Here is a 144179-nt window from a genome sequence, read left to right on the forward strand (position 1 = left end):
GTAAGCCTTTTCCCAGGCTTATCATGTAATTACTGACCCCAAAGAACTCTTCCCCGCTCTGCCTTCCCCCACCTCTTTATTCGTCAGAGCTGAAATATCATAGTGGCTAGAATTCCATTCGGTTGATAACACTTGCTCCTAGTGGGTGTTTACCACATGATGATCAAATATTATTGCCAATAGAACTCGATGACCTTGAAAAGGTTTGCAAATCTAGCTGCAGTATTTGAAATTCAAAAAGAGACAAATTCATGGATCCTTCTAGAAGGACATAATCTTCTCCTTCTCCAGCACATTTTCCGTGTGTTTGGCTAGCATGGCAAGAGCTCCCACAGAAAAGGGAGAGATGAAGGAGGGAAGATGGAAAACCCTAAAAAAATAAAAAAGACAGAGGCCTAATGGGCAAATATCCAAGAAATGAGACAACTGTTGGAAAAAGGCAGTCGAACTTTGAGGATTAATCATTCCTTGTCCTCATTTACATATTGCTTATTCTTTGCTTTGAGCCCCGAGGAGGCTAATGTAGACGAAATGAGATACCTTCCTCAGCACTTCTGTCCTGGTGACATCCCTATGATCTTCTTGTGGAGCGGGGACACTGCTCCTCCCCTGTGTTGTTACCATAGGCACAGCCACAACGCTTCAGGACCTACACCTTTATACCTGATGCTATTGCAAATGGCACATCTAAAGGATGTTGCTTTAAATTTACCCTCTTTAAAATAAGTCTCCACTGGCCAGGCACGGTGGTTCACACCTGTAATCCCACCACTTTGGGAGGCCGAGGAGGATGGATCACCTGAGGTCAGGAGTTCGAGACCAGCCTGACCAACATGGAGAAACCCCATCTCTACTAAAAATACAAAAAATTAGCCAAGCGTGGTGGCACATGCCTGTAGTCCCAGCTACTCGGGAGGCTGAGGCAGAAGAATCGTTTTGAACCCGGGAGGTGGAGGTTGTGGTGAGTCGAGATCATGCCATTGCACTCCAGCCTGGGCAACAATAGCGAAACTGTCTCAAATAATAATAATAACAATAATAATAATGATGATGATGATAAAGTCTCCACTTTCCAATGGATTGTTAGAACATAGCTGGAAGGATAGGATCCTCTGTGCTTGACATTCCTGAGGCTGAGCTCTCTGCCTATTGTCCTGTTTCGTTTTCTGTAGTTTGTGCTTCTCAAATTTAGTTACATGACCTCTGGGATATGAGGCAGTCCACAGGATAAATGGCATCAATTTTCCTAAAAAATATGGGAGGGTGGGGGAGAAATTAAAGCAATATAACTTGTAACCTAAAATGTTTCTATAATAAAAAGTACAGTGGTTATATTTTCAGGTGGAATGCAGAATTGCCACTTTCTGTAATAGAACACAGGCTGCAAGGATGATAATAATGTTCAGGGGGTTTGCTTGGAGATGCTTTTCTGATGACTTCAGCAAAAATATTTCAGTGACACTGACTTAAATCAGCATGGCTAAATGCACATCTTTAGTTATACTTATCTATTAACAGGTGGCAGGTTAAATAACTCTTTTGAAAAAAGTTGTGATCACAAAGGAAGGAAAAGAGTTTGATGCTGGAGGAGCTGATGTTTCTAGAGGCTGATGGGTGAGAGAGATCCACTGAGAACTGTGGGGAGAGAAGAGTAGTTCAAAGAATAGAACTTTGAGAGTAATTTTCATTAAAAGAAAAAATCTACACCCTCAAATCCCAGGAGCTGTTCCAGTGAAATGAGGTCTTATTCCTTTTCGTGTACAATTTCTGGTGGTCTCTGCTCTGCTCTGTTTTTATCATTATTTTACTTAATTGGATGTGTTAAAACATTTTCTAATACTTTTTGGCTAAATGTACAATTGTAAATGGTTTACTGAATTCCTTTGTGATCTCAGGGCCAATTTCTTTTCTCTTCATGGAACACATTGTTGAAATTAAATGTCAATTGAAAGTATGATCCAATTTACAAAGATTTATACTAGATTTCTGCAGAAGTTTTATTTGCATTAAGCAAGGTGGCCAAGAGGTGCCTGGGCTTTCCTCTGTGGCTGCTCCCGCCCTCCCACACGGAGGTGCAGGGCTGCACAGGGGACAAAGGAAGACAAGACACTCTGCCCCTCCGTGTCTCAAAGTTCTCTTAGGTGGTGTGATTTGAGAGGTACTAGAATTTAGGGGCAGCCTATGTGACCCTAGCTCCTCTCCTGCTGATGCCTCATTCATTCCTTGACGCTTCAATCAATCCTCTTAAAAAGAAAAGGAAATGAAAAAATTTATTAACATAAATATTTGGAATATATGTGGACTTTGGTGTTATTGACAAATATGGTTTGTATTTCTGATACACCACTTGTAGCAAAGACCTTGTACAAGTTGCCTAATCACTTTGGATGAAAATAAAGACTCAGGCTGAGACAGGACTGAATAGTGTTTCTCACCAGGCTCCTGGTAAAGGCTGTGTCGTTCTCTAGATATGAAAATAGAGAATTTTATCAGGCTCTCTTTTTTCTTCTGCCATTATAGAATCCCATACTGTTCAGTGGAAGAAGAGGATGAGTAGGAGGAAAGGAACTGGCTCAAAGGCTACGGAAGGATTCAGAAAAGACTTGCAGAGGCTAATATCTCAGGGGTGAAGCTTGAGCTGAAGTTTCCATTAAAAGTTTCCACTGAGCACCGACCATGCCAATACTTCATATAGTAGTTTATTGATTCCTCACAGGAACACGATGCAGTAGATATCGTCATGATCATCCCAGCTTTCCAGATGGAGAAATGGAGGCTTCATGAGTTGAATTGGCATGTCTAAAGTCAGCCTGCTCATAAATGGCGAAGCTGTGAATTCAAATCAGACAAGCAGGTGTCCAAGCTTCTGGCTGCCCTGCTGCCATGCTGGACAATGACTGGCCACCCCAAAGTACCTTCAGTCCCTCTGCAACTGGTTGGCCCAGCAATGGCAGGTGGCCATTTTTGTCTATGTCCAGTGACATCCATGAACTGATGTCCAAAGACAGAAAGACAGACGAGGAGATGGAAGGATGGGGAGGGCAGAAGGCATGACATGGATGAGGCAGGAATAGCTGGAGCGAGAGACCGTGGAGATCTTGGGACCAGCTGGGGACCTGTTCAGTGTAAGGATCAAGTAGAGTCATAGAGTCATGGGACCCAGCCACGGGAAGGAGCAGGCTGAGGTTCACACTGGCACCTTGGCCCTGATTTGGTCAGAGTTCCTGCAGGCCTGAAATAGAGGGGGAAAGGAAGCCTCCATCTGTCAGAAGAGCTTCCACAGTGGAACTGTAAGCAGCCTCAGGTTTCCTCCTGGCTTCTCTAGTGTTTTCTTAGCACAGACTGCCAATTTTAGCTGTTAAGGAAAATGTATTTTTTTTTAATGGAAGGACTTAGATTCTTATTCTTTCTAAAGGTTTTTGTTCATCTTTTGTGATATTCCTGAACATGCTTAGCCTTTTATTTTATACAAAACTCACCCTCTCGCATACATGGAACATTAAAATTGCCATAACAGATTATAGATGGGTGTTTTGTTTGTTCTAATGTGAAGTAAGAAATGCATTGGGATGGTGCATTATTTTATTATGATGTAACCACGTCACATAAAAATAAATGTTGGAAAATAAGGGAAATATTAATAACTTCAAGTTACTAATATAAAGACTGTTATAATTTTGGTCTTTTCCTTCCAGTCTATTTTTTTCATATACATGTCATCATAGTATTTGCGTAATTTTACACTTCTCCTTTTTTCACTTATTATGTTGAAAGTATGGTTCCATTTGGTTACACAGTCCTCATGTTATCATTTAAAAATGCTTAATATAGCATTAAGTAGCTACAGCTTTTTCTTAACTATTCTATTATTGGAAATTAAGTGGTGAGGCAAATTTTGATTAATAATATTTGTGGCATTAAAAAAAGACATTGTGACTTTAAGGTAGAAAGCAAAAAATTCTTTGTTAGCTATACTAGACAGCTGGTACAGAAATGCTTGTGAAAATAAAACCATGGAATCCTTCTATGGTAACTACGGTTTTTCTTTCATAAGTTACTAGAAATTACAAACAGCTTGTATTTATTGATCACCTACTATGTGTTTGGCAGTAGTTTAAGTGCTTTACAATATTAGCTAATTCATTTTATCCCCACCCTATTTAAGGAAGGCCCTATTTACGGCCCTATATCGATACACGTAGATAACACCTCTGAGACACAGAAGGCTGAGTTATTTGCCCAAGTCTATTCAGCTAATAGATGACAGAGTAGGGACCCAAACTTATGCTGCCTGGCTCCACAGTTTATGTTCTTACCACCGTGTTTTTCTTTCATTCTATATTATTTTTCAATTGACAAGTAAAAATTATATATATATATATATTTACAGAGTACAACATGACATTTTGGTAGATGTACACATTGTGGAATGGTTAACTCAAGCCATTGGATATAAGCATTACCTCAGATACTTATTTTTTTTTTTGCAGTAAGAACACTTAATGTCTTCTCTTCAGAAATTTTCAAGGTAACAATACATAATGTGTTCTCATTTTTTGCAGTCAAATGAGGTGCAATAGATCTCTTGAGCTTATTCCTCCTGCCTACCTGAAATTTTGTGTCCTTAGATCAACATCTCCCAACCTCTCCACTCCAAACCTCTGGTAACCACCATTTTGTCTTCTCTTCCTATGAGTTTGACTTTTTTATACTCCATATATAAGTTGGGTTATGTGGTATTTGTCTTTTTGTGCCTGGCTTATTTTACTTAACACGATATCCTCCAGGTTTATCCATGTTGTCACAAATGACAAAATTTCTTTCTTTTTTAAGTTTGAATAGTATTCCATTGTGTATATACAGCACATTTTCTTTATCCATTTGTCCACTGATGGGCACTTAAGTTAATTACGTATCCGGGCTATTGTAAATAGTGCTGCGATGAATGTGGGAGTGCAGGCATTTCTTTGATATACTGATTTCCTTTCCTTTGGATAAATACCCAAGTAGGTGGATTGCTGGATAGTATGGTAATTCTATTTTTACTTTTTTGAGGAACTTCCATGCCGTTTTCCATAATGCTCTACTAATTTACATTTTCACCAACAGTGTACAAGGGTTCCTTTTTCTCCACATTCTCTCCAACATTTGTCACCTTCCATCTATTTGATAACAGCCATTCTGACAGACGTGAGGTAACATCTCATTGCGGTTTTTTGTTGTTGTCATTGTTGTTATTGTTTGTTTTTTTTTTTTTTTTTGAGATGGGGTCTTGCTTGCCAGGCTAGAGTGCAGTGGCACGATCTCGGCTCACTGCAACCTCTGCTTCCCAGGTTCAAGCGATTCCCCTGCCTCAGCATTTTGAGTAGCTGAGACTACAGGTGCGCACCACCATGCCCGGCTAATTTTTTGTATTTTAGTAGAGAGGGAGTTTCACTATGTTAGCCAGGCTGGTCTCAATCTCTTGACCACGTGACCCACTGGCCTTGGCCTCCCAAAGTGCCCCAAAGTGCTGGGATTACAGGTGTGAGCCACCGTGCCCGGCCCTCATTGTGGTTTTAATTTGCATTTTCCTGTTCATTAGTGATGTTGAGCATTTTTTTTCATATACCTGTTGGCCATTTGCATGTCTTTTTTTGAGAAATGTCTATTTAGGCTCTTTGTCTATTTTAATATCATGTTATTTGTCTTCTTACTATTGAGTTGTCTGAGTTCTTTATGTGTTTTGGATATTAGTCCCATATCAGATGCATGGTTTGCAAATATATTCTCCCATTCTATGGGTTATCTCTTTACTCTGTTGATGGTTTCATTTGCTGTATGGAAGCTTTCTATTTTGATTTGATCCTGTTTGTCTGTTTTTGCCTTTGTTGCCTGTGCTTCTGGTATCATATCCAAAAAATCTTTGCCTAGACCAATGTCATGGAGATTTCCCCATATGTTTTCTTCTAGTAGTTTTACAGTTTCACGTCTTACATTTAAGTCTTTAATTCACTTTGAATTGATTTTTGTATATGGTGTGAGATTAGGATCTAATTTCATTCTTCTGCATGTGAATATCCAGTTTTCCCACGAATATTTGTTGAAGAGACCGTCTTTTGCCCGATGTTGTGTTCTTATTGCCATCTTCATCAAAAACCAATTGGCCATGAGTATGTGGATTTATTTCTGGGCTCTCTATTCTGTTCCATTGGTTTATGTGTCTGTTTTTATGCCATCACCATGCTGTTTTGGCTAACATAGCTTTGTAGTATATTTTCAATACATGTAATATGATGCTTCCAGGTTTGTTCTTTTTGCTAAGGATTGCTTTGGCTATTTGGGATCTTTTGTGGTTCCATACAAATTTTAGGATTGTTCTTCTGTTTCTGCGAAAAATGTTGATTTTGTATCCTGCGAGTTTACTGAGTTTGTTATTAGTTCCAACACCATGTTTTTAAATTGGCAGAAAACCTGTGCACATTTTTAGAAAGAGCTTGACTTGGCAGGTTACACAGATCTGGATCCAGTTTTGACTCTGCATCTTATCAGTTGTGAGTGCTTCGGCAAGTTATTAAAGCTCTGTGAACTTGAGTTTCTTTAGCCATAAAATAAAATTAAATTAATAAAGGTGCTATAAGGTATCAATGAAATAATATAAGTGAAGTCCTTGGCACAGTAGTAGATGCCCAACCAATGTTAGTCCCCACCTCTTCCCTGATTACCAGTCTGATCAGCAGCATGAGAAGGAGTGAGAGGACATTTCCCAAAGCTGATAATAGATGCTAAAGAAGCCTAAGCTTGGCTAGAGGTTGACACCATGCCCAGGCAGTCACCTATTCTTCCAAAGGCTGCTCTGAGACGACTTTTATTATCTGAGATTTTTTTTTTATCTGAATAACAGGACAACCTTAATCACTATACAACTCCTCCCCTTACCCTCCTATAACTTCCCCATAGCTTGTCACCCCTACCCCTGCCCCTCAACAACCAGGAGGAACCTCAAGCTCCTATTCCTTTCTATAGCTCAGGATGCAACATAAGCTTCAATCATCTGACCCTTCTTTGAGTCTCATATTTTGTGGGCCTCCTGAGCAGGGATATGTAATTAAAATTGTCTTTTTCCTCTTGTTTATTTGCCTTATGTTAATTTACTTCATAGCCTAGCCAAAGAACCTAAAAGGGTGGATGGAAGTCTGTTTGTATTCTCCTACTCTCTTCTCTGGTGGTTAAGACAACTCATTTCTCTGAAATGATTTTATTGTGTTTGTTCCTAATGATGTGACCCCTAGAAGTTTGCCTGTGGCCTTTTCTGGTCCTGAGGTCAGAAGATTCCACACTAATATGAGCAGAGATCTAGAGGGTAATTTCTCAGGGATATTTCTCTTCTGGTGTCTTAATCTATGCTGAATGACGGGGTGGGGGTCCTCCTAGGAAGAGGGAGCCATGCTCCAAAATAGGCCCGAGTGATCAATGCTCAGTTTGTTTATGTTCAGACCCTTCATGCTTTTGAAGGATAGCCTTGGCCTTGGGGTGGGCCGGGCTCTCCACTCTATTTTAGAATTGCCCACGACCTTGTGCCATTGTTCTGCTCCTCCTAATCTGGTCTCATACTTCCATGAAATCATGAGTATTTTCTATTTTCAGCAGAGAAATGAACAATGCAGGGAATATTCTCGTTTTCTCTAACATGTAAACAAGCAGAGAAGAAAACCGCAGGGCTTCCCTTCATTTCACTCCAGCCACATTGGCCTGTTTTCTGGTGTTTTCCTTGAGGTCCTTTGCTCACGGTGAAGTGCTTTCCCCTGTCTGGCTCCTCCTATGATTGGCTTCTTTTCCTTCAAGCTTGGGCTTAGCAACTACATCCTCAGAGAAGTCATCCCTGACTTCGTGACCTAAAAGAGTGTCAGGGCTTTATTAACATGTCATAGCACTCAGCTAGATCCCTTATTAGTACTTACTCAATCTGAAACTAATTCACTAACTTTGTATATGAAAGTGCTGGTTTTTCTTCATGTGTCCGCAGACAAGGAGAGGGTGGAATTCGTGTATGTGGCCTCCTGCCCCATCCACCCAGGTGAATGTCATGCTGCAGACTAGAGAAAAAGCTGGGGTCCAGAGTGGCTCCCAGCCATGTCAGAGACATTATGGAATGGATGCTGCATGGATTCAGATTAAGTTGACTCAGTTAGGAAGTACGAGTTAGTATGCTTTTATTTTAGATTCAGTACTTTTTGATAAACCTAGACAGAAAGAAATAGGTCAGAGGATTTTATAGTAATTCATATATACTCATGGATTCTTTTGCCACAGTCATATTTTAAAAATACAGTTTTGGCCGGGGGCGGTGGCTCACGCCTGTAATCCCAGCACTTTGGGAGGCTGAGGAGGGTGGATCACCTGAGGTCGGAAGTTTGAGACATGCCTGACCAACATGGCGAAACCCCGTCTCTACTAAAAATATAAACTTAGCTGGGCGTGGTGATGCATGCCTGTAATCTCAGCTACTCGGGAGGCTGAGGCAGGAGAATTGCTTGAACCTGGGAAGTGGAAGTTGCGGTGAGCTGAGATTGTGCCATTGCACAGCAGCCTGGGCAACAGGGGTGAAACTCTGTCTCAGAAAAAAAAAAAAAAAAAAAAGGACAGTTTTGGTCATGTCCATTGTCCAGCTGAAAATCCTTGGTTATTTTCCATCTCTGAAAAAGCAAGTGTGAGACTCACTCCTTCTACATGTGGCAGTAAGCCGGATGCTGCTCCCTGTACGTCCCTTCCTCCCCTCCTGTCTCTGCACATGGCCTGCTATTTGCCCAGAGGAGCCTTCCTCCCATTTTCATTTGGTGAAATCTGTTTGTCTTCCGGGGCCCGTTTTACTCACAGTAACTCTTCATAGTCTCCCTGATCCTTCAGCTAGGAAATGAGATGTTCCTAATCCGTTCTCTCATAGGAAAAGCAAAAAGATAAAATGTATTGAGTTTGACTACACATCAGGCACTATTCTAGTTTTAGATATGTTCACAGATATAATTTCCAAACAACCTCATGAGAGAGGAACTAAGGAGGACACCGAGGCACAAAAAGATGAAATAAATGTCTCCAGGTCACCTAGCTAGTAAGTGGTGGGCTTAGGATTAAAGCCCAGAGAGTCTGGGCCCTTAATGACTACCCTTCACAGGCCGAGCGTGGTGCCTCACGCCTGTAATCCCAGCACTTTGGGATGCTGAGGCAGGTGAATCATGAGGTCAGGAGTTTGAGACCAGCCTGGCCAACATGGTGAAACCCTGTCTCTACTAAAAATACAAAAAATTAGCTGGGTATGGTGGCATGCAGCTGTAATCCCAGCTACTCAGGAGGCTGAGGCAGGAGAATCGCCTGAACCCTGGAGGCGAGGTTGCAGTAAGCAGAGATGGCGCCACTGCACTCCAGCCTGGGCAACAGTGCGAGACTGTCTCAAAAAAAAAAAAAAAAAAAAAAAAAAAAAAAAGACTACCTTTCCTTGGGCTTCTTGGTAAGGTTTTTATTGCCTTTTCCCCCTAGCTTATGGGATTTTTGAGGGCCTGGACTATGCCTTGATGCCTTGTTCATCTTTTTGTTTTTCAAGAGCATGCAATAATGGGGAGCTTATAACAGATGATCACTAAGTATTGCTTAAATGAATACATTAAGTAACATTCAACCTGGGAAAATCCTAGGTTGAACTTTTCAAAATCACATGAAATATTCAGTCTTCGTGTCAAATATTCTATTGCTCAGGCTGATTCATTTTCTTTTTCCCCCAGGCAAGCTTTCCCACTTTTGCCCAGACTTGGTATTCAGAAGCCCAGACGATGAAGCTCAGCCAGCGTAATAATGAGGGAACAGGGACAGAGCTCCCTCTGACCTCTCTGAAGGAGAGCAGAGACTTTGCTTTGCAGGGTTGGGAGTGGGGGTTAACAGAGTCCTTGCTGTTGTTCTACTCCTCCTAATCTGGTCTCATACTTCCAACAATTTATGAGTATTTTCTATTTTCAGCAGCATGCTTCCAACAATTTATGAGTATTTTCTATTTTCAGCAGAAGGCTGAATGTTTGTGTCCTCCCAAAATTCATATGCTGAAACCTCCCACCACTCCTCCATTGTGATGGTATTAGGAGGTGGAGCCTTTAGGAGGTAATTACGTCATGGGGACAGAGCCCTTGTGAATGGGATTAGTGCCATGTGAAGACACAGCCAGAAGTTGCCATCTCTGAGGAAAGGCCCTCATCAAACACCAATCTACCAGTGTCTGGATCTTGGACTTCCCAGCATCCAGAACTACAAGAAATAAATGTTCGTTGTTTATAAATCACCCAGGTCATGGTATTTTTGTTGTAGCAACTCAAATGGGCTAAGACAGGCCTGATCACTGGCCCACTTCTCCTTTGGCATTTTCATTTTTCTTTAGACCCTCAGCATACTTGGTTCTGCCCACTACTTTCAGGAGTAATTCCAGAGTCGGGATGACAAATGTCTGGCAAGATATTGCCAGTCTTCATCCAACTGTCTTTTTACAGAGATCTCTGATCAACCATAGATCCTCTCTCCTGCTAACCTTTAACAAAACCTTAGAAACTTTCCCAGCCAAGCCACTAGCAATCTAATTGAAATTGACACACCAAATGAAATATATTTGCCATCACTAGCTAGGCTTAAGCAAAGCATTTGTAGGAACCCATTCATGCAAGTAAGCACTACAGTGGCAGCAGCAGATCCTGCAACGTCCTGCCCAGATGCCCCTGTTCTTACAGTTTCAGCGCACACTTGCTAGATATCCATCTGCAAGCCCCTGAGCTTCTCTGCTTGAGGGTCTTCAACAGCTAAAGGAATCCACTTTGTCATCTCCACACACTAATCTAGAAATGCTAGGGGATTAATAATAAATGGTTGAATGGCTTGTGAGAATTGGGTATATATATACCCCAGTTCCCTCATCCCTCACGTATAACAACTGTGTAACGTAGCTCCTAGAGTACTCCAACAGAAGGATTTATGCTCCAGTTACTCAAAGTGGTAATTTGCTTGATAATGAATGTTATTTTTTGGTTCTTTTGCTTTCCTATTTTACATCTCTACTCCCCTACTGTGTTGCCTGGGATTGCCTCCCAAATGAACTACTTGCATTCGAATGGTGGTCTTAGGGTCTGCTTAGGGGAGTACCCCAAGAATCTAAAGAATGATATCAGTGTCTTGGCCCTGATTATGCTCAAAAAATGTTGATTGAGAGATAAGTTGTTCTGATGGGAGCTCATGAGTAAGGAAGAATGGCATGGGAGGGTGAGAACAAAGGGGGCCTAAAGTCAAGGAAAGTGAAAGGTCAAGGGGTTTGTTCAATAAGTTAGTGCTACTAGAGGTTCAGGGACATGGAAAAGTAATTTGAGCTGTGTAGAGGACAGGAAGCCTGCAACCAAATATTGCCTCCTGGGAAATCATGAAATCTGACTGAAGCAGTCATCCATAAGAGCTCTTTTTTTGCTCTATGCCCTTTCTTCTTGGGGGGTTTGCATATTCCCTAAGAAGAGAGATATAAAGTGTCTTGAAAAACATTAAGAAGTAAACCATTGTATAATGCCATTAGTTTTGAAGAGCAAGAATTCTGTTTTCTCATTTCCTTTGGAAAACTAATTGAATATTCCTTATGAAAAATTGCTTGAAGATAGCGCTTAAGATCTATTGCTCTCCACCCTGCTCCTAATGTTTTCTTGTCATTATTTACTTATGTGAAAAGCATATAGATTAAGATGATGACCTTGTAGCTGACAAGTGAAATTGTATTATGATTGTTTTGGTTTGCTCTATTGAATGTGCTATAGTCTTTACTATAGAAGAAATACCTAGGCCCAAATAATTGCCTAAATGTCACTAGATCTTTTGACATAAAATGGCAAAATCTTTTAATAGATGATATAGTAAGACCAAGTATAAAGTGAGTTCAACAAAAATCAATTGCTATGAGATTGAGTTTGTCTACTTTGATGTGCCTAATCTTTTCTGCTGGGAGGAGGAGCAGATATTGTACCAAAACTAAGGATGGAGAAAGCACTGGGGGAGTTCTTTTGTCTTCCTCCATGCAGGCCTCTCCTAGAGCCTCTTCCTCCATGTGCCTGCAATAGGAGCCCAGCATGCATGTCCATCCTAAGGGAAGGACAGTCTTGGTATAGCTCTCTGTGGAGAAGGGGGCAGGCATGGGGACAGGGAGAGAAGTATGTGTGAGAAGATAATGTATACTTCTTCTCATGCTAGGGAAAGGGAAAGGAGGAAAGGCAAAAATGGGGAAACTGGGGAGTTGCACGATGGGGCTTATAAAATGGGATGTTTGCTTTGGGTTGGAATGGTAAGAATGCATGCAGCCCCATAGTACATGGTGGGCCCAGGAGGGCACATTTCAGTTGGAAGAGCTTAAAGAATGTGAGGAGTACCACCACGTGTAGAGAATGGGCGAATTTGGAGTGATTTCTGCAAACCCAAGTCAAGTGGATTACACAGTAAGGCTGACAGCACTACCTGGCACGTATTTCAGTGGGGCTTTTAAGGTGAAGCTGGAGAAACTATACCCAAAAGACCTTATCTGTGCAATGACCGGGGTGTCTCAGAATGAGCTCTGGCTTGGAAAGAAGCAAAGAGAAGGGAATGAGAGGCAAACTAGAATTACAGAGAACCCTCCCCAACACTCGGCTTAGGTTGATCTCATCTCAGAAGAGTCAGACTGTGGCATCAAAATGTACAGGTGAGGAAATGCATGCCAGGTCACCAAGGTAATGAGTGGTGGAGGAGAAACTCAGCCCAGAACCATCTGGCCCACATTGGTGCCTCTTCTACATGGCAGTAGAAAAGATAGGGAGAAAGCTATAAAATCCACCACAAGATGGACTTGGTGAGGATGCATGCAACCCTGAAGTGTGATATGTACATTGCACTCCCAGAGCTGACCATTGACTGTTCAGCTCTACCACCAGGGGAGGGGGAGGGGAAAGATGTGTTCCAAGGGTGCAGTCTTTGAAGGATCGCAGGAGACGGTGGGAGGAAGCAAGGAGAGGGAGCCTCTGGATATGAAACTTGGTCCCCATGTTTTCTGGGCATCATTTTTTCGCACAAGTGATAATCCAGTAATAACATGTGCATGACAGACCTGGAGAAAGTGTTGAGACTTCTGAATGCTTCTGAACACCAGCTCTTCCTCTACTGCTCATCTTTCTCCCACCACCCAGAGCACACTTTCCACACCTCCCACACCCTTTGCCTATCTGGCTCCTCTTCCATGACCTAGCTTGTGGACTTCTCTTTCTGGAAGCCTGGGCTCTGGCCTCCCATGTCTTCACATGTCAGCCTTGATGCCATTATGCATGAGATGGGCATTCTGAATTTCAATGTCTGTCACCTTTTATAAACCTTGAGTCCCTTTAGACAAGGCAGTGTCTTCGTCAATGTTTGTTTCCCAGCTTTATTGCATAGCAAATGCTCAACAAATGTTTCCCTTGAACTGCATCGAACTACATGAGATCTTCCTTCATGTACTTTTCATTTCTTCTTTGTTCAATGGAAGAAATAACTCTTCAAAATGCTGCTTGTGGCCAGGCGTGGTGGCTCATGCCTGTAATCCCAGCACTTTGGGAGAGCGAGGCGGGCAAATCACCTGAGGTCAGGAGTTTGAGACTAGCCTGACCAATATGGTGAAATCCTGTCTCAACTAAAAATACAAAATTAGCTGGGTGTGGTGGCACATGCCTGTAATCCCAGCTACTCAGGAGGCTGAGGCAGGAGAATAGCTTGAATCTAGGAGGCGGAGGTTTCAGTGAACCTAGATCGTGCCATTGCACTCCGGCCTGGATGACAGAGCAAGACTCCGTCTCAAAAAAAAAAAGTGCTGCTTGTGTCCATCATTTTTTTAAAGACATTAACCATGATTGTGATCTCAATGTGCATTGATGGATCACTTCACCCAGACACCAATACTTTCATTTGTGTCTCAGACTGGTGAATTTCCACAAAGCTCTTCCCTGAAAAATTTGACAGTGACTTCCCCAGTGCTCAATTACACATGGAGCTTCTGAGTGCAACTTCACAGTCACACCTGACAGATAACTGAGGCCCTAGGGGTGAAACTCAGGCATTGGTAGTTTTTAAAGCTTCTGAAGTTATTCTGAGGTGCAGCCAAGGTGAAGAAGTTCTACTTAGACTTAGTCCCTTTGGTTTGCCAAAGATTGTTTCTCAGATGGTATAGTAAGATTGTTTTTCTTTTCTGAAGGATTGAGACCATTTTAGAAGAGAAGCACAATGATCTTGGTGTTCCACATGTCCTGATGGTGGATGCCGTCCCTCAATTCCCACCAGATACAACATCTGCTTTTTTCTCCTGCGGCTATGTGGTGACGAGCTTCATTAATGTTGGAAGACAGCTTGCACCCAGGACTTCTTTACTGGGAAGGATGTGCCAGGACCTGTCTCTGCGATTTACGATGCAAAGGATGCCAGTGTCACCAAGCTTTGTGCTGAAACTTCATGCTATGTTGGGACTCCGACAAAATGAAACACCGATATTTTCCTCCTCGAATTTGTTCTGTACTTTTTGGTGAGCATTACTGAACAGTGTGCTGCTAAAATAGCTGAATTTAGTTCGCTATCTCTGATAAAAAAATCTTAAGCTGGTATAAGATTTGAATCTCCTTCAGGCTCACTGTCAGCTCACAGGACTGTATTGCTCTCCTAAGTAGTCACGATTGCAAGTCTTATTGTACGTACATGGCAAAATAACTCCATGATCATCCACATGACTTTTAAAATGAATACAGTCTACAGAAATAGAAGAGCTTGTTGGATATTTGAAAATGAATGCTATAAGCTTCCAAGTTCCTTGTGGTATGCTCTAACATGGCTGCATCAAAATTGTCAAATCGGCGAAAACTGACAAATCTCTGCTGCCCTTGTGCTTGAAAGAGAACGTGGGTTTTGGAATCACACAGACCCAGGCATCAGGCTTGATTTTGTCACTTACCACTGGGAAAGGGAAAGCTTCTTAAGCGCTTTTTAAAAGTCAGTAGAAAATGGAGTCGTCTTAGCTCTGCTGAGCCTGCCGTTTCTGGAATGCTCTCTTTACAATGAGGTGGCCTCATTTCCCTGCTGCAGCCCAGGTGGATTCCCCTCCTCTAGTCACTCCAACATTAGAGACAGCCGGGTGCAGGTTGTTATCCCATTCCTGAAACTAATGTCCCATAGCCACCAAGTTGGCACTTTCAAATTGATGTCTGAAGCCATATTTCAGTTCTAGGGCTGCTCCACCAGTTCTCTCTCCTGGTATTTCTACTTCCTGCACTCCAACACTCTTTTTATCTCTGATTCCATATTTTCTTTAGGTTTTATTCCAGCTCCTATAAAATATTTCCAGGCAACCCTATCAGCTAATAGTCTTCCTACTTTCTCCTTATGGGTGTTTTAGAGTGAAGCTTCCTATTGGGCCACATCTTTGCAGGGAACTAACAGCGCCCATCCATGGTTAGTTACGGTGAACCTGGGGAAGCCATATAAAGTATGGTCAATAATAGGCCTCAGGGCCGACCAGCTCTATTCTCAGCTCTGCTCCTCCGCGGCTGTGTGACCTTGGGCAAGTGAGCTGACCTTTTCAGTTCTCGTGTCTTCATTTGAAAATAGAAGATTATAGTAACAGTGCCTTTCCTTTAGGATCCTTTGAGAATTAAAGGTGTTTCATGTAAGCAAAGTGTTCAGTGCAGTTCTATCTCACAGCAAGACCTGTGACTCTTTCAGAGCAGAGGCACCCACTACAGTCACACAATTGTCAACATTATTTGTACATATCAGACAAATGCAAATGTTTGATGAAAGCATAACATTTTTAGCTGGGAGGGATCAGAGGATTATTGTGTCCAATGTTTCCGTTACAGAAGAGAGCAGAGGGCAGACATTGAATGTAATGCAAGGTCACTGTTAAAAGATAAACTGAGTCACAATAAAATTTTTAAGAGTTTATTTGAGCAAACATTGATTCATGAATCAGGCAGCACCAAACATAAAGCTGTTAGGGCCCCACTGAAGGAGTGGGGAGAAGGTTTTTATAGGGTGAACACAGAAGTAAGCCAAAGAAGATATTTGATTGGTTACATATGTATAGTTGCCTTGTTTGGTCTATCTCATTGGGAAACCCCAAGTTAGATAATTATAGGTTAGTTGGTGGCTTCCAATTGGTTGAGCTTAAGTTTCACTTTTCTCTGAGATGGGCATTATAAGAAATAGCCCATGTTAAGTTGCAGTTGTGTTTGCAAATCAAGCAAGGTTAAGGTCACTTTCCAGGTCTAACTGGCTTCTTGTGCGAGGGGATTTCTTCAAGCCTTTTCACCACTGTATGTTATTTTAACATCACACAGTGTCAATGTTAAGGTAAAAACTTGAGCTTTCCTAGTAAGATGGTTAATTTTATGTGTCAACTTGACTGGATCACGAGATGGCCAGATATTTGGTTAAACATTATTTCTGGTTGTGTCTGTGGGGCTGTTTCCAGAAGAAATTAGCATCTGAATGGGTAGATCAAGGAAATGAATTGTCTTTGCCAGTGTGTGTGGGCATGATCTAATCCACTGAGGGCCAGAACAGAGCAAAAAGCTGGAGCAGGTGAGTTCATGCTGCCTGACTGCTCAAGCTGGGACACTGATCTCTTACCCTCAGTACTCCTGGTTCTTAGTCCTTTAGGCCAGACTAGAATCTACACCATTGGCTCTCTGGCTCTCAGGCCTTCAACCTCCTCAGGCCTACCCCACCAGCTTTTCTGGGTCTCCAGCTTGCCAATCATGGAACTTCTCAGCCTCAATAATTGCGTGAGCAAATACCTTATAATAAATCTCTCAGTAGATACCTTATTGGTTCTGTTTCTCTGGGGAACTCTGACTGATCTATGATATACCTAGCATTCATATTAAGGCATAGCTGGCCTGCTTGTTATCCCAGGAAAGTCATCGTTACACACTCAGCAGGACAGCAACCTCCCATCATTGCTCAAGCTTCCATGAAATCCAATGAACAATTATTCTCATCCTCCTCTGTGATTCTAAGCACTTCATACTCACCCCAATTGCCATCATATTGTATTGTTTGCTGGCTTATAGCAACTGTTTCATCAACTGGAATATCTTCAGGACAAGGACTATTTCTCATTCCTCTGTCGCTAGCCCAGTAGAGGGACTGGCATAAGGAAAAAAGTTAATAAGTAGTTGTTCAACAAGGGGTGCCATACCCACAAGCTGGGGTGGGGTAAGGCAAGAATTTATCAACTCAACAAATAATTCAAATAACAATGCAGAATGGTCTCAGTGCCACTCAGGAGATGCCGACAGAGTTCAGGAGTTCCAGGGAGGCCTTCAGTTTCTGACAAATTGGCAGTTCTCTTTCTCTCTGTGTTGTTTCTGTGTTGGCACTGAGCCTTTGGGCATTACTATCCTTGTTACCTCGGGATGTAGTGGAAACAAATGGTCGCTAGTTAAGCCATCAGCTGTCAGGTGGCCGAGCAGCTGCTCAGGAGGACTGCCAGGTAGCATCTGTGCCAGGTGGGGTCCTGGGAAGGAGAAGACATGGCACCCACAGAAAGGCTGTATATTTAAGGAGCCTGTTCCTCCCCGGCATTTCTCATTGTCTACAGGAAAGTTGGTTGCTGACACTGTTGGTGACAATTTATTGGGTGGATTAATGACATCTCAGTTAACCAAGCAGGCTAGGAGGTGGAGGTCTTATGATAAGGACCTTCTTCAGCTAATAGAAGGAATATTCACTGGTGTTGAGGCCCTGTCTGGCAAAGCTCCCCTTCTCACAGGCACAAGTGTTTCTGTTAATGTTTCAATCTTATATTTACTTCACTTTCTCAACCTCATCTCTTCGGTCTTTTGAAACATCATCAAAATATTTTTAAAGGCTTCATGAAATTACAACTTTGGCTTGCCTTTGATGACTTTGAGGTAACAGAATCTTTTTGAGAGAAACCAGTATCATTTCTCAGTAGATAGGAAGAGAAAACAGTCCTAGAGGAAAAACATTGATTAGAAAGTAAGCAGTTGCAGTAGCTCCAGAACAGAATGGGAGGGACTGTTAACACAATGAGCAGTTAGAATGTAAATATCAAGTTGCCTCCTAATCCCTTTGCCTGGCCTGGTTGAATAAACAAAATTGAAAAGGTGAAATTATTTTTCCCCTTGAAATCAGAGTTTGAAGGGTAGCCAGCAGAAAACTCCAGAAATCATTGATAATTGTGCTCACTATATCTGTTATCAACCTAATCTGCTATCCAAAGCAGAGATTGGGCCATATCCACGGTAACTCCAGAAGCTGTTTTCTTTTCTCTGTAGTAGGTAGATAAAAAGCTCTCCATGGTGCCTCCTTTGGGGGTTTGGCTTTCCCAAGCTCCACGTTGAGCAGGAAGTTATGTCCTGGCGGTGTAGATCGATTGAAGATGTTCATTGTCTACATGCTGCATATTCAGGCATGAGGAAATTTACCAAACTCTCATTAGAAAATAAAAACATGTTTCTGATTATACTGTAGTAAATTCCAAAATGCCCTGTGGTTCAATTTTTGGATATATTTGTCCTTATTTACTTTGGGTTCTCTAAAGAACCTAACACTTGGCACAAATTAAGCACTGACTCCATGGCAGCTAAGTCTATAACTACACAGTCATCTAAGTCTATGACTTTAGATGTCTTTGGACGATGGTTATAGCTATAGGAAGAAGGATGGGGCTGATTCGGAGGTTTCTGGCTGGGATGAAGAACTGTTGCTGCAATCTCTTGGCCTCTTCAGGGACTGAGCCTTATCTCTCATTTAAATTCTGCTGTCTAACACAAAGCTTGGTTCTGAGGAAGTGCTCGCTAACCCCAAATGTGCAGAGATTCCTCTTCTCTGTCGACATGGGATGGCCTAATGGACTGCACTCCGGAGTCATTAATAAGAGAAATCTTCAAACCTAGGTGCTCAGTTCAGCTATGAGAATAACTTTGGGCAACTCATTCAACTTTTCAGAGCCAAAGTTTTCTAAACTGTAAATTAGGAATAATAAAACTTAGCCTGTAGGGTTATCATCGGAGAGAAATGAGATAAGGTATTTAAAGCCTCTGAGCACTAAGCACTCAATCTGTATTCTCTCTCTTCCCCACTTCATTCTCACTGGCGATCCCTTTCCATCCTCAGTTCTGCTTACCCCTTTGTGGGAGATTGGCTTGTGGTAGCTACAGCTTTTCCCGTTCAAGTTTTAAAACGCCAGCTGCCCCAAATGACTCTGGCTTGTCTACAGCACACACATTTCTGAGGCACTGGATGATTCAGAGAGAAGTTTCTGTGCTTTGCAGGCAGCCAAGAGATCCACTTACCCAGATTTCAGTACACCATGTTTACACAGTGTTGTACATTTTTATGTTAGCTTGTATTTCAGAATTGACTTTTTTTTTTAATAGGAAGGCAAGATTCTGGCCAACTCTAACTACCATATTATGATTTATACATCTAAAAATCTATTTTTTAAACTACAGTTCTGACATCCGAAAAATAAATGTTGCTCTCGGGAAATGTATAGCTACTGTGTAGATTTCAGAGACATAGGTGTGGGTGACGTATGGGCAAGGATTGTAGGCCCGCCACTCAGCCCCACCCCTCCAAGCTGCCAAGGGATGTCCAGGGCACTGTCCACCATCTGGCTGTCACACTGCAACTCTCAAGGTAATAGCCCATGCCAAGGAAGCTTCTTTGATTTCAAACCTTTAGCTGGAAATACAACAAATATTTCTGGTGACTCCTCATTGTATTTTATAAAGTACATTATTATTCAATTATTCAAAATTCCTTAGTAACCAATATGATAGTAGCCATCTCATCCTTTAAAAATTATTATTATTATTTTAGGGACAGGGTCTTGCTCTGTTGCTTAGGCTGTAACGCGGTGGCACAATGATAGCTCACTGCAGCCTTGAGCTCCTGGGTTCAAGGTATCCTCTCGGCTTAGCCTCCCTAGTAGCTGGGACTACAGGCATGCACCACCAGGCCCAGCTATTTTGTAATTTTTTTTGTAGAGATAGGATCTGACTATGTAATTCAAAACAGTCTCAAGCTTTTGGCCACAACCAATCCTCCTCCCTTGGCCTCTCAAAACACTTGGATTACAGCCATGAGCCACTGCACCTGCACCTGCCCTCAATTATTTAAAAATAACCCAGGACAGGAAATTTGACAGGTTGAAACACAAAAATTGAGTCTTTTTGCCTTAAGGGAGTGTTGGGCTGGGCTGGCGGACAGGTAAGGGTATTTGGGCAGCCTTCCAAGGGCCCAGGAAATGCTTGAGTGCAGAAGAAAGTTGCTAAAATGACATGCATATTAGCCAGCTCTAACAGAAGGGATAGGAAAACAGCTTGTCCTCTCAATGTGCTCTGAAAGTATGTGACATTTGTACATATGTTGTATAGATATTATTCTATTTTACAGTATATGCTTGACATTTGAAAGTGCACAGCACATTTTGTTTATTTTCGTTTTCTTTTTTTTTTTTTTTTTTGAGATGGAGTCTCGCTCAGCCACCTAGTGGCGTGATCTCGGCTCACTGTAACCTCTGCCCCCCAGGTTCAAGTGATTCTCCTGCCTCAGCCTCCCAAGTAGCTGGGACTACAGGTGCACACCACCATGCCCAGCTAATTTTTAGTAGAGACTGGGTTTCACCATGTTGGCCAAGAATGTCTTGATCTCTTGACCTTGTGATCTGCCCACGTCGGCCTCCCAAAGTGCTGGGATTACAAGCATGAGCCACAGTGCCCAGCCTGTTTATTTTTTTAAAGAATTATTACTCATATATTATCTGGTGACTGTCAGTTCTCTAAATAAATGTAAATTCTCAAAGACCCTTTCTTAAATGACACTGACAAACTGACATTTGAAGTTCTCAGAATTGTCCCAGGATTTCAGCTGAAGGATATGTCACAGCTGCAGCTATAAAACCTACTTACGTTCAACTGCCACACTATATATATTATAGTTACATTTTTCCAGCGCATCACATGCAGATAAATGGATGGCATTCCCATAGGCTGTTTGTCAAGTTTTATGTTCTGGGCAAAAGGGTGCTACGTTATCATTTTAGTTGTGAACACAAAACTTTCAAAATCAAAGTCCAACAGGGTTTGTTTTATGGGATGCTCACACATGTCTCAGGTTCATTTGTCTTGGGAGTTTATCAGCACACATCATAAAATGTTCCTGAGTGGTACTAATGCTAATCTAATGGAACCTAAGGTCCATAACATGGAAATGTTCATAGTGCAATGTTAGAATAATGTTCAATGAACAGCTAGATACATAAAGTTTAATTAGTCAGAGAACAAACTTTTCAAGCTCTAAACAACTTAATTATTTGCTGGCTATCAGTATAAGAATTGCTTTCTAAGAAATACTCCCCCGAGGGAAGATGTGCAGGTGATGACAACAATAATAAAAACAATTCTGCAGAAGTTTTGGGACCTTAAACTTCCCACCCTGAGTAGGAGTTCTTTGTCCCCCATCCCCAGCCCTACACTCTTCCCTTTTACTGTATCCTGTGGATGTTCTGACCTTCTCCTTGGAGACCATTTGTTATCTGCTCCACCATTCATTCATTCACTCACACATTCACTTAACAGACATTTATTGAGCATCTACCACCTGCCAACTCCCTGGTTCCTGACGCTGTGGAGTTTATAATGCAATGCAGGTCCTCTTAAGTCATCCAGTCTGGTGGCTGCTCAGCTTCCTCTTCCTGTGTCCATTACCAGGTCTGAGGGACACCGCAAAGGTCAAGTGGAGAACTGATGATTTTGCATTGCTGCTTTGAACCTGAAATACCCTGAAATACCTCATACCGCAAACCTCTGGCTCTCAACTTCCCAACCTCAGGGCCATGGACCAGGCAGGGACCAAGAGAAGCTGGCATGGCCTCCAGTGCCACAGGAGCCAGGTAGACTTCCAATTTCCAATTCAGAGCCCAGCTCCCAGCTACACTAAACACTGAGCCCAAGATTGAGCAGGCTCACTTCCGACCTACACTACCTAGGTTAAACTGGCTTAAGAAATTCTTTCTTTTATACAGTACTCAGTACAACTGTTTGTATCTCTAGAGGAAATAACCCAAAGTATACTGAAGGGCTAATGACACATAACTGGGTTCTCCTGGCCTATCAGGCAACTTTATATGACAATTAGAAAAACCAAAAGGCTCCCCTCTGGGTGAATGAATTAGAAACATGTGCCCCATTTGGGGTGGGTGTATGCAGTCTCTTGGATGCAGATCAGCCTAATGTCCATGTGTTGGACTCCAGCCCCGGCTTCTCTTCTGCTGGTACCTTTTGCAGCACAGAAACTGCAGCCCCCTGAGTGGCAGCCCTGGCTTCTCTCGCTTTAGTGGGAAACATTACTCCAGAAGACAGACTGAGTTTTGGAAGTGTTGCATTCTCTCAGCCTCAGCGGGTCTCTCTTCCAGGAACACCACACCCACACTCAGCCAACTCTCATTGCCTCAACTCCAGGGTCATTGCTGCTGGGGGCTTTGCCCAGAGTGCCTACCCTGGTTTTAGTGGGCCTCCCGTGAGATCCTGCACTTACCTCTACCTCGGCCCACAGCACTTTCTATTCCACAGGGAGTCTATTTGCAGGTTTGCTTCATGTGTCTAACAGTGATCCTGCGAGGACAGAGATGTTATTCTACTTAATACTGGTTCTGTCACTCTCAGCTGATGATCTTGTTTCTTACTGGAAACAACAGAAACAGTTAGGACAGAGCTTATAGATACTTCCTAAAAATTTTTTAAGAGATAGGGCCCAGGCTGGGTGCAGTGGCCCATGCCTGTAATCCCAACACTTTGGGAGACCGAGGTGGTCAGATCACCTGAGGTCAGGAGTTCCAGATCAACCTGGCCAACATGGCAAAACCCTATCTCTACTAAGAATACAAAAATTAGCCAAGTGTGGTGGCGCACACCTGTAATCACAGCTACTTGGGAGGCTGAGGCAGGAGAATCACTTGAACCCAGGAGACAGAGGTTGCAGTGAGCCAAGATTGCACCATTGCACTCCAGCCTGGCGACAAGAGCAAAACTCCACCTCAAAAGAAAAAAAAAAAGAGAGATAGTTCTGGCTATGTTGTTCAGGCTTGAGTGTAGTGCCTGTTCACAGGCAGGATCACAGTACTGATCAGTATGGGAGTTTTGACTTGCTCTGGATTTGACATGGGCTGGTTCACCCCTCTTTAGGCAACCTTATGGTTTCTGCTCCTGAGAGGTCACCATATTGATGCCAAACCTAGTGTAGACACTTGATTGGCATAGCACACTACGGCCCAGGGCTCCTGGGTTCAAGCCCATCTCCAGCTTCGGTCTTCCAAGTAGCTGGGACTACAGGTGTGTGCCACCATGCCCAGCAGAACTCATACATGCTTCTTTGACCAAATTTACTACCCACCTGCGACTGTGTTCTGCCTTCAATACTATGAAAGCATGGGCTTGTCTATGGCCACACCCTCTCATCTACTACAGGATGACATTTCTAAAATCACCCCTGCCTATGAATCATCAGGTTTTCTCCTTATCCCCATCAGAATAATAGAATACTAATAACAACAGTTCACCCATTTCACTAAAAAAAAATCTATCTCCCACTACTGTCCAATTTCTGTTGCATTTTACAGCAAAAATTGCTTTAAAGAATTGTGTGTACTCTGTCTATACTTCTCCTCTTCCCGTTCTCTCTTGGACAGATTCTCATCACCATCACTCCATGGACACTGCTCTCATTGAGGCCATGGTGGCCTCCATGTTGCCAGATCCAATTGTTCTGTTCTCAGTCTTCATCATATTGATCTACTGGCAGCATTGATTGTAAGTAATCAACCTCTTTCTTGAAATGCTTTGTTCATTTGACTTCCGGAGGACTCTCTCCTTTCCTGTCCTCCCTGACTGGGGCTGCTTCTCTGACTCCTGCTGCACCTGGCCGTCTTCCCAGTTTCCAAATACTGGAGTACTCCAGGACTCAGTGCTCTCTTCCAACTACCCTCATGCCTTCTGTAACGTTGTCCAGCTCCAGAGCTTTACAAATAAACTACAAGCTGGCAATTCTCAAATTTATATCTCAAGCCCAGACTTCACCTCTGAATTCTGGAATCATATTCCCAGGTGATTACTCAAAGCCACCACTGGGATTTCTAACGGGCATCTCTAACTTACAATGTCCAGAATTAAACTTTTGGTTGTTTTCTTTTCTTTTCTTTTTTTTAACTCCTAAACAAGTTCTTTCTGAGATCGCATCTTCATAAAATGGTGCCTCTGTGTGTTCCAGCGCTTGGTCCAAAACCTCATTGATTCACCTCATACCTCACCTGCAATTCACCAACAATCCTGTTGGCTCTTCCTTCAAAGTAGATTCAAAATCTGAGGATTTCTCATCAATTTCACCACTATCTTGCAAGCCGCTGTTCTATGCCACTTATACCCTTGCCACTCAAAGGGTGGTCTGTGGCCCAACAGCCCCAGCTTGCCTGGGTGCTTGTTAGAAATGCGAGATCTCGGTCTCACCTCCAACAGAATGAATCAGAATGACATTTTCTGTCAATGCCCAGGTGGTTCATTTGTATGTTACAGTTATATGTGCTCTGACCTAAACTACAGTGACAGTCCGCGATTGTCTTCTGTCCTTGTCACTCTTTATCCAATTTTTCTGACTGATACAGCAGTTAGAGCAATCTTTAAAAAATATAAGTCAGGGGTCGGGTGCGGTGGCTCATGCCTGTAATCCCAACACTTTGGGAGCACAAGGTGGGCAGATCACGAGGTCGGGAGATCGAGACCATCCTGGCCAACATGGCAAAACCCCATCTCTACTAAAAATACAAAAATTAGCTGGGTGTGGTGATGCACACCTGTAATCCCAGCTACTCGGGAGGCTGAGGCACAAGAATCGCTTGAACCCAGGAGGTGGAGGTTGCAGTGAGCCGAGATCGTGCCATTGCACTCCAGCCTGGGTGACAGAGTGAGACTCTATCTCAAAAAAAAAAAAAAAAAATTATATGTATGTCCGAGGATGTCACTCTTTTGCCCCAAGCCCTCCAATGGCTTTTCCTTCCCCAGGGCAAGGGAGGGGGTAGGAGGGCGGGCAGGATGCTAATGTTCCTAATGGCCCCTAAGCTTCACTTTAATCCATGTCCCTACCTTCCGACCTCATTTCCTACTAGTCTTCCCCTTGATCACTTCACTTCAGCCATGGTGGCCTCCATGACACCTCCGCTATCCCACCTACTAGATAGAAAACTCACAAACCTCAGGATCTTTGCCCTTGTTTCCTGGAACCTCTTCCCCAGATATGGACAACTTATTCCTTCACTTCATTCAGATCTGTTCAAATGACATCTTTATAGCAGAGGCCTTTCATGACATTCTAAATAAAATAATATCCCTCTGTTACTTTCTATCCCTTTTCCTTATCTTATTTTCTGCATATTTCTTTATATCATATACTTATTTGTTTATTGCTACTCTCTGCTCATTAGAATGTAAGTTCCATGGGGTCGGGGACTTTTGCTATTGTGCTAATGCTGTTAGAATAGTGGCTGACACACATAGGTGCTCCTTAAATATTTACTGAATGGAAAAACAAATCTCCAGTTTCTCATTGAGTATTATGTTCACTTCATAAGACTATTTGGTAAAAGCCTTGGGGTTATTAGATAACCTGCCCTCAATAGGCTGTGACTTGGGAGAGGGCTTTTAACAGTAAGGACTGCTTTGGAGCTTTGGGCTTGTCAATTGATGCATTTATCGCCCATTCTTCCCCAATGGCCGAAGCACAAGAGTGCAGGAATGGAGACCCAGAGCGGATCAGGGTGGGGCAGGATGGCTGGAACAGTCACACTGTGTGACACTGGCCAGCGCTGGCTGGAGGGTTTACTCCTAGAAATGTGGTTAAAAGCCAGCCCCAATCCAGCCCCAGGTGTTTCAAGTGCTCACCCCATCTCCCGAGCTGACTTTCCTTTTATTTTAGGCTGAGCTGTAGGTTTACATTCAGCAGCATCCAGCTGAGGTTTTGTAATCAACAGTGAAGGTAAAAAGCCTGAGCAAGCCTGCAGGGACAGTGGAAGGCAGGCTAATGGCACCAGGATGCAGAAGGTCCCAGTAACCAGAAAAGACAGCAGAACCGTAAATAACCCCTAGGTTTGTGGCATCCACAGAACCAGGGCGTAACCCTTTCATCTCTCAGTCACACAAAGGACCAAAGCTAATGTCCTTAAAAAGCTTAGGAAAGAGTTGCAGCCCCACAGCATCACAATCCTGGATATTTACCGACCAGGGGGAGTAGAGGCTGGAAAGATTGCATTTAACAGGCAGAGTTATCTGGCAGATTTACCTACATTTGATTTGAATTTCTCTTTGGGTGGAATTTGCTTTTTATTTGTCCCTTCTCTAGTGCTTGTAACAAGCTGTTTTCCCTCGCATGTTACTGCTGTTAATTACCTTCTGAGTTTCTTAGTCACATAGCGCTGGTGCTGGAGAAGACCTGAGAGGGATTCTTGCCCAGACTCCTTGTTCTGTAGATAAGGCAGCAGAAGTTCAGCAAAGTGAAGCACTCACTCTGTAGCCTGTAAGTGACGACAGTTAGGAATGGTCCATGGGCCTTCTAATGAATATATTAGCCCCATCTGTCACCCAGGGATGAAGCCACACTTAGATATAAGGTGTCTTTGCTTGAAAGCCAAGGCCAGGCATAGTCTTCAGATTCTACCACCTTTCTTCATCTTTCTCCACCTCTAGCCCCAAGCCCCCAGAGCCCTGATCATGGTCCTTGGCCTGAGGCCCAACGTTGCCCTCCTTTCTTGGCTCCTTGTCTAAGGACAAAGTACAGAGTTCAATCTCTGCCTCTCCAAGCTTCACCCTGGGAAAATTCCTTCATCTCTCAGTTTCCTCCTTTGAAAAATTGGGAATAATGCTACCAGCCTTGTAAGGCTGCTGTGTTGCTGTCCACAATAAATGAAATGAGAGAATTTCCTATGACTTTGTAGATAAATACCGGGCAGCGTCTCCCCTCCTCCACCAAATCCCACGTCTTCATTGTCTTGCCTTCAGTTATTATTAAGTAGGAAGTGACTGTGATAAAAGAACTCACAGCCCCTGTTTGACCTTCAGCAAGGTGCAAATAAGTGATAAAGCTTAATGTGTTTGAGTAGCCAGAGGCTGTTGAGACCCCTTAGCAGAAAGAGTTGGCTCTCTTTCCCCAAAGCCCTGAAGTACCAGGCAGGCCCTGAGCTGCCCCAAGCCCTGCTGGGACCTACTAGCTGTCTGAAAGACAAGCCAGGAGAGGTGATGCCGCCGTCTTCACCTCTGAGGTTCCTGTTCCCTGTGCGTCTTTGATAACAAACGGCCTCTATGCACCTCTCCACCACGCTCCCACCCATTCATTACTGCAGAGGTGTCCAGAAAATTTGTCCAAAACTATAAAATGGGCGTAAAAGATTACTAAGAAAGGTTTTTCAATGAAATTCTAGATGCGCTCTACGAGATTATTCAACTCTATACAGTCTGTGCTCTCATTGTCTTTGAGTTACTTTATACCTCTGTAAATTGTAGAAAACTCATAGTAATTCCAACGATTCTCATCAATAGAGATGATGCAAATGAATCTTGTCCGGGCGCAGGGGCAATTGACTCCCATCTGGGCAAGAGGCTGGTTTTGCATCCATTAGCAAACTTATTTTAACATTCCTGGTTGCCTAAATATATCCTTTGGATCTTCTTTGGAATCATTTAAAAATATTGTAATGATTCTATCATTAGTTAATGAGTGGAATAAAATCTTGGACATGTGTTCATTAAATATTTTTAAGATAGTCGTGATTTTAGTTTTTCAAAAAGTTATTTATCCTTTGCGGGATGGGGTGGCTTACGCCTGTAATCCCACCACTTTGGGAGGCCAAGGTGGGTGGATCACCTGAGGTCAGGAGTTGGAGATCAGCCTGGCCAACATGGTGAAACCCCATCTCTACTAAAAACACAAAAATTAGCTGGGGGTGGTGGCACACATCTGTAATCCTAGCTACTTGGGAGGCTGAGGCAGGAGAATCACTTGAACCTGGGAGGCTGAGGTTGCAGTGAGCCGAGATCGCGCCACTGCACTCAAGCCTGGGTGACAGAGCAAGACTCTGTTTCATAAAAAAAAAAAATTATCCTTTGACATTAGGGACCTCCTACCTTGCAGAGTTTGGCTCACACGAACTTCTCGGAGGAACCCTCCTTGGTTTCATTCACTGAGTCCCAGAAGCTCTTACTGTCCCTATAACACTTTAGGTCCACGGCTTCATCCTAGCATCTTTGTTTCTGCATTACCTCCCCAATAGACCATTATCCCGAAGATCACTGACCACTTGGTGGAATCCTGGATGCCCTCGCAGCTCCTAGCCCCATGCCTTGCACAGGATAGATACAGTATTGAGTCAACACTTTTATTTGCCTTACAAAGTCTCAGACATCTTGAAATCCTTGAATTAGTTCCTGATTACTAAATATTGACTAGACATCCAAGTGTTAGTTTGGGTTCAAAAATAATAATAAATAATAAATGGAAAAATGCCTAGCCCTTGCATATTGTCTACTACATGTCAGAAACTATTGTGAGCATTCTTATGTATGTCTACTTATTTAATCCTCACAATAACCTTATGAGGTTGTTCTACTCCAACCTGATGTGATAAATAACGAATTGAGGCAGAGAAAATGTACATAACACACCTGTGTATAGATGTAGATATGAGCAGGCCTTGCAGGGCAGGGCCATGGGCACCAGCAGCCTGTGCTGGCCTCTGGATGGCTCTGAGTCCATGAGGGAGCACATTTAATAACAAACAAAAAGTGCCATCACAGATTAAGAGTGGCTGGGAAGAAAGGAAAACATTGTATATTTCTGCATTTTAATAGCACTTTATTTCTGCCTTTTGAGCAAAGGCCCTACATTTTCCATTTGCGTTGGGCCCTGCAAATCTGATAGCTGGTCCTGGCTATGGAGGCTGCCTTATTAGCAAATGAGGGTCTCTTCCTGTCAGTCCCTCAGATCCCAGAACACTCAGTCCTTGTGCCCCCACATGCGCATGTGAGGTTTTCAGATGTTTCTGCATCTGAACTTCAGAAGTAGATAAAGCTTGGGCTGTCCTGGGATCACAGCCTGGACGTGGAAGCGCTCCACACAGTGAAAGGAGAGTTTGCCGCTGGCTGTTTACTGTGCTGAGAAGGTTGTGGAGAGTAACAGCTCTGGAGCCGGCCCCCTGAGTTTGTATCCCAGACTCTGCCATTTACCATCTGTGTTATCTCGGGCAATTTTCTTAGATTTCCTCTGTATATTAGAATGGAAGTAAAAATAGTACTTGCATCCTAGGGCTGTGTCTGCAGCATGGTAAGCCTTCAATACCTGTTAACTGTTTTTATACATTTATTGAACATTTATAAAAGTCTTGGAGCCAGAGAGTTAAGATGTAGAGACAGATAGATAGACAGATAGATAGATAGATACATGCATACATACATCGTAGATGAGTTAGAGAGATAGATCTGGATATATAGATACAGATACATGTGTGACTCTGCAAAGATTAAACTGACTGGGAGCAGAGGAACCTTTGCAGCAATGGAGAAAACATGCCCTGCCTAGAGGCATTCATATTCAAAGTTTAGAAAGAAAACACTGAGTGATCAAAGAACAAATGTTGCCAAATGTTACGGGTCATAATTTTTCTGTAGGCCATCCTATAAGTGAACATGATTTTTTTTGAAAGATAGGTTTCCTAAGTTGGTGTTTCTTAGCCTGTGATACCAAAATAATATACTAAAGTATATTCATTGAATCTATCATTCTGGATAATAGAAATGGCAAAACATTCAATAGTATGTCGAGCAATTTTTCCAGGTTTTGAAAAGAAAATGAATCTAGAATATTTAAACTCTTCTATAATGCATTATACAGATTTTTCAATGTTGAGCATGGACACTTCTATGGTTTGAATGTGTGTCCCACCAAATTCATATGTTGGAATCTAAGGCCCCATATGGTAGTACCAAGAAGAGGGGCTTTTAGGAGGTGATTAAGTTATGAGGACTCCAACTTCATGAATGGGATTGGTACCCTTAACTAACTGGCCCTTTTGCCCTTCTGCCTTCCCCATCTGAGGGTATAACGTTCGCCCCTTCTGCCATGTGAAGGCCCAGCATCCACCCCTCCGCCACACAAAGACACAACAAGAAGGAGCCATTTTGGAAGCAGAGAGCAGCCTACACCAGACATGAAGTCTGCCAATGCCTTGATCTTGGGCTTCCCAGCCTACAGATCTGTAAATAAATACGTATTATTTATAAATTACCTTGTCTCAGATATATTGTTATAGCAGCGCAAACAGACTAAGACAGACACTTATTTTTTAAGGGAGTTGTTTGTTTTGAAACTAGTTATCTCCAGTGAATGATATAGTTTGGCTCTGTTTCCCTACTCAAATCTCATGTCAAATTATAATCCTCAGTGTTGGAGGAGAGGCCTGGTGGAAGGTGACTTGATCATGGGGATGGATTTCCCCCTTGCTGTTCTCATGATAGTGAGTTCTCACAAGATCTGGTTGTTTTAAAAGTGTGTAGCACTTCCCCCTTCTTTCTCTTCCTCATTCTCCACCCATATAAGATGTGCCTGCTTCCCCTTTGACTTCTGCCATGATTGTAAGTTTCCTGAGGCCTCCCCAACCGTGCTTCCTGTATAGCCTGTGGAACGGTGAGTCTGTTAAACCTCTTTTCTTCATAAATTACCCAATTTCAGGTAGCTCTCTACAGCAATGCAAGAATGGACTAATAATGATATTGTCAGCCAAAGATTATACCAGCAGGCACAAGACAGAGGAAAATAATCCACATCCAGAATTTTTGGACTCTTTGTCTCCCTGAGTATAACACCCCCAACACTGCCCCCAGCAAGGTAGATATCCACAGACTACCCAGGTAACTTCTACTGTGATTAACTCCAGATTCTCTCTGCTCTGTACTCACACTGACTCTGGTTCCTTCTCCTGACCACCCAGTCCCATGTGACCACAGTATGTGGGTCGCATCCCTTTTCTGCCTATTGTTAATCCACTCTGGACTGACTAGCATTTGCAGTCCCCACATCAGCATTCCCCAAACCCACACTTTTAACACACACATAAGATCTGTCTCATCAAGTATAAAAGGGTATAACTCAGATGTACACATGACTCGGGGAGGGGAGCCATTCATGCCTAAAATACATCAAATCAGATGGATAAGCCATTAGTTTCTGCAGCTAATCTTGTAGTAATCATATATTTAAATCATTATGAATCAGAAGTCCAAGCAGATGTTATGAAACACAAGTTTTTCTGGCTATAAATATTTTAAGTGAGAGAAGAGATGTCAACTGATGTCCAACTATTCATTTCTAAACAGTATCACTTTTAAATAAAGATGCCTTTCATGATATAAGCAAATGCGTAAAGAATGTATGGTCGATAAGATAGAGGATAAAACACACAGCAGATTATCTCTGAAGGATATTTCAATTCCCACAGGATATAATGGAAATTCCTGAAACTTCTAGGGAAAGAGATAAAACAATGTGTTCCCTACTTTGATGGATAGGATACTAATGTTTTCTCTTCCGGAGCACACATTCCTTAGGAAACAGAAACACAAGGTAATGGCTTGAATTTTTAACTAAATTGCTGCCTCCTACTCTATGCATTTGCAACTCTGGAAGTTCAGATTTGTTTTGGTTACCTGTTTGCAGAGGAAATTCACTTCCCTGAGGTTTAAATGGCCTTGAGAACTCTCTTTGGTTGTTCCAAAGCTGTATTAGCAAACTCTTCTATTTGTAGGTACACACACATGCACCTCCAACACACACACACACGCGCACGCACACACATACACACACACAGGAACATGAGCTACCTTGGACTTATACTGCAAGATTGTATTAGGTTGGTGCAAAAATAATTTTGCGATTTTTGACATTAAATGTAACGGCAAGAAGCACAATTCATTTTGCATCAACCTAATAAAAGGCATGTAGCCCCTGGTTCCCAACACCTGCTTGTTAAACCAGTGAAGAAATGCATGATCAAGATATGTACACTGTTCAACATGGGAACACTTGAAAGAAGGAAGTAAATAAAACACAAGTACAGGCGACTGGCATTACAATAAGCTGGTGACCTTGGAGGTGGAAAGGATTGGATTTACTTAATTTTTTTGGTAAGGCACCTACAAGACAGAGTACCACAGTTAGTAAGTCACCTCCGTGAATTTCCCAGAGTGCACTGAATCAGCCTTCTCCATCCCTTGCCTTCTGCCCTTGGCTCTATAGCCTTCACTTTCAATGACCCTGAGGGCCAGCTGGAGGAACTGGACTTCCCAAGGTTTTCTGAGATTGTCTCTGTTACTCATGTACACCCTGTGCTTGTAGAGCAGCCGGTTGGGAGCAGCATTCAGAACAGGGAACTGGGCACACTGCTGACATTTAGAAAATGTAAACAAAGAGAATCCAAGCAACTTTGCCAGTTAGCAATCCGTGACTATCAACCCCTCTCACCTTCACCACTGCCCCTCCTTTAAAATGGGTGTATAGAGAGAGATTCTTGTGAGTTTAACAGCATAAGATTAAAACAAAAAGAGTCATAACAAGGATCTAGTCATGCCTTGATAACATTTCCCACTTAATAAAGCTGTAAAAATGTATGTGCGTGTGTGTGTACGCGTGCACGTGCACGTGTCTACACTACAAATAATCTTTTGCAATAAAGATGTTACTCTATTTGATTTTATTTTACTTGGACCCATCTTAACTCTTCAGTTTTAAAAATCAGAGTTCTATTAAATATTAAAGAACAAGACCAAGCATAGCTTCTCACAACCCAACCATGAAGTTGCATTAATAGCCAAGATAATATATAGAAGATATAGTCGGATCCCCTTCTATTTTAAATATCTTTCTTGTGTTGTACAATAATAACCATTCTTTTTCTTCTGGCACATGAGTATTCCCAATGTAAAAAACAATGGCTATTCTACAGTAACAAATGTTGATAATTCTAAGAACATTTCTGCATCACCCCATCATACTTCTCCTCTGAGGATTCAGGGCCAAAAATGCTTTTATGGATTCGCTCATATGGTCTCATCTGTGAAGAAGTAGGTTCCAGAATGATGGCATTTCTGGGAGTAACTATTTACTTAGAAAATGACTAATGGGCCGTGAATGCTTTCTCAATTATTATCTCTGATTTCTTATCAAATTCTCACAGGTAGTGAGACTACTTAAACCTGTGCAATAAAGCTGTCAAAGAGGGAGAGAAAGAGATTCGACAAGAGAAAAGCGTAAAAGAAATAAAATTTGTGATGTCTTCCTAAGGTCTTTTAAAAAAAATTTGGAAAAGAAATTGAATGTAAACTCTATGCAGAATATGCAAAACGTGCATTCTTTGGCCTACAGTCAGGTAAGAAAATTGGTGGTGGCCAATGAACATTTTTGCAAAGACAAGTGCACAGATGTACAGATCCAAAGAGCCATCTCAAGTTTGCCAGATCCTTGCTCTTTGGCCTTAAGCAACCTCCTTAATCTCTTGGCACCTCTGCTCTCTCTACTGTAAAAGGAGACCTCCTTCATAGGGTTACTGAGAAGATTTAAAGAGGAAACATAGCAAAGTGCTTGGTGCAGTGCCTGCTACACAGTAGGTTCTGAGTCTTCTGGGGAAAATGCAGGGGGAAAAAGAACTAGCACAGCAGGCCCTTGACTGGAGGGTCAGGCAAATATGAGCAGTTGGAACTCATGACTGGGTTCCTCAAAAAAGCTCAAACCGAGGTTGGCGGATCATGAGGTCAGGAGATCGAGACCATCCTGGCTAACATGGTGAAACTCTGTCTCTACCAAAAATACAAAAAATTAGCAGGGCATGGTGGTACATGCCTGTAGCTACTTGGGAGGCTGTGGCAGGAGAATCGCTTGAACCCGGGAGGTGGAGGTTGCAGTGAGCCAAGATCGCGCCATTGCCCTCCAGCCTGGGCTACAGAGCCAGACTCCATCTGAAAAAACAAAACAAAACAAAACAAAAACCTGAAACCCTAGGAGGTCATCAAAGACTGATTAAAATAATTAAAATGTCAATGCCTCAGGCTGTGTGTATGGCTTAATGTATGTAAAAGAAAAAACTTAATTATTTAGAAAATCACTCTGCTCTCCACCACTGTTTTAGCTGAGGTTAAGTTCCATTCTGTTTCCACAGCAGAGCCTCTCCATTTGCAGGATCCACACGGACATCCAGCTGCCCCGTGCCTTGACCTTTACTTAGCGGCAGCTGCAAAGAAACAAGAATATTGCTAATAGTTGTATTCTGTTCCTCTCCCATAATAGAAATGGACTTTCCCCACCTCTTACTGGTTACATTTTTCATTAGGCAATTTCTGAGTTTTGAAATTAAGCATGTTTTACATAGCACAAGAACATCTTAAGTTCAGTCTACCTAACGTCTGCTGTGGCTAATACTCTTATTGTATCTTCAACTCAATTATGGATAAGATACAGACCTTTGATGTCTACTGATGAGAACATGGTTTAAATTTCTTTTTACTTTCTATTCACCATTCCTTCACCACTTACTCACTCATTGTATCATTAATAAGCTGCTTGATGATTCTAACTGTAACAAAATGGTAGAGAACAAACTCTAAGTGGAAAATATCATAATAGAAGATTTTAGCGTTACATCAGATTGCAGTTAATTGAATCCATATGATGTTAAGCGTATTTCAGAACGGAATTATTTTACCACAGTTATAAATAGGGGCTGAATAGAGCTCAGACGAAGGAAGTGCAGGCTGCAGAGGCAAGTATACCAAGGTTCTGATCTCATTTTAAACATTTCAACTTCCCACAAGCTGTGTGGCCTATTGCAAATTACTTAACATCTGTATGCCTCAGTGTCTTCAAGTATATGTTGAGAATAGTCATACCTACCTAGAGATTAAATGAGATAGCATAGAAACTCTAAAGATTAGAGTTGATAAAAATGGAAAATGATGATAATTACTGAGAATGATTTTTTTTCAGAAAAAAATGATCAGCTGTATATTTTTGATAAAATGTTTAGAGTACTCTTCCAAATCAAGGGATTTGGGCAGTGATGAGACTAGCCAAGTGAATGAAAGTCAAAAAGTAAGAAAACATATATAACAAAAGTATGTTGTAAAAATTGGTGCAACAAATCAGCACCCAGAGATCCACAGAAGGTAGAGATGAAGAATGAGACAAAAGGGATCTCAGGATCAGTCTGATAAACAGTAACAGGCAGCATGGAGAGATCAAAAGGAACAAGCCAGGAAGCTACAAATGACACTAACACCAAAACTCAGTACCTTAATTCCAAGGAAACGTTCCTCTTCACCTGCATGTGAACCGAGGAATATTATTATTAGCATCATCATCATCAACAGACAATATTTGCTAAACACTCAGTAAGTGCCAGGTACTAGTAAAACCCTTTGCATGTGTTATGTGTTTCTCTAACAACCTTATAAGGTTGCCACTAGACTTACCAGTCTTATCTGCAGATGAGGAGGCCCAGGTTTAGAGCGTTTAAGCAACTTACCCAGCATCAAACCTCTATGGCAGAGCCAGTGTTCTTGCCAGATTGGTCTGACATTAAACTCCAACCTCTTAACCAAAACAAACAAATAATGACAACGACAACACACAGAAAGACAGGATTTCTGGAGCTTCCAATGAGTGCACAGCAGACTGTAGCAATACTGGCCATTGCAGTACTAGGCCTGATATGCTGGAGTTGACTGGATCCAGTTCCCAACTCCATGTTCAGTGACTTTGCATTGGTAGCATAGCAGGAGTATTTACACTTTGGAAATTGGCAAATACCACAAACTGGGCTTTTTTGTTTTATCCTGGAGAGCTGGTTATTAAACACTCCCCAACACACACTGCCCGCAGATCTTTGGTGGTGATACTCACCAACAGTTTGAGGGTCTGGCCAATGAATTCACTTCGGTCCTGTTCATTGTCTCGCTTCTATTTTGGGGAAAGTAAACATCTCAAGCAATTAAATTCCACATGTTCATTTATCCATTCTTTCTTTCCAACAGCTTGTTATTGATTAAAGATAAACTTATCTGAGCCAAAACTGAAGTGATATTTACAGTCTAGGAGCTAGGATGAATAATTCTGTTTTCAGGAAATACACCATTGATTTTCTGTACTATATGATACCACACTTCCTATGAGTTATTATAATACTAAAAGAAATGTTTTTAAAACATGTACATGTGTAGGGTACATGTGTAGGATTGCTACATGAGTATGTTGGACCCAGGTTCTGAGCATAGTACCCAATAGGCAGTTTTTCAATCCATGCCTTCTTCCCTCCCCCTACTTTTGGGAGTTACAGTGTCTATTGTTCCCTTGTTTATGTCCACATGTGCTCAATGTTTAGCTCCCTCTTATAAGTAAGAGCATTTGGTATTTGGTTTTCCATTTCTGCATTAATTCACTTAGGATTATGGCCTCCAGACCCATCCAGGTTGCTGCGAAGGACATGATTTCATTCTTTTTAATGGCTGCATAGTATTCCATGATGTATATGTACCACATTTTCTTTATCCAATCCACCATTAATGAGCACTTGGGTTGATTTCATGTTTTTGCTATTGTGAGTATCACAGCGATTAACATACAAGTACATGCGTCTTTTTGGTCTAATGATCTACATATACTCCTTCGAGTATATAACCAGTAATGGGATTGCTGGGTCAAATGGTAGCTCCGTTTTAAGTTCTTTGGGAAATCTCCACACTACTTTCCATAGTGGCTGAACTAACTTACATTCTCACCAATAGTGTATAAGCCTTCCCTTTTCTCTGCAGTCTTGCCAGCATCTGTTGTTTTTTGTCTTTTTAATAATAGCCATTCTAACTGGTATGAGATGAAATCTCACTGTGGTTTTTATTTGCACTTCTCTGATTACTAGTGATGATGAGCATGTTTCATATATTTGTTGTTCACTAGCATGTCTTCTTTTGAGAAGTGTCTTTTCTTGTCTTTTGCCCACTTTTTAATGGAGTTATTTGTCTTTTGCTTGTTGATTTGTTTAAAGTTCTTATAGATTCTGGATATTAACCTTTGTCAGATGCATAGTTTGTGAATATTTTATCCTGTTCTATAGGTTGTCTGTTTACTCTGTTGATGGTTTATTTTGCTGTGCAGAAGCTCTTTAGTTTAATTAGGTCCCACTTGTCAAGTTTTGTTTTTGTAACAATCTTGTTTGGGCACTTGGCCATGCATTCATAACCAAGGCCAATGTTAACAAGGGTATTTCCTAGCTTTTCCTCTAGAATTTTTATAGTTTGAGGTCTTACATTTAATTTGAATCTTTGATCTATCTTTTTTTTTTTTTTTTTTTTGAGATGGAGTCTGTCTCTGTCGCCGAGGCTGGAGTGTAGTGGCGCAATCTTGGCTCACTGCAACCTCCTCTTCTCCTGGATTCAAGTGATTCTCCTGCCTCAGACTCCCGAGTAGCTGGGACTGCAGGAGTGTGCCACCACACCAGGCTAATCTTTGTATTTTTAGTAGAGATGGGGTTTCACCATGTTGGCCAGGGTGGTCTCAATCTCTTGACCTTGTGATCCACCCACCTTGCCTCCCAAAGTGCTAGGATTACAGGTATGAGCCACCATGCTCAGCCTGATTAATCTTAAGTTAATTTTTGTATATGGTAAAAAGTAAGGGTTTTGTTTCATTCTTCTGCATATGGCTGGCCAGTTATCCCAGCACCATTTATTGAATAGAGTGTCCTTTTCCCATTGCTTGTTTTTGCTGGCCTTGTCAAAGGTCTGATGGTTGTAGGTGTGTGGCTTTATTTATGAGTTGCTTACTTTGTTCCATTGGTCCGTGTGTCTGTTTTTGTGCTAATACCATGATATTTTGGTCACTGAAGCCTTGAGTAAACTCAGGTAGTGTGATGCCTCCAGCTTTGGTCCTTTTGGTTAGGAGTGTTTTGGCTATTCAGGCTCTTTTTTGGTTCCATATGAATTTTAGAATAGATTTTTCTAATTCTGTGAAGAATAATGTTAGTAGTTTGATAGGAATAGCATTGAATCTGTACATTGCTGTGAGAAGTATGCCATTTTAAAGATATTGATTCTTCTAATCCATGAGCATGGGATATTTTTTCATATTTTTGTGTCATCTCTGATTTCTTTCTGCTGCGTTTTGTAGTTCTCCTTGTATAGATCTTTCACCTCCTTTGTTAGTTATATTCCTAGATATTTCATTTTCTCTGTGGCTATTATAAATGGGATCATGTTCTTCATTTGACTCAGCCTGGACATTTTGGTGTATAGAAATGCTACTGATATTTGTACATTGACTTTGTATCCTGAAACCTTGCTAATATCACTTATTGGTTCTAGTAGTCTTTTGATAGAGTCTTTAGGGTTTTCTAAGTATGGAACCATATCAGATAGTTTGATTTCTTTTGCTATTTGGACGCCTTTTCTTTCTTTCTCTTACCTGATTGCTCTGGCTGGGACTTCCAGTACAATGTTGAATAAGAGTGGGGAGAGTGGGCTCCTTGCCTTGCTCCATTTCTCAAGGGGAATGGTTCCAGCTTCTGCCTGTTCAGTATGATGATGGCTGTGTGTTTGGCATAGATGACTGTTATTATTTTGAGGTACGTTCCTTCTCTAGCCAGTCTGTTGAGGGTTTTTATGATGAAGGGATATTGGATTTTATTGCAAGCTTTTTGTGCATCTATTGAGATGATCACATAGTTTTTGCTTTTAATTCTGTTATGTGGTGAATCATATTTATTGATTTGTGTATGTTGAACAAACCTTGCATCCCAGTAATACAGCTACTTGATCATGGTGAATTAACTTTTTGATGTGCTACTGGATTCAATTTGCTAGCATTTTGTTGAGGACTTTTGCATCTATGTTCATCAGGGATGTTGGCCTGAAGTTTTTTTTCTTTGTCATGTCAGCCATATTTTGGCAGTAGGCTGATGCTGGCTCCATAAAAGAGTTAGAGAGGAGTCCCTCCTCCTTGATTTTTTGGAATAGTTTCAGGAGGATTGATACTAGTTCTTCTTTATATATTTGGTACTATTAGGCTGTGAATCTGACTGGTTCAGGGGTTTTTTTGGTTGGTAGGTTTTTTTAAGTTACTGACTCAATTTCAGAGCTCAATATTGATCTATTCAGTATTTCAGTCTCTTCCTGATTCAATCTTGGGAGATTGTGTGTTTCCAGGAATGTATCTATTTCCTCTAAATGTTTTAATGTGTGTATATAGAGTTCATAGTATTCTCTGAGGATCTTTTGTATATCTGTAGAATCAGTTGTAATGTCATGTTTGTCATTTCTGATTGTACTTATTTGGATCTTATCTTTTTTCTTTGTTAACCTAGCTAACAGTCTATCAACCTTTTTTTTGTATAATCAACTTTGGCTTCATTGATCTTTTGTAGAAATTTTTGCATCTCAATTTTATTAAGTTCTCTAATTTTAGTTATTTATTTTCTTCTGCTAGCTTAGATGTTGGTTTATTCTTTTTGTTTCAATTCCTTCAGTTGCACAATTAGATTGTTACTTTGAGATCTTTCTAACCCTTTGATAAAGGTATTTGGGGCTATAAACTTTCCTCTTAACTCTTCTTTGGCTGCATCCTGGAGATTTTGGTAAGTTGTGTATCTATTTTCATTAATTTCAAATAACTTTTTGTTTCTGCCTTAATTTCAGTGTTCATCCAGGAATTATTCAGGAGCATGTTGTTTAATTTCCATGTATTTTTATAGTTTTGATAGATCTGCTTGATATCAACTTCTATTTTTATTGCACTGTGCTCTGAGAGTGTGCTTGGTATGATTTCAACTATTTTGAATGTATTGAAACTTGCTTTATGACTTAGCATGTGGTCAATCTTAGAATATGTTCTGTGTGCAGATAAGAAGAATGTATGTGGTTGTTGGGTGGAATGTTCTGTAGATCTCTATTAGGTCAAATTGTTCAAGTGTCAAGTTCAAGTCCCATTTTTTTTTTGTTAGTTTTCTGCCTTGATGATCTGTCTAATGCTGCCAGTGGGGTGTTGAGGTCTCCCACTATTGTGTGGTTGTCTAAATCTTTTTGTAGGCTAAGAAGAATTTGTTTTATGAATCTGGGTGTTCCAATATTGGGTACATCTATATTTAGGATAGTTAAGGCTTCTTGTTGAATTGTGCCGTTTATCATTATGGAATGCCTTTCCTTGTCCTTCTTAATTTTTATTGTTTTAAAGTCTGTTTTATCTAATACAGGAACAGCAATGTCTGCTCTTTTTTTGTTTTCTGCTTGCATGACGAGTCTTTCCTCTTCCTTTTACTTTGAGCCTGTGGGTGCCATTACATGTGAGATGGATCTCTTAAAGACAACAGATGGTTGAGTCTTGTTTTCTTATCCAACCTGTCATACTTTGTCTTTTAAGTGAGGAATTTTGCCCATTTAGATTCAAGGTTAGTATTTATATCTGTGATTTTGGTCCTGTCATTTTGTTGTTAGCTTGTTGTTATGTAGACTTGATCACATAGTTGCTTTGTAGTGCCTGTGGGCTGTGTGCTTAGGTGTGTTTTTGTGGTAGCAGGTATCATTTTTTTGGATTCCATGTTTAGTGCTTCCTTAAGGACCTCTTATAAGGCTGGTCTGGTTAAGATATGTTCCCTCAGCATTTGCTTGTCTGAGAAGAATTTTATTTCTCTTTCACTTATGAAGCTTAGTTTGGCAGAATATGGACTTCTTGGTTGAAATTTCTTTTCTTTAAGGATGCTGAAAATAGGCCCCCAATCCCTTCTTGCTTATAAGGTTTCTGCTGAGAGGTCTGCTGCTAGCTTGATGAAATTCCCTCTGTATGTGACCCGACCCTTCTCTATAGCTTCCTTGAAGATTTTTTTCTTTTGCATTAGCCTTGGTGAATCTGATGACTATGTGCCTTGGGGATGGTCATCTTTTATTGTATCTAGCTGGGGTTCTCTGTATTTCTTGGATTTGCATATCAACCTCTCTAGTAAGACTAAGGAAATTTTCACGGACTATATCATAAGATATATTTTTCAAGTTGCCTATTGTCTTTCCTCTTTCAGCTATGCCAGTGAATCATAGGTTTGATCTTTTTACACAATCCCATATTTCTCAGGGGTTTTGTTCATTTTTCTTAATTCTTTTTTCTTTATTTTTGTCTGATTGAATTGATTCAAATAACTGGTTTTTGAGCTCTGAGATTCTTTCCTCTGCTTGTATATTCTTATATTAATACTTCTGATTGTGTTATAAAATTCTTATAGTGAGTTTTTCAGCTTTAGAAATTCAGATTGGTTCTTTCTCACAATGGCTATTTCATCTTTCAGCTTTTGGATTGTTTTAATGGGTTCTTTGGATTCCTTGAATTGGGTTTCAACTGTCTCCTGAATCTCAGTGAGTTTGCTTGCCATCCAGATTCTGACTTCTACATCTGTCATTTCAATCATTTCAGACTGGTTAAGAACCATTGCTGGGGAGCTAGTGGACTCACTTGAAGGCAAGGGGACTCTCTGGCTATTTGGGTTGCCAGAGTTCTTGTGCCAATTCTTTCTTATCTGGGGTGGGGGGTATTGGTGTTCCTTTAATTGTGGTGTAAGTTGAGTATAGTCTGTTGGCTTCATTTCTGGATGCTTTCAGAGGGTCATGGCTCTGTACAGGATCTTCATGTATGTGTGAATTCTTGCACTTGGTTTCATGGCTGTATATATTAGCAAGATAAATTTTTCATGTTGTAGTTTGGCCTGTGATCTAGTCGATGGAGCTTAAGAATAGTGGCCAGTAGCTAGGTTAATACCCAGCCATGCAGCTCTTTTGTCCTTTTCACGTTCACAGGTGTGCTCACCAGGTCCACTCCTGAGCCTTTAGGTAGCCCCTCTGATCCCTGACACTATGCCTCTGTTTCTTTTGTTAGGTGTTCTGGGCCACAGGCCCCTCTTGGGCAGAGGCTGCAGCAGGGAGATATGCCACATTCTTTCTAGACCACCATGTGGAGACAGGCATGCCCTGCTCCTGCCCTGGCCCAGGAACCAATGCATCTCGCCCATCTCAGTGCTCTGAAGGTGGGGAGCTCCTCTCTCACTCAAGTGCCAGCCACAGATCTCCGCTTTGTACTCCCACGTTGCGTGTTGCAGCCCTGGAGGCACCAGGATGTCCTGTAGCTTGGGTTTGGGTTCTGGCTGCACTAGGGAATCTGATGTGCTCCTGGGCCACCAGGAAAATACTCCAGTGCAGCAACACAGGCAGAGCTGCAGAGCTGCACTGTGCATCTGCTTCTGCAAGGTGGCTAGGTATGAACCTTGGGAGGGGCTGGCAGGCAGGTGGCCTTTCAGAGCAGATGTACCCCAGTCCCACAGGGAAGCTGGCCCCACTCTCTCCTGGCTCTGAGGTCAGCTGGGGTCCATGCCTCCCTGATGGGAGTGGGGAGCCCTGGGGGATGAGCATTTATGGCCACTTTCCCCTGGAGTTGCCCAGTGTGCAAGAGCTTCCAGGCTCCATGCCACCCAAAGGGCTGTCTCTGCCTGCTTCCCGGGAGAAACCCCTGCCAGCTCACACATCCATGGGGGGTGCAGGGTCACCTGTAGCTAAGATCCCAAAGGTCTGTGATGAGAGTGAGTCATCCTTCAGTTCCCTCACTCCCCCCTTTCCCAGGATACATTTGGGGTAGGGAACTGGCCCTGGCATCCCGGTACCTTGTACAGAGATCCCAGCTTCCTTCCTTTTTAGCCTCACCTTCAGTGTTGCCTTCTCATCCACTCTCAACATCTTTCTCCAAAGATCTGCTCAAATTATGGTGGTTTACTCAATAATTTGGTCTCTCTCAGTGGGAGCAGCACTTCCTGGCTGCATCTAGTTGGCCATCTTGTCCCAGTCCTCAGAAATGGTATTTTTTAAAACACCCATTGTTACAAAAACAATGCTGTTTTGAGTGAGTTCTGACTCCTCAGTTAGTATTGGGGGATTTCTTCACATACACTGAATGCCGCTCTAAACCAGGGACTCTGTCATTGGCTGGTAATAGAAAGTTCTTATTCTTAAAAATCTGATATTGCATTAGTAGGGAGACAGAAACACGAGCAACATTTATAATTCCTTGTGCTAAGTGCTGTAAGAGAGGTCTGTATGAGGGATTCTGGGAGACCAGAAGCCATGCACTAACTTGGGTGGGCAAGTCACTGGAAGATAGGAATCCAATGAAGAAAGGCACAGAAAAGGGAAAAAAGACAATGTGATTAAAGATAAACTAAGCATTGTGTTGCCTGTTAGAGGGCAGTCAGAGTTTCTACTGGAATGATAAATTAGGCCACATCAAGGAGAATCTGGACAACCAGAAAAGAAATGCCTCCTCCATCGCTGCCAATGGGAGATTGCTGTGGTGGTCATGTGCAAGGCCGACTAAAGGAGACAGAGCAGATGGAACGGGAGATACTCAGTCTCCAGAATCAATAATAAACGAAACTCAAGACTGGCAGGGAAGAGAGAATGGATTGGAGGGAGACTTAAGGGGTGTGAATAGGCAACCTTTGATGCCTGACTTGATGGGACGAGGGGATAAAGTAGGAGGTGTGGGTAGTAAAAGCCCAGGCTTCAGAACGCTTTCCTATTCCATAACTTCAGCAATACACCTGGAACTATGTCCTTCCACGTGAACAAGGACCAACATACCTATCCCACCAGTGATGTGGAGCATCAGATGGCAATAAGGATGACCTGTAATATGCTCCCATTCACTTGGCATTAGGGCATATGAACTTTCTCGCCCCTGGCACATTGCTTGGGACATAATATGCCCTCAATAAATCTTTGTTCAGAGAGGAAGAAAGGGGGAATGAGGATGGCTTGGAAGACAGAGTTTAAGTAAAAACATGCAGCTAAGTTCCTTAGCTTGTCAGAGGGCAAGCTGCATTTCTGAAAATATGGAGAGAATATTGACGTACTCCTGACATGTGGTTCTAAGTGGTGCTTTCTTCTATTTCAGCTGCTTTAGTTCTACACCAGGGAAGTTCAGAGAGGGTCATTCTATCACAGTGCTTTCCCCTGTAAAGGCTAACCTGTTTATAGTTGAGGGACAACAAAACACCTATTTTTAGAAGCAGCCAAATAATGGATCTTCTAACTACTAATGCGGAGATAAGCTTAGAAGTTTTAAACACAGTCTGTGGCTATAAAATTGCCCATGCATGATGGAACAGGGTAAGTGAAAGCCTCTATTCCCTCTAGACTCATCCTGCCATGGATTGTAGCCTTCTTATTCATGTGTTAAATGTTGATCTCAGAAAGCATAGAGCCATTTCGGCTGGGAGCTGCTATCATCTCTCTGCCACTCAGCCAGTCCATTTTTGTACCTGCATGCTCCTCGATACATATTAAATGATTTTTAGGAGGGGTAGAGGACAGATCAAAGCCTTAGGAAATGGATGAAGGTAAAATAAAATTTATAATTCAGGGAAAGTATGTGTGGATGGTCTCTTCTTAAGATTGAAAAGCATACACATCTGGTTTAATCATTTCTAGCCAATTCTCCTTGTAGCCCCTGTGTTTGGAAGACCATCAAATACTCCTACTCTCTTAAAGGCAGAATGTTTAGCTTGAAAGTTTCAACAGACTCTGTTTGTTTCCTTCTCATCCTATCATAGCAGGCTTTTGTTTTTTAACTATATTGTTTAAGTATGAGAAAACAGACAAATAAAATAGTGGTTTTCCCAGTGCATTTCGAAGGCATCTATCAGAACCCAGCAATAAGTCTTATTTTATTTGAATTTATATCAACCAGTCATCAATCTTCCAAAGAAAAGTGTCTTGATGAGCAGAATGCTAAGTGGGCCCAAAGGTGAATGTTTGGCCATGGCCTTTTCTGTATTAACATCTTCCTCTTTGTCCATTCATAAAATGTAGATTTAATTGTCTTGAAAGGCTGTCGGGGTTTTAAAATTTTTCTTTGCATGGTGTTATACCAAGACTCGTTTATTCATGTCTTAAACCATGATGCAAGGTTCCTAGCAGTGAATAGCTCTAATTATGATCAGGTCCCTAGCCATTTCATGTTAAATAGCTTTGATAGTCCAACAGATTGGGAGGAAATTGTTCTTACAGTTGATTCGACCCCCTGTTTCTCTCCTCTTTCCCTGAGATTTATTCCCTGACAATTGAGGTGTTTCTGTCATTTATAATATATATTATTTTAGCCCTGATTTCAATTCAAACCTCTGAGGCTGCATAACTTGAGGTTAAACTGCAGATTTCCTTCCTGCTTAATACGGGAAACCAGGTTCAAAATATCTGGCCTTGGGACACTGAACCATCCTTTAAAAATAAACCACACAATTTTAAAATAAAAAAACATACCTAGTTTCATATACCTAGAAAATTTCCACTTCAAACAGAAATCGTAAATGAAAACAATGGTCTTTATTTTATTTGAAAAGTAAAGTTCGAGTAAGTAATTATTATTCAATAATTTTGCCTTAGGTAATAGAATTTCAGGCAAGGTAAGTGATTGCATAAATGGAAGGAAATATATAAGTGGCTGAGAGTCTGAGTCTTGAGGGAAAATATTTGATACATCAACTAACTAGCTTTCCAAATGATTATTTCTAAAGAAAATGGGAAGCCAATCTATCCAGTGACATTCTGATCCAGTTCACTTCATCCCATTCACTGCAGCACACCTCCCTCCCCGACCCCCACACAGGCAGGATTAGAGAGCTATGTCTTCATGTTCGGTCAGCAGAAATGAACGTGAAAACAACCTGTGAGTTCTCATCTCCCTAGGGCTCCTGGGAAGCAGTCACCCCCTCTCTCCTTGGCATCAAATAGAGATAAAGAGTTTCAAGACTATTATTACAAAAGAATTTGTTTTTTAAGTTTATTTCTTCCCCTTACAGACACATTCTGCAGTGTGAGGACAATACAGGAGATTTTCTTGAAAGATTAAGCTTGGGAATTTAAACCATTTCAGAATTTACTTAAAGAGATAGGACTCAAGATAGAGATTTACTAATTCCATAGATAATCTGCAATGATTTTCCAAGAAAACCTTTCTTCTTCTTTCAAAGGAAATTAAATTGAAGCAGAATTATCTTTCACAAAGACTAGCTTGGGTAGATTCCCAGTTGCCTTGCCTAGGTAGTCTCCTTACTTGTCAAAATGTCCAGTCCCCTGCTCTCCTAGTCACTTGAGCCCCACCATCTCCTGCTCTTCCACTTGCAAATGTCTCACACTCTGCCTCAGTCTGTGGCGAAAAAATTACACACATCACACCTGGCCAATAAAATGCATCGGGTTCTCTGGTTGACCTATAGCTTTTCATACATTCTTCATTGCTTGAAATCTGCTTTTTTTTCTTCTATCAGGGATGCAACCTACTCATAGAAATGTTTTGAGAATCTCTAATGCATGTATATTTATTTATAAGCTATAAATATATATTACTCTCTGAATATATTGTGTATATTTAAAAATATACACAAAAATGGAACTTTAAAAGTTGTTAGGCCTGGCGTGGTGGCTCACGCCTGTAATCCCAGCACTTTGGGAGGCCAAGGTGGGTGGATCACTTGAGGTCAGGAGTTCGAGACCAGCCTGGCCAACATGGTGAAACCCCGTCTCTACTAAAAATACAAAAATTAGCCAGGTGTGGTGTCAGGCACCTGTAATCCCAGCTACTTGGGAGGCTGAGTGAGGAGAATCGCTTGAACCTGGGAGGCAGGGGTTGCAGTGAGCCGAGATCATGCCACTGCACTCCATCCTGGGAGACAGAACAAGATCCATCTCAAAAAAAAAAAAAGTTGTTAAATAAAATTTATGAAAGGTCATTGCTATGGTTTGAATGTGTCCCCTCTATTTCATGTGTAGGAAACTTATTCCCCAATGTGGTTGTATTGAAACATGGGGTCAGTTGCAGTGGTTCATGCCTATAATCCCAGCACTTTGGGAAGCTGAGGCAGGAGGATTGCTTGAGTCCAGGAGTTTGAGACCAGCCTGGGCAATGTAGCAAGACCTTATCTCTATGAAAAAAAAAGAAAATAGAAAGAAACATGGGGCATGTAAGTGGTGATTGTATCATGAGAGCTCTTCCTTCAAGAAGGGATTAATTTATTCATGGATTAATGGGTTATCACAGGAAGAGAAGTGGTGGCTTTATAAGAAGGGGAAGGGAGACCTGAGCCAGCACATCACCATGCTCAGCTCCATGTCATGTGATACACTGCACCACCTGGGGACTTTGCAAAGAGACCTTACCAGCAAGAAGACTGTCACTAGATGCAGCCTCTTGACCTTGAACTTCTCAGCCTCCATAACTGTAGGAAGTAAGTTCCTTTTCTTACATAAATTATCCAGTTTTCAGTATTGTGTTATAAGCAACAGAAAACAGCCTAATACAGCCATCGATCTGGACTGAGCTCCTGCATTAGAGCCCAACAAACTAGTCCAAAATGGACTCACTCATTTTATGATGGAGTCCCCTTTGCTTTAACTTATTCAAGAAAGGTAACCTGATGTTAACCATTCCGCTTTTTGTGCTTGCTGTTTCCTTGTTTCTGTTCAAACTACCTTACAAAAAATGACTGCTGTGCCACATGCAGCAAAGTGCCTGCCTATTCTGTAGACCAAATCCTGCCCAGTTCATGAATCACTGATAAAAGCCAATTTGATCTTTAAAACTCAGTTTGCTGAAATTTTTTTCTTTGATAAAGTATTAAAGTAACCGTAAATAGAAGTTCTAACATTTTCTTTCTTGCATTCCTGCTGGGATCTGGGCAGCTGACTTTGCAGGCCACTGAGTAGGACAGTGATCCCAGAGTTGTGGGATGACTGAGGTGATGCGGTTCAGGCTGGCAGACTGAGAGCAGGCAACAGTGCTCTTGAGACCTGGTTTGTGATTGGCTGCCTCCAAATTCATTCTGAGTCATTTTTGGCCATCTCAACTCCCACTAAGCTCAATAGTGTCATGCATCCAAATGACTAACAGTTGAGCTAATAATAAATCTATCTAATGGTGCGTGCCTCAGAATTGTTTCAACAAAATGAAAAAATTTTAGGGAATATGACAGTATTCAACTCTGTCTGCTAGAAACATACAGTTCTCCCTCTTTTTCTAAGATACATTGTAAAAATAGACCACTAGAACATGGGAGGGCTATTACCAGAAACTGCAAAACACACAATAAAACAAATATCCTGATGACATTGTAGCATGGATAAAGATTGTGGACTTGCAGAAATTTATTCACTTTAGATAAAACATTTAAAGAGACCTATTTTGTTTTCCTTAACATTATTTTAAAAATCATTAAAATGGTTTGGTTCTTTAACAACAACAAAAAACATGCAGAGCTTTGCTAGTAAAATGTTGAGTTTGTAGTTGGTTAGAAAAAAATACTATCCCAGATCTCTATTATCTTTATTATCTCTAAAATCATCATTGATCTCTAGGAGATGACAGCAGGCCAATGCTCAGAGAGAAGCCTCGCTTCAGGGAGAAATGTGGGGAAAACTGCTTGCTCCAGGGGAATGATCAAAGGGGAAGGACATTCATATGTCCTCTCGTTTGTTCGCCAGGTTTCTGTGGAATCCCTAAAATGTGTTAGGCATTTAGGGCGCAGAGCTGAGAGAGATGCCGTTCTTAATAAGTTCTCAATGGACTTACAGGCTAGTGGGAGAGACAAGTAAACTAGCAATTACCTGGGAGAAGACCTCACCCACAGGAACGCACAGGGGGCAGTGACATCCCAGCAGAGCAGCAAGGAGCAGATCGCAGCATTTGGGAGGCCCTCCGTCTTGCTGGCTGGGTTGAATTCTAAGGAATATGATAAAGTTATGAAAAAGATAAATTAATAAACATTGACTTAGCAAGTACTGTGCATCACATACTCTGCTACAAATATAATGAATATAGTTTCATGATAGGAATATACTGATATTAGGGTGGACCTGAGATGCAGACTTCCAGAGTTCATACCCAGCTGCTCATTTAATTTTTTTTTTTTTTTTCGACAGAATCTCACTCTGTTGCCCAACCTGGAGTGCAGTGGCATGATCTTGGCTTACTGTAACCTCTGTCTCCTGGGTTCAAGCAATTCTCCTGCCTCAGCCTCCCAATTAGCTGGGATTACAGGCACCCGCCACCACACCTGGCTAATTTTGTATTTTTAGTAGAGACAGGGTTTCACCATGTTGGTCAGGCTGGTCTCGAACTCCTGACCTCAGGTGATCCACCCGCCTCACCCTCCCAAAGTGTTGGGATTACAGGCGTGAGCCACCGCACCCGGCCCACATTTACTACTAATAGCTGAGTGTAGTTGGGTAAGTCAGCTCACTTCTCTAAATGTCAATTTTGCCACATGTTGAATGGGATAATAACAGTATCCCATTTAGAGGTAAATAAGATAGCTATGAGGAAGGAACTAGACAATCTATGAGCAGCACTTAGGACTATGCCTAACATGGTAGATATTAGACATTATATATCTGTCAATCTAGTAACTCATCAGGTAGCTATTACTCTTATTGTTATTGTTCTCTCATTTCAAAGACCAGGAAACAGGCCTAGGGAGCATTAGTAACTTGCAATGCTACTACTATGGAGTGGAATCCAGGCTGCCTAGGAACTTCCAGTCAGAGGCACTGGCCTAGGAAAGGGAACATAAACACACATTGATTTGGGGATGAAGGGAATAGGGGATGCTTCAAAATGAATGATTACCTTGATTATTTGAGGAACAGAAGGCTGAGTGTCAAAAAGTAGTAAATCGGAAATATTTTTCACTACGTGCATGTTAATAATAAGTTGTGTGAATAGATGATCTGCATGAATAGATAAGAAGCAATTATCCTGGAATTTTAGAACTAGAGATGGGTTTCAGTATTTTCCACAATTCAACAATCAGAAGGAGAGAGAGAGAGTGAGAGAGGAGAGAGACTTAAGAATCAGATCACAAAACAAAACAAATCAACAGCTGTGCAGCAGAGAGAGGCCCAAATAAATTTGCAATATGTCAGCATAAAAAGCTAGTACACAGTATATGCTGAGGTATATCCATTTGTTTTTACCATTGGTTCCATATTTTGTTGACATTTGACATTCAGTTGTAAAGAGTGTACTACCTATTACTTTGCTCTGTCATACCAAAACATTTTTCTTTTCGATTTATACAATTTTGGTTCCCAGAATGTCTTCCTGTCCGATCCTAAAGCTCAAGTTTCTACACTTGTATGCCACACCCTAAGTTACAGTCCCAGCTCAGGACTGGTGATGGTGACCAGGAAGGTTACATGATCCAATAACACCGAGCACTAGGGACCCATTTTCCTAGCTGCCACCAACTAGGGTGAGCCGATCCACCCAGGTGCCTCTGAATGGAGCCTCGCTGTCTCTGCAAGGCTGCTCCCATTCTGCTGGGTGACTTCGCACTGTGGACAGCCTCTTGCTTACTCTTTCAAGCTTACTCCTAGGTAATTTATTAAAAGAAAAAAAAGAGAAAAGTATCTGAAACACTAATATTAGTAGTTTTCTGTTTGAATCATAGAAACAACAACAAGGAATCATTACTTCGTTTCATGTATTTACTAACTCACATTTCCTACTAAGATTTAAGAGTGAGAAACATCAAGGTTTGACTAACAATGCTGAAGTTCGATGTCATCTGTGTGGCTCATGACTGTCTTTTTTTTTTTTTTCTAACAAAGCAGACTTTGGGCATTGTTTTGATCCCATTAATGACCACCCAAGATAAGGAACTTTTCCATACAACTGGGATGCATTCCTTCTTCACTCAAGAGATTTTTAAACCCCAGAGAGGCTTTGAAAACAAATGCGTAGCTTCTAGGGATCCCAAGGTATAGTCACTAATGAATTATAAATAAATAGAAATTCTCTTTATAATTTTTACTATACAGATAAAATAGAATGGGTCTTTCTTGGACCTGTAATTGTAACAGCTCAGGTTTTGCCAGTGGTGTCTGTTAGATTTTGAAGGCCTTCAGCTAAAGTTTACTACATCATAAGAAATGCATGCATCATTTATTTCTATGAATGTTGTAAACGCAATCACTAAACACGACAATTAGTTGAGCAGAAAGTGCATGCAAGCTGACTGAAAGATAAGCTAATGAATAACTTTTCTCTTCAAATTGAGAACACATTTATGTGGCTTAAGATCTGAAAAAAATAAGTAAAATGTAAGATTATCTAAAATACTTTTGGTCAAACTGGAGCTCAAATGACCCTCAGTAGAAACAAATGTTTGCAAAAAATACCTCTGGATACCCAGTGTCTCACTGTGGTTTTTCTATGTTTGCCTCTCAGGGAGAAAGCATTGCTTAGTATGTAGTGTTCTCGTATTCCCTGGTGTGTAGTATACCCTTGAAGTCATGAGTTAAAACCTTTGGGAAAGTCACAAGACTAGAGAGACTGTCAATGACTTTGAACATTGCCTCTATAGCGTCTATAGCAACCAGAACAAATCTCCCGGTTGCAGGTAGTGCTGCTTCCGCTCCTTGCTCCTTCCCTCTCTTTCCCCTCCCCCATCAAGCACACAGGCAGTGCTGTGTGCTCAGGAGCAACTAAGCATTTGCTCAGTGGCTTGTACTTTCCTTAAATTTTCTTAGATAAAGGAAGTAAAAATTACCTTGCTGCACCTAAAGCTCCAGCTGAGGTTCTGATCACTGTAGGTATTTGTCCAGCTTCACATGCAATAATATCAACATGGAGTGTAAGATTGCTGAGAGATTCTAAAGGAGAGATGCTTTAAACTCTTTGGGGAGCAAGAGAGACCTAAGTAAGAAAACAACCAAATATAGGCTAGGCGCGGTGGCTCACACCTGTAATCCCGGCACTTTGGGAGGCCGAGGTGGGCAAATCACCTGAGGTCAGGAGTTCAAGACCAGCCTGGCCAACATGGGGAAACTCTGTCTCTATTAAAATTACAAAATTAGCCAGGCATGGTGGCACAAGCCTGTAGTCCCAGCTACTTGGGAGGCTGAGGCAGGAGAATCAGTTAAACCCGGGAAGCGGAGGTTGTAGTGAGCCGAGATCACACCATTGCACTCCAGCCTGGGAAACAAGAGCAAAACTCTTGTCTCAAAAAAACTATTTATACAGTGTCTGCTCAATAAGCACTTTAAATGCGTTATTTTATATGATTCCCATAGCCTCCCTTCAGGTGATATTACCACCTATCTTGGGCAGCAGGCCAGTGATGAAAGCTAAATCTGCACAGGACTGAGTCTGGGGTATAACAATGTGAGCCTTCCAGCTGTCGTCTCTTTTCACATGGGTCATCCCTGGCGTGAGCTTGTCTCTCCAATTCCTTCACTTTGTTTGTTCCTCCAGTGTAGCTTCATCTCTACCTTCACTTTATTTATTTATTTATTTATTTATTGAGATGAGTTTTGCTCTTGTTACCCAGGCTGGAGTGCAATGGTGCAATCTTGGCTCACTGCAACCTCTGTCTTCCGGGTTCAAGCGATTCTCCTGTCTCAGCCTCCCAAGTAGCTGGGATTACAGGCACCTGCCACCATGCCCAGCTAATTTTTGTATTTTTAGTAGAGATGGGGTTTCACCATGTTGACCAGGCTGGTCTCAAACTCCTGACCTCAAGTGACCTGCCCGCCTCGGCTTCCCGGAGTGCCAGGATTACAGACATGAGCCACTGTATCCGGCCTCTACCTTCATTTTAACCCTCTTTTGAGCCACTTTAACTCTCTGAGAATGCACATACATAGGTAACTCGTGGGCCAGACATGATAAAAATGACGAGACAGCTACTGTCTAGGGAGAAAGATGATGGGATGTGGAGAGAGAAGGGTGTTACATAAGACACTCTAATGAATAGGGAATCTGGCTTTTTGCACAGAATTCAAGACTTGTATTTGCTTTAGTCTTCAGAAGTTTGGGGGCTAATGTATGTGTCTGCAAGGTAACATTTACATTCTCCATAGACGTATGCTACACAACTGTCACCTAAGAGTTAATGCTGTCCAGAGCATCCCTGAAAGCACAGACTGATTCCAACCCTGAAGGAAGGCATTTATTTGGTAAAGGAGGGATTGGCATGAGGGGCAGAGGGAGTGGAAGAAGAAAGGAAGGGAAGTTGATACAAGATGCCTCTGGGGCTCGACCCTTGCACTTTCTGAGGAGCTTCTTGAGATGTGCTGAAGGACATGGGGGTGCACGGTCCTGTAGGTGTGAACTTCCCTACACTGCCTGGCAGGTTTCCTTAGGCATCCACAGTGAACCCTACGGCAGGGAGCCAGAAGCACAGGGAGCGGCCTGAAGCAAGGGGCTGGCAGGTGCCACCTGCTCAAAGCTGGTCAGTGCCTGTAGGAAGCCAGTCACTTCAACAGTGGCCACAGTGGGAATGACAGAGGGCCCAGAGGACTAGCAGGGGCACAGGGAGTGGCCAATAGGGGAGGAGGGTCTGCTGTCACAGCATAAGAATAAAAGTGTAATGCAGGGGAGCAGAGAGAGTTTAAGCCTAAAAGCCTAAACTCATTGATCTTTTTGTTTTCCCTACAATAAATTCCTCTGAAAAACCTTCACATCTATAAAATAGTCACAATGTTCTTAAGAGTTTATTGTGAAACACAAAAGACCAAGATTTCATGAATATCAGCGGGCATGTGGTAGTCTCCAGCATTCCTTCCATCCCTCACCCCTTGTGTAGGATGTGGGTTGTAGGAAACTGATCTCATCCTCCACTCCACAGGTGAAGCCCTGACTATTTTAACTCAATCAAGGTCATCCCAGCCTCCTTTTCACAAAGATTAATTTAAGGAATTCAGGTTGAAGCCTATCAGTACCTGTCATTCCCATGGTATATGGATTAGTACTAGAGGTTCCAGAAACCTCTTCCCCAGAATGTTGTATAGATGGATATAAGGCCTGGGACGACCATACTTACTTTTATCCCCTTGAGTGAAGCCAGCCTAGGACAACACCCACTAAACAGAAAATTGAGAGACAGTCCCTGGATAGAGCCAAACTTGAAGCCATCCCATCCTGGACTTCCAGCTGTGCAGATACTATTTCTTATCGTTTAAGCAACGGTGAATCAGATTTGCAGCCTAAAGTATCTTAACTGACGTTTTGACAGTCTTTGCCTCCCCAACTTTTAATCAATGATTTAATTTCATGGAACATTTTGATTCCAGAGAAGGAAAAGTTGTCCCTTTCTTAGGCTGGGGCAGAATTCTTCCTTTGGGTTCACATATTGACTTGTTTGCAGATTGCGTTGGTTTGAGGTCAAGATGGAACTGTTTGGTGTTAGCCCTTCCAGAACTCTTTCAAATTGTCATTTTTTTCCTACTGAAACAGTTTGACCAACTAAGCTGCAATTTGCCTTGAAACTATATGTCACCCATAACCTGTACTGTTAGACTGTATTGATGGAAAAGATTTCAAGGCATTTTCCAAGGAGGAAAAAAAAGGCTCGGAACTCAATGTTATTTTTTTTTTAAGCCTCACTTATGTAATACAGTGTATACTCAATTGTTTCCTATTAAGGTAATTCCCATCACATTAATATTTCATATCCCAAGGATTTAGTTTGTTGGCCTTATTTTTTAGTAGTTACCTAGAGAAGTTGTCCTTAATTTATGGGGGGCTCTCAGGAATGCCTCCTTAGTGGAAAGAAGACCGACTGTATAGGCAGGTCCCTGGGGAGAGGCACAGCTTTCTCTATTGCAGAGGATTGTGTTGTAGAAGCTGTTCCTGTGTCATTGTGTCCCTGAGTGTGACTCATTCCTCACAGCCTTTGCAGCAAATCCATTAGAAGCCGAGCAAGGGACCATTTCTGTGTGACAGATACTAGGACAATGAAGCTGGTTCATGCTAAATGTCTATGGCAAGAGACATTCCAAATCTGTCAAATGTTTAGGCAAGATTGTCCACCTTCCTGCAACTGCAGATTAGGCTTTAATGGAACACGACATTTGACTTCACATCTCTGTATGATTATCTGTCAGGTAATTCAAGGTACCTTTAGTTCTTGACTCAGAAATCTCCTGCGTCAGGAGCTAACAAATGTCAGCTTACTGAAATTCACAAAAGGGGGTTCTAAATATTCACTTTCCATCAATTCATATTCAGTACTATTCAAATTTAAATCAATTTGTTCTAAGAGTTTAGAACTCTTTCAAGTTACAATTTCTGGATCTAATTCTCTTATGGACTGCTGCATGTATAAATTTTTACTCTCACAAATACATATTCTATTATTTTAAAGGATACTGCATTTAATGCAAGTGTATGAGGCACCAAAGCTCTCCCATGTAGTCAAAAATTATAATTTCACTTTTTCCAGGGACTTGGAAAAAAAGGTGTAGTTTAGTATTGATCTAGCCATATAACAGAGATTCTAAAAGTTTAATTTTCAATGGACTTAGTGATATTATTATGCCAAAATAACTTAAGCAAGAATTCATAAGGGTTTTTTGAGGTGCCCAGCAAGCATAAAGTTTTAAAGAACATCTTATCTTGCCCATCTCTGGGACACAGGGAACCAGCACTGGGTTCGAGTCAGAATTCTGGGTCCCAGCGTGGGACCCCTGGTCATAGGTCACAGGGCAAGTCAGTCCTTTTCTCTGAGCCTTGGTTTCTTTTTGGAGACAATAATACCCTTAAGATTGTTGAAGGAATTAAATGAGGTAACAGTAGATGCTAATTTCATTTCTCATTTTTCATCCCTTAGGAACACTTCAAGAGAAAGAAAATTGAGGTTTCTGATTTCAAGATTTCTTAAGTGTTCATACCATGCCTTACATGATGTTCTCCTGACAACTTGTGACTACAAACAGAGGATTACTGCGAATCATAAGCAAGCACGGGGACAGATTGATTTTGAGATATTTTCTAAGACAGTCAGTTGACTGCAGAAACATGCAGACTGGAGCTTGTGTTTTGCAAACAAGCATGCTAGAGACTAAACAAGACATGAAAGGTTTGCCTTTCTTGGTCTAGAACACATTTCTTTGAAAGATTTACCATCATAAAGACTTCTTTTTGAAAAGCTTTGTTGCAAACCAGCTTGTAAATTTAAAAATGCTCTGGAAAAAGTTGTTTGTCAATGCAAAAGTTCAACCAGGTTGCTTGGAATGATGACCAGATATGTCGCTAGAATTCTCTCTTCTATTTTCTTTCCTCTGTTTAGGCTCTGGCTCACGCCTTGGTTTTGGTTGACATGAGGTTCACCTTGAGGGGTTTTGGAGGGTTTTATCTGGAAAATACATGACATGAGCATGTCAGGAGAAGAATTCAAATCTTTCTTCTTAGGTAAAAGGGGTTAAAATACTCTTAATTAGTCATCTATCAGGGCATTGGGCTGTCAGTACAGACGAAAATTTTTTTTTTTTTTTTTTTTTTTTTTGAGATGGAGTCTCGTTCTGTCACCCAGCCTGGAGTGCAGTGGCACGATCTTGGCTCACTGCAACCTCTGCCTCCTGGGTTCAAGCAATTCTCCCACCTCAGTCTCCTGAGCAGCTGGGATTACAGGTGTGCACCACCACGCCCAGCTAATTTTTGTCTTTTTAGTAGAAATGGGGTTTCACCCTGTTGGCCAGGCTGGTCTCGAACTCCTGACCTCAGGTGATCCACCCGCCTCAGCCTCCCAAAATGCTGGGATTACAGGCGTGAGCCACCATGTCTGACCAACAATGTTTTAAGTAGTTAAGACTGCAGCATTTGGAACCAGGGGCAAATGTTTGAGTGGTCTTGAGCAAGTTACCTAAACTCTCAACAAAGTGGAGACTATACTATTATTACCTGATTCACCAAGCTGTTGTGAAGACTAAGCAAAGAAAGGTACATGAAGTGCCTAACCCACATTGTCCAGAATATGCAAAGGCCTCAACACATGGATGAAAATATTGCCTGTCTGTCTGGGTGCCTTGGATGGATTTATTACAGCCAGGCTTGCATTACAGCTATAGAAAACTCCAAGCAGAGTTATTGATTGCTCTTGTAGTCAATACCTCATACCAACAAATACTTTGGAAACTTGTTGGAGAAATACTCTTTCTGGTAGTTCTGGGCTATGCTCAGGGATCACTTGGGAGTTTTAGAAGCTGGGAAGAATCTCTCAAAGCTAAAAGATTGAAAACAATATAGGAAAACACAGAGACGAATGGATGTGAGCTTTTTCCACGTGGGCGAAACAAGACAGTCATGACTAATGCTAGATTTACTCTTCCTTGGCTGAGAGCACGGTGTTTATTCAAAGTTGAATCTAGAGTGAAAGAGAATATACATGTATGCAAAACATCATAAGGGAGAGTTTTCTTAAACACATTGGCTCCTCATCTCAAATTCATTAGCACATTTATGCCCACACAAGAACACACAAGAACTTTCTCCCCCAACCAATTACAAATATCAAAAAGGAGAAATGAAAACAGATTTTCTGTCTTACCAAAATATTTTTCTTATTACTTTTATTTCCTAGGTTATGGGTGTTAATAAATGCTAAAAGCATTTCTAAATCTAGAAATCCATCCCACAAGATGTTTTTCTAGAGTTCACAAAAATCACACAGTTCTAGAGACCAATGTATTCTAATGTTAATTTGTGAGTAAGGAAACTATGAACAACAGAGGTAGAGTGAATATGAGTAGAGAAAGGGTCTAACGCCAAGTGGCACAAATGCAATTAAATACTGGTTCACGTGACCCTCCCAATTCATAGCTTTACTTTTATCAACATCCCACCATTCATGAAACGTTTAGCGCACTAAATTCCTTTATTTTGTGAAAAAAATTATCATGGGAAATGACTGCTATATAGGGCAGTCAATTAAATTTGAGTGTCAAAAACTGACTTTCTTTAAACATAGCAAAACCCTCCAAAGGTAAGCAATCTAAAAGTATTTTTTTCTTGATCAGTAAGTCTAAACTCTGCTATTAACACCATCTATCAGGTTCTCATGATGACATTGCAAGCAATGCCAGAACTAGAGCCCAGGTGGCTATGACTCACCAACTGGGTATCACTGATAGAAAGAAAGAAATCTGAGGTTTCAAAATGGAATGAGAAAGGAAATGAAGGCCACTTTCCCCTTAATCCACAATGAATGAAGTATTGATACTGGGACTCACCTGGTGCAAGAGTGAAGAAACAGCTGGATTTTATTTGTTCCTTTTGCCTGCTCCTTAGAACAATGGAACCTGCACTAACCGGCTTCACAAAGAGGTTTGATTGATGGCAGCTTTTCAGATATCTCTGTGGCTTAGTCTTATCTTGTTTGGTATCTCTATTGTTTCTGAACTGTAAACACCAAAGGAAGGACCCATTCAAAATGCAAGTACTAGGCTTATTCACATGACTCAAGATACTCTTTTCCAAAGTTGAGTAATAGAATGTGTCATAAAGACATCAAAATCTGGTAGACCTGATTTTAAAATTTGATTCATGACTGTCTTGACTGTCTTGTTTCGCCCACGTGGAAGAAGCCCATACCCATTCTCCTCCATGTTTTCCTACATTGTTTTCAATTGTTTAGCTTTGGGGTGATTCTGCCCAGCTTTTAAGACCCCCAAGTGATCCCAGAGCATAGCCCAGAACTGCCAGAAAGAGTGGCTTCTGAAGTATTTGTCAGTAAGGGGTGTTGACTAGAAAAGCAATCAGGTAGGTATCAAAAAACTGCTTGGAATTTTCTATAGCTGCAATGCAAGCCTGACTTGAGTAAATCTATCTGAGATATCAAGACAGACAGGCAATATTTCCATCCATGCAGAGTCATAGACTGACATACATTGAGGCCTTTTCATATTCCAGCCATTGCATTAGGTACTTCATGTACATTTGCTTGCTTAGGAGAACTTTGAAATCTTAGGTCTCATTAAGAGTCTTTGATCATTTACCCACATGCATGCATACTCACACACAAACACACACAAAAGGCACTGGACTGGACTGCCTTTGAGTTGAATGCTGATCTCGAGATAACCCCTTGTCTGCATTTTTACCACCCAAATTTCAACTGGTTAAACTTTGTGTCTGTTTCACCTGCTAGAAAATTATTGAGCAATAATGATTTTAGATAACAATTTTAAAATAACCTGTATATCTCTAATTCCAAAAATTTAAAACTATTCATACCCATGGGGAAGATGTTTCCCTTACAATTATGTATTCTTTGTAACGTCACCGTTGTAGAACAAAATTCCTTTCTTTTCTTTTTTTTTGAGACAGAGTCTTGCTCTGTCACCCAGGATGGAGTGCAGTGGAGTGATCTCAGCTCACTGCAACCTTTGTCTCCTGGGTTCAAGTGATTCTCATGCCTCAGCCTCCCAAGTAGCTGGGATTACAGGATCGTGCCACCACACATGGCTAATTTTTGTATTTTTAGTAGAGAGAGGTTTTCACCATGTTGGCCAGGCTGATCTCAAACTCCTGGCCCCAAGCAACATCCCGCCTCGGCTTCCCAAAGTGTGGGGATTGCATGTGTGAGCCACCATGCCCAGCCCAAAATTTCTTTGTAGTGTCACCTTAAGTATCTCTATGGATGAAACAGAAACTTGCTCAATCTGTTACCTCATTTTTTGTCTGAAGTCTAGAATAATAAGATACCAGGTTTATGAAGCAATATATGAGTTGTTTGGAACACAATGAAACTCTGTTTATTGTATGCAACTTCAGATAAGCTAAACAAGGATTTAAGCTAATACTCCTTTTTGTTTGTATATTTGTTATCGCTAGGACTTCCTTTTTCAATTTAAAGATTGTGCTTATGTGGGAGATCCATTCTAACCAAGCAAAATGTCTAGCAGACTACAAAGCATTAAGCTTGCCTTGTCTGTTTACATAACTGAGTTGAGTATTGGTCTATTAAATCTTGCATAACATTATTTCGATTAAAAGTAACTGGTTCAACTTGTTGCATGACAAGAATGAAACTTGTAAATATAATGCATTTATTCATGAGAAATGTTCATGTTTCATGTAAAACTTTCTTTTAAAAAATAAAACTTTAAAATAGCTTAGTGCTGCTTTTACCTTAATATAATGAAGGAATAGTCTCCCCTGCAGCAGAGTTTGAAAATTAAACTACTCCCAGCATAAAAAAAGTCTGATTTGTTTATCAAACGGGACAAAGCTTATAACTGCAGGAGCTGGGGAGGTCTTATTTCCACACTTAGTTTTCGAATCAGAAACAACCAGTAACTATGCTATCCCAGCACTTAGGGAGGCCAAGGCCGGTAGATCACTTGAAGTCAGGAGTTTGAGACCACCCTGGCCAACATGGTGAAACCCCATCTCTAGTAAAAATGCAAAAATTAGTCGGGCGTGGTGGCGCACGCCTGTAATCACAGCTACTTGGGAGGCTGAGGCATGAGAATCCCTTGAACCTGGGAGGTGGAATTTGCAGTGATCCCAGATCGTAACACTGCACTCCAGCCTGGGCAACTCTGTCTCAAAAAAAAAAAAAAAAGCTGATGACATCATTTAACAAAAGGTTGGGTTCCTTAATGTTACTGACATCACATCAGCCTGGTACTGACCTACTCTACCTGTATCTTATCTTTGCTCTTACTGTATATTATCCTTGCCCTTACTGGTCTATTCTTGTCAATTCCAAAGCGAGGAAGTTGTTTTGGTGTATTCATTACCACTTTCCCCCTCCAAATCTATACTTCAGAGGTTGTGCAAAGCTCCAAATTTTCCATTCCAACAAAGCTTATGGTCTTTTTGCCTCCCTCTGTAGGAAAGGAGGTTATTTTATTTTTCCTGGACACATTAAATGGTGTAACTTGCTTCCCACTGTTCCATTTACATAATCTATGAAACATTCAAAGTACCTGTATCTCAAGTGAAAACAGAAATTCAATTATACCAAAATTTCCATCAGGGCATTTTATAATAAGTTAAAGATTTTTCTATTACTTTTTACTTATTAGTATAATAGTGTGTTAGAAAAAGCAATTCGGTGAATATACTACAAAATTATCAAAATTTTAATGTTTAAAAAATATAATTTCTTTAATGTAACTATCAGAATTTGAGGTAACTATATTATTTTGTCAAGCTTATAGGTAATATTTGAATGGCTTATTTAAGCCTATGGATACCAAAAAATGGTGACTAAAAGCACACAAAATCTTGGGAAGCACTGTTTTCATATGACCTTTTGTTGCATATCATGATTTATAAGAGAACTGTCTTTGGTCACTTCCCTGGGAAACATTCTCTAAGATTTGTGCACTGAGATTGCACACTGGAAATTTCTTTCAGAGGCCCCTCTAAGTCAGTGCTGTGAGTGAAGGGAGTACATTTTAGCAGAGGAAGGAGCTGAACTGTGATGTCTGCACACACGCACACAAAACAAGGCAGAAAACTGAACCTCTCCCAAAGGAAGCTCTGGAGCTAACATCAGAACTGTCCTGCTTTGAAGCAAGGGCAGAAAATTCTGCACTCCCTCACTTCCCCCAACCTGCCCACAGCCGCAGACTCGTAGAAGGAGGCCATCCTTGGGCAAGGTAGCTTAAGATAATTCACGGAGAAGGACTCAGATGAGAATCTTTGACTGCCAATGCTTCCAGCAGCTGGGAAATGAGTGTCCCAGCTCTGAAGGTAACATCTGGATGGAGCATCCGAGTATCCACTCTAACATTCAAAGGATAACAAACTGGGTAGACAAGTGGTTTGGTTCATAAGCCCAGGGGATTCACTGCTCTGCATTAAATCCTTCTCTGCCTTCCTTCTGGGAACGATGAGATTGTCTCCATAGAGTCCATCAGCTATTTTAGCCACTTTTTTTTTTTTTTGAGACAGAGTCTCACTCTGTTGCCCAGGCTGGCGTGCAGTGGTGCCATCTTGGCTCCCTGCAGCCTCTGCCTTCTGGGTTCAGGTGATACTCCTGCCTCAGCCTCCCAAATAGCTGGGATTCCAAGTGCGCACCACCATGCTGGGCTAATATTTGTATTTTTCAATAGAGACAGGGTTTCACCACGTTGGCCAGGCTGGTCTCAAACTGCTGACCTCAAGTGATCTACCCACCTTAGCCTCCCAAAGTGCTGGTATTACAGGTGTGAGCAACCGCACTTGGCCTATTTTAGCTCCTTTTCTAATCTAGCCCCTCCTACTGTCATGAAATAGAACAAATGCAAACTAAGTTAGCAGGCCACATCCCAGGGAAGCTGGTAGAAGACATGAGACTACTGGGAGAGAGACAAAAGGATGGTTTAGTTTTCACAGCAATACAGTAGCTGGGACTTCTGCACTTCTGTTGGTTCCCTACTCCCCAGTTCCCACAGGACAATGCAAAGAGGGCCAGAAGACACAGCAGTCACAGCAGTCATGATGTGCAGACACAGCAGTCATGATGTGGTAGAGGAAACTTGAATGTAGCGAACTCGGACTTTTTAAACTAGGCACCAAGCATGCCTGCCCTTTGCTTCAGAGACAGTGCCATCTGTGTCTTCCAAGACTATTTGCTATATAGGCATTCTTGAAGATATAGCCCAGAACATAGTCGGCTAGTGCCTCTTTTAGCAAAATGGAGATATTTAGAAACACAAGAGACCCATGAAGAATTTCCACCAGCAGCTCCCGCCTCATCAGCTGCCACAGAGAGAGAGAGCTATACACAGTAGTGAGTTTAGTGAGCGCATGCGCTAAGGCCAGCTGCTCGAATTTCAGTACTGGTTCTATTACTCCAAAGAATGTGACTTGAGGCAAGTTCCTTAACCTCTGTAAGCCTTAGCTTACTCGTCTGTGAAATGGAAATAGTAATAGTACCTATGGCCTATGGGTAGTGTAAGCATACACCGAGATAAGCCACATGAAATGGCTGGCATGTGGTAATCAGTAATCAGGTGCCGAGTAAATGGTAATCCTGTTATTACAGTAGCCTGGACACAGACCAACTGCCTGGTTATTTTCCCCAAGCAGTATCAGAAACAGGAAAAAAGGTGTTTGAAGGCTTTAGTTAACAGAGAAGTGGCTGACCGCTCATAAGACTGTCTGCAGGCCCTCCTTCACCTTGTGTGTGTGTTTAAGTTCCTGCCCCTACACTCCACAGCCATGCGTTTTCACTCAGGTTTGGCCTCAGTAAGGCAGACAGCTGTTTGCGTTTCACATACTGTGACTCGAGTAGTTCCATAAGCCTCGGTGACCTGAAGTGTTCCTCTGGCAGCCAGCCGTAAATCTCTTGCTCAATCTCCTTTTAACTCCTCAAACTTAGAAGCCAAGCTGACATAATCCTTATCTGTGGGCTCAGCCCCACCGCAGCGGCCTGAGCTGATCCTACTCTTGCAAAGAAGAAACACAAAGATCTCTGGGTTTTATTTTTTATTTTTTTGACAGGGTCTCACTCTGTTGCCCAGGCTAGAATGCAGTTGCACAGTCATGGCTTACTGCAGCCTCAAACTCCTGGGCTCAAGCAGTCCTCCCACCTCAGCCTCCTGAGTAGCTAGGACTACAGGTGTGTGCCAACACACCCAGCTAATTTTAAAAATTTTTGTAGAGACAGAGTCTGGCTATGTTTCTCAGGCTCATCTTGAACTCCTGGCCTCAGGTAATCCTCCAGCCTCGGTCTCCCAAAATGCTAGGATTTACAAGCGTAAGTCACCACACCCGGCCTACTCATCAGTTTAAAGTGCCAAGTTTTTTCTCACTGAGGGAGCATATCATCCTGTGGTAGCTGCCAGGGCCTGGAATTACATTTTAAGCCCAATTTGAATTGAATGGAAATGAGACCTAATCTACCGCTCCAAGGCAGTCTCTTAAGGAACATATTTTAAAGAGGAGACACTTTTCTTTCAACATCATCACTTTCTCCAAACATGACAAAATCACATACCAAAACCAAATCTCGAGTTCAAGTTGTCTGTAGAGCTTTGTTGTGTTGTAGCAGGGATTTAGTAAATCTCACAGGCTTTGACAGGTGGTTAGGTAGTAAGATATCCTTCAGAAGGGATTTAGTTATTCCTTTTCTGTGAAGTCTGGTCTCTAAAATTTTTGCTACAAATACTCCGTCTCTCAGTTTTATAATGACATAAACGTATATCAGAAAATATCTAAAGCAGGCTGGGCACGGTGGCTTATGCCTGTAATCCCAGCACTTTGGGAGGTCAAGGCAGGTGGATCACCTGAGGTCAGGAGTTCGAGACCAGCCTGGTCAACATGGTGAAACCCCGTCTCTACTAAAAAAAAAAAAAAAATTAGCTGGGCATGGTGGCGAGTGCCTGTAATCCCAGCTACTTGGGAGGCTGAGGCAGGAGAATTGCCTGAACCTGGGAGGCAGAGGTTGCAGTGAGCCAAGATCGCACCCTGCACTCCAGCCTGGGCAACAAGAGCGAAACTCTGTCTCAAAAAAAAAAAAAAAAAAAAAAAAAGAGTTAATAGATAAATAGATGATAGAGATTTTGCTTTTTAAAACCTCTTCATCCACTGTAATAGCCTACATGGTTTGTTAAAGGGGTAAGTATTATCTTTTCATCTCAACCCACATTTCATTCTGAATATTAATGGTTATTCCTAGAATCCTCTTTTTCCCATCCCTGAAAAGCAAACATACTCATATTCTTTGTTTTGGCGAAGGTCTTTATTATAGCCATAAAGGATAATGGAGTTATCTAATTGCATCGTTTTTACTAACCAAAGTTATAAAGTTTTAATTCTACCTAGACGTCGCTAGTCAGAGTATAATGTGTCTTCAACCTAAATTATCACAAAGTAGGTAAAAACTTGGCCTCATAATTCTCACGATAATTTAGGTTATTGGTTTAATCCACTAAAAATAGCCTCTGAACTTACAAATTGAAGTATACTATACCTGTTTCCTTTCATGTTTTAGGTACTATGATAAGTTACCAGTAATTTAGAAAAGAATGAACAGAAAAGCCACAATCTCTTTCAAGTGCTTTTAATTATTTTCAAAATACAAATGTTAAATATTTTTTATTTTTAAGGTACTATTTAGTTTCGTTTTGTTACTTTTCCAAATTTTTTAAAAATTATTTTTTTATTTTGAGATAATTGTAGATTCACAGGCAATTATAATAAATAATACAGAGGTATCTCATGTACTTTTTAACCTAGTTTCTCCCAGTGATAATGTCTGGTAAAACTGTAGTACAATATCAGAGCCAGGAAATTGACACTAATGTAATCCACTGATCTTAGTCAGATTTCCCAGTTTTTCCTGTATTCCTTTGTGAGTATGTGTTTATTTCTATGCATAAATGTTCTATTTTTTTCTTCCATTAAGTTTTCAACCAAAAGAAAATCAGACCTCATTTGTGTTTCTGCTTCTGGAAATAGGAGATAGAGATTTTAGCCACAGAAATCAGAATCCACCCTGGAGTGTGCTGTTTTCCTGTGATAGCAAGAAAATGTTCCATTTGAAAACTGCTCCACAAAGAATCATCAGAAACCACAGAAAACAAATGATGGTGTTGGCGGCTTTTCTGTACAACTCGGTCTTTTATTTCAGAACTCTATATGCTAAAAGGGCAGGATTCTCTCTCGTCTCCTCCTTCCCTTTTTTTCTATTTGTTTTTAACAGACAAAGCAAAAACAGCCTTTGGAAAAATCACAACAAAAGTAGATCTATTCTTTGGAGAGTTATATGTGGATGATTAACTGAAGAGAAAACTGGTTAATGGCAAGTAGTAAAAGATCTGATCTTTCTAATGAACACATCTAAAAAAAAACTTACAAAATAGAAGGTTGTTTATTCTTTAATGCAAACTTGAAAAACACAAAATTATAAAACCTCTTGGGGAATAAAAATAAAGAACTCATTCCCCATAAACAGTTGTAGTGCTTTCTTACATCTCCGAGAGTGTCCTTACCTCGACACGAATACACAGACAGTACACACATACACACAGACATGCACCCACATTCATATACACACATACATATCCACACACATACACACCCACATACACATACACGCACACACCAAGAGCTCAAATACACAAGGCAAAATCAAACACCCCAGAGAGGGTAGTGATTTTGCCAAATTGCAGATACTGTAGCTCTTACAGTAAATGGGGGGAAAAAGGATTGTTGTAGGCAAAGCATGGAGGACAGTGATTATTTTCTCAGGAAAAAAAGGTTAGATGTCATATTTTCCTCTGTTTTAACACAAATGACTGAACATTTAGAAAAACAAGATGCTTAAATCTTGTTAGGATAGAGTAATCTCATCTCATGTTAGCTTAAGAGTAAAACCCAAGTTCTGCTTACCCCAGAATTTTTTCCATAAGGGCACGTCATTATCACTTGATAGACTTTTCCCACCAGGCTCTTTTCTTTCCACGCTTTCTGAAGCAGATATGCTTGAGAGGAAAAAAATAAGGAGACATACTGAAAAAAGGAAAGGGTTGAGAGTGAAACACTCACATAAACCTGCCCATTTGAACTGTTTGTTCATCTTTGAATAATCTGAGAATTTATGCAGCATAGTCTACGAGTATTATCTACAGAAAGCAGACCACATGGGCTATCACAGACCTGCTCAATGATGGAGTTTCACCAGGGATCCAGGCGGAATACCCTCTCAAAGGGCCACCTCCTGATCTTTAGCTCTGTGAGCCTTTGCTGTTTCATGCTAGAGCTTTTAGTTGAAAGTAAAATGAAAGAAGTCCTCAGACTTCATGAATTCCAGGTGTCTGTGAAGTGGGACTGGCAACACTTTTTCCTCCCACCATAAAAAAGTTCTCTAGTCGGAGAAAGTATTCTGAAGCTTCTCTGCTCAGACCCTGGTGTTCTGAAACCCACTGAGAGGTTCACAGGATGGAAGCAAATGAGGTCAGTGGATTCTCTCTTTGCACTCAGAAAAGAACACCCTGCTGGGCGCTGGGTCACAAAAGGCGTGCTCTGAAGTGGCTCCACGCTGCCCTAGAGCATGGGTGGCAGAGATACTGCATCAGCAAAGAAATTGTGTGAAAATCGAAATTTGTCAGCAGGAAGTCATTCTGCATTAATAATGAAACAGATAAACCTTTAAAAACCATCCGTTCCTTTTAATTCAGAAGCACATGATACAGGCAGCAATTTATAAGCCAACCAAATCGTTTTGCAGTTAGGCAGACGTGAGGTCTTTCCTGATCGTTGCAAAGCCAAGCATAACCTGATGGTTGGTTGCCACATGGGAGGTGGGAGCCAGAGGCCCCGGCTTTCCTCTGGCCCTGGTGCAAACTCGCTGGCGGGTGAGATGGGTCTGTTTCTGATTAGCCCAGTTTACCTAGTTCCGAAGAGGACTCTGGCTCCTCCTAGATCTGGCAGCATAATTCATGAGACGTATGGATTTTGAACAGCACCCCAGAGCAGCACTCAGAATAAAGGTCTCCAACATTGAAGTCTTCCTAAGGAGAAAATGGTGGAGACAAGCACCCCTTTCTCCACATACTGCACCTCCTTTGGATGATTCAGCTTCTGGTCTGAAAGACGTGGATTAGTGGCTCGTGTTTGAGTTAGAAAGTTCCTTAAGTCATTTGCATTCATTTACTGGGGCACTTAAGCCAAATTGATCTGACCAACACATCAAAGCTAGGGCCTCCTCAGTTCCGGAGACATACCAGCTGAAAATCATCAATCTTGTCAACTGTCGGGAGCCTTAGCTAGTGTTCAGAATCAGAGGCTAGGTTTACGCTTATCTCCGTCCCGCAGGCTGGACACACGCTCCCAGGATGCCAGGCCAGGAGCGGCATTCCAGGGCGGGGGCTGTTTAATGTCAGCAAGGGGTCAGGAGGGCAGGCCACTGCATTCTGACAGCTAAACCGCTGGTCTCTTCTGTCTTAGGATTTTCATTCATGTTCCTGAGCAATCGCGCCTCTAGGAAACTGGCAATCTCTCTTTGAAGCTGCGGCGGGCAAATGCCTGCGCACCTGCGTGTACACACACACACACACACACACACACTCCTACATGTATACATATGCGTTCAGAAAACTCTCTGCTAGTCTACAGTCTTCAAAGCTGATATCTGATCATTCATTGCAGGGGCTTGCTGATCACATTGTTGTTTCCTTGAAAATGTATTAAAAATGTACATTTTTTTCCACTGATTATTCTCAAATAAGCGTGTAATCTGCAAAAGTACTTAATGCTACAGGAAGCTTTATAAATGCTCAAACACGCTAATAAAAAATTCTGATTTCAGTGTTAAATAGAAAGTGTAGTATAGTGGTTAACTATTTAGGAACAAGAATTGGACACTGGGTTCAAAGCTAATTCTGCCATTTATTAGAGATAGAGATGTAATTTTGGCCAGCCTGCTTGTTATCAAGTTACCTTGTGCCTTGATTTTCTCATTTTTAGGAAGGGGCTAATATTAACAGTACTTACCTTATATGGCTATTATAATAAGAAGATTAAATGAGTTAATATAGACAAACAGCTTAGAACAGTGCCTGGCACATAGTAAGTAGCTAATGAATGCTGCTGTCCAGGCTATTACTATTATTATTATTGACTAATGTGCTCTACAAGCAGGCTCCTGCAGACACACTTAAGTAACAATTCACTGTTTTTTATTTATTTATTTATTGAGGTGGAGTTTAGCTTTTGTTGCCCAGGCTGGAGTGCAATGGTGCCATCTCAACTCACTGCAACTTTGTCCTCCCGAGTTCGAATGATTCTCCTGTCTCAGCCTCCTGAGTAGCTGGAATTATAGGTGCGTGCCACCGCGCCCAGCTAATTTTTTTGTATTTGTAGTAGAGACAGGATTTTGCCATGTTGGCCAGGCTGGTTTTGAACTCCTGACCTCAAATGATCCACTTACCTCGGCCTCCCAAAGTGCTGGGATTACAGGCGTGAGCCAGCGTGCCGGGGTCACAATTCACTGTTTATGTCATTACACTATTTTCAAACTATAATCGCATCCATTATCCTATTCAAATCCTTATCACAGCCCTCCAACGAGTGTGCTGATCATGGGATCTGCATCTACTCACTGCAGAAAATTAATCTCAGAGAGGGTAACTTATTTGTTCATGGACAGAAAGCAATTTTCTGAGTCATAACCTTTGGGCCAGCCCTCTTCCAATAACACTGAATTCTTCAACACCTGAATACTCTGCTGTTAAAGTAAATTATAATTTTAAATTTTATTTACTTTATAGTCTTCTGGGATGTCTTCTTGGTTCACAAAGGCAAATTATTACTATTTTTCATGTAAACCCGAAAAAGCTCCTAGAAGAATTTGTGCATCCACGTAGAGCCATGAGTTTCAAACAGTGGGCCACCATCCTTTAGTGGATAATGAAATCAATTTAGCATATTATAACCAGAATTTTTTTTAAAGAAAAATGAAATAAGATAGAAAAGAAAATATCAGAGTGTAATATTATTTTGTGAAGCTCCTATCTGAGTTAATTTTTCTTTGCATGTATGTATACTAGGTTGTAATTTAAAATGTGAATCATTTTTTAAAATGTATTCTTCCACACCCACTAGAATGGCTATAATTTTTTTAAAAAACAGAAAATAAGTGTTGGTGAGGATGTGAAGAAACTGGAAATCCTTGTACATAGGTGGTGGGGATGTAAAATGGTGTGGCTGCTGTTGAAAACAGTCTGGCAGTTCCTCAAAAAGTTAAACATAGAATTATCACATGACCCTTCTGGGTATACACCCAAAAGAATTAAAAACAGGCATTCAAACAAATACTTGTACATAAAAGTTCACAATAGCCAAAAGTTGGAAACAAATCAAATGTTATCAACAGGGTAATGAATACACGAATATGGTGTATCCATTCAATGGAATAGCATTCAGCCATAATGTGGATGAACCTTGAAAACATTTTGCTGAGTGAAAGAAGCCAGACACAAAAACTCACATATCGTATGATTCCATTTATGTGAAACGTTTGGAATAGGGACATCAATAGAGACAGAAGGCAGATGAGTGGTTGTCAGGAGCTGGGGGGCTCAGGAAATGGGCAGTAATAGCTTACTAGGAATGAGGTGTCCTTTAAGGGTGATGAGAATGTTTTGTTAATAGAACTAGAGAGTTGGTGGTTGCACAACATTGTGAATGCACTAAATGCCACTGAATTATACACTTTACAATGGTTAATTTTATCTTACATGATCTTCACCTCAAATTTTAAAAATGAAAAAAATACCCACGAAATTTCCTCTTTTAGGTCATAGTCAAAAGAATTTGAAATCCATTGAAATGGAGGGTCATGTTCGGTCAGGTGGCCTGTCTTCTCAGCACAGAACTATGATGGTCTCCCTCAGTTTCCACCATGCAGGAGAGAGGAGAGCACCTTCCTTCTTCAGCTCCCATGCCTGCCCTGACTCTGCTTAAGGAAGGGGAGCTGGATTTTGATAAGAGCTGCCGCCTATCTTGGATTTTCTCCAGAGCTGCGAGGAATCATAGATTCCTCCCATCTTGAAAGAAACATGCAATGAGAGACAGCAGATGATCTAGAGACAGGGGTCTGGAACATAAAGTCAGACCTAGACTCAAACCCCAGTTCTACAACAGACTTAATCCATGACTTTGGGCAAATAATGTATCCCTCAGTTTCTTCGTGTGCTAACTTTGCATTGTTGTAACAAGAATTAAATGAAATACTGCATGTGAAGCTCACAGAGCATAATAGGTGCTCAACAAACAGCAGCTGCTACTATTATAATTAATATTATGCCAATATTTCAACAATTCTAAGCCTCAAATCTTTATATGTTTCAACATCTCCAAAGTCAGGATACATCATGTAACTGGAAACAATTCATAGTTCAATTGGTCTCATTTAAAAATCTTTCTTAGTGGTACATCTTACAATCAATAGCATTTTGGATTTGATTAAATACAGTATTTGGATAAAAGTGCTCTAGAATAGTGGGTCTCAACCCTATAAAACCAAAAGCTTCCTTTTAACTACAATTATTTTGCAATGCCTCTTTAGCAACCTGAAGTAAGATTTATAGTTAACATAACCAACCTAAACATATAGGTTAAAACCATCAATATACTACTCTGACGGTCATATACATGAAGAACAAAAAGTAATTTACACTAAAGAATTACACATGTCAATGTATAAAAGCTTAGGCATAATCACACCAGAGGGTATAGTGAAGTAAGCAGATATTTTATGCATATGTAAAATCACTCCCAAAGTAAAAACTACAAAAATCAGGCTGAATCTGAGTATTGTATTGATGACTCATGAACTTAAACATGTGATTAACATTGATGATGTCATTTTCTGGAATAGCAAATAACTCCTGGTAAGTTCTGAATGAAACAATTTTCTCTGAAAAATTTTAGTGTATATTACACTATACAAAAAATACCTTGTGACTACACATAAAATAAAGTTCCAGGTTCAGATAATTAAATACAGATTTTTCACTTGCACATGAAGTCTTGGATCATATTCAAGAATTATGAGTACAGGCCAGGAGTGATTGTTTACATCTGTAATTTCAGCACTTTTGGAGGGAAAGGTGGGAGGATCGCTTGAGCCCAAGACATTGAGGCTGCAGTGAACAATGATTGCACCACTGCACTCCAGGCTGAGTGACAGAATGAAACCTTGTCTCTCAAAAAAAAAAAAAAAAATTCCTTGGTATGAGGGACTTTTCCATACATGGCCAAATGACTACCATTCTGTCCCACAAATGCCAATTTACCCCCTAATTGTGGCAACTAAAAATGACCCCACCCATATTTCCAAAGCAGCTCCTAGGGTCAATATAGCTTCTGTTGAGAGCCACTGTTCTCAGACTGGTGCCCTGCCTAAATGGGACTCTGCAAGTCACAATGCAGAAAGCCAGATCCTTTAAATATGACAGGGCTTCTTCTGTGCTGCCTAGTGAATAAAAACTAAATTAAATTTGCTATGTATGAAATTGCGAGACCTTTCTAACCCTTCAACTTAACTCCCACGCACCCCATACATGCCTGAAGAGCAGAAAAATGAAGCTGTGAGTGGGGGAATTCAAAAGCTCCTGCCACTGTCCTACCCTCTTGGGGACTCCACAACCATACAGGTCACACTGGATAACAAAGCCTTCTTCATTTACTCCGTCACCTCATAAGGTTAAGGCATTGTGAAGATAAAATATGGTAGCCGTTGTTGAAACCATTAGAAAACTCTATCACAATCTATAAATGTTATCTAGTGTTTTTATCACTAGCCAAAAATGTGAGTGTGGAAAAAATTTTAAATAAAACAAAAGGTAGTATATGATACACCAAACTGATGTGATGGTCAGTGAACTCCTGTTAATATTGTTCTCACACCATTGCTGTGGTTCTTTAGGCAATATTTCCTTGGTTTGCTGAAAACCTTACAAAGTGGTGTGACCAACTTTGCCAATTAAGAAAATAACTCTGGCTTGTAAATTATCAAAGTGAAAGCTACGAAGATAAGTTGGGGACTAAGAAAACACTATCTCACAGAATCCTGGCAATAGCATATTTTTCACTCAATAAGGAAGAACATATGCCAGTGACTAGGATGCTAGAGAAAAGAATTTAGTAGTGTTTTTTTCAAATCCAGTAGTTCTTACTTTAAGTCTGCTAACTCTTCCTTAATCCTCAATAATATGGAGATCCAAGTAACCAGATGGCTTTTCTGTTTCTGTTGGTTTCATTCCTGCTGTTAATAAACATTTGTCTCATTAGAAAGAAAAGGTACGCTGCTTACAGGTGGCTACATGGATGGTCTTAAAAGGATTGATAGATTATTTTGCAAAAATCTGCACTAATCCTAAAATAATTAGTAACTACTAATACAACTGCCACAAAAATTAAGGGAAATTTTTTTGTTCAGAATTTGCCAACAGTGAAAATAAAGACTAAAGTAAGAGATAACTAAATTTTTTAATTCACACCTTTCTAAATATCAAAAGATACACCAGAGAGAGAGAGAGAAAGAGCAAATAAAATGTCAAGGACATATATTTATATTTGACATAAAAATAAAGCTGTGTAAACAGTGTTTTCTTATATTTAAAAAACAATGATAGAACAAACCAATACAAATAAAACAAAACAGTTGAAATGGTTACCTATAGGAGGAGAGAAGAAACGGTTGGAGGAGACAGAGATGAATACTAAATTTCTTTAATATGCTTTGGAATCATGCAGGTATTTTATATAGTATTATACTAAATTTAGCTCAATCAAAGCAAAAATGTAAATCCTCAAAGTAAATGATATAGTTTGGATGGTTTGTCCCCTCCAAATCTCATGTTGAAATGTGATCACTAATGTTGGAGCTGGGGCCTAGTGGGAGGTGTATTGGGTCATGGGGGTGGATCTCTCATGAATGGCTTCGTGCCATTCCCTTGGTGATAAGTGGGTTCTCCTGTTCTCACTCAGTTAGTTCACACAAGATCTGGTCATTTAAAAGTCTAGGACCTCTTCCTTTTCTCTCTCTTGCTTCCTCTTTTGCCATGTGATAAGTCAGCTCCCTCTTCACCGTCTGCCATGATTATAAGCTTGCTGAGGCCTCACCACAAGCAGATGCCAGCACCATACTTCCTGTGAAGCCTGCAGAACTGTGAGCCAAAACAAATCTCTTTTCTTTATAAAAGTATCCAGCCTCAGGTATTCCTTTATAACAATGCAAACATACTGACACAGAAAATTGGTACCAAGGAGTGGGGTGTTGCTATAAGATACCTGAAAATGTGGAGGCAGCTTGGAACTGGGTAACAGGCAGAGGTTGGAAGAGTTTGGAGGGCTCAGAAGAAGACAGGAAGATGAAAGAATGTTATCTTTTTAGAGACATGTTAAGTGGTGGTGACCAAAATGATGATAGTGATATGGACCGTGGAGGCCAGGCTGACAGGTCTCAGGTGAAAACAAGAAACTTATTGGGAACTGGAGCAAAGGTCATCCATGTTATGCCTTAGCAAATAATTTGGCTGCATTGTGTCCATGCCCTAGGGATCTGTGAAGTTCCAACTTACAAGTGATGACTTGGGGTACCTGACAGAAGAAATGTCTAAGCAGCAAAGCATTCAAGAGGTGATCTGGCTGCATCTAACAGCCTACCATCAAATATGGGGGCAAGGAATTGACTTAAATTTGGAACTTATATTTAAAAGGGAAGCAAAGTGTAAAAATTTAGAAAAGTCACAACCTGGCCACATGATAGAGAAGGAAACAGCATTTTCAGGGAAGGAATTCAAGCAGTCTGTGGAATAACCACTTGCTAGAGAGATCAGCATAACGAAAAGGGAGCCAAGTGCTAATATCCAAGACAATGGGGGAAAGCCTGGAAGGCATTTCAGAGACCTTAGAGACAGCCCTTCTCATCACAGGCCCAGAGACCTAAGAGGAAAGAATGGTTTCAGGGGCCAGGCCTGGTCCCGGCTGCTCTGCTCAGCCTGGAGACACTGTTCTCTGCATCCCAGCAGCTCTGCTTCCAGCCTTCGCTCAAGGACCCCAGATATAGCTTAAGCTGCTGCTTCAGAGGGCCTGAGCCATAAGAGTTGGCAGCTTCCATGTGGTGTCAAGTCTGCAGGCACACAAAATGCAAGCCTGAAGGAGGCTTGACAGCTTCCTTGTAGATTTCAGAGGATGCATCAGAAAGCCCAGGCAGAAGCCTGCACAAGGGCAGAAAGACTCTACTAGGGCAGTGCTGAGGGGAAATGTGAGGTTGGAGCTCCCACACAGAGTCCTCACCAGGCCACTGCCTAGTGGAGCTTTGCAGGGTGCCACTGCCTGCCAGTCCCAAGAATGGTAGAGCCACTGGTAGCTGGCACCCTGTACCTGAAAGGCTGTTGGCACTCAACCCCAGTCCACAAGAGCAGCCACAGGGGCACACTGCCCAAGGCCTTGAGAGCCCACTCCTTGAGCCAGTGTGCCCTGGATGAGGGACATGGAGTCACAGATTATTTTGTTTTTGGGTTTTTTTTTTTTCATATACATTTTCTTTTCTTTCTTTTTTTTTTTCATAAAATCTTTCAGGGAAAAAGGATTATTTTGGAGCTTTAAAGTTTAATGTCTGCCCTGCTGGGTTTTGGACTTGTGTGGGTTTTGAACTTGCTCTTTTCTTTTGGCTGATTTCTCCCTTTTTGAATGGGAATGTTTACCCAGTGCCTTTACCACAACTGTATCTTGGAAATAACATGTTTTGATTTTACAGACTCATAGGTGAAAGGAACTTACCTTGAGTCTCAGGTAAGATTTTGGATTTTGGACTTTTAAGTTGATACTTGGAATGAGTTAAGACTTTGGGAGACTATTGGAAAGGGAATATTGTATTTTGTGATGTGAGGACATGAGACGTGGGGCGGGAGGCAGGAATGGAATTATATGGTTTGGGTGTGTGTCCTCTACAAATTTCATGTTGAAATGTGAACCCCAATGATGGAGGTGGAGCGTAGTGGATGGTATTGGATCACAGGGGCAGATCTGTCATGAATGCCTTAGTGCCATCCCCTTAGTGATGAATGATTTCATGCTCAGTTAGTTCATGCAAAAACTGCTGATTTAAAGAGCCTGGGACCTTCCCTTTCTCTCCCTTCCTCCCTGTCTTGCCATGTGATATGCTTGCTCTCCCTTTTCCTTTTGTCATGATTGGAAGTTTCCACCAGGATCAGATGCTGATGCTATGCTTCGGCCTGCAGAACCACAAGCCAAAATAAACATCTTTTCTTTATCAATTACCCAGTTTCAGGGATTCTTTTACAGCAATGCAAATGGACTAATAGAGTTATATATAATATTAAACAATGATCTAAGAATCTGGTTCATGGCATAACCAGACAGAAAACAATACTTAGTGATTTTTCTTTGAATAATTCTAGTATGCCATACTTTAAGTAAAATAAGAATAACTAATAATAATATAATAATTTAAAAACTTTTTCTAGTAATCATATTGTTGGTGGGATTGTTGGTGGTGTTGTTCTCTTATTGTATGTATAATGTGAGACAGGGTAAATTAGTAATTATATTTCTATTTTTGAATACTGAGATTTTTGGTGTGGGAGACAGAAGGTAAAAATATAGGATTGATTAATTGCTAAATTTAAAGTGGAAGTGTCAGTATGAACCCCTGATATATTGTATCTGTAAAAAAAATCATATTTCCCAGTTCTGCTTGCTGAAAGACTTAGAAACAATGATCAATCCAATAACAATGCACACTCATAGATCCCAGATTGTGTTCTCTAGGTATCACATCTAACTGAAAGGAGTCAGGACTTGGAACATCTTTTCTTTCCTTTCTTCTTCTTCTTTTTTTTTTTTTTTGGTATGGAGTCTCGCTCTGTTGCCCAGGCTGGAGTGCAGTGGCACAATCTTGGCTCACTGCAACCTCTGCCTCCCAGGTTCAAGCGATTCTCCTGCCTCAGCCTCCCGAGTAGCTGGGACTACAGGCATGTGCCACTGTGCCTGGCTAATTTTTTGTATTTTTAGTAGAGACGGGGTTTCACTTATTAGCCAGGATGGTCTCAATCTCTTGACCTCATGATCTGCCCGCCTCAGCCTCCCAAAGTGTTGGGATTACAGGCGTGAGCCACTGTGCCTGGCCAGAACATTTTTTCAAACCAGATATCAAACAATCTATTGAATATTACTAGGATCATATTAAAAGGACTCAGTTTATAAATTAAATAAACTTTATGGGCTAACTATAGGACACTTTGAGCGTCAATAATTATAATGCACTGGATTAAAACATATCAAGTATGCTAAGTGTTTGGTTGTGTTTAAAGACATCAGGGAACCTGCTTATTTTGAAAACTAATAATTAAAGGGAAAGAATCAAGAATTTATCCTGTCATTCCAATATCAGCTTTATCTCAAAGAATCAAATAGTTGTTGAGAGAAGTGTCTCTTTGTAGAACTATTCCACCTGACAAATAATGACGGAATGATAAAATATCATCATTTTGCAAACTCTAGTAGATTAATAAATCCAGGCAATAATCACCAATGTAGCTAACATCATATAGAGAGTCAACCAGATATTATTTATCTCCAGATGGATATATACAGTACTATCTATGAAGAATTCTTGGGGAGAAAACAAACTGAAATCTAATCAAGCTTTTAGATATTAAATACCATTTTACAGGAAGTACAAGACAGGGAGGAGCAGATCTGTTCAATGACACCATGGGTTGCAATTAGCAAATCCACACTGTGGGAAACTCTGCAGGACAAACAACCCAGTTTATGAGAGAAGGGGTGGAGTGTGAGAGCCTGTAAATAAAAGGAGACTTCAATGACTCATTCATCAGAGGCTATGTATGAACAATCAAACTATACAAGACATATATGTACAATGAGGGAGGTCTGAATACTGACAAGATGTTTGACAATATTGTGAAATTGCTCTTTGAGGGGTAGTTATTGATATTGTGCTTATGTTAAAAAGGGAAGTACTTGTTTTTTTTTTAAAACACACATAAGCACACATATGATGCACAAATATTTCTCTGATATTCACAGATGATATAATGTGATAGGATATCTGAAATTTGCTTCAAAATAATTCAGAGATGAGGCAAGTGGTGTGTTGGAGTATAGAGGAAACAAGACTGGCCATGAGTTGATAATTATTGAAGCTAGGGGATGAATACATATTGGTTTATTGTTTCAACTTTTGAACACATTTGGAATTTACCATAGTAAAATTTTTTTAATCGAAACCAAAATATTATACATAAAGCATTCCAAAAATAAGCTACCAATAATTGTTAACTAAATGATAACAGAGCCTAGAATAGTCATAGGATAATATGATGGATTTTCAGGATGGGAGTCTTGAAGTGATAAACCATATGGTGCACAAAATTTATGCTTCTAAGGAAGACAGTGAAATCTTTGTTTATGTTAACTGTGTGCCTTTTTGAAAAAGTCATTTAGAAAAATCCTCAGAAAGCAACTAGAGAATTGAATATGCCAAAATTTATGACAAACTATGAAGCTGGACTTTTACCAAGTTACACATGCCTAAAGAAGATATACAATCTTCACTGTAGCCAAACTGACACTGGAAAATTAAGCTAGTCACTCAAATAGATAAAAAAAGTGACATCTCGTGTTACATCTGCACCATCAAACATTTTAAAAAATAGATACATTTATTTGTACAGTTTCCTTTTAAATTAATAGAGAAAACACAATGGAACTTAAATATGAACCCCTGACATAAATGTGTTCTAAGTCAAGAGAAGTTATTGCATTTCTGCAGATAAAAGGGAGTCATTGATTCACCCGGCCTCGGTCAGCCAGCCAATCTCTTGAAAAGTGGCCATTAGAAGTGCATGAAGCTTATAAAGCAAAATCTCTGAAACAGTCCTCTGCATCACTATTGAGATTTGGCAAACTAAACTTCTTTTAATAGTTCTTGCACATGCCTAAATAATTCCCCCAGGATATTAACTTACCTAGTTATGAGAAAGAAGAAAGAAGAGGATACCACAATTTACATTTATCCACAGAGTAACTTGGAAAACCATTAAGTGGTACCACGTGGGGATGATGACATGTCCACATGAAGTGGCCTTTATGCCTTTTCATTTGTAAGAGACAGAACCATGGAAAGCACACTGAATTGGCATTTGGATACTTGAGATAAGGCCAAGATTCTACTACTTATTAGCTGTGCAACCTTGAGCTGTTCTGACTTGCCTCATTTATAAACTTAGGACTCCAGTAGTGGAAGAACAGAGTAATAAAGAAGTCTTGTTATTTCTCTTTAAATGTTTGCCACAGGTTCTATGCCAGTGAGTTCAACCATGCTTGACTCAATTTTTCAGCAATAATAGGAAACACTTATTAAATGCCCATTAATTTCCAACTACTGTATATGCAAAGTACTAGGATGCAAAGATGAGTAAGAAGTACTCCTGGCCGGGCATGATGGCTCATGCCTGTAATCCCAACACTTTGGGAGGTTGAGGCAGGGGGATTGCTTGAGGACAGGAGTTCAAGGCCAGCCTGGGCAACATGGCCAGGCTCTGTCTGTACAAAAAATAAAAAAATAAGAAAAGGGATAATAATCCTTTCCTGAAACCCATTAGAGTTCACTAATGAGAATGGTAAAAATACAGAATGATTAAAGTGGTCTGATGTAGAAAGTGTTAGGACAGCACAGAAAGTCTCCTTGGAGTAGTGTTTATTTATATTGGGCCTTTAAGAATGAGTAGACTGTTAACCAGCAGAGAAGGCCAGAGAAGGATGAGGTGGGGAGAAAGGATATTCAAGGCAAAGGAAAGACTGAGAGACAGAGTTCAAGAAAATCTGAAGATGTTGAACGGATATCCCAAAGTGGCTTACAGATAGGGAGATGAGACTGAAAATAGGTAGGTTGAGAAGAAACTGCACAGAGCCAGGACCACCCTGCTGTGGAATTGGGCTTTGTCCTGTGGGCTCTTAGAGACCATCAGAAATTTTTCCACAAGAGAAGCCCATGATCAGTTTGTTGTTCCATTCAATTGACTGATTGATCAATTGATTGACCTTCATTGACTAATCATCTGCTCTTGCCAGCCGCTATACCAACATGACCCTATTTTTCCCATTCAGAAACAACATAGGCAGCTTTTCACAGAGCACTATGGGCATGGTTCCCCCATGCTACTAATTTTGATGAAATATAGCTGAAGATGCTCTTAGTTTATGCAATTACTTTTTAGGATGGGTTTTTATTTTAGACCTTATGTGCACAAAATGCTAAGAAGTCCTCCACCAGATTATACGTAGAAAGATTTGTTCATTGTATAATTCCTGCCTCCAGTTCTTTCAAACCATTAAGATTAATTTCATTTCTTGGGTAATATCCAATGTATTTGTTTTCTGAAAGAGTTCATGCAACTCCCAAATGTGTCTAACCTATTCCCTGAGAATACCTGGACTACCATCGAAGAATCTTTCTTATTTAGAGCTAAGAAAGCCTGCATGTTTCTAACATCTTTAAACACAGCACTTACTATGCAAGTCATCAGCTTCACGAAGATTACAAAGAAAAACAGGAGAAAGGTTGATTTCTGTCCCTGAGGGCTGACAGTCTAGGAGGAGAGGCTGCACAATCACAAATAAAATGATTGAAAACACTTTGCTAAAGATATTTTAAGAAGAAATTTGAAGGTGACATACTTGGAACAAACAAGTTCCCCGAAACAAGGTTTCAACATCTTTTTGGTGTTGTCTTTCTTAGAACATTGTGCCTCTGTCAATGCTTTTAAGATAAAACTTGCCTGGGAGAAAAATTTTAACTATGATTTTACTTGGTAAACGCTATTATTCTAAATTTGAGCTCATCATGCCTGCTCTAAGCCTTTTTCTTCATCAAGAGTTATGCTTGGGTACAGAAAATTACCTATTTTCCCCTGCTTTTTATGCAGTCATTTTGTCAGATGCAAGTTCTGAAAACAAAATCGTCTAGAGGGAGTAGTCAGCATAGCAGTTTACCCAGGATGATGAGAACGATGTGGAAATAAAAGGGGCAGCTCAATGTTCTCCCCACCCCTACTTGGGGCATTCATGCTCATAGGCATATAGGACCATGCATATGGGGCCATGGAGACATGGTTTATAAACAGATAGTTCCGGCCCACAATCCCTTACCTACAATCCCCAAATCTCCAAAATTCTAAGCACCAAGAATTTTTCTAACTCATTTGGTGACATTTGACCTGAACTGATATTTGGATATATTATGTATTCTATTTAGGATGAATATATTTTGCTACAGAAATATAAATGTGTCTTATTATAGAGTGCTGCCCCACACTCACTCAGCCCAAGTATATGATTTATGTTTTATTTTATTATTTGAAAATTTGAAAAATTCTGGATGATCTGGAAAATTCTGTACTAGCAGTCATTTGAAGCACCTTTTATATGCAAGGTGCTCTACACACAGCATCTCATTCCAAGGTACTCTACGCACAGCATCTCATTCCATTCTGACCCACAAAGGAGCTATTATTACTATTGCTGCATTAATGATAGGGAAACTGAGGCCTGGCAAAGTTAAGCAATTCATCCAAGATCCCACACCTAGCTAGTGAGGGAGCAAAGACCCAAACTCAGGCTGCTTGATTCCAAAGCTCAAGTTCATTTCACTCTATCTAGGGCTTGCTAGCTGCCTCCTGCTCATCATTTTCCTATCCACTGGCCCTGTCAAGCCACGGCCTCGATGGTGAGCAATGGTTTCTAGTAATCTTCAGGGCTACGTGGATGCTGAGGGGAAGAAAGGTGTTGAGCATCTATGAACAGACTATTTTGTTGCCCCTTTGAACTGTTAGTGGGCATCTTCTTGCCAGACCTACATTTTTATGCCAATTCACTGCCATCTAGTGGTTATTTCAATAGCAGTTTTACGTAAAGTGTTAGGATGACATAGCATCATTTCTAACAGGCTGGAGATTTGGTCCTTAGAGGTCGTAAAATAATAATAATAAAATAAATAAAAACAAGATGTGCAGGAAAAAGGAAACTAATCTAAGTAAACATTTATAAAATAAAGTACATTTTATTTTTCTATTCTTCTGGTAAGGGACTAGCAAGATGAATGGGTTTTGCTAAGGCTTTGTAAAATCTCATCTTTACGAACTTAACTAAATAATCAGATTAAATCTCTACATAGGCTGCTTAGGAAAATAAAAGCTTTCTCTGAAAAGACTTCACCAGCCTTTCTTCAAAGATTGCCAGGGATTGTCTCTGCTCTAATTATAATATTTACAATGCAAATTGTTGGTTGCAATGTACGTTTTCTTCATGAAATTAAAAGTAGTCATTCATATCCTCATTTACATATGTTCCTCTCCAAGACAGATAAACTCTCATTCATCTTTGGTAACCATAATATGATTTATAAATTTGAAGTTCTGATAAAAGAAATCAAAATACGCACATCAAAAGAAAAGGTTTTTGGCATTGTAAGTACTTATTTAGTGTATTTCAGTTTAATAATATTTATTGAGCTTCTGGAAAGTCCCAAAAAAGATTCAAATATAGACTCAGCAGTTTCTTGGCCTAGTTGCTTAGAACCTAGAGGAGAAAGATTGGCAACACTACAGTTCAGGTGACACGCAGACTGCAATGCAAGGGAGTGTGTCCAGTATGTTTGGAGATTGTAATAAAACAGGACTAAAATCCTGAAGACGCTCCCCAGCTTGCTGGTCTCAGATGTCAGAGACTGGGAGCTTCTTAACACCAAAACATCCTCTCAGATAAATTGGGATCAACTTTTAGTACCTATTAAGGGGCCAGTAAGAACGTCAAAGTTGCTTTGAGATTTAAATGTTTTGGTGAGCAATGCATAGCCTTGTACTTGCAGCCCAATCCTGTTGGGAGGAATAGCATGTGAATAACACGTGAATGTCAGGATCCTGTGAGTCTTCTATTACACACTGCCTACAATTTAAACAGCAAGTCTTGTGAGGATGGAATACTAAAACACTAAATTGAAGCAGATCCTTAAAAAATTACTTTATTTTAACACTATGTAACTTAGGAAAAATAATGAAGCCAGTTATTTGCCTTAATTATAAGGATGTGATGAGGGGCCGCCATCAGCCAGGGGAGCCTAAGGTTTGGGGTTTTTTTTTTTTCTTTTGAGATGGAGTCTCGCTCTGTCTCCCAGACTGGAGTGCAGTGGAGTGACCTTGGCTCATGGCAACCTCTGCCTCCCGGGTTCAAGTGATTCTCCTGCTTCAGCCTCCTGAGTAGCTGGGATTACAGGCACCCGCCACCATGCTTGGCTAATTTTTATATTTTTAGTAGAGACGGGGTTTCACCATTTGGCCCGGCTTCCTCCAACTCCTGATCTTAAGTGATCCGCCCACCTCTGCCTCCCAAAGTGCTGAGATTATGGGCGTGAGCCACTGCACCCAGCTTTTTTTTTCTTTTTCTTTCTTTTTTTGTTTTAATTAGAGCCCCTAAACTATTTTCTTTTTTGAAACTTCACAATGTTTATCACAACTTCGTAATAGCTGATGCCCTTGTCTCTGCTTTTTTTCCCCTGGGCATGCTTCCCTCATGCCTCTTGGTCTCTTAGTTCTGAATTGTGATAGTGTCTTGCTTTGGTTCAAACATGTATTTATGGGATCGCATTCACAGATTTCATTCCATCCAAACGTAGGTAAAAATGCAGGAGTAATGTCTTTCCTTATTTTTGCCTCTGGGTGTATGATGGCCCCAAAAGAACCAAGGGAACAAAGGGCAAGACTCAGTACAGAGCAGAAAACCCCGATAATTTGCAACAGGAAAGTGCCCCCCTGGAGGGGGCTCTGGAACCACCGCTCCAGGCAGTGTGTGAACAGCTCCAGGCTGGGAACAGATGGGAAGGCAGCCGTTGGTAGCAGCCTGTGTCAGACAAGGGACACCTCCAAGTACACAATTGCTCCACTCTTCGTGAAGACCGACTACATCCTGACTTACTCCTGAAACATCTAAACCCTCATTAGAGAAACAGGAAGTTCTCATGTAGCGAAGGCCAGCACACAATGCGGCCCTTTGTCTGCTTGGAAAATTAAAGTAATAAAATTATCCAAATCATTTCCACAGTTCCGAAGATTTGTATAAACTGCATCTGAGCCCTTTAAAAAGCAAGGCTTTGGATGAGGTTTAAAACTTCGTGATGTATTTACTCATGACATGTACAGGAGGCAAATAGATACCTGCATAATTTTCAGGTGATCTAGCTTGTTTTAAGGAGACAGTTTGGAAAATCTAACGCAACAAATGTTAGGTGGGTCCTTTGGAAAATTTCCCTTCACATACCAATTGCTTGACTGGGGTTTCTTCAGGAGGCAGTCAGTAATCAATTTAGCATTGGGCTCTCAGAAAATGGCAAAAGTTCTAAAGAACTAGGGCATAAACCTACTCAGGATTCAGTGCAACTTCGTCAATTGTTTTTTATTAAAAATATTTTTTAAATGCCAGCACTCACCAACAGTGCAAAGAAAAAGTCATAAAAAATACACTCCCAACCTACAGTGTGTACAGGAAATGGTGAGATAAAAATCAATAAAAAAACAAAATCAGGTTTTGGCTTCCACGGAGTTCCACACACTAACAGTATTTGAAAATCTTTTAAAATGATGAAATCAGCAATGTCTGAGACATTCCTAAGAGTTCACTGGTTTATTGGAAACCTAGGAAAGCACATGAACAGCAGAGTACTTGTCACATGGAGAATGTGAGGGTCGAGGTAATGTTGTAAAATGTTAAGAACTTTTACAAACTTTTGTGGACGTTTTAGAGAAATGGCAGAAACTAAGCCTTAGTGTTCTGCTTAGCTTTTCTTTCCTTCTTTTGTCCACCCTCTCTAGCCTTGGAGAAAAGCACTCTCTCTCTCTCTCTCACACGCACACACACACACACTCTCTCTCTCCACGTGTGTAGGAAGTCTCATTTTGTATCTCCAGCCCACAAGTCTCTCCTCAGCTCATATTCAACCCTGCCCCCCCGCATCACCTCAAATCTTACACAATCAGAACAGACCAATCTACTTTTGTCACAGTCCTGCCCATTGTTAACAAATGACAACTTCATTCTTCTAACTGCTCAGGTGCAAAGCTTTGGAATCATCCTTCATTCCTTTCTTTCTCTCAAAACTCGTCAGCTCTGCCTTTAAAATCGATCCTGAATCTGGCCATTTACCACCTGTGTCACAGTCACCTGGCTCATTGCAATAGCTTTCCAACTGGTCACCCGCTTCCTCAGTTGTTGTCCTTTGATCTGTTTTCAAAACACCAATTAGGACCAGGAGTGGTGACTCACACCTCTGATCCCAACACTTTGGAAGGCCAAGGCAGGAAGATCACTTGAGGTCAGTAGTTCAAGACCAGCTTGGGCAACGTTGCGAGACCCAGTCTCTGCAAAAAATAAAAAATAAACAATAAAAAAAAATTAGCCAGGTGTGGTGGCACCACCTGTGGTCTCAGCTACTTGGGAAGCTGAGGTGGGAGGATTGCTTGAGTCTGGGAGGTGGAGGCTGCAGTGAACTATGATGGCACCACTGCACTCCAGCCTGGGCAACAGAAGGAGAACCTGTCTCAGAAACTAAAACAAAAAAGCCACAAAAAAAGACACTGCCAGTTAGAGTGACTTGGTTTCGATGTTAAGACAGGTCATGTCAAGCTGTTGCCCCGAATCTTCCAATATTTCCCTTCCTGCTCAGTAAGAGCCAACTTCCTTGAAATAGCCCAAGGCCCTGTGCTATCACTGGGTTCCTGCTCCCTTGGTTCTCTGAACTCATCTCTCCCGCTTTCCTCCTCTCTCTTCTGGCTCTGGACACTCGGAACACACTAGGCTTGCCCACGGGCTGTACTGGCTTTTCCGCCTGCCTGAGACCCACTTTGCTCCAGACAGCTCATTCCCTCCTCGCTCCTTTCTTTTGGTATCTATCTTCTCTCAAGGTGTCTAAGATGCAGAACCCACACTCTCAGCACTTTTTCATCCCCCTCCTTACTCTACTTTTCTTTGGAGCATCTACCATCATCGAATTTATTGCCTATTTTATTTAGGTATCTAACAGCTTACACTCTTAGAATGTAAACTTCCAGAAGTGGAGAGAATTTTTGTATTCCCAGTGCTCTATCACTGGTACCTAATAAGAGCTAAGAGGGATGAATCCAGGTTTATGAGGTGGGAAGCTTACATTTCCGAAGGATCTGCTAAAAGAAAAAGAGAACACAAATGTACAAATACAAAATTAGGTATAAAAGTGAATACTTACTTAGAATTAGAAATCACAATAATTTTTTTTTAATTTTAAAAATTTTTCTTAGAGACAGGGTCTTGCTCTGTTGCCCAGGCTGGAGAGCAGTGGTGCCATCATAGCTCACTGTAACTTTGTGAACTCCTGGGCTCAAGTGATCCTCCTGCCTCAAGCCTCAAAGTGTTGGGATTACAGGCAAGAGCCAGCATGCCCAGTCCAAATTATTATTATTATTATTATTTTTGAGACAGACTTTTGCTCTGTCACCCAGGCTGGAGTGCAGTGGTGTGATCTCAGTTCACTGCAACCTCCGCCTCCCAGATTCAAGCATTTCTCATACCTCAGCCTCCCGAGTAGCTGGGATTACAGGCACCCGCCACCACTCCTGGCTAATTTTTGTGTTTTTAGTATAGACTGGGTTATAGACATGAGCTACCTTGCCCAGCCCCAAATTATTTTTTAAATAGCCAACACTAACAAAAAAAATCACAAAGTCCAGAAAACAGACATAATATGTTCATTAATCAACTGCCTATTCATTTCTACAATACCTTTTCTCCACATTTTTGGCTATATCCTCTTTAATCACCTCTTTCTATGAATATAATTTTATATGTATTTTTCAGTACAAAGAATTAAAATGTAACTCAATCTTTCCTCTAGCATAGTTGAAAGTTTCATTTTGTTTTGTTTTGCTTTTTGGAATTGATTAATTCATTGCTTAGTTTGTATTAATAGCTCAGCTTTACAGTTTGTTACTGGTAATGTCACGTATGCTATTAGGATTGTTGTCTAATTCTGAAACATGATCACCAGGTTTCTTTCATGCAGAGCTATAGGAATTCAGGTCATTTCAAGTATTTTGTGCAGTGACCAGTCTTAAATACTATGAACTGATGACGTTCAGCAGTTTGTCATTGACCTCCTCATTGTAATGGCCCAATAGGAGTTTCATATTATCTTTGTCAATATCAGTATTTCATAAGGATAAAGCTTGCAGCTTCACACATAAACTCACTGTTTGTTAGTGCACAACTTTATGCCCTACAAAAATAGGAAATCTTTTACAACATATTTCATGTATTCTCATCAAAAAGAAAACATTGTTTTGTGCCTTTACAATTGTATCTGTTGCATTTTTCAGTATATTCCTAACCAAAGTGAACTTCTGTTTTGACCAGGAGTCAATGAAAGCTGCATTTTTTACTTTCAGTTTTACATGACTGGTGGTTGGAAGAACTCTCTAAAGGCTGCCTCTGGCTAGTTTCCCTTCTAGTATCCACATGCCTATGGTGTCAAGCACTGTCGTATTAGTCTGTTTTCACGCTGCTGATAAAGACAAACCTGATATTGGGTAATTTATAAAGAAAAAGAGGTTTAATGGACTCACAATTCCACGTGGCTGAGGAGGCCTCAGAATCATGATGGAAGTCAAAAGGCACGTCTTACATGGCAGCAGGCAAGAGAAAGAATGAGAATAAAGCAAAAGGGGAAACCTCTTATAAAACCATCAGAGCTCATGAGACTTATTCGCTACTAGAACTGCATGGGGGACCCGCCCCCATGATTCAACTATCTCCCACCAGGTCCCTCCCACAAGATGTGGAAATTATGGGAGCTACAATTCACAGTGAGATTTGGGTGAGGACACAGCCAAACCATGTCAACTGTAGGACATATTCACAGTCCACTATGACCTCTGGCCTTGCACTTTCATGGCAAAACCCTGGGTAGATTGATGCAGCAGGCAGTAGGAGTATTGCTGGAAACCTTCCTATCCCAGGGTGGTTAGTAATGGCCTGACCACCCACGGAAGTGACTAGGAACTACACACAGAAAACCCATGAAACCCAGGCTAAATGCGTCCTCAATCAGCTTTCCTTCAGCCAGAATCCCAGCAACGCCTTCAGCCCTCCATTCCCAGGAAACACAAGGGAAAGTCTGAGAGGAAAGAGACAGTGGTCTTAACTGATTCTGGTGAAAAGGTCTTATTATTACAAGTTTCATAAAAACGTTTCATAAAAAAAGTTTCATAAAAACGTCTGACCAAATGAGTACATTGATAGAGCCTCTCCCAAGACTTTGGGAAAGGTCTGTGCAGGTGCAGAGCCTTGAAGACCATTTCCATTAGCTTCCTAATAAGTTAATTTTGACACTCAATAACAAATATTTCTCGAATAAAGGAAGGAAGGAATATGCAGTGTCCAACACTCAAAACCAGATCTCCAAAATCCAAAGACCATGCTACTTCTGTAACACTGCTGGATGTAGTACAATCTTTTGTGACAGTGAAGTCAAGCTACTCACCACGGAGCTGTTGGGAATGCTCTCAGTATCCCCATAGTTAAGGGGACAAATTTGTGAGGCATATTTTGTGGGGGAGAGGACAGCAAAGAAACACTGAAGAAATTGCGGGGATAGTATTTTAAAACTGGGAAACATTTTATTCATGCCCCTGGAACAGTCCTGGGGTCAGAGAGGCCAGGAGCTGAATGACTGCATGGCTTTCGGCAAGTTCCTTTACCTCTCGAAGCCTCAGATTCTCCATCTAAAAAAGGCTGGCCCATAGAAGGTAGTCAATAAATGGTAGCCACAGGCCGGGCGCGGTGGCTCATGCCCGTAATCCCAGCACATTGGGAGGCTGAGGAGAGAGGGTTGCTTGAGCCCAGGAGTTCGAGGCTGCAGAGAGCTGTGATCACACTACTGCACTCCAGCCTCGGTGGTAGAGCAAGACCTTGTCTCTAAAAAAATTAAAAATACGTTGTAGCCACCATTGTTACTGTTGTTGCTATAAGGAAAAGCCTGCCTTGATACAAGAATTGATTATTCACCTCAACTTCCTCTGGCCTCACTTCTAGAATTTGCCATTTCTTCTTCTTTAACCCGTGCCCCAAAACAACCAAGATGGGGGTTGGGGTCAGGCATATGTGGCTGTCCCTTGTGCCTGGTACATCTGAGCCCCAAGAATAGGGCCCCTCACAAATCAGGAAATGTACCTTTAAATTATGTTTTTCACTATTTCTGCCTTCATGTTCCAGTGGTTGTTTTTGTCCACAGCTAAGAGCTTTTCCTGAAGCTAATCAAGCTCCTAACTGGCTGCCTTACTTAAGTTCTTTGTTGCCTTTTCCAGGAAGTTAGAGTGATACTAGAGAAGGAGGAAAAATATCTAAGCCAAAATGTTTTTCCTGCATACTATGTAAGGGAGAATTTCTAAACTGCCAGATTAACGAGTTTTCACTGGATGCAGCTCACTCAGTGGGCCTCTGGTTGACCAGTCCCTGCTGGCTACATTTTTAGCCTTAAATTTTGGAAAAGAAAATGAAAAGTCTCTTGTGATCAAAAAAGATCTACAATTACTGACAAAATATTATAGCAATGAACAAAAAAATGTGCTCCCTGTTAGAGTCAATGATAATCTTTGTGAATTACACTTCATAGCTAAAGTCTATTTTAATTTAATGGCATTTGAAACTCTTTATTCATTTCTTCTCTGTGGTGGAAAAGTCTCCAGTTTATGTGGCTGGGGTGTTTTCAGTGGTCGCTGCAACGGGAAGGAAGGACTATTATGACCCTCTAGTGGTTAGATGTGGGAGCTTTCGTTGTAGCAATGACAGATGCGTCACTCGACTCTGCCATTATTACGTTGAAGCTTCTCCAGGCACAAATAGAACTCTTATTGTCATCAGATGCAAATTGCACACACAACCATTGAGAAAAAAATCTGGGGAGCCCTATCTTGGTGATATGAAGATTTAATAAAAATATACAGAAATTATTTGGAAAGCAAAAAGTGTGTACAAATAAAACTGTCTCTGAAATTTATATGAATTTTGAAGCAAATACAGACATCTATTCCAATTACTGTCACTTTTGTGGACCAGTAATTTTTAAAATAAAATGATCCTTTCCTTTGCAGCATTTGAGATCCACATATCAAATCTCTAATTTCGGTTTCTGATTTTATGCCCACTTGCTAGCCTTCAACAGCTCAGTGACCTGTCAGCATGGACAGTTGCCCATGTTCAGTCTCAAGGCAAGTGATTTTTTTCCAGGTGCATTTTTCTTTTTTCTTTTTTTTTGGTTTCTAGCCAATTTCATGATCAACTTTGGCCTTAATTATAGACTTTCTAAAATCATTGAGAAAGAGTTATGGCTCCCTTTTCCTGATGTAGCGCACAAATTAGTGAGGCAATAGTCTTGTCTAATCTTATATATATTTTTTTCTTTCCAGTAATATTGATTGCCCCATTTTTCTCCCTTCTTTCTGTGAAAACTCATGGGAGAGGGAAATGAGGGTGGCTTATTTGTTAAATGAACCCCGCAGCAGATGAAATTCATCTACACTTACTTCCAGAGGCTTTCCCTGCCAGGATTTAAGTCATTTTTTTAGAAACAAAGATCACAAGTGCCAATGATGCATTGAAGATAAAATGAGTCCCAAGACCAAAGACAACAACAATTACAGCGGGTGGCCTGCCACCGGATACTATTATTTATCCTGAAGGTTGACCTTAACTTCCAGCAGGAGGTTTTTAAAGGTGTTGCAAAATTAGAACATATTAATTATAACAGTCTATTCTTATAGCCTTTAGCACCTACACACTAGGCTCACCGTCTAAAAACTCATAAACCCACACCTTCCACCATAGCCTGAGACTATTTGAATAGTCATGGGTAAATAGATCATCCTCTATAGAATTTGCTTTCTTAGATAGGCTGTGGCTTGTGCCTCAAAGGACAAGACTAATGTTTAAAAGGAATATTTCTGAATTCCAAATATTTCTGTTAAAGGGATCAGTTGTCTCTTCCTATCTAAGCACAATTCCCATGTATGGTATGGTAAATGTTAACACCTTTAATATTTGTACTTTGCAATGACAAGAATAATCAATAATGTCATTTCTGGGGAGTTAGCCCATGGCTGAATGCTCTGGCCTGTCACAGAGCAAATACAAGATGCATAGTTAAATTTGAATTTTAATAAACAATGAATAATTTTTCTATATAAGTATAATATTTTGGACATGCTTCTACTAAAAATTTGTTCATCGTTTATCTGAAATTCAAATTTAACTAGGTGTCTTGCATTTTATTTGCAAATCTGGAAACTCTATTGCACTCTTTTGATCTAAAGTCTCAAAACATGTGCCATCAGCATTCAGAAAATATGTAACTATCCAATGTCAATACAGGAGAGTTGTATTCATCCGTTTTCATGCTGCTGATAAAGACATACCCGAGACTGGGCAATTTACAAAAGAAAGAGGTTTAATGGACTTACAGTTCCATGTAGGTGGGGAAGCCTCACAATCACAGTGGAAGGCAAGGAGGAACAAGTTACATCTTACATGAATGGCAGCAGGCAAAGAGAGAGGGCTCGTGCTGGGAAACTCCCATTTTTAAAACCATCAGATCTTGTGAGACTTATTTGCTATCAAGAGACCAGCATGAGAAAGACCCACCCTTATGATTCAGTTATCTCTCACTGGGTCCTCCCACAACACATGGGAATTATGGGAGCTACAAGATGAGATTTGGCTGGGGACACAGAGCCAAAACATATCAAGAGTCAAACTTAAATAGTGTTGACATATGGAAGGGGGATATTCTAGTCCAGTCCCAGATAGCATGTCATTTGAGCAGTTTCTGAAAGATCTAGGTCTTCAGCCAATATTATGTTCTCCCTTTGAATAGTGAGGATTGATCACCAAAAAGCCATTCACAATTGCTTTTATTCCTGCTTTCTTTTATTACAGGAGTTGGGAAGACAAAATGTTTACTTTTCCAGAATGCCAGTAGCAAGAGGTGACCACATGATCTGGTTCTAGTCAATGAAATGCAAGTTGGAGTCACTGGGTTATACTTCCAGGAAATCTTTTATGAAAAGGCCAGACCCCATTCACTTGTATCCTTTGGACTTTTTGCTACTGCCCCATTTTTTTCTGCTGGACATGAAATCATGCAATCATGAGGACATGACATTCAATCATGAGGCTACAAAACCTGAGATGAAAGTCTTTGCACTCCAGTAGGGAAGAAAGAAGGAAAGAGGCAGCCCTCCTAGAACTTTTTGTTACTGGAAATACATAAGCCTTTTACTTCTTGTGGGTTGAATGGTGACCCTCAAGAAGGTAAGTCCACATCCAGAACACTGGAACCTATGAATGTGACCTTATTTTTTTAAGGGTTTTTCGTGCAGATGTAATAAAGTTAGGAATTCAAGATGAGGTCATCCTGAATTTTCTAGGTGGGCCCTAAATACAATGACAAGTACCCTTATAAGAGACAGAAGAGGAGAAGGCACAAGTGATGCAGGATTTTTACTCCTTAGTTCAGCTAAATCTGGGTTCTTATCTCATAACCAGGAAAAATTAGGCATGTAGACACACTGAAAGGTGAAAAGGGCAGAATCTATTAAGCAAAAACAAAGCTCTCAGCAAAGACAGGGAGTCCTGCCAACAGGTTTCCACCTCTCTGATTGAATATCAGGGTCACCATACACAAGCTGAAGAGGCCAGGCTCTTCCCCGCATAAGGTGTGGATTCCTGGTAGTTCCACCCCATTCCCTCAGTGCACACGTGGGCATGCCCAGGCAAGCCATACGTAGTACTGGAAAGGCAACATTCAATTGGCTAAAAGGCATTATTCAGAAAGAATCAATGGGGAAAGGGCAGGCAAAATGGGGCAGACATTCTCCCTCTGGATCGCAGGTTTCATCTGGGACCAGCAGTCTGGTCTTTCAGCCTTCAGGCTGTTTTAGGCTTGAAAGTGGGATTTTCACCAGGACCCTTCCCTATCTGCCTAGGCATTTGTCTGCCTCCTGCCTCTATCACAAGGACAATAAAGACCAAGTGAAGACGAAGGTGGAGATTGGAGTGATCCAGCCACAAGCCAAGAAACACCCGAAGCCACCAGAAACGGAAAGAGGCAAGGAAGGATTCTCCTTTAGAGCCTTCAGAGGGAGCATGGCCCTGCAGACACATTGATTTCATATTTCTGGCCTCCAGAACTATAAGAGAATAAATTTCCGTTGTTTTAAGCCCTCAAATTTATGGTAAATTGTTACGGAAGCCCTGGGAAACTAATATATTTGCTTATGACATTTGTTTGTCATATCTTCTGCTATATGCTTCCAAACATAACTTGATACAATTGTCTTTATCATTTTTTCTTTTTTGTCTTTTTCTAAATTCAAATGATAAAAATATATCATGTACTAATAAGAAGAACTGGATGAGTCAAATAAAAAGAAGACACTATATAGTGCAATATTGTTTGTCCTTATGACGAAAATTCAGGTTGATATATTTTATAATTATATATTTTCCAATTCTCTCCTTCTCTACACCCCACCTACTCCATATAGGTACATGCATACATAGACTGCTAGACCACTATTAAAAATATGTACAAATTATTTAAAATATTTAATCTTTTATGAGCATACACAAAATAATGATTTTATAAAAATGTAAAACATTCCATTTTAAAATCACATTAAAAGAAATCCTGCCTTTAAAATGTAAATATCATCATTATAATTTTTTTTTTTTTTGAGACAGGGTCTCACTCTGTCACCCAGGCTGGAGTGCAGTGGTGCAATCTCAGCTCATTGCAGCCTCTACCTCCTGGGTTCAAGTGATTCTTGTGCCACAGCCTCCTGAGTAGCTGGAATTACAGGCATGCACAACCATGCCCAGTTAATTTTGTATTGTTAATAGAGACGGGGTTTACCATGTTGCCCAGACTGGTCTCAAACTCCTGAGGTCAAGTGATCCACCCACCTCAGCCTCCCATAGTGTTGGAATTAACAGGCGTGAGCCACTGCACCCAGACTAGAAAATAATTTTTAGTCTCATCAAATTTTCAGCAGTGTAGGTACTTCTAAAATGAATTTTAATTGCTAAAAGTGGAACCTATGTTAGATTTACATTAAGAGGTGAAAGGAAAGATAACTTCAGAATTTCAAGTTGAATTTTGTTTTTCTTGTTTTATAGAATTCTAGAAACTAATATTACTAAAAATAAAAAGACCATTGGAAGGCTGGGTGCAGTGGTTCACACCTGTAATCCTACTGCTTTGGGAGGCCAAGGTGGGAGGATTGCTTAAGGCCAGGAATTTGAGACCAGCCTGGGCAACATAGTGAGACCAGCCTGGGCAACATATTAAGACCCCATCTCTAAAAAATACATAAATAAAAACAATTACCTGGGCATGGTGGCAAGGACCTGTCGTCCTAGGTAATCTGGAGGCTGAGGCAGGAGGTTCTCTTGAGCTCAGGAGTTCAAGGTTACAGTGAGCAATGATCATGCCACTACTCCAGCTATGGTGACAGAACCAGATCCTGTCTCAAAAAAAAAAAAAAAAAAATATTGCAACATAGAGTGCTTTAGAAGCTAAGGACAGTTAATCTTCAAGAGACTCATCTCACATTCAATGACACCCATAGGCTCAACGTAAAGGAATGGAGAAAGATCTATCAAGCAACAGAAAACAAAAAAGAGCAGGGCTGCTATTCTTACTTCAGACAAAACAGACTTTAAATCAACAACATTCAATAAGAACAAATAAGGACATTACATACTGATAAAGGGTTCGGTTCCACAGGGAGACTTAACTATCCTAAATATATATGCACTTAACACTGGAGTACTTAGATTCACAAAACAAGTTCTTAGAGACCTATGAAAAGACTTCTATAACCACACAATAATAATGCGAGACTTCAACACCCCACTGACAGTGTTAGACAGATCATTGAGGCAGAAAACTAGCAAAGATGTTTGACCTAAACTGGACACTTGACCAAATAGACCTAATATACATCTACAGAGTATTCCACCCAACAACATAATATACATTTTTCTCATCTGCATGTGGCATAGACTCTAAGATTGGCCTCATGCTCAGCCATAGAGTTATTCTCAACAAATTCAAAAAAAACAAAATTGTACCAACCACACTCTCAGACCATAGCACAATAAAAATAGAAATCAGTACCAAGAAGATCTCTAAAAACTATACAATTTCATGGAAATTAAGCAACCTGTCCCTGAATGACTTCTGGATAAATAATAAAATTGAGGCAGAAATAAAAAAATTATTTGAAGTGAATGAAAAAAAAAACACTACAGCATACCAGAATCTCTGGGACACAGCTAAATCAGCATTAGAGGACAGTTTATAGTGCTTAATGCCTACATCAAGAAGTTAAAGGTCTCAAATTAACAACCTAACATCACATCTAGAGAAGCTAAAAAATACAAGACCAAACCAACCCCAAAGTTAGCAGAAGAAAAGCAATAACCAAAATCAGAGCTGAACTGAATGCAAATGAGACATAAAAATTCATACAAAAGATCAGTGAAACCAAAGGTTGGTTTTTTAGAATAAATAAGATTGATAGACTGCTAGCTTGATTAATAGAGAAAAAAAGAGAGAAGATCCAAATGGACTGAATCAGAAACGACAAAGGTGACATTGTCACCGACACCACAGAAGTACAAAAAATGCTCAGAGACTATTATGAACACCCCTATGCACCTCTATGCACAAACTAGAAAACCTACAAGAAATTGATAAATTCCTGGAAACATAAAACCTCTCAAGATTGAACCAGGAATAAGTTGAAATCCTGAACAGACCAATATTGAGCTCTGAAATGGAATCAGTAATAAAAAGCCTTCCAACCAGAAAGGGCCCTGGACCAGATGGATTCACAGCCAAATTCTACCAGACATATAAAAAGGAGCTAGTACCAATCCTACTAAAATTATTCCAAAAAAGCAAGGAGGAAGGACTTTTCCCTAACTCATTCTATAAGGCCAGCATCATTCTGATACCAAAACCTGGCAGAGACATAATGAATAAAGAAAACTTCAGGCCAATATCTCTGATGAACATAGATGCCAAAATCCTCTCCTGAATGCAGCAGCACATTAAAAAGTTAATCCACCATGATCAAGTAGGTTTTATTCCTGAGATGCAACGTTGATTCAACATATGCAAATCAATAACTTAATAAATGGAAAAGGCTTTCGATTAAAATTCAACATCTCTTCATGTTAAAAGCCCTAGTTCAAAACCCTAGTTTATTAAAAACAAGCTAGGCATTGAAGGAATACACCTCAAAATAATAAAAGCCATCTATGACAAACCAATAACCAACATCATACTGAATGGGCAAAAGCTGGCAGCGTTCCCCCTGAGAACTGGAACAAGACAAGGTTGCCCACTCTCACCACTCTTATTCAACACAGTACTAGAAGTCCTAGCCAGAGCAATCAGGCAAGAGAAAGAAATAAAAGACATCTAAATAGGAAGAGAAGAAGTCAAATTAGCTCCCCTCACAGAGGATATGATTCTATACCAAAGACAACTAGGGACAGCAGGTTCAAGAAATGGATGTAAGTGTCTGTGTGTGTTGGGGGGACTATTGCTAATTAACCTAGACTAGTGGGTCTTAATCTTGACTACAAATAAGAATCAGTTGGGAAGCTTTACAAAATATGTGGGCCCCACCCAGAAAGATCCTGATTCCATCATTCTGGAGTGGACACCTGTCAGGGGTATTTGTAAAAGCTTCCAGGCAATTTTCACGCACAGCCAGGTCTAAGACTCACTGATCCAGATTGATGGTGTGGGAAGGTCCCCAGGCCTCGCTTTGAGGAAGGAATACTCACAAATACAGGGTAAAGATAACAGCCCTGCCATTATTAAGGAGTCATGAGCTGTTTTAGTGTTTTTATGGTTTATTTGCTCCTCACAGCAATCATACCAGGTAGATACTGTCTTAATTTTACATATGAGAAAAGTGAAAACCAGGAATTGCAATAACTTGTTCAAAGTCACACTGCTAAAAGCAGTCAAGGCAGGTTTGAATAAAGCTTCACCTTCATCTGAAGGCTGCTCCTTCTCCATTACGTTTCCTTGTATGCCCACTATTGCTGGTATTGAGGAAAAGTTGTAAAATTTTAATTTGGGGATCACGGCTGACCCTATGAAATGTGGAGAGTTGGCTGCACACTGTAACAAATGAAAGAAATAAAATTCTCATTCCAATTGCAATTTTCATCTTCAAAAGCCAAACTGGCTGATCCTTATAAAGGTCTGTGAAGGCTTTGGAATGGGTGTGCTTGGCTAAGCTGAACTGAAGTCCCAGTTATTCAGTCAAGCACTTTGCCTTTGAAAGGTGTTCTCCTGAATGGGGCAATTAAGTTTTGCCTGTAAAATAGTGACCAGTGCAGACTGGTATTTTCCACTCCACAGGTCTGGTGTCCGCATCACGGTGGTTTTGATTTTATGTGTCCTTGTTCACTATCCAGTTCTTTGCAATAACTGGAAAGTTGTCACTTGGCCCCAATAAACTAAGATAATAGTTATCTCCATCCAGAATCCCTCCTATTCCTGCTTCCCTTCTTGCATTCCCATCTGCAAGGCTTGGCCTTCTCTCAGGTCATAGGCCTGTATGTGTAAGTAACAATTAGACTAGTGTCTCCCAAATTAACTTAGCTGATGACAGGTTGGTGCTCATGGAGCTTAATGAGTGCATTTGATGCCGACTTTGATCCTTTTGTTTTACTCAACCCAGTATCCGTAGGCTGGACTTCTTACTCCAGGTCATGTCAGAAATCTGTGGGTTTTGTCCCAAGTGCAACTGGGCAAGACAGGCCATTGTAAACACATCACTCCTTGGAAAATTAATTCAAGGTGTTCAACCAAGCGTGGCCCAGTGGCATCAGCTCAAGCCCTCTTTACACACGAGAAGGAAGTCCAATCTGCAATCTGGAAGTCCAAACCTAGGAGCCCTTCGAATATTTGCATTCTCACAGGAAGTAAAATTTTTGGTGCTTATTTGTATACTTGGTTTTCTGTTCTGAAGTAATGTCATCTTGATGTCTCAACCTGAGGAGGAATGAAATCAAAGATGATAGTGTTGGCCAGGCACGGCGGCTCACACCTGTAATCCCAGCACTTTGGGAGGCTGAGGTGGGTGGATCACCTGAGGATGGAAGTTCAAGACCAGCCTGTCCAACATGGTGAAAGCCTGTCTCTACTAAAAAATACAAAAATTAGCCAGGCCTGGTGGTGGGCTCCTATAATCCCAGCCGCTTGGGAGGCTGAGGCAGGGGGAATTGCTTGAAGCCAGGAGGCAGAGGTTGCAGTGAACGAAGATCGCACCATTGCACTCCAGCCTGAGCAACAGAGTGAGACGTCATCACACACACACAAAAGATTACAGTGTTGATGTAAATTTGAATAACCCAGTTTACTCAAGTTCAACATCTTTGCATTTCCGAATTCAATTCCATTTAAATAAGAATGTTTTATTTCTTGTCTAAGATAAGAATTTATGAAAATTACTTTTATAAGTAGCCACCTTACTGGATGGTTTGGGGCGAAGCAAAAACATAGCAAAAGGGTATTATCATTCTAAAAACACCTTCTTCTTTAAAGCTCATAGTAATTTTTATAATATGTATTCACATCACAGCCCATTTGAGATTTGTCAATATACTTTTGTCTATATAGATTCGGGGGCGGGGGGTGGGGAATAAAGAAAACCTAAGCTGAACAAGTTAAGTCAAATGTTACACTTTCATGAGGTAAGTAACGCATTTGTTCATTCATTCATTGTGTCATGTATTTAGTGAGTATTTGTTGAGTGCTAGGCTTCAATTATGAAATAATTTGGTTGGGGTGTGTGTGTGTATGTACATGACAAAGATATACTCTAAAAATGCTTTTAATTGTTAACGTATCTGTTATTTTATAGTTTTTATGCATGCATTATTCTTTATTGTTTTACCATCAGGAACAATTAATTTAACATTCTCACACATATAAAATCAAGAAAATCTCATTCCCTTAGGAAAAAAGCTTCACCCTACCACTCATCTTGAAATAGCAATTTAGTGTGTTAAAATGTCCAAGATTCATACTAGGGAGGCAAAAGCAAACACTAAAGCTGCACAAAACAAACACTATTATCAGGCAGATGAATATTTAATCAATTCTTATTTGTTTTCTTGGTCTTTTAGATGTGGCTAGTGCCTATGTATATGGCCGGCTTTGGACAAATGGAGTCAGTGGAGGCAGCGTTAGCACTTTAATCAGTTGAAAAGTCCTATTTGAACAATCCAGCTCCTGAGCTTCAGGCTGTCAGCACGGTCAGGCTGTAAAAGAAACCATTCTTGAGTTTCCCAAGTGTCTGTAAAGCATCCTGCCCTGACTTTTCTGGGCAAAGGCTTCCTCCATGGTAAGAAAGACTATGCTAAGGAAGAGGAGGGAACTTAAATTAAGCAGCATGATGGGTACAGTGCTTTTTTCAAATCTCGAATTGTGAAATCAGTGTAGTATGGCATGACCAGCATAGAATGCAATAGAATAGAAGAGACTGAAAAACGATTGAAAGCATCAGAATGCATACCATGGCATGGCCAAAGGTATTGTTTCGGGAAAACTTTTTCCTTAATATATAATCTCCTGTATCATCTGTTTCTCTCTCTACTGAATCTTCCCATTGTTATAAATATAAACATGCAATCTTTTTTTTTTTTTTTTGAGATGGAGTCTCGCTCTGTTGCCCAGGCTGGAGTGCAGTGACGCGATCTCGGCTCACTGCAACCTCTGTCTCCCACATTCAAGTGATTCTCCTGCCTCAACATCCCAAGTAGCTGGGACTGCAGGTGTGTGCCACCACACCCGGCTAGTTTTTGTATTTTTTGTAGAGACAAGGTTTCACCATGTTGGCCAGGCTGGTCTCAAACTCCTGACAGGTGATCCATCTGCTTTGGCCTCCCAAAGTGCTAGGATTACAGGCATGAGCCACCATACCTGGCAAACAATCATTTCATTTTAAAACAAAACAAAACCTTTCCTGATCCCACTAATCCCCCTAGTTACTGCTTCAATTCTTTCCTTCCTTTTGAAGCAAATTCCCTGAAAGTGGTATGACACTTTCTCATTTCTCTCCTTCCATTCTGTCTTAACTGTCTTTCCCTTAGGATTTCAAGCCCATTATTCCAGCAAAATTGCTATTGTCAAAGTCAGCAATGATGTCTACATTTCTAAATTCAAAATTCAGTGGTGAATTCTCAGCCCTCATCTTGCTTGGCTGATCAGCAGTACTGAGGATGATGGTTCACTCAGGATGAAGCACCTGCTCTCATCCCTTCCACTGTTCCCGTGATGGTCCAAGTTGCCTTCTGTCTCCACTATATTATAGGACTAGGCTCCTAACTGGTCTCCCTACTTGCATTCTCACCCACTACCCCCATTCCCTTCTATACTATATTCTCAACACAATGGTTAAAACACCTCATTCCTTTGATTAAAACCCTCTACTAAGGCCGGATGTGGTGGCTCACGCCTGTAATCCCAGTACTTTGGGAGGCCGAGGCAGGCAGATCACGAGGTCACGAGTTCAAGACCAGCCTGACCAACATGGTGAAACCCCGTCTCTCCTAAAAATACAAAAAAATTAGCCAGCGTGGTGCAGGCCTGTAATTCCAGCTACTCAGGAGGCTGAGGCAGGAGAATCGCTTGACCCCGGGAGGCGGAGGTTGCAGTGAGCCAAGATCTCACCACTGCACTCCAGCCTGGGTGACAGAGCAAGACTCCATCTCAAAATAAATAAATAAAGCCCTCTACTAACTCCCATGTCATTCAGAGTTAAAGCCAGTATCTTTGCAGTAGCCTCCAAGGCCTTATACAACCTGCTCCCAACTCTGACCTCATTGACCACTCCTCTCATTCTATGCTACCATCTCTGACCACATTGACTTTCTCTCTGTTCCTCAAACCCACGAGGCATGCTCCCTTTGCAGAAGTTCTGCATTTTCTACTCCCATGCCTGGAAGCCTCTCCCCTAAACAGGTGCCTGGCTCACTCCTTAATTTCTACCAGGTCTTGACTCAAATCCACCATCTCTGTGAGGCCCTCCCTGGAAACGCAATATCAACTTTAACACATGCAGTCATTTTACACTCCTCTTCCCTTAGCACTGTCAGACAAAATTTCAACAAATTTAGTTTAAGAATCACTAGGTAGCCATAGAAATGTATTTTTCAATGTAAGTTGTGGTCAAAAAGTCTCTGGTATAATAAAACACAGCTTGAGCTAAGAACCCAGATGAACCTGGGCTCACACATGGCACTGAGCACGGTCCTTTGACTGGGTTCTCTGAGCTAATGCCCACGTAGCTCCCTTCCTCGAGCCAGAAAGGTCTCTTCTCCACCCCACACTTCTTAAATGACATAATCAAATTATTCCTTCAAAAGACAGATCATCCATAAAATACTATGTAGTCATTAAAAATCACGTTCTAGAAGAATATTTAATGTTACAAAGTGATAATCCTAGTACAGTACTAAGTAAAAAGTCAATTTATAGCTCCATTTATAAAAGCATGTATATTGTCCCACAGTTCTTGAGTAATAAATAGTACATAATAAATTTTTCTACATTAAATTATGATTAGCTTGCCAAGGTGAGAGAAAGTGGAATATCTGTCAAGTTTTTGTGACTCCCTTTCCACTCCTATGTGGCCAGGACAGTGAACTCAGATGGCCTAAAAAAATGGCAGTTACTCAACAATCCTGCTCAGTGCTGAAAAGCCTCTCCTCTGGCCCCTTGTAGTTCATCAGAGCAAGAACTGGTGATGCTGACCATGTGCCCTCAGGGAGAGAATCCCTGGACCTCTGTGGTCAGTGCCAGGCTGCCAGAGATCTCCACACCAGCATCTCCCCACCAGGTGGTCTGTGGGTGAGGCCCAGATCTCCATCCCTCCTGGGACCACATACTTAGCCTCCTCTCTGGGTCCTGCTCCAACGACCTGGCTTAAAACCCTTCTGAGGTGAGATCAAAAGCTTACATACAGACTTCAGGCCCTCTCTCTCCACCATAATCCACTCATTTAAAGCAAGAGTCTATGGAGGAGTTTCAAGGCAACCCATTTCACACACCTGAAACCCCAAAAATGCTATTAACTGTTCCGATTCAAAGGAGCATGGAAGAAAGGCAGGGCTGTACTGTCTTCCAGTGGGAAGGGCAAGGAAAATAATGTGTTAAGCGTTTTGTTAATGAGAGTCTATATAGCTGGAAAACAGATTTATTTTGTAAGTAATACCTACAGTAACTGAGAGGGAGAGAGAGAAAATACATTCCTCACCTCTTACTTAGCTAGTGATGAGTTCTAATAATATAATTGTTTCTTCTCCCATTCATATTGTGTGTGGAAATAATAGTGGTGATTTTAGGTAGCATGAGTGACTCAAGGAAGAAAGGGACACGGCTGGGTAGGGAGCCTTCGAGGCTCAGTAGCTCCATGCTTCCTGCATCTATTATTAGAGTAGGTGGGACTGGCAGAGAACTTCTTCAGACATCTTTTCCACAACAAAAGAAGGAATGCTTTTCATAAGGAGAATCTATTGCAGCTAAAACGCAGAACTGAAAAAAATATCCAGGTGTGACATCAGCAAGATAGACTAGAAAGCTCCAGGCCCTCCTTCTCCCACAGAGACATGGAACTAATAGCAATGTATGGACTAGAATACCTTTGTGAGAACTCTAGAGACCAGTTGAGAAGCTACAGCACCCAGGCCAAGGTAAAACCAAGAAGACATTCCAGCAAATAGAAAAATGCATGGTATTTCATGTGTCCCCATCAGTGCCTCTCCCTCTACACAGCATAGCACAGGGCAACCAAGAGGAAAACCTCCATACTAAGGTTCCTCCCTCAGAATAAAAATAAAAGAGTAGACCATGTTTCTAACATTCTGGATTGTCTGGGGGCTGCCTGAGAAACCGGCTTCTGTCTCTCCTGACTTGGAGCACTAAAGGAACCAATGATAGAGTTGGAAGATGCTTGAAAAGAGGCAAGCTGTACATTAGAGCTTCAGTTCCACAGGTGGACAGCAGGGGGAGCAAGAGATAAAAAAAGATTTGAGAGGTCCTAGACTCTCTAGTTGGGCTGATGGGTGAAAGTCTTCCCTGCATGAAGCCAGTATGCAAAGACTTGGAGATGTGATTGATTTTTCAAATGCCCAAATTTCAACAAAGATTATAAGGCACAAAAATGAAAAAAGAAAACACAACCTAATCAACAAAACAAAATGAATCTCTAAAAACTGATCCCAAAGAACTGCAAATCTATGAACTGCTTGACAAAGAATTTAAAATAACAGTCATAAAGATGACCAATGAGCTTTAAAAAAGGAGAACTCATACAGACAATTAAAGAGAAATCAGGAAAACTATGCATGAGCAACATGAGAAAATCAACAAAGAGATGGAAACTATAAAACAAGAACCAACCAAATTTTTATTCTTCCTTTAAAAGACAGTTATTTGAAAAAAAAAGAAAAACCAAAAATATCTGACTGAAAAATTCACTAAAGGGGTTCAACGGTAGACTTGATCAGACAGAAGAAAAAAATCAGTGAATTTGAAGGCAGGTCATTTGAAATCATCCAGTCAGAGAAACAAAAAGAAAAAAGAATGAAGAAAAGTGATGTAAGGGACACAATCAAGTGGGCCCAATGTATACATTATAGAAATCCAAGAAGAAGAGGAAGAGAGAGTGAAAGGAGCAGAGAACTTATTAAAGAAATAATGGTCCCAAACTTCCCAAATTTGAAGAAAGAAATAAATTCAAAAAGCTCTAACTAGCTTTGGGATAAACCTAAAAAAACCCACACTGAGATACATTATAGCCAAACTGTTAAAGTCAAAGACAAAGAGAGATTCCTGAAAGCAACAAGAGGAAGGCAACTTATCACATACAAAAGGAGCTCCCATAAGATTATCAGCAGATTTCCCAGCAGAAACTCTGTAGGCCAAAGGAAGTAGGATGATATATTCAAAGTGCTGGGGCCAGGGGGAACTTGTCAAACAACAATACTGCATCTGGCAAAATCATCCTTCAAAAATGAAAGACTTTCCCAGGTAAATAAAACCTAAAGGAGTTTATTACCACTAGACCTCCTCTACAAGAAACACTAACTAGAATCTTTCAAGTAGAAACAAAAGGATTTAGACAGCAACACAGAGTCATAAGAAACTACAAGGTTCTCAAGCAAAGGTAAAGACATGGACAAATATAATAACTTATATTATTGTTAATTTGGTGCACAGAATTTAAATGATGAAAATATTTTAAAAACTGTTGCATAAATATCTTTATGCAAAACAAATATCTGTGGCATCAATAATAATGGTGATTTTATAGTATGTGATTTAATACTTTATTAAGTGTTGTATAAAGATATTTATACACATACCGTAAAGCATATTGTATGCTTTGTAAAGCATATCACATACTGTAAAGCATGTATGTGATTGAAGTTAGGTTATTATCTGTTTAAAATAATACACTGTTTTCTTTGTCTTTGTAGTCAGAAAAAATAAAATAAAATAGTGTGCTGTTAATAGCATTTTATAACATTTAATAAAATGCTGTAACTTTTTTGTTTTATTTAATTGCAATGGTAGCCACAAAAAATCTGTAAAATATGCACAAAATGAAATTAAAAGTTAAGTCAAAGCATGCCATTACAAAAAAATTTAATGAAACACAAAGGAGGCAGTAAGAGAGGAAAGGAGGAACAGAAAAGCTACAAGACATACAGGAAAAAATGAACAAAATGGCAATAGTAAGTCCTTCCCTATCAGTAATTACTTTAATGTAAATGGACTAAACTCCCCAATCAAAAGATAAGGAGTCATCGAATGGATAAAAATCACAGGATCCAACCATATGCTATCTATAAGAGCCACTTACATCTAAAGATGACACAGGGTTGGAAGTGAAAGAATGGAAAAAGATATTCCATGCCAGTGGCAACCAAAAGAGAGCAGGAGTGGCCATACTAACATCAGACAAAATAGACTTTAACTCAAAAACACTTACAAGAGACAATGAAAGACACTATATAATGATAAAAGGGTCAATTCACTAAGAAGACGTAACAATTATAAATATCTGTGCACCAAATCAAAGCCACAAACATGTGAAAGGAATTTTGACAGAATCAAAGGGAGAAATAGAGAGCAACATAGTAGTAGGAGATTTCAGGACCTCCTCTTTCAGTAATGAATAGAACAACCAGACAGAAGATAAATAAGGAAATAAAGGACTTAAATAACCCTATAGACCAATTGGACCTGACAGACTTATGCAGAATATTTCACCCAGTAACAGCAGAATATACATTCTTCTGAAGTATACAGAAAACATTCTCCAAAATAGCCCACATGTCTTAACAAATTCAAGAAAGTTGACATTATATAAAATACCTTTTCTGAAACTACTTTTAACTTCATATGGAACCAAAAAAGAGTCCACATAGCTAAGACAATCCTCAGCAAAAAGAACAAAGCAGGAGGCATCACGCTACCTGACTTCAAACTATACTACAAGGCTACAGAAACCAAAACAGCATGGTACTGGTACCAAAACAGATATATAGACCAGTAGAACAGAACAAAGGCCTCAGAAATAACACCACACATCTACAACCATCTGATCTTTGACAAACCTGACACAAACAAGCAATGGGGAAAGGATTCCCTATTTAATAAATGGTGTTGGAAAAAACTGGCTAGCCATATGCAGAAAACTGAAACTGGATCCCTTCCTTACACCTTATACAAAAATGAACTCAAGATGGATTAAAGACTTAAACGTAAGACCTAAAGCCATAAAAATCCTAGCAGAAAACCCAGGCAATACCATTCAGGGCATAGGCATGGGCAAACACTTAATGTCCAAAACACCAAAAGCAATGGCAACAAAAGCCAAAATTGACAAATGGGATCTAATTAAATTAAAGAGCTTCTGCACAGCAAAAGAAACTACCATCAGAGAGAACAGGCAACCTACAGAATGGGAGAAAATCTTTGCAATCTATCCATCTGACAAAGGGCTAATATTCCAGATTCTACAAAGAACTTAAACAAATTTACAAGAAAAAAAAACCCCATCAAAAAGTGGGCAAAGAATATGAACAGACACTTTCCAAAAGAAGACGTTTATGCAGCCAACAAACATATGAAAAATGCTCATCATCACTGGATATTAGAGAAATGCAAATCAAAACCACAATGAGATACCATCTTAACGCCATTTAGAATGGCGATCATTAAAAAGTCAGGAAACAACAGATGCTGGAGAGGATGTGGAGAAATAGGAATGCCTTTACACTGTTGGTGGGAGTATAAATTAGTTCAACCATTGTGGAAGACAGTGTGGCAATTCCTCAAGGATCTAGAACTAGAAATACCATTTGACCCAGCAATCCTGTTACTGGGTATATACCCAAAGCATTATAAATCATTCTACTATAAAGATATATGCATATGTGCATATGTATGTTTATTGAGGCACTATTCACAAGAGTAAAGACTTGGACCCAACCCAAATGTCCATCAGTGATAGACTGGGTAAAGAAAATGTGGCACATATATGCCATAGAATACCATGCATCCATAAAGAAGGATGAATTCATGTCCTTTGCAGGGACATGGATGAAGCTGGAAACCATCATTCTCAGCAAACTAACACAAGAACAGAAAATCAAGCACTACATGTTCTTACTGATAAGTGGGAGTTGAACAACGAGAACACATGGACACAGGGAGGGGATCATCACATACAGGGGCCTCTCAGGGGGTGGGGGGCTAGGGGAGGGATAGCAATAGAAGTACCTAATGTAGGTGACGGGTTGATGGGTGCATCAAACCACCATAGCATGTGTATACCTATGTAACAAAATACATGTTCTGCACATGTACCCCAGAACTTAAAGTATAATAAAAAACAGAAAAGAAAAATATAAATCCAGGAAAAATTTTTAAAAAGTCTTTTCTGATGTCAATGGAATAAAACTAGAAATCGAAAGCACAAAGAAAATTAGAAAAACCCTCAAATATGTGGAATTTTAAACATACTCTTAAACAACCAATAGTCCAAAAAAAAGTAACAAGAGAAATTAGCAAATACCTTGGGACAAATGAAAACAAAAACACAACACACCAAAACTTATGAAATACAGCAAAAGCAGTGCTAAGAGGGGCATTTATAGCTGTAAACACCTATATCAAAAAATTAAAAAGGTCTTAAATCAAACCTAACTTTACACTTCAAGAATCTAGAAAAAGAAGAACAAACTAAAACCAAAGCTAACAGAAAGAAGGAAATAATAAAGATGAAAGCAGAGGTAAATAAAATTGACAATAGGAAAACAATTTAAAAATCAAACTAAAGTTGGTTTTTTGAAAAGATCAACAAAATTGACAAATCTTTAGCTAAATTGCGAGGGGAAGAAGAGAAAACTAAAATCAGAAATAAAATATCGGATATTACAGGGAATGCTACCAACATAAGAAGGAATTACAAGAGAGTATTATGATCCATTGTGCATCAACAAATTGGCTAACCTATAAGAAATGAGTAAATTTCTAGAAACACAGAACCTACCAAGAGTGAATCAGGAAGAAACATAATCTGAACAAACTAATAACTAGGAAGCCCAGTTACAAACAAACAAACAAAAGCCCAGGACCAGAATACTTTGCAGAAAACTCCACTAAACATTTAAAATCAGGCTGTGCATGGTGGTTCACACCTATAATCTCAGCACTTTGGGAGGCTGAGGTGGGGAATTACTTGAGCCCAGGAGTTTGAGAACAGCCTGGGCAACATAGAGAGACCATATCTCTACAAAAAATTAAAAAGTAGCTGGGTGTGGTAGCACATGCCTGTGCTCCCAGCTCTGTGGGAGGCTGAGGTGGGAGGATCACTTAAACATGGGAGGTTGAGGCTGCAGTGAGCCATGATTGCACCACTGCATTTCAGCCTGGGTGGCAGAGTAAGACCTTATCTCGAAAAGTAAAAAATAAAAATAAAAGAAGAATTAACACCAATTCTCTGGAAACTCTTCTAAAATATTGAAAAGCAGGGACCTCTTTCAAGCTCATTCTACGAAGCCAGTGTTATCCTTATATCAAAGTCAGACAAAGACGTTACAAGAAGGGAAAACTATAGGCCAATATCTCTGATGAATATTGATGCAAAAATATTCCCAAAAAACTAGTAAATTCAATTCAAGAGCACACTCATGAAACACACACACACACAAACACACACACACACGACAAACTAGGACTAGAAGAAAACAGCCTCAACGTGATAAAGCCCAAAGCTAACATCATACTTAAGTTATAAAACTGAAAGCATTTCCTCTAAGAATAGTAACAAAGATGCCCACTCTCACCACTCTTCTTCTCCTCCTCCTCCTCTTCCTTCTTCTTCTCCTTCTCTTCCTCTTCCTCGCTCCTCCTCTTCCTCCTCCTCCTCTTCCTCCTCTTTCTTCTTTTTTAAGACAGTGTCTCACTCTGTTGTCCAGGCTGGGTTGCAATGGTTCAATCACAGTTCACTGTAATTGAGGTCCTGGGATCAAGTGATCCTTCTGCCTCAGCCTCTCAAATAGCTAGCTGCAGGTGCACATCATTGGGCCCAGTTATTTTTTTTTAAGGTAGAGATAGGGTCATGCCATGTTGCCCAGGCTGGTCTCAAACTCCTGACTTCAAGTGATCCTCAGCCTCCCAGAGCTCTGGGATTACAGGAGTGAGCCACGATGTCCAGCCACCCTTCCCACCACTTCTGTTCAACATAGTATCAGAAGTCCTAGATAGGGCATTAGGCAAGAAAAAGACATTAAAGTCATCCAAATTGAAACGAAGGAAGTAAAATAATCTCTGATGACATGTTCACAGATGACATGATCTCATATGTAGAAAACTCAAAAGATTTCACAAAAAACCTGTTAAAACTAATAAACGAATTCAGCAAAGTTGGAGAATACAAAAGCAGTACACAAAAATCAGATACATTTTTATACACTAGCAATGAACAATCTGAAAAGGAAATTAAGAAAACAATTCAATTTACTATAGCATCAAAAGGAATAAAATACTTAGGAATAAGCCTCACCAAGGAGATGAAAGACTCATACAGTAAAAACCATAAAACATTGCTGAAAGATAACAAAAATAAATGGACAGCATCTCATTCTCATGGACTGGAAGATTAACATTAGTTGTTAATATATTCATGCTATCCAAAATTATCTGTAAATTCAACACAATCCCTATCAAAATCTCCATGACACTTTTTGCAGAAATAGAAATTTTTATTCTAAAATTTTATGAAATCCCAAGGACCTCCAAATAGCCAAAAAAATTTCTGGAAAATAAGGAAGTTGGAAGAATCACATTTCCTGTTTCAAAACATATTACAAAGCCATAGTAACAGAAACAGTATGGTACCAGCACGAAGACAGATATGTAGACCAATAGAATAGAATAGAGAGCCCAGAAAATAAAACTCACGGATATGGTCAAATGATCCTTGATGAGAGTGTCAAGACAACTCAATGGAAAAAAAGCACTCTTCAACAAATGATATTGGGAAAACTAGACATATGCATGCAAAAGAATGAAGTTTGACCCTTATTTTATACCATATACAAAGATTAACAAAGTGCATTAAAGACTTATATATAAGACCCCAAACTGTGAAACTCCTAGAGTGAAATACAGGCGGAAAGCTTTCTTGCATTTTATTTGGCAATATTTTTTGGATATGACACAAAAACACAGGCAATGAAAGCAAAAATAGACACATGGAACTATATCAAACTTAAACATTTGTGTATCAAAGGATACAATCAACAGAGTGAAAGGCAACCTACAATTCTTTGCAAATCATAGAAAATATTTGCAAATCATACATTTGATGAGTGGTTAATAGGCACTATATATAAAGAATTCTTACAATTAAAAAAAAACCCACAATTAAAAAAACAGGCAAAGGACTTGAATAGTCATTTCTCCAAAGATGACATACAAATAGCCAACAAGCATATGAGAAGATATGCAACATCATTAATCATCAGAGAAATTTGAATCCAAACCGCCATGAGATATCACCTCACATCCATTAAGATGGCTATTCTAAAACACAGAAAGTCAGTGTTAGTGAGGATATGGAAAAATTGTAACCCTTGTGCATTGTTGGTGGGATTGCAAAATGGTGCGAATGCCATAGAAAATAGTATGGAAAATCCTCTAAAACTGAAAATAGAAATATCATATGATCCAGAAATCCCACTTTTGTGTATATATCCAAAAAATTGAAGATGGTACTCAAAGAGATATTAGCATTCCTGTGATCATTGCAGCATTATTCACAACAGCCTAGAGGTGAAAACACCTAAATGTTCGTTGACAGATAAATGGATAGTCAAACTGTGGTCTCTAGATTTGATGGAATATTATTCAGACATCAAAAGGAAGGAAGTTCTGACACATGTTACAGCATGGACATGCTATAGCATGAATGAACCTCCTAGACATTACGCCAAGCAAAATAAGCCAGTCACAAAAAGACAAATGCAGTATGATTATACTTATATGAGGTAAATGCCTGGAAGCGTCAAATTCATGGGAAGTAGAATGGTGGTTCCAGGTACTGAGGGATGGGGAAATGGTGAGCTGCTGTTTAGTGGGTACAGAGTTTCAGTTTTGCATGAAGAAAAGGTTCCGAAGGTCTGTTTTACAACAATGTAAATACACTTAACACTACTAAACTGTCCACTTAAAAACAGTTAAGATGGTAAATTTAATGTTATGTATATTTTACCACAATAAAATATACAAAGATCACTATATATCTTTAAGAAATTAGTTGGTTGCAGTGGCACACACCTGTAATCTCAGCTACTGAGGTGGGAGGATCCCTTGAGCCCAGAAGTTCAAGACCAGCCTGAGCAACAGAGTTAAGACCCTGTCTAAAAATTAATGAATATCTTTTAAAAGCACATAGGGAATAGGGGCAGATGTTTTCTGAAACAACTATGTGCCCAACATTTCTTTATCAGCTACTAGTTGACTTACAACTGCCTTTCTTAGTTTCTCCATCTTTTGGGGTCACCGAGGAATCTATTATCAACTTCCACAATCCAGTTCACCGCCTTTAGCTACTTCATATTTTTGTGTCAATTTCTGGGAGAATATGATAAGGCATAATGCTAATTTCTGGATCTCTTGTGCACAAAGAAAAGAAAAACAGATGTCACCTTGGAGGAATTGCAAGTAGCACCAGGGTCCACCTCACTTCAAGTGACTGTTTCCGCAGGGCCTCAGGGGACCTGGAGCTGCCAGAGTCTGGAGGAGCATAATAAGCGTTTCGGGAACAACCTTCCAGGTCTCAAAAGTGGGTGGCTGCCTGCAACCAATTGTCATTTTTCTCTGCAGTAACCATCTCTATAAAGCTGACTGCTGCTAATGGCTGCTTTAGGGAAGCCAACGCAAACACCAAGCCCCTTGCCAAACATATAAAACGGATCCCTTTATTTCTGCTGATCAGCCTGTAGACTTTTTCCTGGAGTGAGCAAGCTGGTGTACCTGGTGAAAACTGCTGTTTAATTCACTTTTTCTCCCCTGGGGAAGGATAGCTTAGCCAAAAAGGCCAAATTCTGAGAAGATTAAATTAGTTTGCATAAAAGCCAGTGAATTTCTGAGTAATTTGTTCAGGCACCCGTGTGTGCCACTTGGATTACTTTCTCCAATTATGCAGGGTAGTCTACAGGTCTTTAGGGGATTGGGTTTTAATACCCTCACTTTCCTAATGCTAGCATCCTAGGGTTTATGTGCCCCTCCAAAGGAAATGCTGCTTTAGCAGATTTGGGGATGAACTCATGCTGGTTGGAAAGTTTCAAGTGTTGAGTAAACTCTTCCATATTACGAAGGCATATATAACACTCCCTGTTTAGGATCGGATCACCACAGGTTTGCATGGCTGTCTGCTACTTTCAGACAATGCTTACAAAATATTTCCTTTTTCTAATTCTTTATCCCTATATTAATCGTATACCCCTCTTCACATTCAACTGCACTAAAAACAGACAAAAACAAAACATACAGTTGATCTCCCAGTGCCTGCCACTGCCCATCAGCTGCCTATAATTTCTCAGCTTCACAACTTGTTGTATTTCAGTTAGGACATATTAAAATCCAGAAACTAAGGTACAAGTTGCATTCTTATTCTACAGAGAAGAAGGGCACCCACTCCATCCCCGAGAGGTGCGTGGACTTTCCTGACCCATGCAGTCTCCCGTTCCCTGCAGACAGGGCCAGAACTGACTCCCCACCCCTCCACTGGCCGTACACATACATACACACATATATACGTATATATGTGTAATATACACACACTATATATATACACATATATACATATATATGTGTAATATACACACACTATATATATACACATATATACATATATATGTGTAATATACACACACTATATATATACACATATATACATGTGTGTTTACATGTGTGTGTGTGTATATATGTATTTACTTATTTATTTCCAAATATCCCTAGTACACTCTTGTGATTAGAAACCTCCTGCTCAGGGGGTGGAGTTCAGGGTGGGAGTTGGGTCTGGGTTTTAATCGGGAGCAAAATAAAGACTGGGTTTTAAATTTTAGGATAGAGCAAAGAGGAGAGTTTCAGGAGTGAGAGGTTGAGAGGTGTATCTCGGAGTTAGGTAAGTGTGGCGTGACAGGAGGGGAAGGGTGGAAGTTGCAAGACCTAAAAGGAATATGAAATCTGGGCCCACAGTGTGCTTAGGCTGGTCCTCAAGCTAGGATGATGAGCTACAAGATTCTTTTTCCCACCACTTTGCCCTTTTCCCACTCATCGCCCAGTTTCCCTCCACTTTACTCCCAGCAAAGGAAGAGGTGTTTACATTGAGAGAGTTGATCAAAACAAAACACATCCCTCTGTAGACTGCTGGGGACATACACTGCTGGAGGCTGTAGGTCAGAGGATGCAAACCCAGTTGCCTGTAGTCCAGGCGAGAAGCCTCGGTAAGGGAGGTACTGGGCCCCCATCCACTGTGGGAGGTGGAGAAGCATGTCCAGCTGGAGCTGGTGTGCCCTGCCTGATGTCATTCAATGAAGACAATTCTGTGTTATCAAAATATGTCTCCCAACTGCCCATCTTAAGACCCTGTTGGCCTTCATAACTCATTCCAAACAACCAGCAGGCAGCAGCAGCCCTGAGAATGGTTCTCCTTCCCATGAATGGAAATTCCTGTGCAACCTCACAGGTTGAATGCTGTAATCAATGTACAGGCACCTGGAACACTGCTCAGCACACTGTGGGTTCTCAGTGGAGGTTCAGATGAGACCTGAATGTCACCACCAAAGAGCTCTTCTGTGTGCTCCAGGTATAATCCCCATAAACATCTAAGCATAACTCACCCTGAACTTCGGTGTGAGAAACACGAATCTGTATTGATCCAAGGCTACTTAGATCCCATTGTGGCACCAGGTTTTCCAAGACCCCAAAGAAGGGAGGCACTGGCACCATGTCTGTACATCAGCGTGTGATGTCCACAATTTTTACAGGATGAGAGGGCACTGCTCATTCCCAGGAGCCAGAGAGCTTTGAAATACTCATCCTGGTAGCTGTTGGACCAGTCTGAAGTGAGTCCCAGTATTATCCCTGAGTTATCCATAGAAGGAAAGGGAAGAACCAAAGAAACAAAGTCTTCTCAGCTTATGTAAAATTTAACTAATTCATTCATGTATTCATCAACTTTGTTTGAACTCCTAAGTCCCAGGCATGGTCTAGGTGTGAGGTTCTGTATAAACACAAAACAAATAAAGATGAGTGAGGGGAAGAGAAGAGCCCGCAGGAAGCAGTCTCTTCAACTGGTCAATGACTTGCATTTTGTGCACAGCAGTCATATGGAGCCCTGCGGTGAGGGCCTTGCCTGCTCCCCCAACCCCTTACCTCCACACCACAAGGCTGCTTACCACGAACACCTGCGACTCTGCCTGAGGGATTATTTTTTTTTTCTGATGGCAGGAATACACTTAGCTCTTATCTACCTTACAAAGCAAGCCAAAGTGCTGGGAAGATGAACTTCTAGAAGCAGCCCTCAAAAGCCGATAAACGGCTGGTGGATATATACCCCAAATGTCTCACCCCTCAATGAGATAACTCTGAGGCATGCTCTATGCTGCCTCCCAGTGGCTGGGGGACTTTACAGGCTTTATTTTCCCTTTCCTGTCTCACTTTCCCACTCCCCTACCAGTGTTTCCTGGGTTCGTCTCCCAAATAAACTATTTGTACGCAGATCCTTGTCTCAGGATCTGCCTCTGAGGGAACCCAAACCAAAGGACCATATTACTTAGATTTTTCTGGCTAGTGTTAGTTTTAAAAATTCCATCCCACACAACTATATGTCACATTTCAGGTTTAGAAAACCTGTTTGCCATGTATATAGGCCATAGAAAATATCTATGAAAGAATAATCCTTGTTTGGAATCAATAAAAGCCACCTTATCCCTGCACTGTGGCATGTGCCTCTATGGATAATAGAAATTAAAATATGATAGAGAAGGTTGTTTTAAGATTTTTTTTCGTAAGTAATTTTCTTTATATTTCAATTTCTAAAAATGGAGTCTGGCATTTTTTGCTCCATGCCTAGGATTGTAGGAAATTTTCTAGTATAAAGGTCAAGGCACACCTCTAGCCACGGTAAAGCGTGCTGGGTTAATAAGCCCCACTGGGCTGGCTCGGATCAGCCCTCCCTCCTGTCTGCCTGCCCCATGCTCTCCTGATTGCCGCTGTCACCAAGTACCATGTTACAGAGTCTCCTTGAAGGCAAAAGAAAAAAAAATCATCTTCGTTCCAGACAGCCTGGAAAAAAAAAATACACATAGGGAAACCAATATGGAAAAAAAGATAAACAGCAAGCTTCAGAATTTGTTTAGTGTCATGTTACTTGTCTCCCAAAAGTCTTGATTTTAGCCAGACTTCCCTCAGGCCAGTTTGAAATAAGGACATTTTGAACTGTTGAATCGTAGCCAAGCTGCATAAAAAGCCGGCTGATATGCTATTTCTGTGTTTTATGCAAAGGCTAGTGGGGGAAAAAACATTTTTCAAACAGGTCTAACCACAAAGAAGCCGCAAAACTTTATGAAAATCTGCTGAAGACATTTGGCTAAGTGCCTTGTCCTATAAGAATTTTGTATATCAGAGAAGACACAATGGCAGAGATGAACACATATACATACACCCCACACCCCACCTGGTTTAACATTTTCTCTGAGGCATATATCAACAAGCAGGACATTGCCTACTTATCTTACAAAAGATAGATTCATCTACAACAGCCACCTACTTGGCATCCCTAAATCTGCTGGAGCAGCCAAAACTGGCTTCTGCCTTCACAGGTGATTCTGAGAGCCTGTCTCCAGGGGTTACACTTGGAAGTGACACAGCAGACAGTTTTAAGAACAGTGACCTTGCAATCTCAGCCCCTGAGGAAAAGAAAAGAAAGAAGAGATTACAGAGGAAAGACTAATGGCTTTTGTTAAAATACAGTGACCATCGAACACAAGATAGAACATGCTTAGAACGTGGAAAAGCAAAGGAGAAATGTCTTTACTAATTATGATGAGTCAAAACCACTGAAAAGATCCTAGACATTAGAAATTGTCAAATACATAGCACAGGAGTTTTATTTCATGTTGTTTTGAAATCATCATGTGCAGACTTCAGATAAACATTGTTGAAAACACTTTAATTTCTGAAACAAGTAAAAAATCAAAATAGAAGAAGTCGGGTGTGGTGGCTGACACCTGTAATCCCAGCACTTTGGGAGGCCGAGGTGGGTGGATCACGAAGTCAAGAGATCAAGACCACCCTGGCCAACATGGTGAAACCCTGTCTCTACTAAAAACACAAAAAGTTAGCCAGGCATGGTGGCAGGCGCCTGTAGTCCCAGCTACTAGGGAGGCTGAGGCAGGAGAATTGCTTGAACCTGGGTGGGAGTCGGAGGTTGCAGTGAGCTGAGATCACTCTACTGTACTCCAGCCTGGTGACAGAGTGAGACTCCGTCTCAAAAAAAAAAAAAAAAAAAAAAAAAGTCAAAATAGAAATATATTTTTTATGTATGTCGAAATCGGATTAAGGCCAGGTGCAGTGGCTCACGCCTGTAATCCCAGCAGTCTGGGAGGCTGAGGTGGGTGGATCACCTGAGGTCAGGAGTTCTAGACCAGCCTGGCCAACATGGTGAAACCCTGTCTCTATGAAAAAAAAAAAAAATTAGCTGGGCATGGTGGCCAATGCCTGTAGTCCCAGCTACTTGCAAGGCTGAGGCAGGAGAATAGCTTAAAACTGAGAGGCAGAGGTTGCGGTGAACTGAGATTGCACCACTGCACTCCAGCCTGGGTGACAGAATGAGACTCTGTCTCCCCACTGCCAAAAAAAAAAATAAGGCCAGTTGTGGTGGCTCACGCCTGTAATCCCAGCACTTTGGGAGGTCAAGGCCTGTGGATCATCTGAGGTCGGGAGTTCAAGACTAACCTGGCCAACATGGTGAAACTCTGTCTCTATTAAAAATACAAAAATTAGCCAGGCATGGTGGTGCATGCCTATAGTCCCAGCTACTCAGGGGCAGGGTGCTGAGGCAGGAAAATGGATTGAACCCGGATAGCAGAGACTGCAGTGAGCTGAGATTGCGCCACTGACCTCCAGCCTGGGTGACAGAGCGAGACTCTGTCTCAAAAAAAAAAAAAAAAAAAAAAAAAAAAAATCAGGTTAAGACTCACATCACTGAGCCTCTTTCCAAAAGGTAAAATTCAATTCAATTAATTGAATTTAGTGAATAGTTACCCAAAACATACCAGGATCTGGATATTCTATGTAACCTCTCCGTTCCTTAGTTTCCTTGTCTATAAAATGGACATAGTCATAGTACCCACCTCCTAAGGTTGTTTATAAGTGAAAAACACTTAGAATAATGCCTGGCAAACAGTGAGAAAAATCTGGGTTAGCAATTGACAGCAGCAGCACCCACATCATCACCATTATTAGGGAACCGAGCACTGCTGGAGATAGAAAGTGGAGACAGGCACAGCCCTGCCTACATAGGGGTTGGCATTTATCAGGAGAAATACACTAAATACACAGATAACTATAACAAAAAGCCACACGTGGAAGGTTCCCTCGGTAGCAACCACAGCACACTCACATGTGGAACGGGCGCCCGTTCAATAAGACAGAATTATGTAAGGGATATTGCTCACCTGGAATCGCTCACTCTGGGTGTCAGAACTCTGACTCCAACAGTCAAAGGGCCCACCCAGTTCAGGTATCTAACACCATAAATGTTCTTTTGACTTGGGACTTCATGAAAATGAAAGAGTGGGTTGTTTTTGTTTAGATGTTTTGGTTTTTGAGATAGGGTCTCACTTTCATCTAGTCTGGAGTGCAGTGACATGATCTTGGCTTATTGCTGCCTCGAACTCCTGGGCTCAAGTGATCTTCCCACTTTAGCCTCCCGAGTAGCTGAGACTGACTGGAAAACAGGTTAGTTGTTCACTGCATTTAGAGTCCGATTAACAACAGTGAGGCCTGGTACAAGAAAAGTGAATTTATTTCCAAAGCTAGCTTGGGGGCAGGACACAAGTTACACTGTCTTAAATGTGCCACTTCGCCTTAGGAGCAAAAAGTGGACTCTTTTATAAGGTTAGATGGGAAGGGAGCTAGGGCAGGGCTCTACTGGACTGTTGAGTTAGAGCCTTCCTGGGCAGAAATAAGTTATAAAAGTGGTCAAGTGGGCATGCTTTTGACATGCCCTCCTGAGGCGACCTTCTGGAGGTCATGCTCTGATCTGCAAATTGACTGTCGGCTCCGGAGGAGAGATCCGTCTTGGGACACATAAATGAACTTGCCCTGTAGGGAATGTCTGGTGAGAGGGAGGTGAGAGGTTATTTTGCATTTTAAAAAGGGCTAAGTAGGAAGCAGGGGGAAAAGAGAAAGGAGAAAAGAAGAAAAAATAATTAAACTACCTCTTAGAAAAATGGATGTACTTGGTTACAGCACTACGGGTGCATGCCACCACACCTGGCTAATTTTCTAAATTTTTAAAGAGACAGGGTTTTGCTGTGTTGCCTAGGCTGGTCTTGAACTTCTAGTCTTGAGCGACCCTCCTGCCTTGGCTTCTCAAAGTGCTGTGATTATAGCCATGAGCCACCGCGCCCTTTGAAGGGTTTATTTGAATGAATAAAACTATGCCCTGTTACAAGAACATGTACCCTTATGCACAATGAGTAACAAAGGATGTACATGCTGGTGACCAGAACCCTTCCTAGGGGCGCTCATCATCACCTTGCCTCGTCTCCTGTGGTCTCCAGACACTGGAGTGTCTGCTTCTTACTTCAGGGCACTCAGAATGGACCACAGATAGTTTTCAGCTCATGCTTTTTAACCTAGAAATGGCTGCATAATGAACACTGCAGCTCTGTCTACTCTAAGCGCATGTTGAGATCCATCTGGCCGCCTGTCTGTCCCATCTGCAGGATGAGCAGTTGGCCTTCTTGATTACCGTGTTCTCGGCCACAGGAAATATATCACATGGGTTGTGATGGAAGATGGTACCAAAACTATAGGTTTCAAAGGTGAGAGAGACCACAGGTGCATAGGTTGGTAGATGCAGGTGGAGGTTGGAACATACGTCAGGAAAGGCGAGGAAGTAGCATTTGATAAGGTCTTGAAACGATTAATATGAAGATGGAGAAGAGGTGAACTGGGAAGGAGAGAAACATTCTAGACTCTGGCAGCTCCCAGAGAGCAGCCCCACTCTCTGCTACACACCTAGCACCTCGCACGGTGGCACATTGTAGGTGCTGGGTAAATACCGAATGAATGAATGAATGAATGAATGAGTCAAGGGAAGAGAACATGAAAGCTGCAATGGTGACCAATGATCAGGCAGAGTTTCACACATTTTAATTATTCTACTTTGACTCTAATGTGAAAGTCAAGTTGGATTGCAGGAGGAAATTTTAAGTTTTGCTTCATAGTGATACATCACAATAAGCAAAAATCACTTAGTATTTTTAATGTCTAGGCATCAATTTTAAATTCAACCAGAATCTCTTATTTCCTCCTCAATTTCTGTTCTTTATTTCCCCTCTTTTTCTGTTCTCCTCACCCCCACAGTGTTTCATTCTTAAAATTCCTACTACATATTGCTTCATTTACAAAGCACTAATACAAAATTTAAAACAGAATCTATGCAGCAATGTATCAATTGTCATAATTTTCTAACAGATGTGATGGACTGTTCCAGACAATGAGACAAAGATGACTCTTCCTTGCCCTTCAAATCACTGTCTTAAAGTCAGCCAAATGGAACGTGGCTCCTAGGATAGATGCTCTGCAAGGTTGGAAATCCTCTATTATGGTTACAAATCTGTGTGTCATAAATAATATTGCATTTACAGATAGGCTTGAAAAAGGTCAGTGCATTTTCTCTGCTCTTTTAAATCTGTTCTCTTTATTTATTAAAGTGTTTGGGTTACTGATTAGCTTTCTAACTTTATTGATGTCTTGTCTGCCTTGAAACCAAAACTGTACTTAGAAACAGTGAATGACTGACTTATTTTATTGCATATTTAAGTGCCTTTAAAAATCATTATGTTTGTGATTTTGATTACTGTCTTGGGGGAAAACATTTACCAGCCAAGGAAGGAGTCAAGAGACAGATCCTAACACTCAGGAAGAAGTGAAGTCTCATCGCAGGAAAATATTAGACAAAAATGTAATCTCATCCCTTAGAAAAACAATCCATTTTTTAAGGGCTCAGTGCTCTGAAAATTTATGTTACAGATTAATTAATAAGGAAAGTTGAAGTTTCCATATTTTTTTTTAAACCATGACAGTTTAATAGCATACTTTTTGAAAAAACTCCTTGAAAACAAAAAATGGTGGCTCTACCTAGAGCCCGATGGAGGTTTTGTCCTTTCCTGGGACCAGCTGACTCACCCAGCATCTGAGTCACTCAAATCCTCCCCACACCTCTCAACCCCCACCCTGCCCTGCCCTTGGAAGCAGAAAAGGTCAGTCACTTCAAGAGGTGGCTGGAGCGTCCTCCCTTTATGGGGAAGTCACCTGTGACAGAGCTGGGACTTGAAGCAGCTCTGCATTTCTCCAGGCCTGCCCAGCAGAGGTGTCGCTTGCTTACCTGCTTGTCTTCCTTCCTCCCTTCCTTCCTTCCTTTCTTCCTCCCTTCCTTCCTTCCTCCCTCCCTCCTCCCTCCCTCCTTCCTTCTTTTGTCCTTTCTTCCTTCCTTCCTCCCTCCCTCCCTTCCTTCTTTCCTTCCTTCTTCCCTCCCTCCTTCCTTCTTTTTTCCTCCTTTCCTTCCTCCCTCCCTCCCTTCCTCCCTCTCACTCTTCCTTCCTTCCTTCCTTTCTCCCTCCCTCCCTCCCTTCCCCCTCCCTTCCTAACTCACTCACTCCTTCCTTCTTCCTTCCTTCCTTCTTTCCTTCCTTCCTTCCTTTCTTCCCTCCTTCCTCCCTTTCCTCCTTCCTTCTATCCCTCACTCTCTCTCCTTCCTTCTTTCCTCTTTCTCTCCTTCCTTCTTTCCTTCCTTCTGAACCAGCCTTGTTGTCTGGGGTGACACCTGAGGTTTTTGGTCTCATAGCCATGGAGATCAAGGACATGGACACATACAAAGAGTGAGGTTTAGAGCAGAATTTTAGTAGGTGAAAGAAAGAGAATAGCTCTTTGTTACAGAGAGGGGTCCCAGAAAAAATGGTTTGTTGATGCGCAGTGAAATGCAAGGGTTTTTATAGATAAGCTAGTTGGGAGGTGGTATCTGATCTACACAGGGTGTAAAAAACCAGTTAGGACCAGGTGTGTCATATGTATAAGGTGTGAATTTCTGGCAGCCTCCACCCCAATCTTTTATTATGTAGGTGGGTAGTTACCCCATGTTGCTAAAAAAGAGGGGAGGTGGAGCCCCCATGGTGGACATGCCTGGTCCCAGGTAGCCCCTTCTCTCTGTGCCACTGCCAGCATCCCCTTGTGCAAGCTTCCAGCTTCCTTATCTATGTTTGCAGCTCAATATTTCAAGCAGCTCTTTGTTAGAAAAGAAGTGATTTTAAGGGCTGCTTTTTGTTAGAAGGCAAGTTATGCTGGGGACTCTTTTGTCCTCACTATCTGCCCAAATAATTTCTTTCTCTCTTCTGTATCACTTCCTTCCTTCCCTTCCCTCCCTCCCTCTCTTCCTTTCCTCCTCCCTTCTTCCCTCCTTTCCTTCCTTCCTTCCTTCCTTCTTTCCTTCCTTCCTTCCTCCATCCCTCCCTCCCCCCTCCCTTCCTCCTTCCTCCTTTCTCTCTGCCTCTCTCCTCCTCTCTTACTTCCCTCCTTTCCTTTCTTTATCCTCTCTCTCTCCCTTCTTTCTTCCTTCCTTTCAAATTCTCTTCAAAATTTTCTTCAATTTTATAAAACCTATTTTAATTACATAATTAATATAAAAAAATTCCCTGTAGAAAAGTAAAAAACAAAACTATATCCAAATGTTCCTTGAGCTCTGTCCACATTGCTAGTCTGTCTCCTTAGATGCAGTTACCATTTTCAGTGTGTGTAGAGCCTTTTACACTTTCTGCTATGCAATGACATATTTACAGATGTATGTGGTTTTGTCTGTGTGAACATGTTTACTTAACGAGTGTTATGGTGTGTGCAGTATTCTGCAATTTGCTTTTTAAAAATATTTTAATATTTTATTAAATCTCAAGTAGATATAAATTAATCTAATGTATGTAAGGTATACAGAATAATGCTACAATAGACACCTATGTATCCAAAACCCAGTTTAAGAAATAGAATATTCCTTTTGATTTGGAAGCTCTCTAGTTCCTTTCATCCCATCTGCTTCCTTCCTCTTTGATATGAATTTTGTGTTAATCATTTCTTTACCTTTCTTTATAGTTTTTCCTTATGCATTTCGTTCCTGAAGAATGTGTTATATAATTTTTCACATTTTTTGCACTTTACATAAATGGGATGAAATCTAGTATGTATTGGGTGTTTCTCATGGTTCTGCAGGCTGTACAGGAAGCATAGCAGCTTCTGATTCTGGGGAGGCCTCAGGAAACTTACAATCATGGCAGAAGGTGAAGGGGAAGCAGGCACATCTTACATGGCCAGAGCAGGAGGAAGAGAGAGAGGTGCCACATACTTTTAAACAACCAGATCTTGTGAGAACTCACTCTCCATCATGAAAACAGCACCGAAGTGACAATGCTAAAACATTCATGAAGGAACGACTCCCATCATCTAATCACTGCCCGCAAGGCCCCACCTCCAACACTGGGGATTACAATTGAACATGAGATTTGGGTGGGGACAAAGATCCAAACTATATCCGTGTGTGTTGCATGTGTAGCTGTGGTTTATTCATTTTCCCTGCTCTATGATAGCCCATTGTATGATTAGACCACTACTGAAGCATACATTCTATTATTGTCTATAATTTAGATTCCTTCCAATTATTTGCTATACATCTTCTTTTACAAATCCCTTAATGTATGTTTGCAAAGTTTATCTAGAACATATATGTAGGTCCTGCCTGGTCAATGAGTGTGCACATTTTCATCTTAACGGATTTGCTTGACAAAAAGGCAAACTAGGAAATATTTAAAGAGGTTTATTCGGAGCCAATATTGAGTGATCATGGCCCAGGGAACAGTCTCAAGAAGTCCTGAGAAAGTGTGCCTGAGGCAATCAGGTTACAGCTTGGTTTTATACATTTTTAAGGAGGCAGAAGTTATAGGCAAAGACATAAATCAAACATGTAACATATATATTGGTTCAGCCCAGAAAGAGAGGACATCTCAAGGGAAGTGGGGTTTATAGTTACAGGTTGCAGGTAGACTCAAAGATTTTCTGATTGGCAGTCGGTTGAAAGAGTTAAGCTAAAGGCCTGAAGTCAGAAGAACAAGCAAATGCTTGAGTCAAGATAAGGGGGATTATGGAAGCCATGGTTTTTGTTTTGCAGATAAAGCCTCCAGGTAGTAAGCTCCAGAGAAATAGATGGTAAATGTCCCATTTTGGACCTTAAAAGATGTCAGACTCTTAATTAATCTCTTCCAGATCCAGGAAAGGACTGGTTGCATTATTGGAGATTCTTTACAGACGCAAATTTACCCTATAAAAGATAGCTTTGCAGGGCCATTTTAAAATATGTGAAAAAAATGTATTTTGGGGTAAAATATTTTGATTTCCTTTAGGATCTGCTATGTGTCCTGTGATGTTATACAGAGTCAGGCTGAAATTTGGTATCTTATTGCCAAAGGGTCTGTTCTGTCAGTCTATGATCTCCATTTTAATGTGAACACTGGTCAGTTGTGCCTGAACTCCAAAAGGAGAGTGGTAAAATGAGATGTCTCCAATCTTCCTCCCCATCATGACCAGGAATTAAATTTTTCAGGTTCTCTGGGGTCCCCTTGCTCAAGAGGGGTTCCATTCAGTTGGCTGGGGAGTTAAGTGTTTAGTTTGGTTCAGAAGGTAATGCCAGGTTGTTTTCTGGAGTGGTTGATAGACACTCCTACAAACAGTGTATAGGGCTGTGGCTGCTCCACATCCTGCCCAATACTTGGACATTATCAGATTTCTTAATTTTGGCAATCAGGTGGCTGATTGAGGTGAAATGAGGTGAAATAGCACCTCATTGCTTAAATTTTTATTTCCCTGATTGTAAATGTGGTTGGTCATCATTTTCTTTTCTATAAAGGGTCTATTCAAGTTTCAAATCTATTTTTCTAGATGGTAATTTCTTTTTGCAGGGAGAGGGGATGATAAGATTTCTTTATTTAACCCTCATTGTTCATGTGTTGCAATCATCTTCCCAGAGTTTTAGCATATCTTTTTACTTTCTTTTGATGTCTTATAATGAACGGTTTTTAATTTTAATTTAGTCAAATGTACCAATATTTTCCATTTAAATCTATGACATTTTGTCTGTTTTTAAAAACTCTCTCTGGAAGATCTAGCCAGAGCAATCAGGCAAGAGAAAGAAATGAAGGGCAACCAAATCGGAAAAGAGGAAGTTAGACTATCTCTGTTTGGTGATGATATGATCATACCCCTAGACGACCCTAAAGACTCCTCCAAAAGACTCCTAGATTTGGTAAATGAATTCAGTAAAGTTTCAGGTAACAAAATCCATGTACACAGTAGCATTGTTATACACCAAAAACTATCAAGCTGAGAATTAAATCAAGAATTCCATCTCTTTTACAATAGCTGCAAAAAAAATTACCCAGGAATATACTTAACCAAGAAGGTGCCAGATCTCTACAAGGAAAACTACAAAACTCTGATGAAAGAAATCAGAGATGAAAGAAACAAATGGAAACACATCCTCTGCTCATGGATTGGAAGAAGCAATATCATAAAAATGACCACACTACCTAAAGCAATCTATAGTTTTTTTTTGTTTGTTTTTTGTTTTTTTTTTTGAGACAGATCTCGCTCTGATGTCCAGGCTGGAGTGCAGTGGCATGATCTTGGCTCACTGCAGCCTCTGCCTCCCAGATTCAAGCAATTCTTCTGCCTCAGCCTCCCAAGTAGCTGGGACTACAGGCATGTGCCACCATGCCTGGCTAAGTTTTATATATTTTTAGTAGAGATGTGGTTTTGTCATTTTGGCCAGGCTGGTCTCAAACTCCTGGCCTCAAGCCATCCTCCCACCTCAGCCTCCCAAAGTGCTAGGATTACAGGCGTGAGCCACTGCTCCCGGCTGCAGTCTATAGATTTAATATAATTCTTACCAACATCATTTTTCAAAGAACTAGAAAAAACAATCCTAAAACTAATATGGGACCAAAAAAGAGCCTGAATCGCCACAGCAATCCTAAGCAAAAGTAAGAATTTGGAGGCGTTATATTATCTGCCTTCAAATTATACTACAAGGATACAGATACCAAAACAACATGGTACTGTTATAAAAGTAGATACACAGACCAATGGAACAGAATAGAGAACCCAGAAATAAAATCAAATGCTTACAACCAACTGATCTTTGATAAAACATACAAAAACATAAACTGGGGAAAGGACATCGTATTTAATAAATGGTGCTAGAGAAATTGGATAGCCACTTGTAGAAGAATGAAATTGGATCCCTATCTTTTACCATATTCAAAAATTAACTGAAGTTGTATTAAATATTTAGATCTAATACCTGAAACCATAAAAATTCTAGAAGAAAATCTAGGAAAAACACTTTTGGACACTGGTCTACACAAATAATTTATGACTAAGACCTGAAAAACAAATATAATAAAACAAAAATAAATAAATAGGACCTAATTAAATTAATTACAGTTTCTGCACAGTGAAAGAAATACTCATCAGAGTGAAAAGACAATGCAGAGAATGGGAGAAAATGTTTGCAAATTACACATCTGATAAAGAACTGATATCCAGAATCTACAAGGGACTCAAACAAATCATCAAAAAAAAATTCCATTAAAAATGGGCAAATGACGTGAATAGACATTTCTTAAAAGAAGATATAATACAAATGGCCAAGAAACATGAAACAATGCTCAACATCACTTATCATCAGGGTGAATGCTAGTCATCACTAATCATTTAATTTGCATCATCTAAATACAAATTAAAACCACAATGAGATATCACTTTACCCAAGCCAGAATGACCATTACTAAAAGAGTCAACAAACAACAGATGTTGGCAGGGATGTGGTGAAATGGAAACATTTATACACTGCTGGTGGGAATGTAAATTATTACAACCTCTATGGAAAACAGTGTGGAAATTTCTCAAATACCATTTGACCCAGCAATCCCACTGCTGGGTATCTACCCAAAGAAAAAGTAATCACTGTATCAAAAAGACACCTGCACAAATATGTTTATCAAAGCACAATTCACAGTTGCAAATATATGGAATCAACCTAAATGCCAATCAACTGATGAATGGATAAAGACATATATACCGCAGAATACTACTCAGCCAAAAAAAAAAAAAAAAAGAATGAAATAATGTCTTTTGCAGCAACTTGGATGGAACGGGAGGCCATTATTCTAAGTGAAGTAACTCAGGAATCTAAAACCAAAAACTGCATTTTCTCACTTACAAGTGGGGAGCTAAGCTGTGGGTATGCAAAGGCACATAGGCTCAATGTATAATGGACATTGGAGACTCGGAAGGGATGAAGGTGGGAGGAGGATGAGGGATGAAAAACTACCTACTGGGTACAATGCACACTACCCAGGTGATAGGTGCACTAAAATCCCAGACTTCACCACTATACAATTCATCCAGGTAACCAAAAACCACTTGTACCCCTATAGCTACTGAAATAAAAAAATTTTTTTTAAAGAACTCTTTCCTTCCCCTGGGATTATAAAGAGAGTCTCCTTTGGTATTCTATAAATTTATGATTTTGCCTTTCACATTTAAGTTTTTAATCTTTTTTTGTCTGATGAAAAATAAGATTCCATTTTCACTGTTTCCATCTGGATAATCACTGGACACCACCACATTTGTTGAAAAGGCCACTCTTTCTCTGCTGACTTGCAAAGCCGGCTCTGTCATAACTCAAGTTTTCACACACATGTGGCTGTGTTCCTGGGCTTGATATTTTGTTCTATTTGATTATTTTTCCTGTGCAAATACTACTCAGTCTTAATTGCTACAGATATATATTAAGTCTTGATATTTAGTTGGCCAAATCCCCAATCTTGTTCTTCTCTCTTAGTAGTGTTTTGTAATTTTCCTTCTTCATTTTAGAATCACCTTACCAAGTTCTATCAAAAGGAAGCAAAGCCAAAAACTATTGTGACTTTTGCTGGAAAGCATTAAATCTGTAGATTATGCTGGGGGAGAACTGATATGCTTATGTTATTAAATATACCAGTTTATGCACATGACATATGCTTTCATTTATGTTGGTCTGCTTTAACATCTCTCCATCATGTTTTACACCATTTTCATAAAGTTCTTTCTCGTTTTTTGCTAGATTTATTTCTATATAGTTTGTATTTTAATAGTTTAAAAATGATATTTTATTATATGTTATATTTGTCACTGAGGTAGGAGGCGGAAATAGACTCTGGACCAAATTGAAGACTAGCTAAAATAAGTCTGGGGGCTGGGCAGTGGCTCACACCTGTAATCCCAGCACTTTGGGAGGCTGAGGCAGGCAGATCACTTGAAGTCAGGAGTTCGAGACCAGCCTGGCCAACATGGTGAAACCCCGTCTCTACAAAAATACAAAAATTAGCTGGGCATGATAGCAGGTGCCTGTAATCCCAGCTACTTGGGAGGCTGAGACAAGAGAATCACTTGAACCCAGGAGGCGGAGGTTGCAGTGAGCTGAGATTGCACCATTGCACTCCAGCCTGGGTGACAGAGCAAGACTCCATCTCAAAAATAATAATAATAATAAAATAATAAAAAAAAAAAACAAGTCTGGGGCAGAAGCACCTCCCTATAAGACACACCCACCAACGTACTGGATCAGCTTACCGTTGCCATGGCAACACCCAGAAGTTACTAATGCTTTCCATGGCAACTATTCAACAATCCAGAAGTTACCACCCTCATCCTAGAAATTTCTGCATAAACTGCCCCTTAATTTGCACAAAATTAAAAGTAGGTATAACTATGAGTGCAGAACTGTCACTGGTCGCACTATCTTTGGGGTGGCCCCACTCTGCAAGGAGCAGTACCTCTACTGCTGCTATATGCTGCTGTTTCAGTAAAAGTTGCTATTTAATACCACAGGCTCACCCCTGAATTCTCTCCCGGGCAAAGCCAAGAACCCTCCCTGGTGGAGCCTCAATTTTGGAGCTTGCATCATTACTAATGTACATCATCACTAATGTAATGTAAAACATATGGTTGGTTTTTATATTACTTTTAATAATATAAAATAATCCTGTTCTACTCTCTTATTAATAGTAAAAATATATCTGTGGATTCTTTGGAGTTCTCTATGTAGACAATAATATCATTTGCAAATAATGAGAATTTTGTTCTGTTTCACAATCCTTGTAAACTTTATTTTTCTGGACTCCCTATGTCAGCTAGGATGTCTAATACAATGTTGAATAAAATGGCGATAACAGGCTTTAACAGGCTTTAAGCAAAATGTGTTCATGGTAATGTTTCACATATCCTAAAAATAAAGAATTAAAATCAAAATGGCTGTGGGAGGACCTCAAATGCAATACAACAGACAGTTGAGCCTCATAGTAATACAAATGAAAAACATACCCATACTGAAGAAGGTGGGCTGGGGAGGGAAAAGAACTAACCTAGTAACTTTGGAAAATAGTAACTTGACTGTAAACTCTAAGACTAAAGATGCCACGCATTGCACACAGATCTTGCACTGAGATAGTACATTTGTTTTTCGCAGAGGTATAAGTTAGGACTCAAATTATTTTATGTGTACACAAAGATTGGGAACACAAGTAAATGTAATGTTTATTATGAGAGCTGGGTTTCTCATTGTCAGAGAAAGGAGTGACAAATACGGAAAGAGGGGAAAAGGCCAGAATGAACCCTGGGGTGCTGGATGAACTTGTGTTTTCTGGTATATACAAAGATAGACAGATATGGAAATATCCATGTACCCTTTACACATTTTCAACCCTTCTTTTTTGTCATATTAATACATTTTAAAAATATTCTATACCTAAGTATAATATCTGAAATCTTTGCAGATCAGATTGTGGGCATGATTTCCATGACTCTTCCCAATTTCTTTGTTTTCATGAGTGTGTGTGTGTGTGTGTATGTGTGTGTGTGCATGCACATAATGATTTTTAAATGTGAGCTCATATTTTTCAGACCTTTATCTGTGGAAGTTCTCAGAAGACTGGGTTAAAGCTGGACTCTTCTGGAGGGTTTATATTTGTATTTGCTGGTTGACTGGGTTCCTTCTCAATCCTGGATCACTTGAATTTAAGTCACTGGTTTGAGATTTGTTGAATCAACCCAGTAATATAAATTCAGACTCAAAACCTGTGGGGTCTAGTTTGTGGTTATGAATTACAGGAATGTAGCAAGGTTTGAGATGGGCATATTTCTTTACTGGGGTGGAAGGGGAGGATACATTTCTGGCTCACCTTCACATTGAAAATTTAGCCCTCTATGGTGCCAGATTTAGGCAGAGGTGAGGGTTGGTGTATTCTTATACTCCTCCATTTATCTTTCAGGATAAGTCCTGGGCTTTGATTTTTGTACTCATAAGCCTACACACACACACACACACACACACACTAACACACACACACACTAACACAGGCAAAAAAGGAAGAACACATGCCTTCAACACAAAAGCCAACCTGCTTGCTTTGCTTACCTCTCTGGTTTCCCACTTTCCTTTCATCTTTGGCTCAGGATTCCTTCACTCTTGCCAGCTCATCCACACAATTTAAAATACATATTTCTAAATACATATTTCTAAAATACATATTATGCAGAATGTGTAGTTGTTCTTGGCAGAAAGACTGACGCCATGCTGCCTCTAGCAATGCTAACAAAACCAAATATGTACTGAGGATTTAACTTATTCCTGGCCTGGGCTTCATGGATGATCTACTCCACAGCAACCCCGTGAGACAGGCAGGATTATTGTTGCTGTTTCACAACCAGTGAGATGGAGTAGGGGCCCCTCTTAGGGACCTGTGAATTACCTCTCCGGCAAGCATGGAAATAAAGGAAAATCCTGAGTTCCTTCAAGGAAAGTTCCAGGCACCTCGCTAGCCCTGAGAAGTAAACGAGCAACTTGATAAGCAAGAAAGTAATAGTAGCCTAAAACAAAAGTCAAGAAAGTTAGAATTGGAGGATGTTTGGTTCTCTATAGAAACTAAAGATAAAGTCTTAACATACGTTCTTGAGTTGTTTTTCAGAAACCCAGACCCCCACCAAATGGGTCTGCTAGCACAGAGACCCCAGATGGAGAACTGAGGACCCAACTCTGAGCACTGTTCTTTGTTCTAAATTTCTTCCTGGAGGGCCGGGAGGAGGTCACAGCCATGAGCCAAAGCCAACATTTGTTTTCTGCTGATTCCAAATTTTTAGACAAAGCTTTACTTTCTGAGCCAATCACAAGGCAGAAAATCTTTGAATCCATCTGGGACCTGTGGGCCCTCAGTTCAAGATGCCCCACCTTTTTAGGTCCAATTGTTACAGGTAGTTAGACAGGCATGAGCAGGGGCAGGAGAGGGCTCTCCTCCACCCACTAGGAATGTCGGGTGATGGTTCGGTAATGATCACATTGCCTCTCTAAAAGTGATAAATTGACAGCGGGTGCCAGGGAGAGACCGTTTTCTGATGGTCCACACTTGTACCACAGTGTTAATTGAATGCAAATGCCAGGGAGAAGCAGCTTCCCAGGCATGTGCATTAAGAGACAAAATGCCATAGTGTGACCTCCCAGGGGTACTCCACTGGCAAAAGGAAGAAAGCCTGAGGTGGGCATGCATACAACTTCCTAAACACACTGCGTGTACTCCCTTCTTAAGCGCAAGGAGGGCAGTGGGTATGCTGGCAGCCATCCTAAGGGAAGAATCATGGCAAAGGGGCCGGCCTATAAAGCCCTAGGATCAAGGTCAAACACTGCCCTTGTTCTTCAAGTAGCCCACTTAGATCTCTCCCAAGTGTACTTTCCTTTCTTTCCTTTCTTTCTTTTTTTTTTGATCAAATTAGAAATCCAAAGTTTATTAAAATAACATCAAAAATAAATGGGTGCTGATTGGGTTTCACACCTCTACAAAACAGGCTCTGAATTAACTTCAACATCCATTGAAATGCATCAGTTGGCAAATTTCCATGTCCTTAATCAATACTGGGGCTCAAACTACAGTTCCACCTTAAGATACCATTGAATTTAAACATGGCACCCCCTCCCCCAGAATAAACTTATAGCGAATTCCTGAATAACAAACAGGTATGCCTCAACTTGCCTTTATTGGATTTCTTTCTAGTGAGAATTTTCACATGACTTTGAAAGTATTTGTTAAAATTGAAAAATGTCCTGTGTTTCCCACATTTGTAAGCTTTCTATCTAGCACATTCTTATTGCATGTTTTTGTAAGGAGGTGGGCAAGTTGAAAACTCCCACTTGCTTACTTTCAAGAAGTTTTCTGCCAGGGTGTATTTTTTCATGGCTTCTAAATGAACTGGGATGACTGAAGGCTTTTCCACATTCTTTACACTTATAGGGCTTCTCTCCAGTGTGCATTCTCATGTGTCCTTGAAAAGTTGTACAATAAATGAAAGCTTTGCCACACTGCTTGCATACATAGGGTTTCTCTCCAGTGTGGGTTCTTTCATGTATTCGAAAGGAATTGTGCCAAATGAAGGCTTTACCACATCATTTACATACGTAGAGTTTCTCTCCACTATGACTTCTTTCATGTATTCTAAAGGAACTGGAACAACTGAAGACTTTACCACATTGTTTACATTCATACGGTTTCTCTCCAGTGTGAGTCCTTTCATGCATTCAAAAGGAACTAGAACAAACAAAGGCTTTACCACACTGTTTACGTTCATAGAGTTTCTCTCCAGTGTGAGTTCTTTCATGGATTTGAAATGAATTAAGACAATTGAATGCTTTCCCACATTTGTTACATTTATAAGGTGCATCTGCAGTATGCATTATCATGTGCATTTGAAAGCTTGCAAGAGAAAGGAAGGCTTTCTCACATTGTTCACATTTATAAGGTTTCTCTCCAGCGTGAATACTCATGTGTCCTTCTAATGTAGTTCGATAAATGAAGGCTTTCCCACATTCCTTACATTCATAGGGTTTCTCTCCAGTGTGAGTTCTTTCATGTACTCGAAAGGAACCCAGCCAACTGAAGGCTTTACCACATTGTTTACATTCATATGGTTTTTCTCTAGTGTGAATTCGTTCATGTACTAGAATAAAGCTAGATGATGTGATTCTTGGATGTATCAAAGCCAAGAGCTTTCTCTATTCACAATTATCTTCTAAATAGAACCTACATCAGCACAGGGAGAGAGCTTAAAGATGAGTTAAAATCCTGGCTAAGTACCTCTGAGTGATTTCTTATTGGGTATTAGTGCATCAAAACAAGAATTATTTGACCAGATGGAAAAGCAAGGCACTCCCTGAATAAGTAACAAGAAGCAAACATCTCACCTTAGAAGGAGACCAAAGTCCCCTCACAGCTGCCATTGTGAACAGCCTTTAGAGGACTATCCTGCCAAATAGGGAAAATGTCTGCTCACTTATGACCCTGGCAAAGTGGAAGATTCAACTTCAAAATTGTCCATTTTTGAGATTGTTTGTCCAGTTACGTTTCAATAGAATGCTCAGCATAAATATTTGTGTTTCATCATATTCAGGACATTACTCTTCTTTAAAAATTAACTTATCACTTTAAAAACAATCCTGGAAAACAAAACAAAAATAAACAAATATATCCTTGAGAATTGTATAAACTATCAGGAGTAAATAACCCTTTCAGCACACACACTAAATTGAACACTGTGACAGGCTTAGCCCGCAGTTATCTTTGTTTCAGGCTACTCTCCATAGAGCCTTATTGTAAGAACAAACACTTCAAGCAAAACATAGCACATTGGCTCTGTTTGCTATTCCTGATGGCATTGTGAGTCCAGCTACGATCTGACAAATTTTTACACTTCATGAATAGATTCCCTGGTAAAACTCCTAGGATTTAAAGTGTCAAAAGCTTCATTGGGATAAAGCTGTTCTTAACTTATCAGAACTGTGTCATGGGGTAAAATGGGTCTTATTTTTTGGCAGTGATTTATATTTAGTAGAAATTGTACTTACCACACACACTTTGGTAGTTCAGTGTACATTTCTATGAGTGTAATCTTTATAACATAGCCATCACATATTGGGATGAATATGTTTTAACGCAAGGATAAAACAGTATTTTTACTTCCATCTCTCCCCTATTTTATTTCATGTCACTGTAACAGTCAACACAACAGAGACTTACTTTCTCATGAAGAAAAGTAATTCATCCATGGAACTTGTCAGGGGATATAAGAAGCACATATGCGACTGTACCTACTCATGTGTGAAGTTAGAAAGTGACTGATACCTCTAAGTACATATATCCTCAAGCCTGCGTTTTCCCGCATTACTTGCATTTGAGTGGAAAGTGGCCACTTAGAAGACCTTTAACTATAGCTAAAGAGCTAGTTCCCGACCAGGCACAGTGGCTCACGCCTATAATCCTAACACTTTGGGAGGCCAAGGCGGGCGGATTGCCTGAGCTCAGGAGTCCAAGACCACCCTAGGCAACATGGTAAAACTGCATCTCTACTAAAATACAAAAAAATTAGCCGAGTGTGGTGGTGCACGCCTGTAATCCCAGCTATGTGGGAGGCTGAGGCAGGAGAACTGCTAGAACCTGGGAGACGGAGGTTGCAGTGAGCCAAGATCACGCCACTGCACTCCAGCCTGGGCAACAGAGTGAAACTCTGTCTCTAAAATAAATAAATAAATAAATAAATATAAATAAATGAATAAAGAGCTAGTTCCTTTTACAAAGATGTGGAGCACTAGCATTTTGAAGATAGTAAGCCTTAAGATTTTTGACTTAAAGGCTTATCTCATTAACAAGCCAAATGAAATTTAGTTTCAAAGTCATCTGGAACCATTTGAATGATTTAACCCCACATGTTTATCTGCTGTGTGTGCTATATTTTTGGTTATTACATGATATGATGGAGTCACCTGAAATCCTTTTGGGAATAAATCAGAGTATACATCTGCACACACACAAGTTACATGGCATGGTGGCATCTCAATCCAGAAAGGAAAGAGACTTGATGAAGTGCAACTAAGGAAATATTTTTTCCAATCAGATCTCTTAAATTTTGATAAGAGAAATTTTTGAGCCAGGCACAATGGCTCATGCCTGTAATCTCAGTGCTCTGGGAGGCCTAGGCTAGACGATCCCTTGATGTCAGGAGATCCAGGCTAAAGTGAGCCGTGATCGCGCCACTACACTCCAGCCTGGGTGACACAGCAAGACCCTGTCTCCAAAGAAGAAGAAAAAGAAGAAATTGTTTTGATTTTTTTGTTGTTGTTGTTGTTATTGGTACATAGATGTCATTTTTCTTTAAATCTTTAAGGACTTTGGTCTTTTTAAAAGAAGTATGCAAAATAATAGTACCTTTAAGAAAACAAAAAGATAGTATGCAAAATCTGGGTAGCAATATGTGCTGTCTTTGATTCATAAAGAGGTTGGCCCTGGACCATCAATAAGATAAATACCATCAATTTCTTTGCCAGGAACAGCGAGGACTGTGCTCTGATGAGCCCCATTCCCCTAACTCCTGTTGTGACCAGTAGCACTAGTTTTTCAGGTGGTCAGCTGAAATTTGGGGCTTTCAGCCACTGCCATATGGGTTGATGTTTTTTTTAGGGGATAATTCTTTTTTTTTTTTTTGATGGAGTCTCCCTCTGTCACCCAGGCTGGAGTGCAGTGACGCGATCTTGGCTCACTGCAATCTCCACCTCCCGGGTTCAAGTGATTCTCCTGCCTCAGCCTCCTGAGCAGCTGGGATTACAGGTGTGTGCCACCATGCCTGGCTAATTTTTGTATTTTTAGTAGAGACAGGATTTCACCATGTTGGTCAGGCTGGTCTCAAACTCCTGACCTTGTGATCCACCCACCTCAGCCTCCCAAAGTGCTGGGACAGGCGTGAGCCACCACGCCTGGCCTTAAAGCTATAATTCTAATAAAATTAATCATTTTGATACCAAAAGAGATTATTTGTTTTCAACTAGAAAAATATTTTAAAAATATAGATTATATCCCAACTTATAACCTGAACACTGACCCACTAACTTATAACTGTATGACTTAAAAAAAAAGAAAGAAGAAGGAGGAACAGGAAGGGGAAGAGGAAGAGAAAAAGGAGACTGAATGCTGAACACAAATTTACTCTTGTGAAAAGCAATGTGTATGTGTAAAAGATATTGATGCCATAGAGTTGTAGCAGAGACCCCTAGTTGCCCATAATGCATCAGTTGTCTCTTCCTCTCTCTTGTCAGTGGGTCCCAATTTACAGTTGTCATCTAACTATGAGACTATTTGTCCAATCTTCCTTTGCAACAAGAAGATATAAGTAGATGTTTCTTGATGTCCAGGAAGGTCTGCCTCCTGCACATACTGGAACCAGGATTTCTGATGTTGCTTTGTCCAAATCCCTGATGTCACGGAGCTGCCAATCCAGCTTTGGGGCTGCTTGTTTGCAGACTTCTTTTACATGAGAAAGAAATAAAATTTCCTCTTATTTAAATTGCTATTTGAGAGATTTCTCTTATTTGTAGCAAAATCAAATCCTAACAGTTAAAGCTGCTTAGCACTGTAACTATCATAAAATACTTTCACATTTATTATTTCTTTATACATTAAAAGTAAACCTATGATATGGGTAGAAGAGATATTATTATCTCCATTTTATGGATGAGGAAATGGAGGCTTGGAAAACATAAGTATCGTGTCCAAGGTCAGAAGGCTCATTAGGACAGAAGCAAGTTGAGAATTCATGCCTTCTGTCCATAATCTCACTTTCTGCTATTTCGTCAATTCTCTCTGGTCTGCTGGAATTGGCTGACTAGCATCTTCATTATACAAGAAGTGATTAATATCTATTGACCATTTACTATGTGCTAGACATTACTGTAGGTTATTTAGTTGTGTTAATTCAATTAAGATTCACAGTTTCAGGAAGTGAATACTATTAATTACCTCCATTTTATAAGTGGGGGAACTGAAACTAGGTGGGGGAACTGAAAGAGGTGAAATATCTTGAGGTTGACTCAATGATCAATGGCAAGGCTTTGGCCTGAAATCAGGCCGATTGATTTCAGAATTGGAGAGCTTCACCTGAGTCCTCTAAGCAGATGACAGAAAATGCAGCATGGCTGATGAACAGTGGAATTCTCCAGGAGAAAAACTAAACACATACAGTATTATAATCCAAAGTATTGAGAGTATGCATTTGAGAGAACTTCCTTACAGTCAGTGCCAAGAACAAGTATAATTCAGGTATTTTGTAATATTACGTTAATCATTCAGCTGCTTGGTATGAGAGAAAAGTAGGGCTCTAAGTTCAATTATCTCCTCTTCCTCCCCCAATTATATGATGTTTTGACCTTTTTGAGTTAATGAAGTTTTTTAGGTCAAGTAGGTGGTAACCTAGACTATTTGGAGAATAGGAAGATATTTGTGATTCTGAGTTATCCATCCAGAAAAGATCAAATTTTAAAAGTTTAACATTAAATTTAATATATATGTGTATGTATTGTATCTAGACAATGCCTGGCACGTAGTCGGTACCCTATAAAAATGGTAACGATTCTCTAAATTGGTCTCTGGATGTTGTACTGTGTGCCATCCATCTCTTTGATTAATTGTGTGATTGCTTAGGCTTCATTCCTCCTTCTTCTGAAAATATCACCACACCAAACCTGGGTCCACCCAGCCCATGCGGCAAAGACAAGCACTGATTATATCAGGACAGCAGTGAGACAAAGCGAGGGAAACTATTATTATCTTTTGCTTATTAGGTTGCTCATATACTTCTCAGGGCTAGCTAGGTGCCTGGAACTTTCCTTGAAGGAACTCAGGATTTTCCTTTATTTCCATGCTTGTGGATGGGGGTGCAGAGGAGGCCCCAGGGGTTCCTGCTCTGTCTCAGTAACAGCAGTTCAATTTTCTATTGAAATCCATTCCTCCTCTTAGTCAATGTGATTCTTCTTCTAGAATTGAACAGGCAGGACTTTTTCAGAGATGAATATATGACCAACAGTTAGTCACCAAGAATTACAGTGAGTGGTTGAAGGATGGGCAGTTAGACCACAGATATTTAGGCCTGTGTAAATACACAGTGACAGGAGCTACAAGGGATTTGGAGGATGGAACTCATTCTCTTGATAAAAGCAAAGTGAGGGTATTTCAATGGGACTGAACATCATGCAGAAATAACGCTGCCATTAAACATTCAACTTCTAGCAATTTGTGTTGGCCTCCCAGTCATTTAAGATTTTCTATAACATGAGTTGTCATAAAGTTTACACATATGATGGACTCATTTTTTCCTTATTTACATTGGGAAAGGTCTTTCTCACTGGAGATAAAGAAATTTTCTCATGTGTCAACAAGAAGTGTGAAACTCTGTAAAATATTTGAAGAGATTTATTCTGAGCCAAATGTAAGTGACCAGTGGATTGTGGCACAGCCTCAGGAGGTCCTGAGAACATGTGCTCAAGGTGGCTAGGCTGCAACTTGGTTTTATTTATTTTAGGGAGGCATAAGACACCAACCAATACATGTAAGAAGTACATTGGTTCAGTCTAGAAAAGGGTGAGAACTTGAAGCAGGGGCTTCCAGGTCATAGATAGATTCAAAGGTTTTCTGATTGGCAATTGGTTGAAAGAGTTAAGTTATAGTCTAAAGACCTAACATCAATAGAAGGGAATATCTGGGTTAAGATAAAGGGTTGTGGAGACCAGGGTTCCCATTATGCAGAGGAAGCCTCCAGGTAGCAGGCTTCAGAGAGAATAGAGTGTAAATGTGTCTTATCAGAGATGATTCTCTCCTGGATCAGGAAAAAGACCTGGAAAGGAACTGAGATTCTCTACAGAATGCAGATTTTCCCCACAAGAGATAGCTTTGCAGGGCCATTTCAAAATATGTCAAAGAAATACACTTTGATTTTTTTCAGGGCCTGCTATCTGTTATGTGATGCCATCCTAGAGTCAGGCTGGAATTTGGTGTCCTATTGCTACAAAGAGTCTGCTTTGTCAGTCTTAAGACCTATTTTAATGTTAATGCTGGTCAGCTGGGCCTGAATTCCAAAAGGGAGAGGGGTATAATGAGGCATGTCTGACACCCACTTCCCATCATGGCCTGAACTAGTTTTTCAGGTTAACTTTGGAATGCCCTTGGCCAAGAGGAGAGGTCCATTCAGATGGCTGGGGGTCTTAGAATTTTATTTTTGATTTACACATATCGTCTCTAGAATACCATCCAGGGGAAAAACCTGCATTGACAATGTTGTCATCATATGTTGGCTATTGGCTTTGGGCTTACTTTCTGCAATAGGCTAGAATTGATCACCAGCAGGACTGAATCCTAATTCTGTTATGAGAATGACATAAAGCTAAATCTACATTCAGAAAGCCTTGCTAAAAAGGTTGTTTGCTTGCTTTCACAGGATGAGATCTAGGCCGTTCAGAACACTCTTAGGGGGAATTTTATGCCAGGACTATCTGAAAATTTGCAATTTCAGCAGGCTTTGTAATGTTTACCATCCTAATAACTAGACCCCAGCCTGGTATGAGGCATGGTATAGCTGTTGAACAAATGTCGGGGAGGGAGGGAGGAATGAAGAGAACAAGCAAATACCCGACCTGGTTGACATTTCCGATACATACATAATCACGGTCACATCCTAGAGAGATGAGAGTGAGGGGAAAAAGTTGAGAACCACTGCCTTAAACTTCATTATTTGTAATCTCTCTATGCACCCTACTGAAACACAATGATTTGTGTGCTAAATTTCTCTGCTTTAGTATGATGTTTCCTTGGTTCTATGGTAGGATTGGTTGCAAGGTGAATTGCAGCTGTTGCTAAGGAGATACTCAGGAGTCCTCAAGGTCCAGGCTTCAATAGATGATAGCAAGTGAGTTCTCCTGAAAGCTGAGGGCTAAAGCAAGGCAGGAATGCAAATTCTCCTTGGGGAAAGAGGGGGGCGGGACTACGTTTAGCATAGAGATTGCCTAATAGTGGTGACCAGCTTCACCTGGGAGAATGGGAGTCTAGAAAAAGCAGAGTACTAAGAAAGCAGCAATGCATATTAAAGCTGGGTTTTCAGATTAGCTCAGGGGTAGTCATTTAAAAAATAAAAGGAGAGAGAGGGGCACTGATCTTTTAATCAAGAAAGCAACCCCCCTCCCCAAGTAGCAGATAGACAAGGAAGGTTCCAAGGGTTTGCATACAGTGTGAAATCACAGAGCCTAGAGCCGTACATAAGCCTAGGGGTTGTTGCTAAGGCCTGAGAGATGTTGCTAAGGATTTCTCTTTTTGAAGCCACAGAGGACGAAAAGGAGGAATCATGATACTGAAAGATTAGTGAGATGGGTACCAGATTCTGACTTAGACCAGAGATTCTTAAGTGGAAATGTATGCATCTCCAGGAGGGAGAATCAAAAAGTTTCAGATCCTGTAGCTCATAGAGTGACTTAAAAATCCTTCAATAATTTCCTATTGCTTTAAAAGTAAAATCCAAACTCTTTATCACGACCTCCAGGGCTGAGCATGAGCTAGCTCTAAACCTCTTCCCAGCCTCATCTCTCACCCACAGCCTGAATGAAATGAGGCTCACTGTCCATCTTCTGCCTGGCAATTCTGACGAAACCCCACCCATCCCTCCTTCAAAACTCCTGACTCTTGCTGTGCCATTTCGCTCTCACCCTTGGGTCTGGGCTTGCCACTTCTCCCAGGGGATTTCTCTAAACCCTCCTCAAGGTGGCCTCCCTAATTACCTACTTTCTTATCACCCAGCAGTTGTTACACCTGTAATTATTTGGTTTATTCATTGGTCTATCTTTCCCCATTAGAATATTTATTCATTCCAATAGTTATTCATTCAAACTATTTGTATTGAGCCTACCATGTGCCTAGAACAGTATTTACTTAGGATTTATCAGTGAACAAAACAAAGTTTCTCATACTCAGGGACCTTACCTGAGAGACAGGAGAAATGTATAATAAATAAGTAACACACCTAATATGTCCGATGGTGACATTTTCTATGGAAAATGTGAAGCGGGGAAGGTCAGTACAGAGGGCTGGGGGTGGGGGAGTTGCAATTTCATCAGATTTTGTAACATTTACCACTCTAACAACCAGAGCACAGCCTGGTGTAAGGCATGGTGTAGCTGTTGCACAAATGTGGGGGAGGGAAGGAGGAAGGAAAAGCAAATTCCCAACCTAGGGACATTTCCACCATATACGTGATCATAGTCACATCCTAGAGGGATGTGGGTGAGGGGAAAAAGTTGAGAGCCACTGCCTTAAATTTCATTGTTTGTAGGCTGGGCACAGTGGCTAATGCCTGTAATCCCAGCACTTTGGGAGGCCAAGGAGGGCAGAACACTGGAGGTGACACCAGCCTGGCCAACATGGTGAAACCCTGTCTCTACTAAAAATACAAAAATTAGCTAGGCGTAGTGGCGGGCACCTGCCATCCCAGCTACTTGGGAGGCTGAGGCAGGAGAATCACTTGAAGCCGGGAGGCAGAGGTTGCAGTGAGTTGAGATTGTGCCATTGCACTCCAGCCTGGGCGACAAGAGCAAAACTCCATCTAAATAAATAAATACATACATAAACAAACAAACAAACTTCATTGTTTGTAAACTTACTTCTATGCACCCTACTGAAATACAATGATTTGTGTGCTAAAGTTTCTCTGCTTTTTATGAGGTTTCCTTGGTTATATGCTAGGATTGCTTCCAAGACTCACCAGACAATATGATAGTAAATATTCACATCAAATCTAGGCTGCATTTTGATTTAAGGCATATTAAAATGGAGGAAAATGTTGATCTTCTAATCAAGAAACAATTTTAATTATAGGTAATCAATGGAGAAACCATGATTTTCATTTGGATTTCAACCAAAGCACTTGCCTTGTAATTCAGCCCCTCAGAAACTCTTGCTGCCTTGCAGGCAGTAAATAGTCCATAGAGGAAAAAGTGCTCATGGAGGGAGAGGCAGGCTTGGATGCTCTACGTGGAAACTCCAGAGGGCTAGCAGCAGAGGTTGAAGAGTTCCAAGGCGCTGCTAAGACCGCCTAAGATGCTACATAGGAACCCCACTACTGCAACAAATTTTTCTTGTAGCGGGGAGTTTTAGACATTAATCTCTGAAGAGAAAATTGTACAAGGAGGAATGTCCATTATCGAGAAATTCCAGTGTATTTTGCATTTAAAATGTCCTGTTCCTATTTAAAACTAGTGGATCATCTCCAGAAATGTGTGTGATAAATGAGCCAACAATGACTCTCCCTCCCTGCCAAATGCCACACTAACAATGAAGCCATTGATTTGCTCCTAGAAAAAGTCTGCTTTGTTCACCTGGGCAAGAAACAAACTGACTACAAAATGTATTTTTACATGACAATGTTGAAAAATCCAGTGATTATTGCTCAGGGTCAAAACTTGTTATAACAAGCTCTGAGAGAATGCTGTCAGGGTTTGTGTGTCCTACAATTTGGTTGTATGGAATATTGCTTTTAATATGCCATTGCTATTGGCCTGGGAATCTTTCGCTGTAATGGAATTCAGCTTGTACTTCCTTTAGACTTCTTAATTATTCATGCAAAATAGAGAAGGCTATTAATTATTCAATTAATCCCCCTCTGTGGGAAACTGCTATTTGGATTCTTATTATGCATTTTAGCTACCTAGTTAGACGTAATTAGCCAAATAAATGATAACTTTCTGTTTCCTGGGAACATTTTATGCATAGTCTTAGTCTCAAGAATAGATTTCTAAATATACTATTATTTACAACAAAATTGCTAAAGTCAGAGTCTAGTAGTGCACTGATAATAAAAAGTGAGTGTGAGGGGGGATACTCTTTTATAGACTATAAACGCTGAAAAGTCACCTACCTTTATTTATTCCCAGGCTTAGCCAAGCTTCCACATTTTTCCACCTACCCAATCAATCAATAATGCTACAATAATTTAGGAGGTGGTTATAAATCATCTGTAACATGTCCAAACTTTTTATTCCCGAGTAAATACTTGAACTGGGCTCCTGTTGCATGCCATTTCACAGTGCTCAAGTTCTGCCTCTCTGAGGGCTCTGACAGCTTCTCGCAGGTACAATCTCACATCTGTGCACGCCTCTTCTTTCTTGCCTTTGGGTGTGATGGAGGCTGCCATGCAGGAGGCACCTTGGAGCACATTCTGGTATTTGCACCTACATGATCATAATGTGGGGTCCAGCCTCCAATTCCCTGGAGAAGACAGTTCTGAGACATATTTCAAATGGCTCTTCAGAAGATCCAGGCTGGACAGAGCATTAACTGCCTGCCACGGCACCCCATTGGACAACACCTTCTTAATGCAGCTTTCCCTCTTTCCCTGTTCTATGCTTCTGTCCCACAATCCTGTCCCTTCAAATAAACAGTCCATTTGTAAGCCTTCATCTCAGGCTCCGCTTCGTGGAGGAACCCGACTGCACACCACTATTTGGTTTATGTCTTTCTGACCAAACAAATGTATCATTTTCCTTTCAAAGTCAAAACAGATACAATCAGAATAGAAAACCACTAAGCTAACAAACAGCCTCAGCAAAGTGCTAAGAGTGACTTCAAGAATCAGAAAAGAGGCCGGGCATGGTGGTTCACGCCTGTAATCCCAGCACTGCGGGAGGCCGACGTGGGCAGATCACGAGGTTGGGAGATCGAGACCATCCTGGCCAACATGATGAAACCCTGTCTCTTCCAAAAATACAAAAATTAGCTGGGCATGGTGGCAGGCACCTGTAATCCCAGCTATTCAGGAGGCTGAGGCAGGAGAATTGCTTGAACCCGGAAGTCGGAGGTTGCAGTGAGCTGAGATCGCTCCACTGCACTCCAACCTGGTGTCAGAGCGAGACCCCGTCTCAAAAAAAAAAAAAAAAAAAGAAAAAGAAAAAAATCAGAAAAGACGGACCACCGGTGAAGTCCTGGTCCTTTCTTCATCTGGTGAATATGATTGTGCATTTGCCAATCCCAGGCTGTCTGCCAGGGCAGGTACATGGAGAATGTGAGCTGCTGCAGCCCTGCCACCCTCTCCCAGGCATCTCCACACAGCCAGTAAGTACAGGACAGGTTGGAGTCTCACTTATAGGGCATGTGATTCTGTACGTTGTTACCTTTATTGGATCATACACTCACAACAAAATAATAATTCTCTTCTTATAGTACTTAGAGCAATCATAGTGTTTCTTCTGTGTGAGGTCCTGCCTGGCTGAGTCGCCTACGCCAGACGGTGGCGAGTAACCCTTCAGGCCTCGTGTTCCTCCCAGCTTTCTTCACCAGCAAGAGTTATTTTGGCCAACCAGCCATCATTGGTCCCTGCCAGGTGGTCTGTAAGGCGGTCCTTGGGTGGGGCTGGGCAGACCCGGCAGGACCTCCTTGCAGGCCCTTCCCTCGTGAGCCAGCAGATGGTGCTGAGGCAGCACAGGACCCAGGGCTGGGGCGGCCACGCACTTCCCAGGGAGCGAGGGTGAAATGCGATTCCTCCTTAGACGCTAACAGGGAGTGAATTGTGTAATCCTTAGTATTTCACACTTAAAATCTCCAGGGAATTTGTCTTGAACAAATTTCCAGTATTATTCATCCCAAAAGTTCAAAACCATTTCAAGGTTCTTGGATAACCTATGAAGCCAGAGACCTTGTCTTGTTTACCTTTGTATGCCTGAGACCTAGCATGAGGCCTGGCACTTAGTAGGAGCTCTAGAAATGCTTCTGAAATGAACGAAGCATCCGCATAGATTCAGAAGGGCAAAAGTGGCTTGTTCAAAGCCACAGCCGCAGCCTTTAACCTGCCCTGGACTTAAACCCAGAACTTCCAAAGTCCTGTCTCCTGCTGTACCCTATCTGCCTGCAGTTTTCAGAAGAGCTGAATTATTGTCTTTATTATAGTTTATGAACATTTTTAAAGTTTTTCCAATATATGAATTTAACATATAAACCAGTGAGAAATTTGGATTCCATGTACAGAGAAATTCACTTTACAGGGATGTCTGTTTATTAATACATACGTGCCATATTTAATTGAAAGGGACAACTTCACATTAAGATTCAAAAACTTCAATGTCCTTCTATTTAAATCTTCAGTATGGTATCATTATACACAGGAAGAGAATTGCCTGATGGTAAAACTTCACTTCTCCAACAGCAGTGAAGATACAATAAGCCAATTCCATTTTTGTAGACCTCAATGTATTTTTAGAAAATGTTAACCATTTTGAATAGGTAGCTTTCTTAAATGTGGCATGTATTTCTCATCAAGAAAAACGTGGAATAGAATTAAACTGATTCTTTATGGCTGAGCATCCCCTCTGTGCAGTGACACCTTTGGGGCTACAGAGGTCATGTTTGACACCCTGTTTGCTCTACCCTATTGTCTCAATCCTGTTTTGATAAATAAACAACTCTGGGCTGCCTTATTGTTTCTGTTGCTTGTTTCTGCTTGTGTAGGTTTCTTTTTCTTCTCTTCAGCATCACACTGTCTGCTCTTCTCCCCACTGTCTCTTTTTCATGTCCCTATGTCCAGTGCCCTTCACTGACAGTCAACCAAAGCCACACACAGCAAACCACTCCTAATCCACTGTGGTTTGTTTAGAAGATGCAAATATTGGTAAAACTAGAAGAAAAGTAACACCTAAAACTGAGTGTCTTGCATTAGAACACAGTGCGAGAAATGT

The 144179-nt window shown here is 40.7% G+C and overlaps 1 protein-coding gene and 1 long non-coding RNA gene across 2 annotated transcripts; both read right to left on the reverse strand.

Annotated features, from left to right (window-relative positions):
• Positions 1–34256: 34256 nt before the first annotated feature.
• On the reverse strand, positions 34257–113274 carry LOC129019137 (putative uncharacterized protein encoded by LINC01387). The gene is made up of 6 exons (XM_054461434.2): positions 113080–113274; positions 110881–110968; positions 48816–48930; positions 36043–36099; positions 35433–35461; positions 34257–34375 (listed from the first exon to the last, which is right to left on the reverse strand). Exons 1-6 carry the CDS (start codon positions 113186–113188, stop codon positions 34366–34368), a joined length of 408 nt encoding a protein of 135 aa, XP_054317409.2. The 5' UTR covers positions 113189–113274; the 3' UTR covers positions 34257–34365.
• Positions 53970–67504, reverse strand: LOC134738486 (uncharacterized). The gene is made up of 4 exons (XR_010124217.1): positions 67322–67504; positions 66322–66413; positions 58221–58389; positions 53970–56347 (listed from the first exon to the last, which is right to left on the reverse strand). It is a non-coding gene; the product is annotated as an uncharacterized LOC134738486 (long non-coding RNA).
• Positions 113275–144179: the final 30905 nt, after the last annotated feature.

Source organism: Pongo pygmaeus, chromosome 17 (genome assembly GCF_028885625.2).
Source record: "Pongo pygmaeus isolate AG05252 chromosome 17, NHGRI_mPonPyg2-v2.0_pri, whole genome shotgun sequence".
NCBI classification, from domain to species: Eukaryota; Metazoa; Chordata; class Mammalia; order Primates; family Hominidae; genus Pongo; species Pongo pygmaeus.

Bases quoted from the DNA above. Each gene is read 5' to 3' on its own strand.
- LOC129019137 (XM_054461434.2), bottom strand. From the start codon at position 113,188: ATGGTGCCAGTGCCTCCCTTCTTTGGGGTCTTGGAAAACCTGGTGCCA. The intron at 110,969-113,079 runs GTGAGTTATGCT...ATGCTCCTCCAG, and splicing joins TTCTCACACCGAAGTTCAGG to ACTCTGGCAGCTCCAGGTCC. The intron at 36,100-48,815 runs GTAATTGCTAGT...TCCCCAAAATAG, and splicing joins TGGGTGAGGTCTTCTCCCAG to AAGCGAGACAATGAACAGGA.